The sequence below is a fragment of the Schistocerca piceifrons genome, chromosome 7 (assembly GCF_021461385.2).
Source record: "Schistocerca piceifrons isolate TAMUIC-IGC-003096 chromosome 7, iqSchPice1.1, whole genome shotgun sequence".
NCBI lineage: Eukaryota > Metazoa > Arthropoda > Insecta > Orthoptera > Acrididae > Schistocerca > Schistocerca piceifrons.
In genome coordinates, this window is record NC_060144.1 from 10,049,666 (window position 1) to 10,188,713 (window position 139,048).

Here is a 139,048-nt window from a genome sequence, read left to right on the forward strand (position 1 = left end):
GCGCTCAACGCTGAGTGCAACGCGAGCACCACTGAACCCGATTTCCTGGCGCTGCTAGGGCGACATACTGTAACTAGGCGCAGAACTGACTTTCTCTGATAAATTGGCCCTTTAATGCACATCAGGGCGAACACGAAATTTCTAATATGAAGTACTCACTGACGATCCAAAGACGTTTCAGTATGTATGCGTCGGTACCACCGGGGCAGTGCCGAAGTATTGGAAAGTGAAGGCCGACAGTTAGAGCCTCACAAGAAATATTTCATTGGCTTCCCACGAGTGCGTAATGCACAGCGTGGCTGTTGCTAGGAAACGGTCTCATTCGCCGTTCGTTAATATCTAGTTTTCTTTGCATCAATGTGAAAATGTTCCTATTACTAAATACAGTTTTGCTAGTCACAGTTCAAACTGGAAGCGACGGAAGAAAGCGGTCCAACGCGCCACATTGTTTCCCGAAAGCGAGGGTGCGTTTAGTACGCCACATCTGACATTGCGTCTCACATATTCTGAAACTGACATAATTCCATCCTACCGAAAAAAGAAACAGATTTCGGAGTGAGGTTCCTGAGGTCTTGCTAGAGATGGAAGTCACTGGAGCGCTTGTCTTGCGCGTCAGATTGGCCGAGCGGTCTAAGGCGCCAGATTTAAGCTATGGTTCCTGTAAGGGAGCGTTGGTTCGAACCCCACATCTGACAATGCTTTTTAAACATTCTGAAACTAACGTACTCCCTTGATCTTATAGAACAAGCAAATTACGCATAAACACGCCGTGGAGATTTTACTAGACGACAGTGACAGCAGTGCAGTCGTCCCACGTCCGATAGCCCGAGCGGCCGAAAACAAATAGCGGAACATAGTTTCCTCGTGCCGAGTTTTAGCTCTTCTCACGGACGTTTCCGTGGTCGTTGTGTTGTGGCTCAGGGCTATTCCATTTTCCTTCCCTAAAAGGCAACGCGAGAGACTGTCAGGCAAATCCCAAGTGATCTGTACACGGACTAAGACGTCCGCACGTCTGCCAACATTCTCGCCAACTTGTATGCCGTGCCAACGACACGGGTTCATGTCCGATTACCGAAATTAGGCAGCGTTGGCCGTGGTTAGTGCTCGGCTGGGTGACGAACTAGGAAGTCCGCGTGTCTTGGTTTCTTCAGTTTTGCCTTTTTCCTTAGTTTTTGGTGCTGCTGTGCGGTAATGGTACGGTCCAGCTCGCTGACCCCCCTCTTGCTCTCGGTACGCAAAGGCGCGAACGTGCGGCCACAGTCAAATGAAAGGGTCCGTTGTGTGTTTGTCGATGTGGCCTCTCCCAGTCGTTTCTAGCGCCTGTCCTCTACATATACGCCCATTTGCAAGCGTCAGCTTTCGCGTCAGCCGAGCAAAGTCGAGACAAGTCGACACATGGGGACACACGATGCTGTGAATCGTAATCCCCACTAGCCTACGAAGGGAGAAGGGAAACCATTCGTAGCGTTGAAAACACTCTCCTGAGTAAAGGAGACAACTTCCGTGCGATGTCCGGCCTTCGAACCCGGAGCAGCTACTTGGGAAGCAACCATGCTGACCGACACACCACCACCGCCTTCTGCTACGCGCCGCTTGCGCCGTCATGTGTCGCCTTCCCTCCTGGCGCCAGAGGCCGAAGGCAATAGCGCTGCAGGCGCTCAACGCCGAGTGCAACGCGAGCACCACTGAACCCGATTTCCTGGCGCTGCTAGGGCGACATACTGTAACTAGGCGCAGAACTGACTTTCTCTGATAAATTGGCCCTTTAATGCACATCAGGGCGAACACGAAATTTCTAATATGAAGTACTCACTGACGATCCAAAGACGTTTCAGTATGTATGCGTCGGTACCACCGGGGCAGTGCCTAAGTATTGGAAAGTGAAGGCCGACAGTTAGAGCCTCACAAGAAATATTTCATTGGCTTCCCACGAGTGCGTAATGCACAGCGTGGCTGTTGCTAGGAAACGGTCTCATTCGCCGTTCGTTAATATCTAGTTTTCTTTGCATCAATGTGAAAATGTTCCTATTACTAAATACAGTTTTGCTAGTCACAGTTCAAACTGGAAGCGACGGAAGAAAGCGGTCCAACGCGCCACATTGTTTCCCGAAAGCGAGGGTGCGTTTAGTACGCCACATCTGACATTGCGTCTCACATATTCTGAAACTGACATAATTCCATCCTACCGAAAAAAGAAACAGATTTCGGAGTGAGGTTCCTGAGGTCTTGCTAGAGATGGAAGTCACTGGAGCGCTTGTCTTGCGCGTCAGATTGGCCGAGCGGTCTAAGGCGCCAGATTTAAGCTATGGTTCCTGTAAGGGAGCGTTGGTTCGAACCCCACATCTGACAATGCTTTTTAAACATTCTGAAACTAACGTACTCCCTTGATCTTATAGAACAAGCAAATTACGCATAAACACGCCGTGGAGATTTTACTAGACGACAGTGACAGCAGTGCAGTCGTCCCACGTCCGATAGCCCGAGCGGCCGAAAACAAATAGCGGAACATAGTTTCCTCGTGCCGAGTTTTAGCTCTTCTCACGGACGTTTCCGTGGTCGTTGTGTTGTGGCTCAGGGCTATTCCATTTTCCTTCCCTAAAAGGCAACGCGAGAGACTGTCAGGCAAATCCCAAGTGATCTGTACACGGACTAAGACGTCCGCACGTCTGCCAACATTCTCGCCAACTTGTATGCCGTGCCAACGACACGGGTTCATGTCCGATTACCGAAATTAGGCAGCGTTGGCCGTGGTTAGTGCTCGGCTGGGTGACGAACTAGGAAGTCCGCGTGTCTTGGTTTCTTCAGTTTTGCCTTTTTCCTTAGTTTTTGGTGCTGCTGTGCGGTAATGGTACGGTCCAGCTCGCTGACCCCCCTCTTGCTCTCGGTACGCAAAGGCGCGAACGTGCGGCCACAGTCAAATGAAAGGGTCCGTTGTGTGTTTGTCGATGTGGCCTCTCCCAGTCGTTTCTAGCGCCTGTCCTCTACATATACGCCCATTTGCAAGCGTCAGCTTTCGCGTCAGCCGAGCAAAGTCGAGACAAGTCGACACATGGGGACACACGATGCTGTGAATCGTAATCCCCACTAGCCTACGAAGGGAGAAGGGAAACCATTCGTAGCGTTGAAAACACTCTCCTGAGTAAAGGAGACAACTTCCGTGCGATGTCCGGCCTTCGAACCCGGAGCAGCTACTTGGGAAGCAACCATGCTGACCGACACACCACCACCGCCTTCTGCTACGCGCCGCTTGCGCCGTCATGTGTCGCCTTCCCTCCTGGCGCCAGAGGCCGAAGGCGATAGCGCTGCAGGCGCTCAACGCCGAGTGCAACGCGAGCACCACTGAACCCGATTTCCTGGCGCTGCTAGGGCGACATACTGTAACTAGGCGCAGAACTGACTTTCTCTGATAAATTGGCCCTTTAATGCACATCAGGGCGAACACGAAATTTCTAATATGAAGTACTCACTGACGATCCAAAGACGTTTCAGTATGTATGCGTCGGTACCACCGGGGCAGTGCCTAAGTATTGGAAAGTGAAGGCCGACAGTTAGAGCCTCACAAGAAATATTTCATTGGCTTCCCACGAGTGCGTAATGCACAGCGTGGCTGTTGCTAGGAAACGGTCTCATTCGCCGTTCGTTAATATCTAGTTTTCTTTGCATCAATGTGAAAATGTTCCTATTACTAAATACAGTTTTGCTAGTCACAGTTCAAACTGGAAGCGACGGAAGAAAGCGGTCCAACGCGCCACATTGTTTCCCGAAAGCGAGGGTGCGTTTAGTACGCCACATCTGACATTGCGTCTCACATATTCTGAAACTGACATAATTCCATCCTACCGAAAAAAGAAACAGATTTCGGAGTGAGGTTCCTGAGGTCTTGCTAGAGATGGAAGTCACTGGAGCGCTTGTCTTGCGCGTCAGATTGGCCGAGCGGTCTAAGGCGCCAGATTTAAGCTCTGCTTCCCGTAAGGGAGCGTGGGTTCGAACCCCACATCTGACAATGCTTTTTAAACATTCTGAAACTAACGTACTCCCTTGATCTTATAGAACAAGTAAATTACGCAGAAACACGCCGTGGAGATTTTACTAGAGACGACAGTGACAGCAGTGCAGGCGTCGCACGTCCTATAGCCCGAGCGGCCGAAAACAAATAGCGGAACATAGTTTCCTCGTGCCGGGTTTTAGCTCTTCTCACGGACGTTTCCGTGGTCGTTGTGTTGTGGCTCAGGGCTATTCCATTTTCCTTCCCTAAAAGGCAACGCGAGAGACTGTCAGGCAAATCCCAAGTGATCTGTACACGGACTAAGACGTCCGCACGTCTGCCAACATTCTCGCCAACTTGTATGCCGTGCCAACGACACGGGTTCATGTCCGATTACCGAAATTAGGCAGCGTTGGCCGTGGTTAGTGCTGGGCTGGGTGACGAACTAGGAAGTCCGCGTGTGTTGGTTTCTTCAGTTTTGCCTTTTTCCTTAGTTTTTGGTGCTGCTGTGCGGTAATGGTACGGTCCAGCTCGCTGACCCCCCTCTTGCTCTCGGTACGCAAAGGCGCGAACGTGCGGCCACAGTCAAATGAAAGGGTCCGTTGTGTGTTTGTCGATGTGGCCTCTCCCAGTCGTTTCTAGCGCCTGTCCTCTACATATACGCCCATTTGCAAGCGTCAGCTTTCGCGTCAGCCGAGCAAAGTCGAGACAAGTCGACACATGGAGACACACGATGCTGTGAATCGTAATCCGCACTAGCCTACGAAGGGAGAAGGGAAACCATTTGTACCGTTAAAAACACTCTCCTGCGTAAAGGAGACAACTTCCGTGCGATGTCCGGCCTTCGAACGCGGAGCAGCTACTTGGGAAGCAACCATGCTGACCGACACACCACCACCGCCTTCTGGTACGCGCTGCTTGCGCCGTCATGTGTCGCCTTCCCTCCTGGCGCCAGAGGCCGAAATCGATAGCGCTGCAGGCGCTCAACGCTGAGTGCAACGCGAGCACCACTGAACCCGATTTCCTGGCGCTGCTAGGGCGACATACTGTAACTAGGCGCAGAACTGACTTTCTCTGATAAATTGGCCCTTTAATGCACATCAGGGCGAACACGAAATTTCTAATATGAAGTACTCACTGACGATCCAAAGACGTTTCAGTATGTATGCGTCGGTACCACCGGGGCAGTGCCGAAGTATTGGAAAGTGAAGGCCGACAGTTAGAGCCTCACAAGAAATATTTCATTGGCTTCCCACGAGTGCGTAATGCACAGCGTGGCTGTTGCTAGGAAACGGTCTCATTCGCCGTTCGTTAATATCTAGTTTTCTTTGCATCAATGTGAAAATGTTCCTATTACTAAATACAGTTTTGCTAGTCACAGTTCAAACTGGAAGCGACGGAAGAAAGCGGTCCAACGCGCCACATTGTTTCCCGAAAGCGAGGGTGCGTTTAGTACGCCACATCTGACATTGCGTCTCACATATTCTGAAACTGACATAATTCCATCCTACCGAAAAAAGAAACAGATTTCGGAGTGAGGTTCCTGAGGTCTTGCTAGAGATGGAAGTCACTGGAGCGCTTGTCTTGCGCGTCAGATTGGCCGAGCGGTCTAAGGCGCCAGATTTAAGCTCTGCTTCCCGTAAGGGAGCGTGGGTTCGAACCCCACATCTGACAATGCTTTTTAAACATTCTGAAACTAACGTACTCCCTTGATCTTATAGAACAAGTAAATTACGCAGAAACACGCCGTGGAGATTTTACTAGAGACGACAGTGACAGCAGTGCAGGCGTCGCACGTCCTATAGCCCGAGCGGCCGAAAACAAATAGCGGAACATAGTTTCCTCGTGCCGGGTTTTAGCTCTTCTCACGGACGTTTCCGTGGTCGTTGTGTTGTGGCTCAGGGCTATTCCATTTTCCTTCCCTAAAAGGCAACGCGAGAGACTGTCAGGCAAATCCCAAGTGATCTGTACACGGACTAAGACGTCCGCACGTCTGCCAACATTCTCGCCAACTTGTATGCCGTGCCAACGACACGGGTTCATGTCCGATTACCGAAATTAGGCAGCGTTGGCCGTGGTTAGTGCTCGGCTGGGTGACGAACTAGGAAGTCCGCGTGTGTTGGTTTCTTCAGTTTTGCCTTTTTCCTTAGTTTTTGGTGCTGCTGTGCGGTAATGGTACGGTCCAGCTCGCTGACCCCCCTCTTGCTCTCGGTACGCAAAGGCGCGAACGTGCGGCCACAGTCAAATGAAAGGGTCCGTTGTGTGTTTGTCGATGTGGCCTCTCCCAGTCGTTTCTAGCGCCTGTCCTCTACATATACGCCCATTTGCAAGCGTCAGCTTTCGCGTCAGCCGAGCAAAGTCGAGACAAGTCGACACATGGAGACACACGATGCTGTGAATCGTAATCCGCACTAGCCTACGAAGGGAGAAGGGAAACCATTTGTACCGTTAAAAACACTCTCCTGCGTAAAGGAGACAACTTCCGTGCGATGTCCGGCCTTCGAACGCGGAGCAGCTACTTGGGAAGCAACCATGCTGACCGACACACCACCACCGCCTTCTGGTACGCGCTGCTTGCGCCGTCATGTGTCGCCTTCCCTCCTGGCGCCAGAGGCCGAAATCGATAGCGCTGCAGGCGCTCAACGCTGAGTGCAACGCGAGCACCACTGAACCCGATTTCCTGGCGCTGCTAGGGCGACATACTGTAACTAGGCGCAGAACTGACTTTCTCTGATAAATTGGCCCTTTAATGCACATCAGGGCGAACACGAAATTTCTAATATGAAGTACTCACTGACGATCCAAAGACGTTTCAGTATGTATGCGTCGGTACCACCGGGGCAGTGCCGAAGTATTGGAAAGTGAAGGCCGACAGTTAGAGCCTCACAAGAAATATTTCATTGGCTTCCCACGAGTGCGTAATGCACAGCGTGGCTGTTGCTAGGAAACGGTCTCATTCGCCGTTCGTTAATATCTAGTTTTCTTTGCATCAATGTGAAAATGTTCCTATTACTAAATACAGTTTTGCTAGTCACAGTTCAAACTGGAAGCGACGGAAGAAAGCGGTCCAACGCGCCACATTGTTTCCCGAAAGCGAGGGTGCGTTTAGTACGCCACATCTGACATTGCGTCTCACATATTCTGAAACTGACATAATTCCATCCTACCGAAAAAAGAAACAGATTTCGGAGTGAGGTTCCTGAGGTCTTGCTAGAGATGGAAGTCACTGGAGCGCTTGTCTTGCGCGTCAGATTGGCCGAGCGGTCTAAGGCGCCAGATTTAAGCTCTGCTTCCCGTAAGGGAGCGTGGGTTCGAACCCCACATCTGACAATGCTTTTTAAACATTCTGAAACTAACGTACTCCCTTGATCTTATAGAACAAGTAAATTACGCAGAAACACGCCGTGGAGATTTTACTAGAGACGACAGTGACAGCAGTGCAGGCGTCGCACGTCCTATAGCCCGAGCGGCCGAAAACAAATAGCGGAACATAGTTTCCTCGTGCCGGGTTTTAGCTCTTCTCACGGACGTTTCCGTGGTCGTTGTGTTGTGGCTCAGGGCTATTCCATTTTCCTTCCCTAAAAGGCAACGCGAGAGACTGTCAGGCAAATCCCAAGTGATCTGTACACGGACTAAGACGTCCGCACGTCTGCCAACATTCTCGCCAACTTGTATGCCGTGCCAACGACACGGGTTCATGTCCGATTACCGAAATTAGGCAGCGTTGGCCGTGGTTAGTGCTCGGCTGGGTGACGAACTAGGAAGTCCGCGTGTGTTGGTTTCTTCAGTTTTGCCTTTTTCCTTAGTTTTTGGTGCTGCTGTGCGGTAATGGTACGGTCCAGCTCGCTGACCCCCCTCTTGCTCTCGGTACGCAAAGGCGCGAACGTGCGGCCACAGTCAAATGAAAGGGTCCGTTGTGTGTTTGTCGATGTGGCCTCTCCCAGTCGTTTCTAGCGCCTGTCCTCTACATATACGCCCATTTGCAAGCGTCAGCTTTCGCGTCAGCCGAGCAAAGTCGAGACAAGTCGACACATGGAGACACACGATGCTGTGAATCGTAATCCGCACTAGCCTACGAAGGGAGAAGGGAAACCATTTGTACCGTTAAAAACACTCTCCTGCGTAAAGGAGACAACTTCCGTGCGATGTCCGGCCTTCGAACGCGGAGCAGCTACTTGGGAAGCAACCATGCTGACCGACACACCACCACCGCCTTCTGGTACGCGCTGCTTGCGCCGTCATGTGTCGCCTTCCCTCCTGGCGCCAGAGGCCGAAATCGATAGCGCTGCAGGCGCTCAACGCTGAGTGCAACGCGAGCACCACTGAACCCGATTTCCTGGCGCTGCTAGGGCGACATACTGTAACTAGGCGCAGAACTGACTTTCTCTGATAAATTGGCCCTTTAATGCACATCAGGGCGAACACGAAATTTCTAATATGAAGTACTCACTGACGATCCAAAGACGTTTCAGTATGTATGCGTCGGTACCACCGGGGCAGTGCCGAAGTATTGGAAAGTGAAGGCCGACAGTTAGAGCCTCACAAGAAATATTTCATTGGCTTCCCACGAGTGCGTAATGCACAGCGTGGCTGTTGCTAGGAAACGGTCTCATTCGCCGTTCGTTAATATCTAGTTTTCTTTGCATCAATGTGAAAATGTTCCTATTACTAAATACAGTTTTGCTAGTCACAGTTCAAACTGGAAGCGACGGAAGAAAGCGGTCCAACGCGCCACATTGTTTCCCGAAAGCGAGGGTGCGTTTAGTACGCCACATCTGACATTGCGTCTCACATATTCTGAAACTGACATAATTCCATCCTACCGAAAAAAGAAACAGATTTCGGAGTGAGGTTCCTGAGGTCTTGCTAGAGATGGAAGTCACTGGAGCGCTTGTCTTGCGCGTCAGATTGGCCGAGCGGTCTAAGGCGCCAGATTTAAGCTCTGCTTCCCGTAAGGGAGCGTGGGTTCGAACCCCACATCTGACAATGCTTTTTAAACATTCTGAAACTAACGTACTCCCTTGATCTTATAGAACAAGTAAATTACGCAGAAACACGCCGTGGAGATTTTACTAGAGACGACAGTGACAGCAGTGCAGGCGTCGCACGTCCTATAGCCCGAGCGGCCGAAAACAAATAGCGGAACATAGTTTCCTCGTGCCGGGTTTTAGCTCTTCTCACGGACGTTTCCGTGGTCGTTGTGTTGTGGCTCAGGGCTATTCCATTTTCCTTCCCTAAAAGGCAACGCGAGAGACTGTCAGGCAAATCCCAAGTGATCTGTACACGGACTAAGACGTCCGCACGTCTGCCAACATTCTCGCCAACTTGTATGCCGTGCCAACGACACGGGTTCATGTCCGATTACCGAAATTAGGCAGCGTTGGCCGTGGTTAGTGCTCGGCTGGGTGACGAACTAGGAAGTCCGCGTGTGTTGGTTTCTTCAGTTTTGCCTTTTTCCTTAGTTTTTGGTGCTGCTGTGCGGTAATGGTACGGTCCAGCTCGCTGACCCCCCTCTTGCTCTCGGTACGCAAAGGCGCGAACGTGCGGCCACAGTCAAATGAAAGGGTCCGTTGTGTGTTTGTCGATGTGGCCTCTCCCAGTCGTTTCTAGCGCCTGTCCTCTACATATACGCCCATTTGCAAGCGTCAGCTTTCGCGTCAGCCGAGCAAAGTCGAGACAAGTCGACACATGGAGACACACGATGCTGTGAATCGTAATCCGCACTAGCCTACGAAGGGAGAAGGGAAACCATTTGTACCGTTAAAAACACTCTCCTGCGTAAAGGAGACAACTTCCGTGCGATGTCCGGCCTTCGAACGCGGAGCAGCTACTTGGGAAGCAACCATGCTGACCGACACACCACCACCGCCTTCTGCTACGCGCTGCTTGCGCCGTCATGTGTCGCCTTCCCTCCTGGCGCCAGAGGCCGAAGGCGATAGCGCTGCAGGCGCTCAACGCCGAGTGCAACGCGAGCACCACTGAACCCGATTTCCTGGCGCTGCTAGGGCGACATACTGTAACTAGGCGCAGAACTGACTTTCTCTGATAAATTGGCCCTTTAATGCACATCAGGGCGAACACGAAATTTCTAATATGAAGTACTCACTGACGATCCAAAGACGTTTCAGTATGTATGCGTCGGTACCACCGGGGCAGTGCCTAAGTATTGGAAAGTGAAGGCCGACAGTTAGAGCCTCACAAGAAATATTTCATTGGCTTCCCACGAGTGCGTAATGCACAGCGTGGCTGTTGCTAGGAAACGGTCTCATTCGCCGTTCGTTAATATCTAGTTTTCTTTGCATCAATGTGAAAATGTTCCTATTACTAAATACAGTTTTGCTAGTCACAGTTCAAACTGGAAGCGACGGAAGAAAGCGGTCCAACGCGCCACATTGTTTCCCGAAAGCGAGGGTGCGTTTAGTACGCCACATCTGACATTGCGTCTCACATATTCTGAAACTGACATAATTCCATCCTACCGAAAAAAGAAACAGATTTCGGAGTGAGGTTCCTGAGGTCTTGCTAGAGATGGAAGTCACTGGAGCGCTTGTCTTGCGCGTCAGATTGGCCGAGCGGTCTAAGGCGCCAGATTTAAGCTCTGCTTCCCGTAAGGGAGCGTGGGTTCGAACCCCACATCTGACAATGCTTTTTAAACATTCTGAAACTAACGTACTCCCTTGATCTTATAGAACAAGTAAATTACGCAGAAACACGCCGTGGAGATTTTACTAGAGACGACAGTGACAGCAGTGCAGGCGTCGCACGTCCTATAGCCCGAGCGGCCGAAAACAAATAGCGGAACATAGTTTCCTCGTGCCGGGTTTTAGCTCTTCTCACGGACGTTTCCGTGGTCGTTGTGTTGTGGCTCAGGGCTATTCCATTTTCCTTCCCTAAAAGGCAACGCGAGAGACTGTCAGGCAAATCCCAAGTGATCTGTACACGGACTAAGACGTCCGCACGTCTGCCAACATTCTCGCCAACTTGTATGCCGTGCCAACGACACGGGTTCATGTCCGATTACCGAAATTAGGCAGCGTTGGCCGTGGTTAGTGCTCGGCTGGGTGACGAACTAGGAAGTCCGCGTGTGTTGGTTTCTTCAGTTTTGCCTTTTTCCTTAGTTTTTGGTGCTGCTGTGCGGTAATGGTACGGTCCAGCTCGCTGACCCCCCTCTTGCTCTCGGTACGCAAAGGCGCGAACGTGCGGCCACAGTCAAATGAAAGGGTCCGTTGTGTGTTTGTCGATGTGGCCTCTCCCAGTCGTTTCTAGCGCCTGTCCTCTACATATACGCCCATTTGCAAGCGTCAGCTTTCGCGTCATCCGAGCAAAGTCGAGACAAGTCGACACATGGGGACACACGATGCTGTGAATCGTAATCCCCACTAGCCTACGAGGGGAGAAGGGAAACCATTCGTAGCGTTGAAAACACTCTCCTGAGTAAAGGAGACAACTTCCGTGCGATGTCCGGCCTTCGAACCCGGAGCAGCTACTTGGGAAGCAACCATGCTGACCGACACACCACCACCGCCTTCTGGTACGCGCTGCTTGCGCCGTCATGTGTCGCCTTCCCTCCTGGCGCCAGAGGCCGAAGGCGATAGCGCTGCAGGCGCTCAACGCCGAGTGCAACGCGAGCACCACTGAACCCGATTTCCTGGCGCTGCTAGGGCGACATACTGTAACTAGGCGCAGAACTGACTTTCTCTGATAAATTGGCCCTTTAATGCACATCAGGGCGAACACGAAATTTCTAATATGAAGTACTCACTGACGATCCAAAGACGTTTCAGTATGTATGCGTCGGTACCACCGGGGCAGTGCCTAAGTATTGGAAAGTGAAGGCCGACAGTTAGAGCCTCACAAGAAATATTTCATTGGCTTCCCACGAGTGCGTAATGCACAGCGTGGCTGTTGCTAGGAAACGGTCTCATTCGCCGTTCGTTAATATCTAGCTTTCTTCGCATCAATGTGAAAATGTTCCTATTACTAAATACAGTTTTGCTAGTCACAGTTCAAACTGGAAGCGACGGAAGAAAGCGGTCCAACGCGCCACATTGTTTCCCGAAAGCGAGGGTGCGTTTAGTACGCCACATCTGACATTGCGTCTCACATATTCTGAAACTGACATAATTCCATCCTACCGAAAAAAGAAACAGATTTCGGAGTGAGGTTCCTGAGGTCTTGCTAGAGATGGAAGTCACTGGAGCGCTTGTCTTGCGCGTCAGATTGGCCGAGCGGTCTAAGGCGCCAGATTTAAGCTATGGTTCCCGTAAGGGAGCGTGGGTTCGAACCCCTCATCTGACAATGCTTTTTAAACATTCTGAAACTAACGTACTCCCTTGATCTTATAGAACAAGTAAATTACGCAGAAACACGCCGTGGAGATTTTACTAGACGACAGTGACAGCAGTGCAGTCGTCCCACGTCCGATAGCCCGAGCGGCCGAAAACAAATAGCGGAACATAGTTTCCTCGTGCCGAGTTTTAGCTCTTCTCACGGACGTTTCCGTGGTCGTTGTGTTGTGGCTCAGGGCTATTCCATTTTCCTTCCCTAAAAGGCAACGCGAGAGACTGTCAGGCAAATCCCAAGTGATCTGTACACGGACTAAGACGTCCGCACGTCTGCCAACATTCTCGCCAACTTGTATGCCGTGCCAACGACACGGGTTCATGTCCGATTACCGAAATTAGGCAGCGTTGGCCGTGGTTAGTGCTCGGCTGGGTGACGAACTAGGAAGTCCGCGTGTGTTGGTTTCTTCAGTTTTGCCTTTTTCCTTAGTTTTTGGTGCTGCTGTGCGGTAATGGTACGGTCCAGCTCGCTGACCCCCCTCTTGCTCTCGGTACGCAAAGGCGCGAACGTGCGGCCACAGTCAAATGAAAGGGTCCGTTGTGTGTTTGTCGATGTGGCCTCTCCCAGTCGTTTCTAGCGCCTGTCCTCTACATATACGCCCATTTGCAAGCGTCAGCTTTCGCGTCATCCGAGCAAAGTCGAGACAAGTCGACACATGGGGACACACGATGCTGTGAATCGTAATCCCCACTAGCCTACGAGGGGAGAAGGGAAACCATTCGTAGCGTTGAAAACACTCTCCTGAGTAAAGGAGACAACTTCCGTGCGATGTCCGGCCTTCGAACCCGGAGCAGCTACTTGGGAAGCAACCATGCTGACCGACACACCACCACCGCCTTCTGCTACGCGCCGCTTGCGCCGTCATGTGTCGCCTTCCCTCCTGGCGCCAGAGGCCGAAGGCGATAGCGCTGCAGGCGCTCAACGCCGAGTGCAACGCGAGCACCACTGAACCCGATTTCCTGGCGCTGCTAGGGCGACATACTGTAACTAGGCGCAGAACTGACTTTCTCTGATAAATTGGCCCTTTAATGCACATCAGGGCGAACACGAAATTTCTAATATGAAGTACTCACTGACGATCCAAAGACGTTTCAGTATGTATGCGTCGGTACCACCGGGGCAGTGCCTAAGTATTGGAAAGTGAAGGCCGACAGTTAGAGCCTCACAAGAAATATTTCATTGGCTTCCCACGAGTGCGTAATGCACAGCGTGGCTGTTGCTAGGAAACGGTCTCATTCGCCGTTCGTTAATATCTAGTTTTCTTTGCATCAATGTGAAAATGTTCCTATTACTAAATACAGTTTTGCTAGTCACAGTTCAAACTGGAAGCGACGGAAGAAAGCGGTCCAACGCGCCACATTGTTTCCCGAAAGCGAGGGTGCGTTTAGTACGCCACATCTGACATTGCGTCTCACATATTCTGAAACTGACATAATTCCATCCTACCGAAAAAAGAAACAGATTTCGGAGTGAGGTTCCTGAGGTCTTGCTAGAGATGGAAGTCACTGGAGCGCTTGTCTTGCGCGTCAGATTGGCCGAGCGGTCTAAGGCGCCAGATTTAAGCTCTGCTTCCCGTAAGGGAGCGTGGGTTCGAACCCCACATCTGACAATGCTTTTTAAACATTCTGAAACTAACGTACTCCCTTGATCTTATAGAACAAGTAAATTACGCAGAAACACGCCGTGGAGATTTTACTAGAGACGACAGTGACAGCAGTGCAGGCGTCGCACGTCCTATAGCCCGAGCGGCCGAAAACAAATAGCGGAACATAGTTTCCTCGTGCCGGGTTTTAGCTCTTCTCACGGACGTTTCCGTGGTCGTTGTGTTGTGGCTCAGGGCTATTCCATTTTCCTTCCCTAAAAGGCAACGCGAGAGACTGTCAGGCAAATCCCAAGTGATCTGTACACGGACTAAGACGTCCGCACGTCTGCCAACATTCTCGCCAACTTGTATGCCGTGCCAACGACACGGGTTCATGTCCGATTACCGAAATTAGGCAGCGTTGGCCGTGGTTAGTGCTCGGCTGGGTGACGAACTAGGAAGTCCGCGTGTGTTGGTTTCTTCAGTTTTGCCTTTTTCCTTAGTTTTTGGTGCTGCTGTGCGGTAATGGTACGGTCCAGCTCGCTGACCCCCCTCTTGCTCTCGGTACGCAAAGGCGCGAACGTGCGGCCACAGTCAAATGAAAGGGTCCGTTGTGTGTTTGTCGATGTGGCCTCTCCCAGTCGTTTCTAGCGCCTGTCCTCTACATATACGCCCATTTGCAAGCGTCAGCTTTCGCGTCATCCGAGCAAAGTCGAGACAAGTCGACACATGGGGACACACGATGCTGTGAATCGTAATCCCCACTAGCCTACGAGGGGAGAAGGGAAACCATTCGTAGCGTTGAAAACACTCTCCTGAGTAAAGGAGACAACTTCCGTGCGATGTCCGGCCTTCGAACCCGGAGCAGCTACTTGGGAAGCAACCATGCTGACCGACACACCACCACCGCCTTCTGGTACGCGCTGCTTGCGCCGTCATGTGTCGCCTTCCCTCCTGGCGCCAGAGGCCGAAGGCGATAGCGCTGCAGGCGCTCAACGCCGAGTGCAACGCGAGCACCACTGAACCCGATTTCCTGGCGCTGCTAGGGCGACATACTGTAACTAGGCGCAGAACTGACTTTCTCTGATAAATTGGCCCTTTAATGCACATCAGGGCGAACACGAAATTTCTAATATGAAGTACTCACTGACGATCCAAAGACGTTTCAGTATGTATGCGTCGGTACCACCGGGGCAGTGCCTAAGTATTGGAAAGTGAAGGCCGACAGTTAGAGCCTCACAAGAAATATTTCATTGGCTTCCCACGAGTGCGTAATGCACAGCGTGGCTGTTGCTAGGAAACGGTCTCATTCGCCGTTCGTTAATATCTAGCTTTCTTCGCATCAATGTGAAAATGTTCCTATTACTAAATACAGTTTTGCTAGTCACAGTTCAAACTGGAAGCGACGGAAGAAAGCGGTCCAACGCGCCACATTGTTTCCCGAAAGCGAGGGTGCGTTTAGTACGCCACATCTGACATTGCGTCTCACATATTCTGAAACTGACATAATTCCATCCTACCGAAAAAAGAAACAGATTTCGGAGTGAGGTTCCTGAGGTCTTGCTAGAGATGGAAGTCACTGGAGCGCTTGTCTTGCGCGTCAGATTGGCCGAGCGGTCTAAGGCGCCAGATTTAAGCTATGGTTCCCGTAAGGGAGCGTGGGTTCGAACCCCTCATCTGACAATGCTTTTTAAACATTCTGAAACTAACGTACTCCCTTGATCTTATAGAACAAGTAAATTACGCAGAAACACGCCGTGGAGATTTTACTAGACGACAGTGACAGCAGTGCAGTCGTCCCACGTCCGATAGCCCGAGCGGCCGAAAACAAATAGCGGAACATAGTTTCCTCGTGCCGAGTTTTAGCTCTTCTCACGGACGTTTCCGTGGTCGTTGTGTTGTGGCTCAGGGCTATTCCATTTTCCTTCCCTAAAAGGCAACGCGAGAGACTGTCAGGCAAATCCCAAGTGATCTGTACACGGACTAAGACGTCCGCACGTCTGCCAACATTCTCGCCAACTTGTATGCCGTGCCAACGACACGGGTTCATGTCCGATTACCGAAATTAGGCAGCGTTGGCCGTGGTTAGTGCTCGGCTGGGTGACGAACTAGGAAGTCCGCGTGTGTTGGTTTCTTCAGTTTTGCCTTTTTCCTTAGTTTTTGGTGCTGCTGTGCGGTAATGGTACGGTCCAGCTCGCTGACCCCCCTCTTGCTCTCGGTACGCAAAGGCGCGAACGTGCGGCCACAGTCAAATGAAAGGGTCCGTTGTGTGTTTGTCGATGTGGCCTCTCCCAGTCGTTTCTAGCGCCTGTCCTCTACATATACGCCCATTTGCAAGCGTCAGCTTTCGCGTCATCCGAGCAAAGTCGAGACAAGTCGACACATGGGGACACACGATGCTGTGAATCGTAATCCCCACTAGCCTACGAGGGGAGAAGGGAAACCATTCGTAGCGTTGAAAACACTCTCCTGAGTAAAGGAGACAACTTCCGTGCGATGTCCGGCCTTCGAACCCGGAGCAGCTACTTGGGAAGCAACCATGCTGACCGACACACCACCACCGCCTTCTGCTACGCGCCGCTTGCGCCGTCATGTGTCGCCTTCCCTCCTGGCGCCAGAGGCCGAAGGCGATAGCGCTGCAGGCGCTCAACGCCGAGTGCAACGCGAGCACCACTGAACCCGATTTCCTGGCGCTGCTAGGGCGACATACTGTAACTAGGCGCAGAACTGACTTTCTCTGATAAATTGGCCCTTTAATGCACATCAGGGCGAACACGAAATTTCTAATATGAAGTACTCACTGACGATCCAAAGACGTTTCAGTATGTATGCGTCGGTACCACCGGGGCAGTGCCTAAGTATTGGAAAGTGAAGGCCGACAGTTAGAGCCTCACAAGAAATATTTCATTGGCTTCCCACGAGTGCGTAATGCACAGCGTGGCTGTTGCTAGGAAACGGTCTCATTCGCCGTTCGTTAATATCTAGTTTTCTTTGCATCAATGTGAAAATGTTCCTATTACTAAATACAGTTTTGCTAGTCACAGTTCAAACTGGAAGCGACGGAAGAAAGCGGTCCAACGCGCCACATTGTTTCCCGAAAGCGAGGGTGCGTTTAGTACGCCACATCTGACATTGCGTCTCACATATTCTGAAACTGACATAATTCCATCCTACCGAAAAAAGAAACAGATTTCGGAGTGAGGTTCCTGAGGTCTTGCTAGAGATGGAAGTCACTGGAGCGCTTGTCTTGCGCGTCAGATTGGCCGAGCGGTCTAAGGCGCCAGATTTAAGCTCTGCTTCCCGTAAGGGAGCGTGGGTTCGAACCCCACATCTGACAATGCTTTTTAAACATTCTGAAACTAACGTACTCCCTTGATCTTATAGAACAAGTAAATTACGCAGAAACACGCCGTGGAGATTTTACTAGAGACGACAGTGACAGCAGTGCAGGCGTCGCACGTCCTATAGCCCGAGCGGCCGAAAACAAATAGCGGAACATAGTTTCCTCGTGCCGGGTTTTAGCTCTTCTCACGGACGTTTCCGTGGTCGTTGTGTTGTGGCTCAGGGCTATTCCATTTTCCTTCCCTAAAAGGCAACGCGAGAGACTGTCAGGCAAATCCCAAGTGATCTGTACACGGACTAAGACGTCCGCACGTCTGCCAACATTCTCGCCAACTTGTATGCCGTGCCAACGACACGGGTTCATGTCCGATTACCGAAATTAGGCAGCGTTGGCCGTGGTTAGTGCTCGGCTGGGTGACGAACTAGGAAGTCCGCGTGTGTTGGTTTCTTCAGTTTTGCCTTTTTCCTTAGTTTTTGGTGCTGCTGTGCGGTAATGGTACGGTCCAGCTCGCTGACCCCCCTCTTGCTCTCGGTACGCAAAGGCGCGAACGTGCGGCCACAGTCAAATGAAAGGGTCCGTTGTGTGTTTGTCGATGTGGCCTCTCCCAGTCGTTTCTAGCGCCTGTCCTCTACATATACGCCCATTTGCAAGCGTCAGCTTTCGCGTCATCCGAGCAAAGTCGAGACAAGTCGACACATGGAGACACACGATGCTGTGAATCGTAATCCGCACTAGCCTACGAAGGGAGAAGGGAAACCATTTGTACCGTTAAAAACACTCTCCTGCGTAAAGGAGACAACTTCCGTGCGATGTCCGGCCTTCGAACGCGGAGCAGCTACTTGGGAAGCAACCATGCTGACCGACACACCACCACCGCCTTCTGCTACGCGCTGCTTGCGCCGTCATGTGTCGCCTTCCCTCCTGGCGCCAGAGGCCGAAGGCGATAGCGCTGCAGGCGCTCAACGCCGAGTGCAACGCGAGCACCACTGAACCCGATTTCCTGGCGCTGCTAGGGCGACATACTGTAACTAGGCGCAGAACTGACTTTCTCTGATAAATTGGCCCTTTAATGCACATCAGGGCGAACACGAAATTTCTAATATGAAGTACTCACTGACGATCCAAAGACGTTTCAGTATGTATGCGTCGGTACCACCGGGGCAGTGCCTAAGTATTGGAAAGTGAAGGCCGACAGTTAGAGCCTCACAAGAAATATTTCATTGGCTTCCCACGAGTGCGTAATGCACAGCGTGGCTGTTGCTAGGAAACGGTCTCATTCGCCGTTCGTTAATATCTAGTTTTCTTTGCATCAATGTGAAAATGTTCCTATTACTAAATACAGTTTTGCTAGTCACAGTTCAAACTGGAAGCGACGGAAGAAAGCGGTCCAACGCGCCACATTGTTTCCCGAAAGCGAGGGTGCGTTTAGTACGCCACATCTGACATTGCGTCTCACATATTCTGAAACTGACATAATTCCATCCTACCGAAAAAAGAAACAGATTTCGGAGTGAGGTTCCTGAGGTCTTGCTAGAGATGGAAGTCACTGGAGCGCTTGTCTTGCGCGTCAGATTGGCCGAGCGGTCTAAGGCGCCAGATTTAAGCTCTGCTTCCCGTAAGGGAGCGTGGGTTCGAACCCCACATCTGACAATGCTTTTTAAACATTCTGAAACTAACGTACTCCCTTGATCTTATAGAACAAGTAAATTACGCAGAAACACGCCGTGGAGATTTTACTAGAGACGACAGTGACAGCAGTGCAGGCGTCGCACGTCCTATAGCCCGAGCGGCCGAAAACAAATAGCGGAACATAGTTTCCTCGTGCCGGGTTTTAGCTCTTCTCACGGACGTTTCCGTGGTCGTTGTGTTGTGGCTCAGGGCTATTCCATTTTCCTTCCCTAAAAGGCAACGCGAGAGACTGTCAGGCAAATCCCAAGTGATCTGTACACGGACTAAGACGTCCGCACGTCTGCCAACATTCTCGCCAACTTGTATGCCGTGCCAACGACACGGGTTCATGTCCGATTACCGAAATTAGGCAGCGTTGGCCGTGGTTAGTGCTCGGCTGGGTGACGAACTAGGAAGTCCGCGTGTGTTGGTTTCTTCAGTTTTGCCTTTTTCCTTAGTTTTTGGTGCTGCTGTGCGGTAATGGTACGGTCCAGCTCGCTGACCCCCCTCTTGCTCTCGGTACGCAAAGGCGCGAACGTGCGGCCACAGTCAAATGAAAGGGTCCGTTGTGTGTTTGTCGATGTGGCCTCTCCCAGTCGTTTCTAGCGCCTGTCCTCTACATATACGCCCATTTGCAAGCGTCAGCTTTCGCGTCATCCGAGCAAAGTCGAGACAAGTCGACACATGGAGACACACGATGCTGTGAATCGTAATCCGCACTAGCCTACGAAGGGAGAAGGGAAACCATTTGTACCGTTAAAAACACTCTCCTGCGTAAAGGAGACAACTTCCGTGCGATGTCCGGCCTTCGAACGCGGAGCAGCTACTTGGGAAGCAACCATGCTGACCGACACACCACCACCGCCTTCTGCTACGCGCTGCTTGCGCCGTCATGTGTCGCCTTCCCTCCTGGCGCCAGAGTCCGAAGGCGATAGCGCTGCAGGCGCTCAACGCCGAGTGCAACGCGAGCACCACTGAACCCGATTTCCTGGCGCTGCTAGGGCGACATACTGTAACTAGGCGCAGAACTGACTTTCTCTGATAAATTGGCCCTTTAATGCACATCAGGGCGAACACGAAATTTCTAATATGAAGTACTCACTGACGATCCAAAGACGTTTCAGTATGTATGCGTCGGTACCACCGGGGCAGTGCCTAAGTATTGGAAAGTGAAGGCCGACAGTTAGAGCCTCACAAGAAATATTTCATTGGCTTCCCACGAGTGCGTAATGCACAGCGTGGCTGTTGCTAGGAAACGGTCTCATTCGCCGTTCGTTAATATCTAGTTTTCTTTGCATCAATGTGAAAATGTTCCTATTACTAAATACAGTTTTGCTAGTCACAGTTCAAACTGGAAGCGACGGAAGAAAGCGGTCCAACGCGCCACATTGTTTCCCGAAAGCGAGGGTGCGTTTAGTACGCCACATCTGACATTGCGTCTCACATATTCTGAAACTGACATAATTCCATCCTACCGAAAAAAGAAACAGATTTCGGAGTGAGGTTCCTGAGGTCTTGCTAGAGATGGAAGTCACTGGAGCGCTTGTCTTGCGCGTCAGATTGGCCGAGCGGTCTAAGGCGCCAGATTTAAGCTCTGCTTCCCGTAAGGGAGCGTGGGTTCGAACCCCACATCTGACAATGCTTTTTAAACATTCTGAAACTAACGTACTCCCTTGATCTTATAGAACAAGTAAATTACGCAGAAACACGCCGTGGAGATTTTACTAGAGACGACAGTGACAGCAGTGCAGGCGTCGCACGTCCTATAGCCCGAGCGGCCGAAAACAAATAGCGGAACATAGTTTCCTCGTGCCGGGTTTTAGCTCTTCTCACGGACGTTTCCGTGGTCGTTGTGTTGTGGCTCAGGGCTATTCCATTTTCCTTCCCTAAAAGGCAACGCGAGAGACTGTCAGGCAAATCCCAAGTGATCTGTACACGGACTAAGACGTCCGCACGTCTGCCAACATTCTCGCCAACTTGTATGCCGTGCCAACGACACGGGTTCATGTCCGATTACCGAAATTAGGCAGCGTTGGCCGTGGTTAGTGCTCGGCTGGGTGACGAACTAGGAAGTCCGCGTGTGTTGGTTTCTTCAGTTTTGCCTTTTTCCTTAGTTTTTGGTGCTGCTGTGCGGTAATGGTACGGTCCAGCTCGCTGACCCCCCTCTTGCTCTCGGTACGCAAAGGCGCGAACGTGCGGCCACAGTCAAATGAAAGGGTCCGTTGTGTGTTTGTCGATGTGGCCTCTCCCAGTCGTTTCTAGCGCCTGTCCTCTACATATACGCCCATTTGCAAGCGTCAGCTTTCGCGTCAGCCGAGCAAAGTCGAGACAAGTCGACACATGGAGACACACGATGCTGTGAATCGTAATCCGCACTAGCCTACGAAGGGAGAAGGGAAACCATTTGTACCGTTAAAAACACTCTCCTGCGTAAAGGAGACAACTTCCGTGCGATGTCCGGCCTTCGAACGCGGAGCAGCTACTTGGGAAGCAACCATGCTGACCGACACACCACCACCGCCTTCTGCTACGCGCTGCTTGCGCCGTCATGTGTCGCCTTCCCTCCTGGCGCCAGAGGCCGAAGGCGATAGCGCTGCAGGCGCTCAACGCCGAGTGCAACGCGAGCACCACTGAACCCGATTTCCTGGCGCTGCTAGGGCGACATACTGTAACTAGGCGCAGAACTGACTTTCTCTGATAAATTGGCCCTTTAATGCACATCAGGGCGAACACGAAATTTCTAATATGAAGTACTCACTGACGATCCAAAGACGTTTCAGTATGTATGCGTCGGTACCACCGGGGCAGTGCCTAAGTATTGGAAAGTGAAGGCCGACAGTTAGAGCCTCACAAGAAATATTTCATTGGCTTCCCACGAGTGCGTAATGCACAGCGTGGCTGTTGCTAGGAAACGGTCTCATTCGCCGTTCGTTAATATCTAGTTTTCTTTGCATCAATGTGAAAATGTTCCTATTACTAAATACAGTTTTGCTAGTCACAGTTCAAACTGGAAGCGACGGAAGAAAGCGGTCCAACGCGCCACATTGTTTCCCGAAAGCGAGGGTGCGTTTAGTACGCCACATCTGACATTGCGTCTCACATATTCTGAAACTGACATAATTCCATCCTACCGAAAAAAGAAACAGATTTCGGAGTGAGGTTCCTGAGGTCTTGCTAGAGATGGAAGTCACTGGAGCGCTTGTCTTGCGCGTCAGATTGGCCGAGCGGTCTAAGGCGCCAGATTTAAGCTCTGCTTCCCGTAAGGAAGCGTGGGTTCGAACCCCACATCTGACAATGCTTTTTAAACATTCTGAAACTAACGTACTCCCTTGATCTTATAGAACAAGTAAATTACGCAGAAACACGCCGTGGAGATTTTACTAGAGACGACAGTGACAGCAGTGCAGGCGTCGCACGTCCTATAGCCCGAGCGGCCGAAAACAAATAGCGGAACATAGTTTCCTCGTGCCGGGTTTTAGCTCTTCTCACGGACGTTTCCGTGGTCGTTGTGTTGTGGCTCAGGGCTATTCCATTTTCCTTCCCTAAAAGGCAACGCGAGAGACTGTCAGGCAAATCCCAAGTGATCTGTACACGGACTAAGACGTCCGCACGTCTGCCAACATTCTCGCCAACTTGTATGCCGTGCCAACGACACGGGTTCATGTCCGATTACCGAAATTAGGCAGCGTTGGCCGTGGTTAGTGCTCGGCTGGGTGACGAACTAGGAAGTCCGCGTGTGTTGGTTTCTTCAGTTTTGCCTTTTTCCTTAGTTTTTGGTGCTGCTGTGCGGTAATGGTACGGTCCAGCTCGCTGACCCCCCTCTTGCTCTCGGTACGCAAAGGCGCGAACGTGCGGCCACAGTCAAATGAAAGGGTCCGTTGTGTGTTTGTCGATGTGGCCTCTCCCAGTCGTTTCTAGCGCCTGTCCTCTACATATACGCCCATTTGCAAGCGTCAGCTTTCGCGTCATCCGAGCAAATTCGAGACAAGTCGACACATGGGGACACACGATGCTGTGAATCGTAATCCCCACTAGCCTACGAGGGGAGAAGGGAAACCATTCGTAGCGTTGAAAACACTCTCCTGAGTAAAGGAGACAACTTCCGTGCGATGTCCGGCCTTCGAACCCGGAGCAGCTACTTGGGAAGCAACCATGCTGACCGACACACCACCACCGCCTTCTGGTACGCGCTGCTTGCGCCGTCATGTGTCGCCTTCCCTCCTGGCGCCAGAGGCCGAAGGCGATAGCGCTGCAGGCGCTCAACGCCGAGTGCAACGCGAGCACCACTGAACCCGATTTCCTGGCGCTGCTAGGGCGACATACTGTAACTAGGCGCAGAACTGACTTTCTCTGATAAATTGGCCCTTTAATGCACATCAGGGCGAACACGAAATTTCTAATATGAAGTACTCACTGACGATCCAAAGACGTTTCAGTATGTATGCGTCGGTACCACCGGGGCAGTGCCGAAGTATTGGAAAGTGAAGGCCGACAGTTAGAGCCTCACAAGAAATATTTCATTGGCTTCCCACGAGTGCGTAATGCACAGCGTGGCTGTTGCTAGGAAACGGTCTCATTCGCCGTTCGTTAATATCTAGTTTTCTTTGCATCAATGTGAAAATGTTCCTATTACTAAATACAGTTTTGCTAGTCACAGTTCAAACTGGAAGCGACGGAAGAAAGCGGTCCAACGCGCCACATTGTTTCCCGAAAGCGAGGGTGCGTTTAGTACGCCACATCTGACATTGCGTCTCACATATTCTGAAACTGACATAATTCCATCCTACCGAAAAAAGAAACAGATTTCGGAGTGAGGTTCCTGAGGTCTTGCTAGAGATGGAAGTCACTGGAGCGCTTGTCTTGCGCGTCAGATTGGCCGAGCGGTCTAAGGCGCCAGATTTAAGCTCTGCTTCCCGTAAGGGAGCGTGGGTTCGAACCCCACATCTGACAATGCTTTTTAAACATTCTGAAACTAACGTACTCCCTTGATCTTATAGAACAAGTAAATTACGCAGAAACACGCCGTGGAGATTTTACTAGAGACGACAGTGACAGCAGTGCAGGCGTCGCACGTCCTATAGCCCGAGCGGCCGAAAACAAATAGCGGAACATAGTTTCCTCGTGCCGGGTTTTAGCTCTTCTCACGGACGTTTCCGTGGTCGTTGTGTTGTGGCTCAGGGCTATTCCATTTTCCTTCCCTAAAAGGCAACGCGAGAGACTGTCAGGCAAATCCCAAGTGATCTGTACACGGACTAAGACGTCCGCACGTCTGCCAACATTCTCGCCAACTTGTATGCCGTGCCAACGACACGGGTTCATGTCCGATTACCGAAATTAGGCAGCGTTGGCCGTGGTTAGTGCTCGGCTGGGTGACGAACTAGGAAGTCCGCGTGTGTTGGTTTCTTCAGTTTTGCCTTTTTCCTTAGTTTTTGGTGCTGCTGTGCGGTAATGGTACGGTCCAGCTCGCTGACCCCCCTCTTGCTCTCGGTACGCAAAGGCGCGAACGTGCGGCCACAGTCAAATGAAAGGGTCCGTTGTGTGTTTGTCGATGTGGCCTCTCCCAGTCGTTTCTAGCGCCTGTCCTCTACATATACGCCCATTTGCAAGCGTCAGCTTTCGCGTCATCCGAGCAAAGTCGAGACAAGTCGACACATGGGGACACACGATGCTGTGAATCGTAATCCCCACTAGCCTACGAGGGGAGAAGGGAAACCATTCGTAGCGTTGAAAACACTCTCCTGAGTAAAGGAGACAACTTCCGTGCGATGTCCGGCCTTCGAACCCGGAGCAGCTACTTGGGAAGCAACCATGCTGACCGACACACCACCACCGCCTTCTGCTACGCGCCGCTTGCGCCGTCATGTGTCGCCTTCCCTCCTGGCGCCAGAGGCCGAAGGCGATAGCGCTGCAGGCGCTCAACGCCGAGTGCAACGCGAGCACCACTGAACCCGATTTCCTGGCGCTGCTAGGGCGACATACTGTAACTAGGCGCAGAACTGACTTTCTCTGATAAATTGGCCCTTTAATGCACATCAGGGCGAACACGAAATTTCTAATATGAAGTACTCACTGACGATCCAAAGACGTTTCAGTATGTATGCGTCGGTACCACCGGGGCAGTGCCTAAGTATTGGAAAGTGAAGGCCGACAGTTAGAGCCTCACAAGAAATATTTCATTGGCTTCCCACGAGTGCGTAATGCACAGCGTGGCTGTTGCTAGGAAACGGTCTCATTCGCCGTTCGTTAATATCTAGTTTTCTTTGCATCAATGTGAAAATGTTCCTATTACTAAATACAGTTTTGCTAGTCACAGTTCAAACTGGAAGCGACGGAAGAAAGCGGTCCAACGCGCCACATTGTTTCCCGAAAGCGAGGGTGCGTTTAGTACGCCACATCTGACATTGCGTCTCACATATTCTGAAACTGACATAATTCCATCCTACCGAAAAAAGAAACAGATTTCGGAGTGAGGTTCCTGAGGTCTTGCTAGAGATGGAAGTCACTGGAGCGCTTGTCTTGCGCGTCAGATTGGCCGAGCGGTCTAAGGCGCCAGATTTAAGCTCTGCTTCCCGTAAGGGAGCGTGGGTTCGAACCCCACATCTGACAATGCTTTTTAAACATTCTGAAACTAACGTACTCCCTTGATCTTATAGAACAAGTAAATTACGCAGAAACACGCCGTGGAGATTTTACTAGAGACGACAGTGACAGCAGTGCAGGCGTCGCACGTCCTATAGCCCGAGCGGCCGAAAACAAATAGCGGAACATAGTTTCCTCGTGCCGGGTTTTAGCTCTTCTCACGGACGTTTCCGTGGTCGTTGTGTTGTGGCTCAGGGCTATTCCATTTTCCTTCCCTAAAAGGCAACGCGAGAGACTGTCAGGCAAATCCCAAGTGATCTGTACACGGACTAAGACGTCCGCACGTCTGCCAACATTCTCGCCAACTTGTATGCCGTGCCAACGACACGGGTTCATGTCCGATTACCGAAATTAGGCAGCGTTGGCCGTGGTTAGTGCTGGGCTGGGTGACGAACTAGGAAGTCCGCGTGTGTTGGTTTCTTCAGTTTTGCCTTTTTCCTTAGTTTTTGGTGCTGCTGTGCGGTAATGGTACGGTCCAGCTCGCTGACCCCCCTCTTGCTCTCGGTACGCAAAGGCGCGAACGTGCGGCCACAGTCAAATGAAAGGGTCCGTTGTGTGTTTGTCGATGTGGCCTCTCCCAGTCGTTTCTAGCGCCTGTCCTCTACATATACGCCCATTTGCAAGCGTCAGCTTTCGCGTCAGCCGAGCAAAGTCGAGACAAGTCGACACATGGAGACACACGATGCTGTGAATCGTAATCCGCACTAGCCTACGAAGGGAGAAGGGAAACCATTTGTACCGTTAAAAACACTCTCCTGCGTAAAGGAGACAACTTCCGTGCGATGTCCGGCCTTCGAACGCGGAGCAGCTACTTGGGAAGCAACCATGCTGACCGACACACCACCACCGCCTTCTGGTACGCGCTGCTTGCGCCGTCATGTGTCGCCTTCCCTCCTGGCGCCAGAGGCCGAAATCGATAGCGCTGCAGGCGCTCAACGCTGAGTGCAACGCGAGCACCACTGAACCCGATTTCCTGGCGCTGCTAGGGCGACATACTGTAACTAGGCGCAGAACTGACTTTCTCTGATAAATTGGCCCTTTAATGCACATCAGGGCGAACACGAAATTTCTAATATGAAGTACTCACTGACGATCCAAAGACGTTTCAGTATGTATGCGTCGGTACCACCGGGGCAGTGCCGAAGTATTGGAAAGTGAAGGCCGACAGTTAGAGCCTCACAAGAAATATTTCATTGGCTTCCCACGAGTGCGTAATGCACAGCGTGGCTGTTGCTAGGAAACGGTCTCATTCGCCGTTCGTTAATATCTAGTTTTCTTTGCATCAATGTGAAAATGTTCCTATTACTAAATACAGTTTTGCTAGTCACAGTTCAAACTGGAAGCGACGGAAGAAAGCGGTCCAACGCGCCACATTGTTTCCCGAAAGCGAGGGTGCGTTTAGTACGCCACATCTGACATTGCGTCTCACATATTCTGAAACTGACATAATTCCATCCTACCGAAAAAAGAAACAGATTTCGGAGTGAGGTTCCTGAGGTCTTGCTAGAGATGGAAGTCACTGGAGCGCTTGTCTTGCGCGTCAGATTGGCCGAGCGGTCTAAGGCGCCAGATTTAAGCTCTGCTTCCCGTAAGGGAGCGTGGGTTCGAACCCCACATCTGACAATGCTTTTTAAACATTCTGAAACTAACGTACTCCCTTGATCTTATAGAACAAGTAAATTACGCAGAAACACGCCGTGGAGATTTTACTAGAGACGACAGTGACAGCAGTGCAGGCGTCGCACGTCCTATAGCCCGAGCGGCCGAAAACAAATAGCGGAACATAGTTTCCTCGTGCCGGGTTTTAGCTCTTCTCACGGACGTTTCCGTGGTCGTTGTGTTGTGGCTCAGGGCTATTCCATTTTCCTTCCCTAAAAGGCAACGCGAGAGACTGTCAGGCAAATCCCAAGTGATCTGTACACGGACTAAGACGTCCGCACGTCTGCCAACATTCTCGCCAACTTGTATGCCGTGCCAACGACACGGGTTCATGTCCGATTACCGAAATTAGGCAGCGTTGGCCGTGGTTAGTGCTCGGCTGGGTGACGAACTAGGAAGTCCGCGTGTGTTGGTTTCTTCAGTTTTGCCTTTTTCCTTAGTTTTTGGTGCTGCTGTGCGGTAATGGTACGGTCCAGCTCGCTGACCCCCCTCTTGCTCTCGGTACGCAAAGGCGCGAACGTGCGGCCACAGTCAAATGAAAGGGTCCGTTGTGTGTTTGTCGATGTGGCCTCTCCCAGTCGTTTCTAGCGCCTGTCCTCTACATATACGCCCATTTGCAAGCGTCAGCTTTCGCGTCAGCCGAGCAAAGTCGAGACAAGTCGACACATGGAGACACACGATGCTGTGAATCGTAATCCGCACTAGCCTACGAAGGGAGAAGGGAAACCATTTGTACCGTTAAAAACACTCTCCTGCGTAAAGGAGACAACTTCCGTGCGATGTCCGGCCTTCGAACGCGGAGCAGCTACTTGGGAAGCAACCATGCTGACCGACACACCACCACCGCCTTCTGCTACGCGCTGCTTGCGCCGTCATGTGTCGCCTTCCCTCCTGGCGCCAGAGGCCGAAGGCGATAGCGCTGCAGGCGCTCAACGCCGAGTGCAACGCGAGCACCACTGAACCCGATTTCCTGGCGCTGCTAGGGCGACATACTGTAACTAGGCGCAGAACTGACTTTCTCTGATAAATTGGCCCTTTAATGCACATCAGGGCGAACACGAAATTTCTAATATGAAGTACTCACTGACGATCCAAAGACGTTTCAGTATGTATGCGTCGGTACCACCGGGGCAGTGCCTAAGTATTGGAAAGTGAAGGCCGACAGTTAGAGCCTCACAAGAAATATTTCATTGGCTTCCCACGAGTGCGTAATGCACAGCGTGGCTGTTGCTAGGAAACGGTCTCATTCGCCGTTCGTTAATATCTAGTTTTCTTTGCATCAATGTGAAAATGTTCCTATTACTAAATACAGTTTTGCTAGTCACAGTTCAAACTGGAAGCGACGGAAGAAAGCGGTCCAACGCGCCACATTGTTTCCCGAAAGCGAGGGTGCGTTTAGTACGCCACATCTGACATTGCGTCTCACATATTCTGAAACTGACATAATTCCATCCTACCGAAAAAAGAAACAGATTTCGGAGTGAGGTTCCTGAGGTCTTGCTAGAGATGGAAGTCACTGGAGCGCTTGTCTTGCGCGTCAGATTGGCCGAGCGGTCTAAGGCGCCAGATTTAAGCTCTGCTTCCCGTAAGGGAGCGTGGGTTCGAACCCCACATCTGACAATGCTTTTTAAACATTCTGAAACTAACGTACTCCCTTGATCTTATAGAACAAGTAAATTACGCAGAAACACGCCGTGGAGATTTTACTAGAGACGACAGTGACAGCAGTGCAGGCGTCGCACGTCCTATAGCCCGAGCGGCCGAAAACAAATAGCGGAACATAGTTTCCTCGTGCCGGGTTTTAGCTCTTCTCACGGACGTTTCCGTGGTCGTTGTGTTGTGGCTCAGGGCTATTCCATTTTCCTTCCCTAAAAGGCAACGCGAGAGACTGTCAGGCAAATCCCAAGTGATCTGTACACGGACTAAGACGTCCGCACGTCTGCCAACATTCTCGCCAACTTGTATGCCGTGCCAACGACACGGGTTCATGTCCGATTACCGAAATTAGGCAGCGTTGGCCGTGGTTAGTGCTCGGCTGGGTGACGAACTAGGAAGTCCGCGTGTGTTGGTTTCTTCAGTTTTGCCTTTTTCCTTAGTTTTTGGTGCTGCTGTGCGGTAATGGTACCGTCCAGCTCGCTGACCCCCCTCTTGCTCTCGGTACGCAAAGGCGCGAACGTGCGGCCACAGTCAAATGAAAGGGTCCGTTGTGTGTTTGTCGATGTGGCCTCTCCCAGTCGTTTCTAGCGCCTGTCCTCTACATATACGCCCATTTGCAAGCGTCAGCTTTCGCGTCATCCGAGCAAAGTCGAGACAAGTCGACACATGGAGACACACGATGCTGTGAATCGTAATCCGCACTAGCCTACGAAGGGAGAAGGGAAACCATTTGTACCGTTAAAAACACTCTCCTGCGTAAAGGAGACAACTTCCGTGCGATGTCCGGCCTTCGAACGCGGAGCAGCTACTTGGGAAGCAACCATGCTGACCGACACACCACCACCGCCTTCTGGTACGCGCTGCTTGCGCCGTCATGTGTCGCCTTCCCTCCTGGCGCCAGAGGCCGAAATCGATAGCGCTGCAGGCGCTCAACGCTGAGTGCAACGCGAGCACCACTGAACCCGATTTCCTGGCGCTGCTAGGGCGACATACTGTAACTAGGCGCAGAACTGACTTTCTCTGATAAATTGGCCCTTTAATGCACATCAGGGCGAACACGAAATTTCTAATATGAAGTACTCACTGACGATCCAAAGACGTTTCAGTATGTATGCGTCGGTACCACCGGGGCAGTGCCGAAGTATTGGAAAGTGAAGGCCGACAGTTAGAGCCTCACAAGAAATATTTCATTGGCTTCCCACGAGTGCGTAATGCACAGCGTGGCTGTTGCTAGGAAACGGTCTCATTCGCCGTTCGTTAATATCTAGTTTTCTTTGCATCAATGTGAAAATGTTCCTATTACTAAATACAGTTTTGCTAGTCACAGTTCAAACTGGAAGCGACGGAAGAAAGCGGTCCAACGCGCCACATTGTTTCCCGAAAGCGAGGGTGCGTTTAGTACGCCACATCTGACATTGCGTCTCACATATTCTGAAACTGACATAATTCCATCCTACCGAAAAAAGAAACAGATTTCGGAGTGAGGTTCCTGAGGTCTTGCTAGAGATGGAAGTCACTGGAGCGCTTGTCTTGCGCGTCAGATTGGCCGAGCGGTCTAAGGCGCCAGATTTAAGCTCTGCTTCCCGTAAGGGAGCGTGGGTTCGAACCCCACATCTGACAATGCTTTTTAAACATTATGAAACTAACGTACTCCCTTCATCTTATAGAACAAGTAAATTACGCAGAAACACGCCGTGGAGATTTTACTAGAGACGACAGTGACAGCAGTGCAGGCGTCGCACGTCCTATAGCCCGAGCGGCCGAAAACAAATAGCGGAACATAGTTTCCTCGTGCCGGGTTTTAGCTCTTCTCACGGACGTTTCCGTGGTCGTTGTGTTGTGGCTCAGGGCTATTCCATTTTCCTTCCCTAAAAGGCAACGCGAGAGACTGTCAGGCAAATCCCAAGTGATCTGTACACGGACTAAGACGTCCGCACGTCTGCCAACATTCTCGCCAACTTGTATGCCGTGCCAACGACACGGGTTCATGTCCGATTACCGAAATTAGGCAGCGTTGGCCGTGGTTAGTGCTGGGCTGGGTGACGAACTAGGAAGTCCGCGTGTGTTGGTTTCTTCAGTTTTGCCTTTTTCCTTAGTTTTTGGTGCTGCTGTGCGGTAATGGTACGGTCCAGCTCGCTGACCCCCCTCTTGCTCTCGGTACGCAAAGGCGCGAACGTGCGGCCACAGTCAAATGAAAGGGTCCGTTGTGTGTTTGTCGATGTGGCCTCTCCCAGTCGTTTCTAGCGCCTGTCCTCTACATATACGCCCATTTGCAAGCGTCAGCTTTCGCGTCAGCCGAGCAAAGTCGAGACAAGTCGACACATGGAGACACACGATGCTGTGAATCGTAATCCGCACTAGCCTACGAAGGGAGAAGGGAAACCATTTGTACCGTTAAAAACACTCTCCTGCGTAAAGGAGACAACTTCCGTGCGATGTCCGGCCTTCGAACGCGGAGCAGCTACTTGGGAAGCAACCATGCTGACCGACACACCACCACCGCCTTCTGGTACGCGCTGCTTGCGCCGTCATGTGTCGCCTTCCCTCCTGGCGCCAGAGGCCGAAATCGATAGCGCTGCAGGCGCTCAACGCTGAGTGCAACGCGAGCACCACTGAACCCGATTTCCTGGCGCTGCTAGGGCGACATACTGTAACTAGGCGCAGAACTGACTTTCTCTGATAAATTGGCCCTTTAATGCACATCAGGGCGAACACGAAATTTCTAATATGAAGTACTCACTGACGATCCAAAGACGTTTCAGTATGTATGCGTCGGTACCACCGGGGCAGTGCCGAAGTATTGGAAAGTGAAGGCCGACAGTTAGAGCCTCACAAGAAATATTTCATTGGCTTCCCACGAGTGCGTAATGCACAGCGTGGCTGTTGCTAGGAAACGGTCTCATTCGCCGTTCGTTAATATCTAGTTTTCTTTGCATCAATGTGAAAATGTTCCTATTACTAAATACAGTTTTGCTAGTCACAGTTCAAACTGGAAGCGACGGAAGAAAGCGGTCCAACGCGCCACATTGTTTCCCGAAAGCGAGGGTGCGTTTAGTACGCCACATCTGACATTGCGTCTCACATATTCTGAAACTGACATAATTCCATCCTACCGAAAAAAGAAACAGATTTCGGAGTGAGGTTCCTGAGGTCTTGCTAGAGATGGAAGTCACTGGAGCGCTTGTCTTGCGCGTCAGATTGGCCGAGCGGTCTAAGGCGCCAGATTTAAGCTCTGCTTCCCGTAAGGGAGCGTGGGTTCGAACCCCACATCTGACAATGCTTTTTAAACATTCTGAAACTAACGTACTCCCTTGATCTTATAGAACAAGTAAATTACGCAGAAACACGCCGTGGAGATTTTACTAGAGACGACAGTGACAGCAGTGCAGGCGTCGCACGTCCTATAGCCCGAGCGGCCGAAAACAAATAGCGGAACATAGTTTCCTCGTGCCGGGTTTTAGCTCTTCTCACGGACGTTTCCGTGGTCGTTGTGTTGTGGCTCAGGGCTATTCCATTTTCCTTCCCTAAAAGGCAACGCGAGAGACTGTCAGGCAAATCCCAAGTGATCTGTACACGGACTAAGACGTCCGCACGTCTGCCAACATTCTCGCCAACTTGTATGCCGTGCCAACGACACGGGTTCATGTCCGATTACCGAAATTAGGCAGCGTTGGCCGTGGTTAGTGCTCGGCTGGGTGACGAACTAGGAAGTCCGCGTGTGTTGGTTTCTTCAGTTTTGCCTTTTTCCTTAGTTTTTGGTGCTGCTGTGCGGTAATGGTACGGTCCAGCTCGCTGACCCCCCTCTTGCTCTCGGTACGCAAAGGCGCGAACGTGCGGCCACAGTCAAATGAAAGGGTCCGTTGTGTGTTTGTCGATGTGGCCTCTCCCAGTCGTTTCTAGCGCCTGTCCTCTACATATACGCCCATTTGCAAGCGTCAGCTTTCGCGTCAGCCGAGCAAAGTCGAGACAAGTCGACACATGGAGACACACGATGCTGTGAATCGTAATCCGCACTAGCCTACGAAGGGAGAAGGGAAACCATTTGTACCGTTAAAAACACTCTCCTGCGTAAAGGAGACAACTTCCGTGCGATGTCCGGCCTTCGAACGCGGAGCAGCTACTTGGGAAGCAACCATGCTGACCGACACACCACCACCGCCTTCTGCTACGCGCTGCTTGCGCCGTCATGTGTCGCCTTCCCTCCTGGCGCCAGAGGCCGAAGGCGATAGCGCTGCAGGCGCTCAACGCCGAGTGCAACGCGAGCACCACTGAACCCGATTTCCTGGCGCTGCTAGGGCGACATACTGTAACTAGGCGCAGAACTGACTTTCTCTGATAAATTGGCCCTTTAATGCACATCAGGGCGAACACGAAATTTCTAATATGAAGTACTCACTGACGATCCAAAGACGTTTCAGTATGTATGCGTCGGTACCACCGGGGCAGTGCCGAAGTATTGGAAAGTGAAGGCCGACAGTTAGAGCCTCACAAGAAATATTTCATTGGCTTCCCACGAGTGCGTAATGCACAGCGTGGCTGTTGCTAGGAAACGGTCTCATTCGCCGTTCGTTAATATCTAGTTTTCTTTGCATCAATGTGAAAATGTTCCTATTACTAAATACAGTTTTGCTAGTCACAGTTCAAACTGGAAGCGACGGAAGAAAGCGGTCCAACGCGCCACATTGTTTCCCGAAAGCGAGGGTGCGTTTAGTACGCCACATCTGACATTGCGTCTCACATATTCTGAAACTGACATAATTCCATCCTACCGAAAAAAGAAACAGATTTCGGAGTGAGGTTCCTGAGGTCTTGCTAGAGATGGAAGTCACTGGAGCGCTTGTCTTGCGCGTCAGATTGGCCGAGCGGTCTAAGGCGCCAGATTTAAGCTCTGCTTCCCGTAAGGGAGCGTGGGTTCGAACCCCACATCTGACAATGCTTTTTAAACATTCTGAAACTAACGTACTCCCTTGATCTTATAGAACAAGTAAATTACGCAGAAACACGCCGTGGAGATTTTACTAGAGACGACAGTGACAGCAGTGCAGGCGTCGCACGTCCTATAGCCCGAGCGGCCGAAAACAAATAGCGGAACATAGTTTCCTCGTGCCGGGTTTTAGCTCTTCTCACGGACGTTTCCGTGGTCGTTGTGTTGTGGCTCAGGGCTATTCCATTTTCCTTCCCTAAAAGGCAACGCGAGAGACTGTCAGGCAAATCCCAAGTGATCTGTACACGGACTAAGACGTCCGCACGTCTGCCAACATTCTCGCCAACTTGTATGCCGTGCCAACGACACGGGTTCATGTCCGATTACCGAAATTAGGCAGCGTTGGCCGTGGTTAGTGCTCGGCTGGGTGACGAACTAGGAAGTCCGCGTGTGTTGGTTTCTTCAGTTTTGCCTTTTTCCTTAGTTTTTGGTGCTGCTGTGCGGTAATGGTACGGTCCAGCTCGCTGACCCCCCTCTTGCTCTCGGTACGCAAAGGCGCGAACGTGCGGCCACAGTCAAATGAAAGGGTCCGTTGTGTGTTTGTCGATGTGGCCTCTCCCAGTCGTTTCTAGCGCCTGTCCTCTACATATACGCCCATTTGCAAGCGTCAGCTTTCGCGTCAGCCGAGCAAAGTCGAGACAAGTCGACACATGGAGACACACGATGCTGTGAATCGTAATCCGCACTAGCCTACGAAGGGAGAAGGGAAACCATTTGTACCGTTAAAAACACTCTCCTGCGTAAAGGAGACAACTTCCGTGCGATGTCCGGCCTTCGAACGCGGAGCAGCTACTTGGGAAGCAACCATGCTGACCGACACACCACCACCGCCTTCTGCTACGCGCTGCTTGCGCCGTCATGTGTCGCCTTCCCTCCTGGCGCCAGAGGCCGAAGGCGATAGCGCTGCAGGCGCTCAACGCCGAGTGCAACGCGAGCACCACTGAACCCGATTTCCTGGCGCTGCTAGGGCGACATACTGTAACTAGGCGCAGAACTGACTTTCTCTGATAAATTGGCCCTTTAATGCACATCAGGGCGAACACGAAATTTCTAATATGAAGTACTCACTGACGATCCAAAGACGTTTCAGTATGTATGCGTCGGTACCACCGGGGCAGTGCCTAAGTATTGGAAAGTGAAGGCCGACAGTTAGAGCCTCACAAGAAATATTTCATTGGCTTCCCACGAGTGCGTAATGCACAGCGTGGCTGTTGCTAGGAAACGGTCTCATTCGCCGTTCGTTAATATCTAGTTTTCTTTGCATCAATGTGAAAATGTTCCTATTACTAAATACAGTTTTGCTAGTCACAGTTCAAACTGGAAGCGACGGAAGAAAGCGGTCCAACGCGCCACATTGTTTCCCGAAAGCGAGGGTGCGTTTAGTACGCCACATCTGACATTGCGTCTCACATATTCTGAAACTGACATAATTCCATCCTACCGAAAAAAGAAACAGATTTCGGAGTGAGGTTCCTGAGGTCTTGCTAGAGATGGAAGTCACTGGAGCGCTTGTCTTGCGCGTCAGATTGGCCGAGCGGTCTAAGGCGCCAGATTTAAGCTCTGCTTCCCGTAAGGGAGCGTGGGTTCGAACCCCACATCTGACAATGCTTTTTAAACATTCTGAAACTAACGTACTCCCTTGATCTTATAGAACAAGTAAATTACGCAGAAACACGCCGTGGAGATTTTACTAGAGACGACAGTGACAGCAGTGCAGGCGTCGCACGTCCTATAGCCCGAGCGGCCGAAAACAAATAGCGGAACATAGTTTCCTCGTGCCGGGTTTTAGCTCTTCTCACGGACGTTTCCGTGGTCGTTGTGTTGTGGCTCAGGGCTATTCCATTTTCCTTCCCTAAAAGGCAACGCGAGAGACTGTCAGGCAAATCCCAAGTGATCTGTACACGGACTAAGACGTCCGCACGTCTGCCAACATTCTCGCCAACTTGTATGCCGTGCCAACGACACGGGTTCATGTCCGATTACCGAAATTAGGCAGCGTTGGCCGTGGTTAGTGCTCGGCTGGGTGACGAACTAGGAAGTCCGCGTGTGTTGGTTTCTTCAGTTTTGCCTTTTTCCTTAGTTTTTGGTGCTGCTGTGCGGTAATGGTACGGTCCAGCTCGCTGACCCCCCTCTTGCTCTCGGTACGCAAAGGCGCGAACGTGCGGCCACAGTCAAATGAAAGGGTCCGTTGTGTGTTTGTCGATGTGGCCTCTCCCAGTCGTTTCTAGCGCCTGTCCTCTACATATACGCCCATTTGCAAGCGTCAGCTTTCGCGTCAGCCGAGCAAAGTCGAGACAAGTCGACACATGGAGACACACGATGCTGTGAATCGTAATCCGCACTAGCCTACGAAGGGAGAAGGGAAACCATTTGTACCGTTAAAAACACTCTCCTGCGTAAAGGAGACAACTTCCGTGCGATGTCCGGCCTTCGAACGCGGAGCAGCTACTTGGGAAGCAACCATGCTGACCGACACACCACCACCGCCTTCTGCTACGCGCTGCTTGCGCCGTCATGTGTCGCCTTCCCTCCTGGCGCCAGAGGCCGAAGGCGATAGCGCTGCAGGCGCTCAACGCCGAGTGCAACGCGAGCACCACTGAACCCGATTTCCTGGCGCTGCTAGGGCGACATACTGTAACTAGGCGCAGAACTGACTTTCTCTGATAAATTGGCCCTTTAATGCACATCAGGGCGAACACGAAATTTCTAATATGAAGTACTCACTGACGATCCAAAGACGTTTCAGTATGTATGCGTCGGTACCACCGGGGCAGTGCCTAAGTATTGGAAAGTGAAGGCCGACAGTTAGAGCCTCACAAGAAATATTTCATTGGCTTCCCACGAGTGCGTAATGCACAGCGTGGCTGTTGCTAGGAAACGGTCTCATTCGCCGTTCGTTAATATCTAGCTTTCTTCGCATCAATGTGAAAATGTTCCTATTACTAAATACAGTTTTGCTAGTCACAGTTCAAACTGGAAGCGACGGAAGAAAGCGGTCCAACGCGCCACATTGTTTCCCGAAAGCGAGGGTGCGTTTAGTACGCCACATCTGACATTGCGTCTCACATATTCTGAAACTGACATAATTCCATCCTACCGAAAAAAGAAACAGATTTCGGAGTGAGGTTCCTGAGGTCTTGCTAGAGATGGAAGTCACTGGAGCGCTTGTCTTGCGCGTCAGATTGGCCGAGCGGTCTAAGGCGCCAGATTTAAGCTATGGTTCCCGTAAGGGAGCGTGGGTTCGAACCCCTCATCTGACAATGCTTTTTAAACATTCTGAAACTAACGTACTCCCTTGATCTTATAGAACAAGTAAATTACGCAGAAACACGCCGTGGAGATTTTACTAGACGACAGTGACAGCAGTGCAGTCGTCCCACGTCCGATAGCCCGAGCGGCCGAAAACAAATAGCGGAACATAGTTTCCTCGTGCCGAGTTTTAGCTCTTCTCACGGACGTTTCCGTGGTCGTTGTGTTGTGGCTCAGGGCTATTCCATTTTCCTTCCCTAAAAGGCAACGCGAGAGACTGTCAGGCAAATCCCAAGTGATCTGTACACGGACTAAGACGTCCGCACGTCTGCCAACATTCTCGCCAACTTGTATGCCGTGCCAACGACACGGGTTCATGTCCGATTACCGAAATTAGGCAGCGTTGGCCGTGGTTAGTGCTCGGCTGGGTGACGAACTAGGAAGTCCGCGTGTGTTGGTTTCTTCAGTTTTGCCTTTTTCCTTAGTTTTTGGTGCTGCTGTGCGGTAATGGTACGGTCCAGCTCGCTGACCCCCCTCTTGCTCTCGGTACGCAAAGGCGCGAACGTGCGGCCACAGTCAAATGAAAGGGTCCGTTGTGTGTTTGTCGATGTGGCCTCTCCCAGTCGTTTCTAGCGCCTGTCCTCTACATATACGCCCATTTGCAAGCGTCAGCTTTCGCGTCATCCGAGCAAAGTCGAGACAAGTCGACACATGGGGACACACGATGCTGTGAATCGTAATCCCCACTAGCCTACGAGGGGAGAAGGGAAACCATTCGTAGCGTTGAAAACACTCTCCTGAGTAAAGGAGACAACTTCCGTGCGATGTCCGGCCTTCGAACCCGGAGCAGCTACTTGGGAAGCAACCATGCTGACCGACACACCACCACCGCCTTCTGGTACGCGCTGCTTGCGCCGTCATGTGTCGCCTTCCCTCCTGGCGCCAGAGGCCGAAGGCGATAGCGCTGCAGGCGCTCAACGCCGAGTGCAACGCGAGCACCACTGAACCCGATTTCCTGGCGCTGCTAGGGCGACATACTGTAACTAGGCGCAGAACTGACTTTCTCTGATAAATTGGCCCTTTAATGCACATCAGGGCGAACACGAAATTTCTAATATGAAGTACTCACTGACGATCCAAAGACGTTTCAGTATGTATGCGTCGGTACCACCGGGGCAGTGCCTAAGTATTGGAAAGTGAAGGCCGACAGTTAGAGCCTCACAAGAAATATTTCATTGGCTTCCCACGAGTGCGTAATGCACAGCGTGGCTGTTGCTAGGAAACGGTCTCATTCGCCGTTCGTTAATATCTAGCTTTCTTCGCATCAATGTGAAAATGTTCCTATTACTAAATACAGTTTTGCTAGTCACAGTTCAAACTGGAAGCGACGGAAGAAAGCGGTCCAACGCGCCACATTGTTTCCCGAAAGCGAGGGTGCGTTTAGTACGCCACATCTGACATTGCGTCTCACATATTCTGAAACTGACATAATTCCATCCTACCGAAAAAAGAAACAGATTTCGGAGTGAGGTTCCTGAGGTCTTGCTAGAGATGGAAGTCACTGGAGCGCTTGTCTTGCGCGTCAGATTGGCCGAGCGGTCTAAGGCGCCAGATTTAAGCTATGGTTCCCGTAAGGGAGCGTGGGTTCGAACCCCTCATCTGACAATGCTTTTTAAACATTCTGAAACTAACGTACTCCCTTGATCTTATAGAACAAGTAAATTACGCAGAAACACGCCGTGGAGATTTTACTAGACGACAGTGACAGCAGTGCAGTCGTCCCACGTCCGATAGCCCGAGCGGCCGAAAACAAATAGCGGAACATAGTTTCCTCGTGCCGAGTTTTAGCTCTTCTCACGGACGTTTCCGTGGTCGTTGTGTTGTGGCTCAGGGCTATTCCATTTTCCTTCCCTAAAAGGCAACGCGAGAGACTGTCAGGCAAATCCCAAGTGATCTGTACACGGACTAAGACGTCCGCACGTCTGCCAACATTCTCGCCAACTTGTATGCCGTGCCAACGACACGGGTTCATGTCCGATTACCGAAATTAGGCAGCGTTGGCCGTGGTTAGTGCTCGGCTGGGTGACGAACTAGGAAGTCCGCGTGTGTTGGTTTCTTCAGTTTTGCCTTTTTCCTTAGTTTTTGGTGCTGCTGTGCGGTAATGGTACGGTCCAGCTCGCTGACCCCCCTCTTGCTCTCGGTACGCAAAGGCGCGAACGTGCGGCCACAGTCAAATGAAAGGGTCCGTTGTGTGTTTGTCGATGTGGCCTCTCCCAGTCGTTTCTAGCGCCTGTCCTCTACATATACGCCCATTTGCAAGCGTCAGCTTTCGCGTCAGCCGAGCAAAGTCGAGACAAGTCGACACATGGGGACACACGATGCTGTGAATCGTAATCCCCACTAGCCTACGAGGGGAGAAGGGAAACCATTCGTAGCGTTGAAAACACTCTCCTGAGTAAAGGAGACAACTTCCGTGCGATGTCCGGCCTTCGAACCCGGAGCAGCTACTTGGGAAGCAACCATGCTGACCGACACACCACCACCGCCTTCTGGTACGCGCTGCTTGCGCCGTCATGTGTCGCCTTCCCTCCTGGCGCCAGAGGCCGAAGGCGATAGCGCTGCAGGCGCTCAACGCCGAGTGCAACGCGAGCACCACTGAACCCGATTTCCTGGCGCTGCTAGGGCGACATACTGTAACTAGGCGCAGAACTGACTTTCTCTGATAAATTGGCCCTTTAATGCACATCAGGGCGAACACGAAATTTCTAATATGAAGTACTCACTGACGATCCAAAGACGTTTCAGTATGTATGCGTCGGTACCACCGGGGCAGTGCCTAAGTATTGGAAAGTGAAGGCCGACAGTTAGAGCCTCACAAGAAATATTTCATTGGCTTCCCACGAGTGCGTAATGCACAGCGTGGCTGTTGCTAGGAAACGGTCTCATTCGCCGTTCGTTAATATCTAGCTTTCTTCGCATCAATGTGAAAATGTTCCTATTACTAAATACAGTTTTGCTAGTCACAGTTCAAACTGGAAGCGACGGAAGAAAGCGGTCCAACGCGCCACATTGTTTCCCGAAAGCGAGGGTGCGTTTAGTACGCCACATCTGACATTGCGTCTCACATATTCTGAAACTGACATAATTCCATCCTACCGAAAAAAGAAACAGATTTCGGAGTGAGGTTCCTGAGGTCTTGCTAGAGATGGAAGTCACTGGAGCGCTTGTCTTGCGCGTCAGATTGGCCGAGCGGTCTAAGGCGCCAGATTTAAGCTATGGTTCCCGTAAGGGAGCGTGGGTTCGAACCCCTCATCTGACAATGCTTTTTAAACATTCTGAAACTAACGTACTCCCTTGATCTTATAGAACAAGTAAATTACGCAGAAACACGCCGTGGAGATTTTACTAGACGACAGTGACAGCAGTGCAGTCGTCCCACGTCCGATAGCCCGAGCGGCCGAAAACAAATAGCGGAACATAGTTTCCTCGTGCCGAGTTTTAGCTCTTCTCACGGACGTTTCCGTGGTCGTTGTGTTGTGGCTCAGGGCTATTCCATTTTCCTTCCCTAAAAGGCAACGCGAGAGACTGTCAGGCAAATCCCAAGTGATCTGTACACGGACTAAGACGTCCGCACGTCTGCCAACATTCTCGCCAACTTGTATGCCGTGCCAACGACACGGGTTCATGTCCGATTACCGAAATTAGGCAGCGTTGGCCGTGGTTAGTGCTCGGCTGGGTGACGAACTAGGAAGTCCGCGTGTGTTGGTTTCTTCAGTTTTGCCTTTTTCCTTAGTTTTTGGTGCTGCTGTGCGGTAATGGTACGGTCCAGCTCGCTGACCCCCCTCTTGCTCTCGGTACGCAAAGGCGCCAACATGCGGCCACAGTCAAATGAAAGGGTCCGTTGTGTGTTTGTCGATGTGGCCTCTCCCAGTCGTTTCTAGCGCCTGTCCTCTACATATACGCCCATTTGCAAGCGTCAGCTTTCGCGTCATCCGAGCAAAGTCGAGACAAGTCGACACATGGGGACACACGATGCTGTGAATCGTAATCCCCACTAGCCTACGAGGGGAGAAGGGAAACCATTCGTAGCGTTGAAAACACTCTCCTGAGTAAAGGAGACAACTTCCGTGCGATGTCCGGCCTTCGAACCCGGAGCAGCTACTTGGGAAGCAACCATGCTGACCGACACACCACCACCGCCTTCTGCTACGCGCTGCTTGCGCCATCATGTGTCGCCTTCCCTCCTGGCGCCAGAGGCCGAAGGCGATAGCGCTGCAGGCGCTCAACGCCGAGTGCAACGCGAGCACCACTGAACCCGATTTCCTGGCGCTGCTAGGGCGACATACTGTAACTAGGCGCAGAACTGACTTTCTCTGATAAATTGGCCCTTTAATGCACATCAGGGCGAACACGAAATTTCTAATATGAAGTACTCACTGACGATCCAAAGACGTTTCAGTATGTATGCGTCGGTACCACCGGGGCAGTGCCTAAGTATTGGAAAGTGAAGGCCGACAGTTAGAGCCTCACAAGAAATATTTCATTGGCTTCCCACGAGTGCGTAATGCACAGCGTGGCTGTTGCTAGGAAACGGTCTCATTCGCCGTTCGTTAATATCTAGCTTTCTTCGCATCAATGTGAAAATGTTCCTATTACTAAATACAGTTTTGCTAGTCACAGTTCAAACTGGAAGCGACGGAAGAAAGCGGTCCAACGCGCCACATTGTTTCCCGAAAGCGAGGGTGCGTTTAGTACGCCACATCTGACATTGCGTCTCACATATTCTGAAACTGACATAATTCCATCCTACCGAAAAAAGAAACAGATTTCGGAGTGAGGTTCCTGAGGTCTTGCTAGAGATGGAAGTCACTGGAGCGCGTGTCTTGCGCGTCAGATTGGCCGAGCGGTCTAAGGCGCCAGATTTAAGCTATGGTTCCCGTAAGGGAGCGTGGGTTCGAACCCCTCATCTGACAATGCTTTTTAAACATTCTGAAACTAACGTACTCCCTTGATCTTATAGAACAAGTAAATTACGCAGAAACACGCCGTGGAGATTTTACTAGACGACAGTGACAGCAGTGCAGTCGTCCCACGTCCGATAGCCCGAGCGGCCGAAAACAAATAGCGGAACATAGTTTCCTCGTGCCGAGTTTTAGCTCTTCTCACGGACGTTTCCGTGGTCGTTGTGTTGTGGCTCAGGGCTATTCCATTTTCCTTCCCTAAAAGGCAACGCGAGAGACTGTCAGGCAAATCCCAAGTGATCTGTACACGGACTAAGACGTCCGCACGTCTGCCAACATTCTCGCCAACTTGTATGCCGTGCCAACGACACGGGTTCATGTCCGATTACCGAAATTAGGCAGCGTTGGCCGTGGTTAGTGCTCGGCTGGGTGACGAACTAGGAAGTCCGCGTGTGTTGGTTTCTTCAGTTTTGCCTTTTTCCTTAGTTTTTGGTGCTGCTGTGCGGTAATGGTACGGTCCAGCTCGCTGACCCCCCTCTTGCTCTCGGTACGCAAAGGCGCGAACGTGCGGCCACAGTCAAATGAAAGGGTCCGTTGTGTGTTTGTCGATGTGGCCTCTCCCAGTCGTTTCTAGCGCCTGTCCTCTACATATACGCCCATTTGCAAGCGTCAGCTTTCGCGTCATCCGAGCAAAGTCGAGACAAGTCGACACATGGGGACACACGATGCTGTGAATCGTAATCCCCACTAGCCTACGAGGGGAGAAGGGAAACCATTCGTAGCGTTGAAAACACTCTCCTGAGTAAAGGAGACAACTTCCGTGCGATGTCCGGCCTTCGAACCCGGAGCAGCTACTTGGGAAGCAACCATGCTGACCGACACACCACCACCGCCTTCTGCTACGCGCTGCTTGCGCCGTCATGTGTCGCCTTCCCTCCTGGCGCCAGAGGCCGAAGGCGATAGCGCTGCAGGCGCTCAACGCCGAGTGCAACGCGAGCACCACTGAACCCGATTTCCTGGCGCTGCTAGGGCGACATACTGTAACTAGGCGCAGAACTGACTTTCTCTGATAAATTGGCCCTTTAATGCACATCAGGGCGAACACGAAATTTCTAATATGAAGTACTCACTGACGATCCAAAGACGTTTCAGTATGTATGCGTCGGTACCACCGGGGCAGTGCCTAAGTATTGGAAAGTGAAGGCCGACAGTTAGAGCCTCACAAGAAATATTTCATTGGCTTCCCACGAGTGCGTAATGCACAGCGTGGCTGTTGCTAGGAAACGGTCTCATTCGCCGTTCGTTAATATCTAGCTTTCTTCGCATCAATGTGAAAATGTTCCTATTACTAAATACAGTTTTGCTAGTCACAGTTCAAACTGGAAGCGACGGAAGAAAGCGGTCCAACGCGCCACATTGTTTCCCGAAAGCGAGGGTGCGTTTAGTACGCCACATCTGACATTGCGTCTCACATATTCTGAAACTGACATAATTCCATCCTACCGAAAAAAGAAACAGATTTCGGAGTGAGGTTCCTGAGGTCTTGCTAGAGATGGAAGTCACTGGAGCGCTTGTCTTGCGCGTCAGATTGGCCGAGCGGTCTAAGGCGCGAGATTTAAGCTATGGTTCCCGTAAGGGAGCGTGGGTTCGAACCCCACATCTGACAATGCTTTTCAAACATTCTGAAACTAACGTACTCCCTTGATCTTATAGAACAAGTAAATTACGCAGAAACACGCCGTGGAGATTTTACTAGAGACGACAGTGACAGCAGTGCAGGCGTCGCACGTCCGATAGCCCGAGCGGCCGAAAACAAATAGCGGAACATAGTTTCCTCGTGCCAGGTTTTAGCTCTTCTCACGGACGTTTCCGTGGTCGTTGTGTTGTGGCTCAGGGCTATTCCATTTTCCTTCCCTAAAAGGCAACGCGAGAGACTGTCAGGCAAATCCCAAGTGATCTGTACACGGACTAAGACGTCCGCACGTCTGCCAACATTCTCGCCAACTTGTATGCCGTGCCAACGACACGGGTTCATGTCCGATTACCGAAATTAGGCAGCGTTGGCCGTGGTTAGTGCTCGGCTGGGTGACGAACTAGGAAGTCCGCGTGTGTTGGTTTCTTCAGTTTTGCCTTTTTCCTTAGTTTTTGGTGCTGCTGTGCGGTAATGGTACGGTCCAGCTCGCTGACCCCCCTCTTGCTCTCGGTACGCAAAGGCGCGAACGTGCGGCCACAGTCAAATGAAAGGGTCCGTTGTGTGTTTGTCGATGTGGCCTCTCCCAGTCGTTTCTAGCGCCTGTCCTCTACATATACGCCCATTTGCAAGCGTCAGCTTTCGCGTCATCCGAGCAAAGTCGAGACAAGTCGACACATGGGGACACACGATGCTGTGAATCGTAATCCCCACTAGCCTACGAGGGGAGAAGGGAAACCATTCGTAGCGTTGAAAACACTCTCCTGAGTAAAGGAGACAACTTCCGTGCGATGTCCGGCCTTCGAACCCGGAGCAGCTACTTGGGAAGCAACCATGCTGACCGACACACCACCACCGCCTTCTGGTACGCGCTGCTTGCGCCGTCATGTGTCGCCTTCCCTCCTGGCGCCAGAGGCCGAAGGCGATAGCGCTGCAGGCGCTCAACGCCGAGTGCAACGCGAGCACCACTGAACCCGATTTCCTGGCGCTGCTAGGGCGACATACTGTAACTAGGCGCAGAACTGACTTTCTCTGATAAATTGGCCCTTTAATGCACATCAGGGCGAACACGAAATTTCTAATATGAAGTACTCACTGACGATCCAAAGACGTTTCAGTATGTATGCGTCGGTACCACCGGGGCAGTGCCTAAGTATTGGAAAGTGAAGGCCGACAGTTAGAGCCTCACAAGAAATATTTCATTGGCTTCCCACGAGTGCGTAATGCACAGCGTGGCTGTTGCTAGGAAACGGTCTCATTCGCCGTTCGTTAATATCTAGCTTTCTTCGCATCAATGTGAAAATGTTCCTATTACTAAATACAGTTTTGCTAGTCACAGTTCAAACTGGAAGCGACGGAAGAAAGCGGTCCAACGCGCCACATTGTTTCCCGAAAGCGAGGGTGCGTTTAGTACGCCACATCTGACATTGCGTCTCACATATTCTGAAACTGACATAATTCCATCCTACCGAAAAAAGAAACAGATTTCGGAGTGAGGTTCCTGAGGTCTTGCTAGAGATGGAAGTCACTGGAGCGCTTGTCTTGCGCGTCAGATTGGCCGAGCGGTCTAAGGCGCCAGATTTAAGCTATGGTTCCCGTAAGGGAGCGTGGGTTCGAACCCCTCATCTGACAATGCTTTTCAAACATTCTGAAACTAACGTACTCCCTTGATCTTATAGAACAAGTAAATTACGCAGAAACACGCCGTGGAGATTTTACTAGACGACAGTGACAGCAGTGCAGTCGTCCCACGTCCGATAGCCCGAGCGGCCGAAAACAAATAGCGGAACATAGTTTCCTCGTGCCGAGTTTTAGCTCTTCTCACGGACGTTTCCGTGGTCGTTGTGTTGTGGCTCAGGGCTATTCCATTTTCCTTCCCTAAAAGGCAACGCGAGAGACTGTCAGGCAAATCCCAAGTGATCTGTACACGGACTAAGACGTCCGCACGTCTGCCAACATTCTCGCCAACTTGTATGCCGTGCCAACGACACGGGTTCATGTCCGATTACCGAAATTAGGCAGCGTTGGCCGTGGTTAGTGCTCGGCTGGGTGACGAACTAGGAAGTCCGCGTGTGTTGGTTTCTTCAGTTTTGCCTTTTTCCTTAGTTTTTGGTGCTGCTGTGCGGTAATGGTACGGTCCAGCTCGCTGACCCCCCTCTTGCTCTCGGTACGCAAAGGCGCGAACGTGCGGCCACAGTCAAATGAAAGGGTCCGTTGTGTGTTTGTCGATGTGGCCTCTCCCAGTCGTTTCTAGCGCCTGTCCTCTACATATACGCCCATTTGCAAGCGTCAGCTTTCGCGTCATCCGAGCAAAGTCGAGACAAGTCGACACATGGGGACACACGATGCTGTGAATCGTAATCCCCACTAGCCTACGAGGGGAGAAGGGAAACCATTCGTAGCGTTGAAAACACTCTCCTGAGTAAAGGAGACAACTTCCGTGCGATGTCCGGCCTTCGAACCCGGAGCAGCTACTTGGGAAGCAACCATGCTGACCGACACACCACCACCGCCTTCTGGTACGCGCTGCTTGCGCCGTCATGTGTCGCCTTCCCTCCTGGCGCCAGAGGCCGAAGGCGATAGCGCTGCAGGCGCTCAACGCCGAGTGCAACGCGAGCACCACTGAACCCGATTTCCTGGCGCTGCTAGGGCGACATACTGTAACTAGGCGCAGAACTGACTTTCTCTGATAAATTGGCCCTTTAATGCACATCAGGGCGAACACGAAATTTCTAATATGAAGTACTCACTGACGATCCAAAGACGTTTCAGTATGTATGCGTCGGTACCACCGGGGCAGTGCCTAAGTATTGGAAAGTGAAGGCCGACAGTTAGAGCCTCACAAGAAATATTTCATTGGCTTCCCACGAGTGCGTAATGCACAGCGTGGCTGTTGCTAGGAAACGGTCTCATTCGCCGTTCGTTAATATCTAGCTTTCTTCGCATCAATGTGAAAATGTTCCTATTACTAAATACAGTTTTGCTAGTCACAGTTCAAACTGGAAGCGACGGAAGAAAGCGGTCCAACGCGCCACATTGTTTCCCGAAAGCGAGGGTGCGTTTAGTACGCCACATCTGACATTGCGTCTCACATATTCTGAAACTGACATAATTCCATCCTACCGAAAAAAGAAACAGATTTCGGAGTGAGGTTCCTGAGGTCTTGCTAGAGATGGAAGTCACTGGAGCGCTTGTCTTGCGCGTCAGATTGGCCGAGCGGTCTAAGGCGCCAGATTTAAGCTATGGTTCCCGTAAGGGAGCGTGGGTTCGAACCCCTCATCTGACAATGCTTTTTAAACATTCTGAAACTAACGTACTCCCTTGATCTTATAGAACAAGTAAATTACGCAGAAACACGCCGTGGAGATTTTACTAGACGACAGTGACAGCAGTGCAGTCGTCCCACGTCCGATAGCCCGAGCGGCCGAAAACAAATAGCGGAACATAGTTTCCTCGTGCCGAGTTTTAGCTCTTCTCACGGACGTTTCCGTGGTCGTTGTGTTGTGGCTCAGGGCTATTCCATTTTCCTTCCCTAAAAGGCAACGCGAGAGACTGTCAGGCAAATCCCAAGTGATCTGTACACGGACTAAGACGTCCGCACGTCTGCCAACATTCTCGCCAACTTGTATGCCGTGCCAACGACACGGGTTCATGTCCGATTACCGAAATTAGGCAGCGTTGGCCGTGGTTAGTGCTCGGCTGGGTGACGAACTAGGAAGTCCGCGTGTGTTGGTTTCTTCAGTTTTGCCTTTTTCCTTAGTTTTTGGTGCTGCTGTGCGGTAATGGTACGGTCCAGCTCGCTGACCCCCCTCTTGCTCTCGGTACGCAAAGGCGCCAACATGCGGCCACAGTCAAATGAAAGGGTCCGTTGTGTGTTTGTCGATGTGGCCTCTCCCAGTCGTTTCTAGCGCCTGTCCTCTACATATACGCCCATTTGCAAGCGTCAGCTTTCGCGTCATCCGAGCAAAGTCGAGACAAGTCGACACATGGGGACACACGATGCTGTGAATCGTAATCCCCACTAGCCTACGAGGGGAGAAGGGAAACCATTCGTAGCGTTGAAAACACTCTCCTGAGTAAAGGAGACAACTTCCGTGCGATGTCCGGCCTTCGAACCCGGAGCAGCTACTTGGGAAGCAACCATGCTGACCGACACACCACCACCGCCTTCTGCTACGCGCTGCTTGCGCCGTCATGTGTCGCCTTCCCTCCTGGCGCCAGAGGCCGAAGGCGATAGCGCTGCAGGCGCTCAACGCCGAGTGCAACGCGAGCACCACTGAACCCGATTTCCTGGCGCTGCTAGGGCGACATACTGTAACTAGGCGCAGAACTGACTTTCTCTGATAAATTGGCCCTTTAATGCACATCAGGGCGAACACGAAATTTCTAATATGAAGTACTCACTGACGATCCAAAGACGTTTCAGTATGTATGCGTCGGTACCACCGGGGCAGTGCCTAAGTATTGGAAAGTGAAGGCCGACAGTTAGAGCCTCACAAGAAATATTTCATTGGCTTCCCACGAGTGCGTAATGCACAGCGTGGCTGTTGCTAGGAAACGGTCTCATTCGCCGTTCGTTAATATCTAGCTTTCTTCGCATCAATGTGAAAATGTTCCTATTACTAAATACAGTTTTGCTAGTCACAGTTCAAACTGGAAGCGACGGAAGAAAGCGGTCCAACGCGCCACATTGTTTCCCGAAAGCGAGGGTGCGTTTAGTACGCCACATCTGACATTGCGTCTCACATATTCTGAAACTGACATAATTCCATCCTACCGAAAAAAGAAACAGATTTCGGAGTGAGGTTCCTGAGGTCTTGCTAGAGATGGAAGTCACTGGAGCGCTTGTCTTGCGCGTCAGATTGGCCGAGCGGTCTAAGGCGCGAGATTTAAGCTATGGTTCCCGTAAGGGAGCGTGGGTTCGAACCCCACATCTGACAATGCTTTTCAAACATTCTGAAACTAACGTACTCCCTTGATCTTATAGAACAAGTAAATTACGCAGAAACACGCCGTGGAGATTTTACTAGAGACGACAGTGACAGCAGTGCAGGCGTCGCACGTCCGATAGCCCGAGCGGCCGAAAACAAATAGCGGAACATAGTTTCCTCGTGCCGGGTTTTAGCTCTTCTCACGGACGTTTCCGTGGTCGTTGTGTTGTGGCTCAGGGCTATTCCATTTTCCTTCCCTAAAAGGCAACGCGAGAGACTGTCAGGCAAATCCCAAGTGATCTGTACACGGACTAAGACGTCCGCACGTCTGCCAACATTCTCGCCAACTTGTATGCCGTGCCAACGACACGGGTTCATGTCCGATTACCGAAATTAGGCAGCGTTGGCCGTGGTTAGTGCTCGGCTGGGTGACGAACTAGGAAGTCCGCGTGTGTTGGTTTCTTCAGTTTTGCCTTTTTCCTTAGTTTTTGGTGCTGCTGTGCGGTAATGGTACGGTCCAGCTCGCTGACCCCCCTCTTGCTCTCGGTACGCAAAGGCGCCAACATGCGGCCACAGTCAAATGAAAGGGTCCGTTGTGTGTTTGTCGATGTGGCCTCTCCCAGTCGTTTCTAGCGCCTGTCCTCTACATATACGCCCATTTGCAAGCGTCAGCTTTCGCGTCATCCGAGCAAAGTCGAGACAAGTCGACACATGGGGACACACGATGCTGTGAATCGTAATCCCCACTAGCCTACGAGGGGAGAAGGGAAACCATTCGTAGCGTTGAAAACACTCTCCTGAGTAAAGGAGACAACTTCCGTGCGATGTCCGGCCTTCGAACCCGGAGCAGCTACTTGGGAAGCAACCATGCTGACCGACACACCACCACCGCCTTCTGCTACGCGCTGCTTGCGCCGTCATGTGTCGCCTTCCCTCCTGGCGCCAGAGGCCGAAGGCGATAGCGCTGCAGGCGCTCAACGCCGAGTGCAACGCGAGCACCACTGAACCCGATTTCCTGGCGCTGCTAGGGCGACATACTGTAACTAGGCGCAGAACTGACTTTCTCTGATAAATTGGCCCTTTAATGCACATCAGGGCGAACACGAAATTTCTAATATGAAGTACTCACTGACGATCCAAAGACGTTTCAGTATGTATGCGTCGGTACCACCGGGGCAGTGCCTAAGTATTGGAAAGTGAAGGCCGACAGTTAGAGCCTCACAAGAAATATTTCATTGGCTTCCCACGAGTGCGTAATGCACAGCGTGGCTGTTGCTAGGAAACGGTCTCATTCGCCGTTCGTTAATATCTAGCTTTCTTCGCATCAATGTGAAAATGTTCCTATTACTAAATACAGTTTTGCTAGTCACAGTTCAAACTGGAAGCGACGGAAGAAAGCGGTCCAACGCGCCACATTGTTTCCCGAAAGCGAGGGTGCGTTTAGTACGCCACATCTGACATTGCGTCTCACATATTCTGAAACTGACATAATTCCATCCTACCGAAAAAAGAAACAGATTTCGGAGTGAGGTTCCTGAGGTCTTGCTAGAGATGGAAGTCACTGGAGCGCTTGTCTTGCGCGTCAGATTGGCCGAGCGGTCTAAGGCGCCAGATTTAAGCTATGGTTCCCGTAAGGGAGCGTGGGTTCGAACCCCTCATCTGACAATGCTTTTTAAACATTCTGAAACTAACGTACTCCCTTGATCTTATAGAACAAGTAAATTACGCAGAAACACGCCGTGGAGATTTTACTAGACGACAGTGACAGCAGTGCAGTCGTCCCACGTCCGATAGCCCGAGCGGCCGAAAACAAATAGCGGAACATAGTTTCCTCGTGCCGAGTTTTAGCTCTTCTCACGGACGTTTCCGTGGTCGTTGTGTTGTGGCTCAGGGCTATTCCATTTTCCTTCCCTAAAAGGCAACGCGAGAGACTGTCAGGCAAATCCCAAGTGATCTGTACACGGACTAAGACGTCCGCACGTCTGCCAACATTCTCGCCAACTTGTATGCCGTGCCAACGACACGGGTTCATGTCCGATTACCGAAATTAGGCAGCGTTGGCCGTGGTTAGTGCTCGGCTGGGTGACGAACTAGGAAGTCCGCGTGTGTTGGTTTCTTCAGTTTTGCCTTTTTCCTTAGTTTTTGGTGCTGCTGTGCGGTAATGGTACGGTCCAGCTCGCTGACCCCCCTCTTGCTCTCGGTACGCAAAGGCGCCAACATGCGGCCACAGTCAAATGAAAGGGTCCGTTGTGTGTTTGTCGATGTGGCCTCTCCCAGTCGTTTCTAGCGCCTGTCCTCTACATATACGCCCATTTGCAAGCGTCAGCTTTCGCGTCATCCGAGCAAAGTCGAGACAAGTCGACACATGGGGACACACGATGCTGTGAATCGTAATCCCCACTAGCCTACGAGGGGAGAAGGGAAACCATTCGTAGCGTTGAAAACACTCTCCTGAGTAAAGGAGACAACTTCCGTGCGATGTCCGGCCTTCGAACCCGGAGCAGCTACTTGGGAAGCAACCATGCTGACCGACACACCACCACCGCCTTCTGGTACGCGCTGCTTGCGCCGTCATGTGTCGCCTTCCCTCCTGGCGCCAGAGGCCGAAGGCGATAGCGCTGCAGGCGCTCAACGCCGAGTGCAACGCGAGCACCACTGAACCCGATTTCCTGGCGCTGCTAGGGCGACATACTGTAACTAGGCGCAGAACTGACTTTCTCTGATAAATTGGCCCTTTAATGCACATCAGGGCGAACACGAAATTTCTAATATGAAGTACTCACTGACGATCCAAAGACGTTTCAGTATGTATGCGTCGGTACCACCGGGGCAGTGCCTAAGTATTGGAAAGTGAAGGCCGACAGTTAGAGCCTCACAAGAAATATTTCATTGGCTTCCCACGAGTGCGTAATGCACAGCGTGGCTGTTGCTAGGAAACGGTCTCATTCGCCGTTCGTTAATATCTAGCTTTCTTCGCATCAATGTGAAAATGTTCCTATTACTAAATACAGTTTTGCTAGTCACAGTTCAAACTGGAAGCGACGGAAGAAAGCGGTCCAACGCGCCACATTGTTTCCCGAAAGCGAGGGTGCGTTTAGTACGCCACATCTGACATTGCGTCTCACATATTCTGAAACTGACATAATTCCATTCTACCGAAAAAAGAAACAGATTTCGGAGTGAGGTTCCTGAGGTCTTGCTAGAGATGGAAGTCACTGGAGCGCTCGTCTTGCGCGTCAGATTGGCCGAGCGGTCTAAGGCGCCAGATTTAAGCTCTGCTTCCCGTAAGGGAGCGTGGGTTCGAACCCCACATCTGACAATGCTTTTTAAACATTATGAAACTAACGTACTCCCTTCATCTTATAGAACAAGTAAATTACGCAGAAACACGCCGTGGAGATTTTACTAGACGACAGTGACAGCAGTGCAGTCGTCCCACGTCCGATAGCCCGAGCGGCCGAAAACAAATAGCGGAACATAGTTTCCTCGTGCCGAGTTTTAGCTCTTCTCACGGACGTTTCCGTGGTCGTTGTGTTGTGGCTCAGGGCTATTCCATTTTCCTTCCCTAAAAGGCAACGCGAGAGACTGTCAGGCAAATCCCAAGTGATCTGTACACGGACTAAGACGTCCGCACGTCTGCCAACATTCTCGCCAACTTGTATGCCGTGCCAACGACACGGGTTCATGTCCGATTACCGAAATTAGGCAGCGTTGGCCGTGGTTAGTGCTCGGCTGGGTGACGAACTAGGAAGTCCGCGTGTGTTGGTTTCTTCAGTTTTGCCTTTTTCCTTAGTTTTTGGTGCTGCTGTGCGGTAATGGTACGGTCCAGCTCGCTGACCCCCCTCTTGCTCTCGGTACGCAAAGGCGCGAACGTGCGGCCACAGTCAAATGAAAGGGTCCGTTGTGTGTTTGTCGATGTGGCCTCTCCCAGTCGTTTCTAGCGCCTGTCCTCTACATATACGCCCATTTGCAAGCGTCAGCTTTCGCGTCAGCCGAGCAAAGTCGAGACAAGTCGACACATGGGGACACACGATGCTGTGAATCGTAATCCCCACTAGCCTACGAAGGGAGAAGGGAAACCATTCGTAGCGTTGAAAACACTCTCCTGAGTAAAGGAGACAACGTCCGTGCGATGTCCGGCCTTCGAACCCGGAGCAGCTACTTGGGAAGCAACCATGCTGACCGACACACCACCACCGCCTTCTGCTACGCGCCGCTTGCGCCGTCATGTGTCGCCTTCCCTCCTGGCGCCAGAGGCCGAAGGCGATAGCGCTGCAGGCGCTCAACGCCGAGTGCAACGCGAGCACCACTGAACCCGATTTCCTGGCGCTGCTAGGGCGACATACTGTAACTAGGCGCAGAACTGACTTTCTCTGATAAATTGGCCCTTTAATGCACATCAGGGCGAACACGAAATTTCTAATATGAAGTACTCACTGACGATCCAAAGACGTTTCAGTATGTATGCGTCGGTACCACCGGGGCAGTGCCTAAGTATTGGAAAGTGAAGGCCGACAGTTAGAGGCTCACATGAAATATTTCATTGGCTTCCCACGATTGCGTAATGCACAGCGTGGCTGTTGCTAGGAAACGGTCTCATTCGCCGTTCGTTAATATCTAGTTTTCTTTGCATCAATGTGAAAATGTTCCTATTGCTAAATACAGTTTTGCTAGTCACAGTTCAAACTGGAAGCGACGGAAGAAAGCGGTCCAACGCGCCACATTGTTTCCCGTAAGCGAGGGTGCGTTTAGTACGCCACATCTGACATTGCGTCTCACATATTCTGAAACTGACATAATTCCATTCTACCGAAAAAAGAAACAGATTTCGGAGTGAGGTTCCTGAGGTCTTGCTAGAGATGGAAGTCACTGGAGCGCTCGTCTTGCGCGTCAGATTGGCCGAGCGGTCTAAGGCGCCAGATTTAAGCTCTGCTTCCCGTAAGGGAGCGTGGGTTCGAACCCCACATCTGACAATGCTTTTTAAACATTATGAAACTAACGTACTCCCTTCATCTTATAGAACAAGTAAATTACGCAGAAACACGCCGTGGAGATTTTACTAGACGACAGTGACAGCAGTGCAGTCGTCCCACGTCCGATAGCCCGAGCGGCCGAAAACAAATAGCGGAACATAGTTTCCTCGTGCCGAGTTTTAGCTCTTCTCACGGACGTTTCCGTGGTCGTTGTGTTGTGGCTCAGGGCTATTCCATTTTCCTTCCCTAAAAGGCAACGCGAGAGACTGTCAGGCAAATCCCAAGTGATCTGTACACGGACTAAGACGTCCGCACGTCTGCCAACATTCTCGCCAACTTGTATGCCGTGCCAACGACACGGGTTCATGTCCGATTACCGAAATTAGGCAGCGTTGGCCGTGGTTAGTGCTGGGCTGGGTGACGAACTAGGAAGTCCGCGTGTGTTGGTTTCTTCAGTTTTGCCTTTTTCCTTAGTTTTTGGTGCTGCTGTGCGGTAATGGTACGGTCCAGCTCGCTGACCCCCCTCTTGCTCTCGGTACGCAAAGGCGCGAACGTGCGGCCACAGTCAAATGAAAGGGTCCGTTGTGTGTTTGTCGATGTGGCCTCTCCCAGTCGTTTCTTGCGCCTGTCCTCTACATATACGCCCATTTGCAAGCGTCAGCTTTCGCGTCAGCCGAGCAAAGTCGAGACAAGTCGACACATGGGGACACACGATGCTGTGAATCGTAATCCCCACTAGCCTACGAAGGGAGAAGGGAAACCATTCGTAGCGTTGAAAACACTCTCCTGAGTAAAGGAGACAACGTCCGTGCGATGTCCGGCCTTCGAACCCGGAGCAGCTACTTGGGAAGCAACCATGCTGACCGACACACCACCACCGCCTTCTGCTACGCGCCGCTTGCGCCGTCATGTGTCGCCTTCCCTCCTGGCGCCAGAGGCCGAAGGCGATAGCGCTGCAGGCGCTCAACGCCGAGTGCAACGCGAGCACCACTGAACCCGATTTCCTGGCGCTGCTAGGGCGACATACTGTAACTAGGCGCAGAACTGACTTTCTCTGATAAATTGGCCCTTTAATGCACATCAGGGCGAACACGAAATTTCTAATATGAAGTACTCACTGACGATCCAAAGACGTTTCAGTATGTATGCGTCGGTACCACCGGGGCAGTGCCTAAGTATTGGAAAGTGAAGGCCGACAGTTAGAGGCTCACATGAAATATTTCATTGGCTTCCCACGATTGCGTAATGCACAGCGTGGCTGTTGCTAGGAAACGGTCTCATTCGCCGTTCGTTAATATCTAGCTTTCTTCGCATCAATGTGAAAATGTTCCTATTACTAAATACAGTTTTGCTAGTCACAGTTCAAACTGGAAGCGACGGAAGAAAGCGGTCCAACGCGCCACATTGTTTCCCGAAAGCGAGGGTGCGTTTAGTACGCCACATCTGACATTGCGTCTCACATATTCTGAAACTGACATAATTCCATTCTACCGAAAAAAGAAACAGATTTCGGAGTGAGGTTCCTGAGGTCTTGCTAGAGATGGAAGTCACTGGAGCGCTCGTCTTGCGCGTCAGATTGGCCGAGCGGTCTAAGGCGCCAGATTTAAGCTCTGCTTCCCGTAAGGGAGCGTGGGTTCGAACCCCACATCTGACAATGCTTTTTAAACATTATGAAACTAACGTACTCCCTTCATCTTATAGAACAAGTAAATTACGCAGAAACACGCCGTGGAGATTTTACTAGACGACAGTGACAGCAGTGCAGTCGTCCCACGTCCGATAGCCCGAGCGGCCGAAAACAAATAGCGGAACATAGTTTCCTCGTGCCGAGTTTTAGCTCTTCTCACGGACGTTTCCGTGGTCGTTGTGTTGTGGCTCAGGGCTATTCCATTTTCCTTCCCTAAAAGGCAACGCGAGAGACTGTCAGGCAAATCCCAAGTGATCTGTACACGGACTAAGACGTCCGCACGTCTGCCAACATTCTCGCCAACTTGTATGCCGTGCCAACGACACGGGTTCATGTCCGATTACCGAAATTAGGCAGCGTTGGCCGTGGTTAGTGCTGGGCTGGGTGACGAACTAGGAAGTCCGCGTGTGTTGGTTTCTTCAGTTTTGCCTTTTTCCTTAGTTTTTGGTGCTGCTGTGCGGTAATGGTACGGTCCAGCTCGCTGACCCCCCTCTTGCTCTCGGTACGCAAAGGCGCGAACGTGCGGCCACAGTCAAATGAAAGGGTCCGTTGTGTGTTTGTCGATGTGGCCTCTCCCAGTCGTTTCTAGCGCCTGTCCTCTACATATACGCCCATTTGCAAGCGTCAGCTTTCGCGTCAGCCGAGCAAAGTCGAGACAAGTCGACACATGGGGACACACGATGCTGTGAATCGTAATCCCCACTAGCCTACGAAGGGAGAAGGGAAACCATTCGTAGCGTTGAAAACACTCTCCTGAGTAAAGGAGACAACGTCCGTGCGATGTCCGGCCTTCGAACCCGGAGCAGCTACTTGGGAAGCAACCATGCTGACCGACACACCACCACCGCCTTCTGCTACGCGCCGCTTGCGCCGTCATGTGTCGCCTTCCCTCCTGGCGCCAGAGGCCGAAGGCGATAGCGCTGCAGGCGCTCAACGCCGAGTGCAACGCGAGCACCACTGAACCCGATTTCCTGGCGCTGCTAGGGCGACATACTGTAACTAGGCGCAGAACTGACTTTCTCTGATAAATTGGCCCTTTAATGCACATCAGGGCGAACACGAAATTTCTAATATGAAGTACTCACTGACGATCCAAAGACGTTTCAGTATGTATGCGTCGGTACCACCGGGGCAGTGCCTAAGTATTGGAAAGTGAAGGCCGACAGTTAGAGGCTCACATGAAATATTTCATTGGCTTCCCACGATTGCGTAATGCACAGCGTGGCTGTTGCTAGGAAACGGTCTCATTCGCCGTTCGTTAATATCTAGTTTTCTTTGCATCAATGTGAAAATGTTCCTATTGCTAAATACAGTTTTGCTAGTCACAGTTCAAACTGGAAGCGACGGAAGAAAGCGGTCCAACGCGCCACATTGTTTCCCGTAAGCGAGGGTGCGTTTAGTACGCCACATCTGACATTGCGTCTCACATATTCTGAAACTGACATAATTCCATTCTACCGAAAAAAGAAACAGATTTCGGAGTGAGGTTCCTGAGGTCTTGCTAGAGATGGAAGTCACTGGAGCGCTCGTCTTGCGCGTCAGATTGGCCGAGCGGTCTAAGGCGCCAGATTTAAGCTCTGCTTCCCGTAAGGGAGCGTGGGTTCGAACCCCACATCTGACAATGCTTTTTAAACATTATGAAACTAACGTACTCCCTTCATCTTATAGAACAAGTAAATTACGCAGATACTCGGCAGGCAGATTTTACTAGAGGCGACAGTGACAGCAGTGCAGCCGTCGCACTTACCATAGCCCGAGCGGTCGAAAGGAAAATAGCGGAACATACTTTTCCTGTGTCGAGGTTTAGCTCTTCTCACGGAAGTTTCCGTTGTCGTTGTGTTGTGGCTCTATGTTCCAAGCGACAGCGAGGAAATCTCAACAGCAACATGTACGTGTTTAAATGAATGGTAGGGCCTTAATAAAGACAGCTGAAACGGTGGCTCGGGTACTGGAGTTGTGAAGTGGCCGTATTGCGTGGGCAGTAAGCTCACTAAGTTTGTGTGGCAGGCTAATAACGGGAAGGCTGTGGGTTCGATCGCACCGAGACCTATCCATATTCCTTCCCTAAACATTGTAAATTCAGTCCCTTCCTTCCCTAAAAGGCATCATGAGAGGTTGTTAGGCAATACCTATGTGATCTGTAGAAGGACTAAGACTTCCGCACGTCTGGCAATATCCGATGTATCTCCGGCTGTTACTACGAACTGTGACTTCTCTGACCCAAAGTCACGTGTAAGTAAAGAGATTGTTGTGTTTCACAAGTACGGTGTTTTCTAAATCCGTGTTTACTACGTGTCAATAGATATTCTCGTCGAGGTAATTCTAAATCCTCATTTCCTTGGACTCATCAGGATTTATCCCAGTTATACCCGAGTCCCCCATTGTCTTAGCCATTGATCTTATGCATATACCACTACTCGCATTAGTGCAGTATCTCTCATCAAATTGGATTATCAAGGACACGTCTTATCCTGCATAAGAACGCCTGAAATCACAAAACTAGGTATGGGATGGTTTCAGGGTGTTTTAGAGTCAATCACTGTGTTGTCTGCCAAAGAGCTGCATATTATGCCCAAACTGAACTTGGATACTAGTGACTACCATGCATGGCTCCTAGGCGAAGATGACTTCCCCCAGGTTCCCCTTCCAAGAAAGTTCTCATATCTATAAGATATCTCTCAACAACACAATAACAGACTGCCCCTGTCCACAACATACACCAAACAGACCTCCGAAGAGAGTGGCTGAGGCAGCGACAGGGGAAGATGGCAGCCAGGTTGCGAAGGAAACCAAGGCCGCCTGCTCCCCTCCCTCTACGCTGCCCTTAGCTTCTGCCTTGGCTTCTTCACGTTACTCTCGTTTGCTTCTCCCTCTAGGTAGGTCGCGTTCTCCTCCTCAAGATTTCTCTGCGGCTAAAGTTCGCTTAGTTCTATGTCTATAATTCAGGAAGTCAGAAACGTAGATTGTGAGAATTTATTTGAGAATATGAAGGTAGGTAGCTCGTTTGGCAACGTCGAGTGAAATACATATTTTGAAACACACTCTTTGAAATTTTGAAGGCAGCAAGGATAAAGTATAGGGTACGAACGATTATCTACAGTTTGTTCAGAAATCAGACTGTAGTTACAAGGTTACAAGCATGGAATAGAAACAATAGCTGACACAGTAGCTCAACATGCAATTTACAGGTTGTAAAGGAAATTTCCACCATAAACTATGGACCTTTCCTCAGTGTGTCGTTTCTGTATCCAACAACACAGATAGCCGTAACTCAGATTTAATCACATCAGCGGAGTATCTGTTGAACAGGCCAGACTTGCACACTGTTTCCAAAAATGTTTAGCTTTTTCAGTAATTGAATGGGAAAGTCTAGATGTTTGATTGATTTCACCTTCTAACGTTAATCAATATGCTGGTACTGCGAACGGCTGAAAGCAAAGGGAAACTACAGAAATAATATTTCAAGAAGACCTGTAGGTCTACTGTTGTTTAATGACGATGGCATTCTGGAGTGTAAAATATTCCGGACGTAAAGTAGTCCCTCATTCGGATCTAAGGGCAGGGGCTACTCAAGATCATGATATCGGCAAAATAAATCTGGCGTTCTATCGTCCGGAGTATGGAATAATATATTTTTTAATTAGGCGGGTAGGTTAGAGGATTCAAAAGGGGGAAATGATAGGTTTAAGTTAGATACGGTGGGCATTAGTAAAGCGTGGTGGCAGGACAAACAGGACTTCTAGTCAGACGAGTATGTGGTTATCAACTCAGCATTAGTTAGGGGTAATGCATATACAAAGCCAGGACCCACCACAGTACTATAGGTATATTTACCTACTAACTCCGCAGATGAAGAGATTACAAACTTATTTATGATGAGATGGAAGAAATTATTCAGACAATTTACAAGAATGGGAGACTAAAATTCGACAAAACGGAAAGTAATAGAAAGAAAAGCAGTAGAATAACATGGACTGGCGAAAGCAATGCAAGGGGAAGCCACCTCGTACAATTTTGCTCACTGCACAACTTACTATTTGCTAATAGTTTGTTTAACAATCATGCAAGAAGGTTGTAGTGTGTAAAAAAACCTGTGGACAACGAAAGATTTCATAACGATTATCTAACGCTAAGACAGAGATTTAAGACACTAGCTATTAAACTGCATAATAATATTTTCATGAGTGGATGTGGTTTCAGACAGTAACATATTAGTTATGAAATGCAGATTGAAGCTGAGGAATTTGTAGAAATGTTGAAGATTAAGTAGGTGGAATCTGGATAAGTTGAAACAATCAAAGGGAGCATTAGGCTACGATTGACTGAAATACTCGATATGAATGCAACAGAAAACGAATAGGTAGCTTTCAGAGATGAAGCGTGAAGACAGTAAATGAACAACTAAGAAAATACCGTGGAAAAAGTACACTGCCTGATAAAATGCAACATTTCAATGACCAGAGTATAGTATGTGTATACCGAGGGGTTTTAGTGTTAATGATTCATTTGCTACGGTCGTCAGCGATTAGGAGGACTGTCTGTGCATCCTCTGTTTTGACTGCAGCTAGTAACTGTTGGGTTTAGAGACGAACAGTGTTTGCAACATTCATTGCAGGATAAAACCGTGCCTCACCGATGGGTGTGTACACTTCTTGAGCAGCTTCAGATATTTGAAGGGGATCACACTGTATATCTGCAGGAAGCTGGGTCGACGAATCGACGGATTGCTGCACATCTTGGGCGCAAAGTATTGGTGATGTTTCGCTGCTCTCAGCAGTGGTCTGTGGAACATTCCCACACCTGTAGACTTCGTTTTGTACGTCGCAGTAGTGCAGACGCACGTCTAGACCAACGCTTTGTGGGAGCAGCTGTGACCGAGCGAAAACAATCCAGGGACGAAACCTCGGTACGTGTTGTGTTCAGGGAGGATTGGGAACTGTCTGTCTGCAGCAAGATCAAGTTCACTTGTGCCTCTGTCCATGCTGACACCACACCCCAGCAAGCATGTCTATTCTAGTATCGTGAAAGAGTTGACTGGAAAGTGGACTGTTGTCTTCAGTGATAAAAGTAGGTTCTATCAATATACTAGTGGTAGACGTGTATGTATATGGCGTAAACTTGGTGAGCTACCTATTCCAGAGTACATTCGCCTACGACACACAGGTACCAACCGACGATTCAGGTTGTTTGATTGGCTGATTTGGACGAGGGCACGAAATAGTGAGGTCATCGGTCCCATCAGAGTAAGGAAGGATGGGGGACGAAATCGGCCGTGCCCTTTCAGAGGTACGATCATGGCATTTGCCTGAAGCGATTTAAGGAAATCAAGATGGCCGGACGCGGGTTTGAACCGCTGTCCTCCACAATATGAGTCTAGTGTACTAACCACTGCGCCACCTCACTCGGTCAGGATTCAGGGTGTGGGAAGTCATCACTTACAACTCATGGTAAGGTAACGGGTAAAGCCCATGTAGGGTAAAGTCCCTACGGAAACACCAGACGTCATCGCGAGTTGTAACTAATGACCAGTGCCCGCTATATTGCTTCCATGCTACTGCCATTTCTTCAAGAGGAAAGTGATGTGCCTATTCAGCAGGACAATTCATGGCCGCATACTGCAGCTGAGAGGCAACGTGATCTTCGTAGTGCGCCACAACTGCCCTGGGTAGAAGTTCGCCAGATCACTCACCAACTGAACGCGTATATGATGAAGCGCTAACTTAGTCGTTGTCCAGGGCTTACAAGAATCATTTATTTATTGAATCGTATGGCTAGGGCCCCCGTCGGGCAGACCGGTCGCCGGGTGCCGGTCTTTCACTTTGACGCCACTTCGGCGACCTGCAGTCGATGAGGGTGATGATGAGGACAACACAACACGCAGTCCCTGGGCGGAGAAAATTCCCAGACCCACCAGGGAATCCGTCACGCTGACCATTCAGCTACCGGGGTCGGACACAAGAATCATTGCCGATTTGTGACAAAAGATGCTTGGTACACTCTATCGCACGATGACATTCGGTACCCTTATGATCGTTCGCATGCAAGATTACACGCCTGTGACTGCGAGAGGGAGGTACATTGTGTATAGATGCGACTGTTTAGCTGCATTTTACTGTGACACACGTGTTTCATTTGGTCTGAATTAGTTATCATATGGCCGGCCGGAGTGGCCGTGCGGTTCTAGGCGCTTCAGTCTGGTCGCAGGTTCGAATCCTGCCTCGGGCATGGATGTGTGTGATGTCCTTAGGTTAGTTAGGTTTAATTAGTTCTAAATTTTAGGCGACTGATGACCTCAGAAGTTAAGTCGCATAGTGCTCAGAGCCATTTTGTTATCATATACTCGTACAAAGCTGAACTACCTGAACCTCACGTGTCAATAAAATGATCTTATCCTTGAGGGTGCTGCATTTTTTTCTAGTAGCGTATAACAATGCGGAGAATGAAGCAGGTAAAAGAAAATATAGACGTCTAAAAAAATAGAACGACAGAATTTGTAAAACGGTAAAGCAGGAATGACAAGAGAAGAAATGAAAATCAGTAGAAACAGGTATGAGAGCGGGTAAGATAGACGCCACTTACAGGAAAACTAAAGAAACCACTGGAGAAACTGGAAGCGGCGGCATAAAGTCGAAAGCTAAGATGGCAAAAGCCAGAACCGAACAAAAAAGAAATGGCCGAAAGATGGAACGAATACATAGATGGAAAGAAATTTGAAAACAATATTATGAAAAAGAATGAAGTGCGACGCTGCAATAGGACAGAACCGAAGGATCTGAAAGATATGGCGGCATTTTGTCATTCTTCACTCTCTCCATAGTCGTTTCTAAGGGGCTGAAATTTTATGACATTTGATACAATGCTAATAACTCTCTGTCACGCGCTACACAGTTGTTTGCAGTATATGTGTGTCTCAGTAGGTTACGCAAGAAGAGACAGGAAGAGAAGGCAGAAACGAGAGCGAGTCTGCAGATACAAAATATAAGCGAATATGGTTCAAATGGCTCTGAGCACTATGGGACTTAACTTCTGAGGTCATCAGTCCCCTAGAACTTAGAACTACTTAAACCTAACTAACCTAAGGACATCACACACATCCATGCCCGAGGCAGGATTCGAACCTGCGGCCGTAGCGGTCGCGCGGTTCCAGACTGTAGCGCCTAGAACCGCTCGGCCGTCCTGGCCGGCCTATAAGCGAATACGTTAAGCAATATACAGTACAGTGACGAGCTAAATATTGTGACCACTACCCACCGTGAGATTGCTGACTGTGGCGCAGCAACACAGTAAGAAAAGTACATACGTAGAGCGGAAACGAATCATTCTACTGACAACACAGGTTGCAAAGCTCACCTTGTTGAACTAGGAGCTTTGTGTGTTCTCAAGTTGACCCAAAGGCTTTGCGGAGCGATAAACTGAAAGGTGGCTGTATAAAACATTGTACCTGTCGTCTGCATTATATCGTTGTTAGGACCAGCTGAGGTCACTCAAATTTCGCTCATGCGCGTCATATTCACAACTCTGCATGCCCATTCGGTAAGTTACGATCAAATAACGGGACCGATCCAACAAGTAAGATGGATATTACTGTATTTACGCTCAACGAATAGCTTATCTAGGACGAGCACCTCCTAATCAAGCAATAGACATGTGGGAGAGACGGAAGCTGACGTCACGAGCAGCGAGGTATTTCCTAATTCTTTATCAAAATTTCTTACGCAAATTCACCCTCTCCTTAACTCAAGACACACCTAAAACCAAACTTCATACTTGTATTAGGTTGGTGCATAAGTTCGTAGCGCTTTTGTTTTGCATGTTGATACTCCGGTTGCTACGGAGTTATTTCTCAATTGTGTTATTTTCCATTTGCAGTTCACTGTTGCTATTCCAGTTAACGTTTTCCACTTTTTCATGTGGAGATAGTGAGTGGAACTGTGGTAGGGTTGCCATAATCTCGGAATCCAAAACCAGGACAAAACTTACGGTCGCCGTAGCCGATCGAAGGAAATAAGAGGAATAAGGAGTCCTCATGCCCATAAGCTAAGGGAAATGTGCATTTAATTAATGATCCAGAGTTTAGGAAGGACTGCTTCATTAAGAAAGCATTTATTACAAAAAATAAGAATATGCATTACATTATTCAGTACACGAAGTTCTATTGTCATCATTTGAGCTTTTTTTATACCAATCGTATTTCTCAGAACCTTGAATAGATGAAACGAACTTAATCTGGTTCTCAATCAGTTTATGAAATTCACTGCAACTTACATTTTTCATATTGTACTGTATTTGCATCATTGCATTAACTGATTTTACTGTTAACCTATTCCTTTCTTCTGTCCACTGAGAACCAGAAACATCTGCGCCGTTCATGGGGTAATATCATTGGACAGAGCAATGCAAGAGAATGGTTTTCTCGTTTTAAATAGGATCATTTTGACAATAGTGACTCTCCACGTTCAGAGAGACATTCGGGGTTTGATGACGATCGTTTAAGCGCATTAATCCACAATTATCCACGTCAGTGTACTCGAGAACTGGCAAATGTGATGAACTGTGATCTTCCGACCATCGTGTGACATTTGCATGCATTGGGGAAGTTCAAAAATCGGATGTATATGTATCGCATGCTCTAAGCCAAAAACACAAAAAAAAAAAAAAAAATCAGCGGCTCGTCCGTTGTGGCTCGTGAACTAGACCGACCATTCTTACCCTCTACCGTTTCTGGTGACGACAAATGGTATCTTTATGATAACATAACGAAAAGAAAGGAATGGTTGATCCCAAACAAAGCAGCAGTTCCCAGCACAGAGACCTCTGTGCATCTACAGAAGATAATGTTATGCATCTGGTGGAACACCGACCGTGTGATGTACTACAAATTGCTACCCCTGAGGTGTAGCCATCACTGATACATTTATTAGCAACAAATGAAACGTCTTGAAGAGGCAGTTTATCATATTTGGTAGTTCTCGAGTACAGTGACGTAGATCATTGTGGATTAACACGTTTAAATGATCTTTATCAAACACCGAAGATCTTCCTTAACGTGGAGAGTCAAAAGGATCTTGCTTAAACTGAGAAAAACATTATCTTTCCGAGCTTTGTCCAATGGCATTCTTCCCATACAGGCAAAAATGTTTGTGGATGTTTCCGCTGCTGTCAACCCTCTATTGAAGTCAGAGGAATACGTCGGAAGCGTTCCGATTTCTTCACTTGGCACTCCATTTTATAGCGTCCACAGTTCCGCTCACTATCTCCACACGAAAAAGTGAAAAACGTAAACTCAAATAGCAACAGTGAACTACAAATACAAAATGACGATTGATAAATAGATTTTTGCAACCGGAATAACAACATGCAAAAGGAAAACGCTACGAACTATGCACTAAACTAATAGTATGACCACTTCGGAGCAGGCAATGGTACTGTTATCGACAAAAAAAAATACTCAATTCTTGAAGTTTATTGAGTAGCAGTGCTCCACTTGACAGTTAAATTTTGTCAGATTTGCACTGTTTTGCAATTTTTCTAACGATGTATCGGTCGTGACTTACGTAACAAAGCCATTAGCATAATACATTACTGACCAATAAAATTGCTACACCAAGAACAAATGCAAATGATAAACGGGTATTCATTGGACAGATATATTATGCTGGAACTGACATAGGATTATATTTTCACGCAATTTGGGTGCATAGACCCTGAGAAATCAGTACCCAGAACCACCTCTGGCCATAATAAGGGTTTTATACGCCTGGACATTGAGTCAAACAGAGCTTGGATGGCAGTTCATCAAGTGTAGTGAGTGGCGTATTGTGACGAGTCAGTTGCTCGGCCACCATTGACCAGACGTTTTCAATTGGTGAGAGATCTGCAGATGGTTGTTGTCTTACAAACGTCCCCATCTGTTGACTCAGGGATCGACACGTGGCTGCACGATCCGTTACACCCATGCGGATAAGATGCCTGTCATCTCGACTGCTAGTGATACGAGGCCGATGGGATCCAGCACGGGGTTCCGTATTACCCTCCTGAACCCACCGATTCCATATTCTGCTAACAGTCATTGGATCTCGACAACGCGAGCAGCAATGTCGCGATACGATAAACCGCAATCGCGATAGGCTACAATCCGACCTTTATCAAAGTCGGAAACCTGATGGTACGCATTTCTCCTCCTTACAAGAGGCATCACAACAACGTTTCACCAGGCATCACCGGTCAACTGCTGTTTGTGTATAAGAAATCGGTTGGAAACTTTCCTCATGTCAGCACGTTGTAGGTGTCACCACCGGCGCCAGCCTTGTGTGAATGCTCCGAAAAGCTAATCATTTGCATATCCACAGCCTCTTGTTCCTGCCAGTTAAATTTCGCGTCTGTAGCGTGGTGTAGCAATTTTAATGGCCAGTAGTGTAAAACGATTTAATTGGTAGACTCAGGGAAACGCTGAAAGTGGTGGAGAGACACATAATGCAGTTTAAATAAGTTTACTGGCCGCCTCGCGGGGTAGCCGCGTCGTCTAGGGAGCCTTGCCACAGTTCGCCAGTTCGCCAGTTCGCGCGGCTGCCCCCGTCGGAGACTCGAGACCTCCCTCGGGCATGGGTGTATGTGTGTGTTGTTCTTAGTGCAAGTTAGTTTAAGTTAGATTAAGTAATGTGTAAGCCTGTGGAACGATGACGTCAGCAGTTTGGTCCCATAGGAACTTACCACAAATTTAAAAACAAAGAAAAAGAATTCACCGGACTAAATATTTGCCACATGAGTACACTGGTCACTTTGTAGCTGGTGTAGAACTCATGACACATCGTCACTGACGAAATCCAGAGCAGTTAAGTTGTGTGTATATGCCAGTCGATTGTGTGGAATGAGTACTATAAGATGTATGATAAGATGTATGGTAAGATAAGACGTAATAGAATGCCACGAAGGAGCTTTCGTCTTTTGACAGGACTCTGACACCAGCGTGAATGAAGTTGCCAGATTTGTTGGTTTGTCAACCCGGGCCGTTCAACGTTTCCATAAGGAATGCTGTACCTCTGGTAGCCATGTAATACTGCGTAAGAACAGAGTTCAAGAGAAACTACGCACCGACAGGAACTGGAGACGTGTGTCACTCGGTATTAATGGCGATCGGTTTCACACCCGACAGGAATTCTTGCTGTAATTGAATCCAGGTCCACAGGTTCCCTGCGAACGTTGTGAAGGAAATTGCGTGCTGTGTACATGGAGGTTACAATTAAACTTTCGCTACTTAAGCCACTGTAGACGAAAAATTATTTACCGTATGGGTAGGAGTGTAGGAAAAGAGAGAGAAGGAAACATAGTAGGTGAATATTGATTGGGGCTAAGAAATGAAAGAGGAAGCCGTCTGGTAGAATTTTGCACAGAGCACAACATAATCATAGCTAACACTTGGTTTAAGAATCATGAAAGAAGGTTGTATACATGGAAGAACCCTGGAGATACTAAAAGGTATCAGATAGATTACTTAATGGTAAGACAGAGGTTTAGGAACCAGGTTTTAAATTGTAGGACATTTCCAGGGCCAGATGTGGACTCTGACCACAATCTATTGGTTATGACCTGTAGATTAAAACTGAAGAAACTGCAAAAAGGTGGGAATTTAAGGAGATGGGACCTGGAAAAACTGAAAGAACCAGAGGTTGTACAGAGTTTCAGGGAGAGCATAAGGGAACACCTGACAGGAATGGGGGAAAGAAATACAGTAGAAGAAGAATGGGTAGCTTTGAGGGATGAAGTAGCGAAGGCAGCAGAGGATCAAGTAGGTCAAAAGACGAGGGCTAGTAGAAATCCTTGGGTAACAGAAGAAATATTGAATTTAATTGATGAAAGGAGAAAATATAAAAATGCAGTAAATGAAGCAGCCAGGAATTCAAACGTCTCAAAAATGAGATCGACAGGAAGTGTAAAATGGCTAAGCAGGGATGGCTAAAGGACAAATGTAAGGATGCAGAGGCCTATCTCACTAGGGGTAAGATAGATACTGCCTACAGGAAAATTAGAGAGACCTTTGGAGATAAGAGAACGACTTGTATGAATATCAAGAGCTCAGATGGAAACCCAGTTCTAACCAAAGAAGGGAAAGCAGAAAGGTGGAAGGAGTATATAGAGGGTCTATACAAGGGCGATGTACTTGCGGACAATATTATGGAAATGGAAGAGGATGTAGATGAAGATGAAATGGGAGATATGATACTGTGTGACGAGTTTGACAGAGCACTGAAAGACCTGAGTCGAAACAAGGCCCCAGGAGTAGACAACATTCCATTGGAACTACTGACGGTCTTGGGACAGCCAGTCCTGACAGAACTCTACCATCTGGTGAGCAAGATGTATGTAACAGGCGAAATACCCTCAGACTTCAAGAAGAATACAATAATTCCAATCCCAAAGAAAGCAGGTGTTGACAGATGTGAAAATTACCGAACTATCAGTTTAATAAGTCACAGCTGCAAAATACTAACACGAATTCTTTACAGACGACTGGAAAAACTAGTAGAAGCCGACCTCGGGGAAGATCAGTTTGGATTCCGTAGAAACACTGGAACACGTGAGGCAATACTCACCTTACGACTAATCTTAGAAGAAAGATTAAGGAAAGGCAAACCTACGTTTCTAGCATTTGTAGACTTAGAGAAAGCTTTTGACAATGTTGACTGGAATACTCCCTTTCAAATTCTAAAGGTGGCAGGGGTAAAATACAGGGAGCGAAAGGCTATTTACAATTTGTACAGAAACCAGATGGCAGTTATAAGAGTCGAGGGACGTGGAAGGGAAGCAGTGGTTGGGAAGGGAGTAAGACAGGGTTGTAGCCTCTCCCCGATGTTATTCAATCTGTATATTGAGCAAGCAGTAAAGGAGACAAAAGAAAAATTCGGAGTAGGTATTAAAATCCATGGAGAAGAAATAAAAACCTTAAGGTTCGCCGATGACATTGTAATTCTGTGAGAGACAGCAAAGGACTTGGAAGAGCAGTTGAATGGAATGGACAGTGTCTTGAAAGGAGGATATAAGATGAACATCAACAAAAGCAAAACGAGGATATTGGAATATAGTCGAATTAAATCGGGTGATGCTGAGGGAATTAGATTAGGAAATGAGACACTTAAAGCAGTAAAGGAGTTTTGCTATTTGGGGAGCAAAATAACTGACGATGGTCGAAGTAGAGAGGATATAAAATGTAGACTGGCAATGGCAAGGAAAGCGTTTCTGAAGAAGAGAAATTTGTTAACATCGAGTATAGATTTAAGTGTCAGGAAGTCATTTCTGAAAGTATTTGTATGGAGTGTAGCCATGTATGGAAGTGAAACATGGACGATAAATAGTTTGGACAAGAAGAGAATAGAAGCTTTCGAAATGTGGTGCTACAGAAGAATGCTGAAGATTAGATGGGTAGATCACATAACTAATGAGGAAGTATTGAATAGGATTGGGGAGAAGAGAAGTTTGTGGCACAACTTGATCAGAAGAAGGGATCGGTTGGTAGGACGTGTTCTGAGGCATCAAGGGATCACCAATTTAGTATTGGAGGGCAGCGTGGAGGGTAAAAATCGTAGAGGGAGACCAAGAGATGAATACACTAAGCAGATTCAGAAGGATGTAGGTTGCAGTAGGTACTGGGAGATGAAAAAGCTTGCACAGGATAGAGTAGCATGGAGAGCTGCATCAAACCAGTCTCAGGACTGAAGACCACAACAACAACAACATGGGTACCCAACTTTACAGGAATGAGGTTCAAACTCGGCGCAACCGAATTTGCGCTGTTTGCAGTAGTGTAAGCGTCATGTCTTGCCGTTAAGTGCCGGCGCTGGTACGGCGACGTAGGATTGCAACATAAGCATCAGTGCGCATTGCAGTTGCAGACAGCCAACGAAGGTCTGGATAAGGTAAGCAGGGCTTCGCTCGTAAATCTGTTTTATCAAAACAACACCAATAGCGCTGCCGCTCTTCGACAGTATCAACGCATTGAACGAATACAGAGTCCCCTTTCCATACCGGGTCTGAAGAACTAGATTCGGAAGTTCGATTTGTGTGAAGATTTGAGAATTGCTGATGGGAGACTCATGCGGCGAATTGCACCAAAAATTGTTGAAGAAGTTACTGTTACCAAGGCTGACAATACTGGCAGCAGACGACTGATGCGAGTGCCTGTACTAACAGCACGCCATCGCCTGCAGCGCCTCTCCTGGCTCGTGACCATGTCGGTCGGACACTAGACGACTGGAAAGCCGTGAGCCCCGGCCAAATGATTCCCTGTTTCACTCGCCAAGAGCTGATGGCAGCGTTCGAGTGTGTCGCAGACCCCACGAAGCCATGGACCAAAGTCGTCAACAAGTCACTGTGCAACCTGGTGGTGGTTGTATAATGGTGTGGGCTGTGTTTGCATGGACTGGAGTGGGTCCTCTGGTACCACTGAAATGATCATTGACTGGAAATGGTTAACTTCTGCTACTTCGAGACTATTTGCAGCCATTCACGTTCCGAAAAAAAATCCAGCACCGGCTACACTTTCGCTATTATGGACGCCTACGCAGGCAGCATGGTTCAATATTTCTGCAGGGGACTTCCAACGACTCCATGCTGCGTCGAGTTTTAGCACTACGCCAGACAAGAGGAGGTCCGACACGATATTATGAGGTATCACATGATATTTGTCCTTCAGTGTAGGCCTATGACAATGTTTCGACTGCTGCCGCGCGGGATTAGCCGAGCGGTCAGCCCGCACGGTCACTCAGCGTGTTCGGTCAGAGGGCGTAGCTACCCTCTGTAATAAAAAAAAAAACTGAGTGAACGAATCAACGAACAACCTGAACGGCTGTCATCGGACGTCCACGACGAACAAATTCAACGAACAATATAGAACAAGACGAGATAAAAAAAAAGCAGCCTAAGGCGCTGCAGTCATGGACTGTGGGGCTGGTCCCGGCGGAGGTTCGGGTCCTCCCTCGGGCATGGCGGTGTGTGTGTGTTTGTCCTTAGGATAATTTAGGTTAAGTAGTGTGTAAGCTTAGGGACTGATGACCTTAGCAGTTAAGTCCCATAAAATTTCACACACATTTTTTTTGTTTCGACTGCAGTCAACAAATTCTCCGTCAAGGAATTAGTTTTTGGAGAACGTTCTTCTAATGAATTTTGACATACACCGCAAGAAACTTGTTCTCCGTGGACAGTTCTTTCACAACATATCATTAAAATCTTTCACAGATTCCACCCGTCTGCTTTGCTCATGATGTCATATTTGGAATAAACAGCATAGTTTACCCCCAGAAAACATTTAGTAACTGGCAGCTTTCATGCTTCAGGAAGGTGGCCACAACATAGATCGTTACGGCCGCGAACGAACATAAGAAACACGCGAAATATTCCAGCCACCAAACGAAATGAAATTAACGGAACAACCGCGGGAATTAGGTGGTTTGGGGCTGGGACAAGCTAAAAATACTATAATGAGACTAACATCATTCTAAGACAGGCACATAATCGGAAAATAACGAACACGAATTCCTCCATAGTAAACCTAACCAAAAACTACTAAAAAACACACAACTGGGCTCGAACATTTTCCTTGACCTGTGTAGTTCAAATGAAGGCTTCGATCCCAGACCCGCTCCCATAAAAGCATAGTAATATTAGCATCGAAAATTTCACCTTATCTACATTGCTCAGATGAAGACAAAGATACCCTCCCCACACACAAACACAATTAAAAAAATTGGTGTAGCAAATTTCACTTAACCTCTAACGAAGGCAAAAAAAACCAAGGGCAGCGTACGTAACCATAAAAATCAGTCTCGCATTTTTGTCTACACATACATAGCTCGAACGTGGATATATTAAAAACTTAGTATGCAGTTCAGACACCAAGCTCTTTCCCTTACATGTTAAAAATCTTTATACCAATGTCCCGGTACATGAGACGCTCATCATCGTGGAAGAAAGTTTACGCCAATTTAAAAAAGATCTATCAGATGAACAAATTACCGATTTTATGAATCTCATTAATGTCGTTGTCAAATACAACTACTTTGAATTCAACGGACAAATGTACCAGCAGTCTAATTGGCTCGCTATGAGCAACCCTTTAACCGGCATCCTTGCCGACATCTTTATCACTTCCTTGGAAAAAAAGCTGTTTAACCGTGTCTCAGCCGCTTCACTAGGTATCCTTTCTTACACGAGATACGTTGATGATATTCTATCGGACCCGCCGATAGTATTGATCATATATTTACACTTTTTAACGACCTCCATGAAAAAATTTCTTTCACTATTGAACTCGAAAACGAAAACCGCCAATTACATTATTTAGACTTGACGCTTACAATAAGAAGACCATAACATCACTTTCAGTATTTTTCGAAAAGAAACGTATACTGACCAAATCGCGCCTGCTTCCTCTTTTCATCCACAGTCTCAAAAACTGGCCCTTTTTTCACTCTGCCGTCCACCGAGCCACCTCTATACCACTTTCAACAGAAAAGTTTAATGGGGAGATTAATTTACTTAAAACCATAGCAGTCAATAATGAATATACGCCAAACATAGTGGACGATATCCTAAAAAGAAAACTGCAAGAACTACCACGCTCAACACCGCATGCACTGAAATTAACCCCAAAAAAACGTTTTTCCATTCTTTTCATAGGACCCATTTCCTATCAGATTCAGCGCATGCTTCGCAACAAATACAACTGCAATGTTGCCTTCTCTACTAATAATAATCTAAAGAGAAACTTCATTCATAATTTGAAATCCATTCGCTCCCCTACAGAAAGTTCTGGCGTTTATAAGATTATCTGCGATACCTGCTCCTATTATATAGGGCAAACTGGACGTGCTTTCACCATCAGATATAAAGAACATCTTTTGAGAAAGAACGGCACCAGTCCCCTAATTCATCCTTTGCCGATCATCTCTTAATTACTGGACACGTGCCTAAAGCCATAGGCGATAACAATATTCTGCATACCGAAAAGATGTTAGAAGAAGGTTAGATGTTTTAGAGGAATTGGAGATCTTCAAACATCTCTCTCGTCATGATGGCCTCATTCTCAACGAACAGCTGCAGCTGCGAAATAAAAACTTTTTCGACTGTATAAAGTCATTGCTTGATCTTTGATTCAGATTTCCTCATTCAATTTACCGAAATGTTGTTTTCCTGTTACATCTTTGCTGTTTTCTTGTATGTCATAATTAAGGTTTTTTGTACGTTACAAAATGTATCTCTTTTTAAAGCAGATAAATATGTAACTTAATATTATTATTATTAGTGCTTACGTTATGCCTGAATCTGCTGCATCACAATTTCATGTGTCTAATTTTGAATGTGCAGTAGCCTAGTTGTTTCTGCGGCTACTAGATGACGCTCGTAGCAACACCATGTTTACTTGCCCACACTTTCTAACGTGGGCACCTCAGTCTTGTTGCAATAATTGTTCACTAAAGTACGAGCAGCCCTTAGCGGCTCGCCATCTTACTTACAACTATTCATGACGTCGCCTTTTCGGCTTAGATATTTTTTAATATGTGACTTGTAAGTACTGCATCTTTTTTCCAGTCATTACAAACTTTAATTTTTTTAATGTATTATATACTTAATATGTTTTAGAACAGTTAGTCTAATTCTCCAGACGACGCTCATAGTAGCGTCGAAACCTGGTCAATTTTGTCTTAATATTTGTGACCGAGGGCTTATTTGTTCTAATATAAAAATCTTAACCGTTTCATTGACAATTTGGATAGTGCAGAGCGTGTTGCTGCCAATGAGGACAGGCATGTAATAATAGAAATAGTAATAGCACTAATAGTAATTTTAAGAATGAGCAGAATGGCAATGTAAACATCCGAACAGTAGGTGTTCGTCATCCTAAGAAAGGTAGGAAATGTAGGAATAATAAACATAACCAACAATGGCAACCTGAAGGTAGTAATTTTGTTCTTAACGAAAAAAATGGTTCAAATGGCTCTGAGCACTATGGGACTTAACATCCGAGGTCATCAGTCCCCTAGAACGTAGAACTACTTAAACCTAACCAACCTAAGGACATCACACACATCCATGCCCGAGGCAGGATTCGAACCTGCGACCGTAGGGGTCGCGTGGTTCCAGACTGTAGCGCCTAGAACCGCTCGGCCACCCCGGCCAGCTGGGTCGATAAACCCAGTGGCTGTGACCAGTTGTCACTTGAGAAGGAACCCGACGATAATAATGAAAGTGGTTTGACTCTGTTATGCCCGGTCTGGAGGCGCAGAGTTGCCCCGACCACAATAATTTGGGTCACGTTCAGCAAACTAAATGCAATGAAGTCGTGCAGTGTTTTGATTTGAACTTAGTAGACTAACTGCAAAAGGCAGCTGAAAATGTGGATCAGGAAACCCCTACATACCTTGACCTAAATTTAATGAAGACAGATGTCGATCACTTTAGCTGGAGACAAATCCAAAAGGAACTGTTGGATGAATTTGAGGAACCGCCTGTACAACCTAGAATAAGCCACCCTATAATACTAGTAAATATATTAGGTATCAATGTAGGTTGTCTCTTAGGCAGTGGCAGTGAGGTGAGTGCGTTGTCTCAGTCCTTCTTTGATGCATTACCTAGTACAGATAAACTTACAGTAATGAGGGTATCAGGACTGAGAATAATTGGTGCTACTGGCAAGGTATCAAAAACGGTAAAGCAAGAAGCTTTGCTGCCCTTTAATATTAATGGTAATGTAATTGATCATCCATGCTTAATAGTAAACAATCTCAGTATCGAGGTTCTAATTGGCATAGATTTCTTGTCAAAGTATCAGGGTGTTGTTGACTTTGAAAGAAGACAGTTAAAAATGGTCTTGCCAATAACCGGAGTAATTACAGTAGCATTTATTGACAAACACATAGTAACTAATGATGAGACTTGGGAGCTCCCTATACGAGTTCTGAAAAATAGAAGGTTTCGGGACGAAGATGTTGATCTTAGTAAAGGTAGGTTGAACACAGCAGAAGCAGAAACAACGAAATTCATGTTCGTATACCAAGGGCCTTTCAGGATTATGGGAAAACTGCATGCAAATGCGTACAGGCTGGAGTAACTGAAGAGTAAAAAAGTATTAGGTCTCAAAAACGTGATCGACCTAAAGAAATTCATAAGCCAATGAATTCTGTAGGGAAGAGGTTGTTCTGTAGCCTCTACGCAGTGTGGCAGCTGTGCTGTCCCAGCTGTGTGAGATCATCTTTCCCCATTTCAGGTCTCACTTATTCTTCACCTTTCCTATCCACCAAAGTTTCGACCCCTTCTTTCCAGTACTAAAATTTTGCGATATGGCTATCAAGCCAATAATAATCCAATGAATTCTGTAGAGAGGAGGTTGTTTTGTAATCTCTACGCACTATGGCAGCTGTGCAGTCCCAGCTGAGAGATGTTCTTTCCCCATTTCAGGTCTCACTCATTCTTTATCTTTCCTATCCACCAAAGTTTCGATTTCTTCTTATCCGCCGATTAGTGAAGAAACTACTGGATGTGACAAACATAATAGTTACAAGTAAACAATAGAGAGGTATGAAGTAATGAAGACGTAAATGTATCTGAGTAACAAGTATGTATATACAGGGTGAGTCTCCTAACATTACCGCTGGATATATTTCGTAAACCACATCAAATACTGGCGAATCGATTCCACAGACCGAACGTGAGGAGAGGGGCTAGTGTAATTGGTTAATACAAACCATAAAAAATGCACGGAAGTATGTTTTTTAATACAAACCTACGTTTTTTTAAATGGAACCCCGTTAGTTTTGTTAGCACATCTGAACATATAAATAAATACGTAATCAGTGCCGTTTGTTGCATTGTAAAATGTTAATTACATCCGGAGATATTGTAACCTAAAGTTGACGCTTGAGTACCACTCCTCCGCTGTTCGATCGTGTGTATCGGAGAGCACCGAATTACGTAGGGATCCAAAGGGAACGGTGTTGGACCTTAGGTACAGAAGAGACTGGAACAGCACATTACGTCCACATGCTAACACCTTTTTATTGGTCTTTTGCACTGACGCACATGTACATTAACATTAGGGGTGAGGTAAACGTACACACGTGGTTTCCGTTTTCAATTACGGAGTGGAATAGTGTGTGTCCTGACATGTCAGGCCAATAGATGTTCAATGTGGTGGCCGTCATTTGCTGCACACAATTGCAATCTCTGGCGTAATGAATGTCGTACACGCCGCAGTACATCCGGTGTAATGTCGCCGCAGGCTGCCACAATACGTTGTTTCATATCCTCTGGGGTTGTAGGCACATCACGGTACACATTCTCCTTTAATGTACCCCACCGAAAGAAGTCCAGAGGTGTAAGATCAGGAGAACGGGCTGGCCAATTTATGTGTCCTCCACGGCCCGTCGAACATCCTGTCAGGGGTCAGCCTAGTGTTAATTGCGGAATGTGCAGGTGCACCATCATGCTGATACCACATACGTCGACGCGTTTCCAGTGGGACACACTCTATTCCACTCCGCAACTGAAAACGGAAACCACGTGTGTACGTTTACCTCACCCCTCATGGTAATGTACATGTGCGTCAATGAAAAAGACCAATAAAAAGGTGTTAGCATGTGGACGTAATGTGCTGTTCCAGTCTCTTCTGTACCTAAGGTCCATCACCGTTCCCTTTGGATCCCTACGTAATTCGGTGTTCTCCGATACACACGATCGAACAGCGGAGGAGTGGTACTCAAGCGTCAAATTTAGGTTACAATATCTCCGGATGTAATTAACATTTTACAATGCAACAAACGGCACTGATTACGTATTTGTTTATATGTTCAGATGTGCTAACAAAACTAAGCGGGTTCCATCTAAAAAAATGTAGGTTTGTGTTAAAAAAACATACTTCCGTACATTTTTTTATGGTTTGTATTAACCAATTACACTAGCCTCTCTCCTCGCGTTCGGTCTGTGGAATCGATTCGTCAGTATTTGATGTGGTTTACGAAATATATCCAGCGGTAACGTTAGGTGACTCACCCTGTATACAGTACATTTTAGGAAGAACCTTGGTAATGTTTTCTTCTTCTTCTTCTTCTTCTTGCGTTACGGTCTCTGTAGGACCAGGTGTAGCGCCCTCGTGGACTGCATTTCCCTCTTCTTCTCCAGAACCTCTTCATTCTTTCTCTTCTTCTCTCCCGCTCTTCTTCCGGGATCTTCAGTTTCCGTTTCTCCTGGCGGATCCACTGGTGACATTCTAATCTTTTCCTGTATTCTTCTCTGTCAGTGATCTCGGGCATATTTGTCGGTGTATATTTGTTCCTCCATTTTTCCCTTCCTCCGAACTTGATCCCCAATTCCAACCAGTCCTTCCGATGTTCAACAACCCACTTAGTTCCTGTCTTTCCCCTTGTCCTCCCTGTTGTTTCCCACACTCTCTTCGTCATTCTGTCCACACTCATCCTAACTACATGCCCAGCAAAACTTGCCCTTTTGAGTCTGATTACCCGGATATTGTTCTCATGTTCCGGTACAATTCTTCCGTAGGTCTTCGCATCCACCTCTCTCCACCTCTTTTGGGACCTAGTATATCTCTCTCGTCATGCAGAAGGCTGACCTCATCTTCTTTATCCTCTCTGTTATTCCCTCCTTGCTCCTGTTCCTTCCTGTTATAAATTCTCCCAGGTATTTAAATTTCTCCACCATTTGCACAGTCCCTTACGGTGTTTCCCAGTCTGCAGTGGTGTTTAATGTCTTTGTCTTGTTATACGCGATCCTCAGTACCACCTTTCTGGCTACCTTACTTAAGTTGTCGAGTTGTGTCTTTGCGTCTTCTTCCGTCTCACTTACTATTGCTATGTCATCTGCAAAGGCTAGAGAGTCCACTTGAGCCCTGTTGTCCTTTTTGTCCCCAACATGGGTTTTTGGTATTCCCATTTCCTCGTTTATTGCTCTGCACTGCCTGATCACTTCGTCCAGTGCTATATTGAACAACAATGGTGACAATCCATCTCTGTTTAACACATGCCTTGATCACAAATTCTTCTGACAGTGCTCCTCTGCATCTCACCCTTGCTTTTGTGTCTGTCAGAATTTCTTTTATGAGTTCTTGTGTAGTTCCATCAAGTCCTCTGTTCTTCAGGGTCCTACCAAGAGTCTGTCTGTCGATAGAGTCATATGCCTTTGTGAAGTTCACGAAGGTTATTACTGTCTTTTTGTTTTTTAAGGCCCTGGAGAGTTTGACAGAGCACTGAAAGACCTGAGTCGAAACGAGCTCCTGGGAGTAGACAACATTCCATTAGAACTACTAACGGCCTTGGGAGAGTCAGTCCTCACAAAACTCTACCATCTGGTAAGCAATATGTATGAGACAGGCGACATACCCTCAGACTTCAAGAAGAATATAATAATTCCAATCCCAAAGAAAGCAGGTGTTGACAGATGTGAAAATTACCGAACTATCAGTTTAATAAGTCACGGCTGCAAAATACTAACGAGAATTCTTTGCAGACGAATGGAAAAACTAGTAGAAGCCGACCTCGGGGAAGATCAGTTTGGATTCCGTAGAAATATTGGAACACGTGAGGCAATACTGACCCTAAGACTTATCTTACAAGCTAGATTAAGGAAAGACAAACCTACGTTTCTAGCATTTGTAGACTTAGAGAAAGCGTTTGACAATGTTGACTGGAATACTGTCTTTCAAATTCTGAAGGTGGCAGGGGTAAAATATAGGGAGCGAAAGGCTATTTACTATTTGTATAGAAACCAAATGGCAGTTATAAGAGTTGAGGGGCATGAAAGGGAAGCAGTGGTTGGGAAGGGAGTAAGACAGGGTTGTAGCCTCTCCCCGATGTTATTCAATCTGTATATTGAGCAAGCAGTGAAGGAAACAAAAGAAAAATTCGGAGTAGGCATTAAAATTCATGGAGAAGAAATAAAAACTTTGAGGTACGCCGATGACATTGTAATTCTGTCAGAGACAGCAAAAGACTTGGATGAGCAGTTGAACGGAATGGATAGTGTCTTGAAAGGAGGATATAAGATGAACATCAACAAAAGCAAAACGAGGATAATGGAATGTAGTCGAATTAAGTCGGATGATGCTGAGGGTATTAGATTAGGAAATGAGACACTTAAAGTAGTAAAGGAGTTTTTGCTATTTGGGGAACAAATTAACTGATGATGGTCGAAGTAGAGAGGATATAAAATGTATACTGGCAATGGGAAGGAAAGCGTTTCTGAAGAAGAGAAATTTGTTAACATCGAGTATAGATTTAAGTGTCAGGAAGTCGTTTCTGAAAGTATTTGTATGGAGTGTAGCCACGTATGGAAGTGAAACATGGACGATAAATAGTTTAGACAAGAAGAGAATAGAAGCTTTCGAAATGTGGTGCTACAGAAGACTGCTGAAGATTAGATGGGTAGATCACATAACTAATGAGGAGGTATTGAATAGAACTGGAGAGAAGTTTGTGGCACAACTTGACTAGAAGAAGGGATCGGTTGGTAAGACATGTTCTGAGGCATCATGGGATCACCAATTTAGTATTGGAGGGCAGTGTGGAGGGTAAAAATCGTAGAGGAAGACCAAGAGATGAATACACTAAGCAGATTCAGAAGGATGTAGGTTGCAGTAGGTACTGGGAGATGAAGAAGTTTGCACAGGACAGAGTAGCATGGAGAGCTGCATCAAACCAGTCTTAGGACTGAAGACCACAACAACAACAACATATTCTATCAGTTGCTTCAGGATAAATATCTGTTCTACACAACCTCTTCCCTTCCTGAATCCCGCTTGGTAGTCGCCAACTGTACTTTCTACCTGTTCTTTTACTCTCTTGATCAATAGTTTTGACAGCACCTTGTATCCGACCTCTAGTAGCGATATTCCTCTGTAGTTGTTTGCATCTCTCTTGTCCCCCTTCTTGTGTATTGGTACTACAATTGCATTTTTCCATCCTCCTGGCAACTTCTTTGTTCTACAGATCTGGTGAATTATGTTGGGCGTGTTGTCTATGGCTTTGTTGCCTCCCCACATTATCATCTCGGCTGCTATACCATCTTCTCCTGTTGCCTTATTATTTTTCAGATCGCTTATGGCATGAGCGACTTCATCCGTGGTTGGAGGGCGTGGCTCTCTCTCTTCTTTGTCAGTCCGCAGTTCCAGCTCTTCTTCAGCTGGTTCACAGTTCAGCAGGTCGTGAAAGTGCTCTGCAAAAATCCGACAGTTCTCCTTCGCACTGACAGCCAGCTCCCCTTTCTTATCTCTTATAAACAGTTCTCTACCCTTGTATCCAATTAGACTCTCTTTGAATTTCCCAAAAAAGTGTCTGCTGTTGTTTTTTCCGAAGTTGGGCTCAATCTTGTCCAGTTCCTGCTTCATCTTCTGTCTTCTGGTCCGTCTTATCGTTCGGGCCGCTTCCTTTCTTGCTCCTAAGAAAACTTCCCGTTTTTCCGGATCCTTCTTGCTGCTCCAGTCTCTCCAGGCTTTCCTGCGTCTCTACCGCTTCTTGTTCCACCACCAGTGCTCCCGTTTCTTTTCAGCCTGTTTCGCCATATTTCGCTTCATGTTGTCCCATTCATTGAATGATTCAATTCCTTCTTCATATCTGGATCGATTGTGTCTTAATTTGTCTTTGTCTACCTTTATGTTTTCTGTTCTTCTATTCGTCTGTGGCAGTCTGTCCCTATTTGGAATCCAAAGGCACTTAACTTCTGTAAGATAGTGATCCGATTCTATTCTTGTATGCTTCCCGACCTTTCTGTTCATGAACTCTTTAGCATTTGTCCAGCTGATTGCTATGTGGTCAATTTGGAATTCCCCAAGGTGGGTGCATGGGTTTGCCCAAGTCTTTTTCTCTCACGGTTTGGCCCTGAACTGTGTTGTCATCAATCTCATTTTGTGTTCTCGACACAGTTCAATTAGTCTTTCTCCATTTTTGTTTGTCCGCTGGTGTGCAGGGTACTCGCTCACTACTCCTTTATGTTGCTTCTCTCTTCCTATCTGTGCATTATAATCTCCTGCGAGTATCTTTACATGTCTATATGGTATGTTTTTCAGTGCATCATCTAGCTCTTCCCAGAAACTATCTGCAACTTTCTTGTCTTTCCTGTTCTTGTCATTTGTAGGTGCATGTCCATTTATTATTGTATACTTTTTGTTTCCTGCTTGAAAAGTCAGTGTTGATATCCTTTCTGACCTGTTCTTCATTTCAGTTATGGCATCCTCGTATCTCTTGTCTACTATGAACCCTGTACCAAAGCATCTACGTGCATGTCTTTCCTTTCCCACTTTAACTCCTGGTTTCCCCTTCAGTATTATGAAGCCTTCTGACTCAACTGTGTCTTCGTCAGTGTATCTTGTTTCTTGCATCGCTAGTATTCCATTGCTTCTCTCTTTCATCTCATCTATTACCTGTTTAAGTTTGCCAGTCTTAATCACTGCCTGTACATTTATGGTTCCAACTCTGAAAGTCTTTTTAGTTTTAAAAATGGTTCAAATGGCTCTGAGCACTATAGGACTTAACATCTTAGGTCATCAGTCCCCTAGAACTTAGAACTACTTAAACCTAAGGACTTCACACACATCCATGCCCGAGGCAGGATTCGAACCTGCGACCGTAGCAGCCCCGCGGTTCCGGACTTTAGCGCCTAGAACTGCACGGCCACCGCGGCTGGCACTTTTTAGTTTTAATCTTCTTTGAGGTTCTTGGGAGCTCCGACTCTTCCCTTATGCACTTTTTGGCAGGTCCCCCAAAATCCGAATGCCTGCTTGCGTCGACCTTGGTCAACGCGGGATTGTCCCGCTGGGGTAATCTCGATTCCGTAGTGCGATCCATTCCATGAGCTAAAAAAAAAAATTTTGATGGGACGGCGTATGTCCGTCCAGTTATACGACTGAAATTGTTAGCCCCAGAAGATGTGTTTAGACCGTCCCTGACATGGGGACACAGACGCCTTTGTTAGCCGCCCCTAACATGGAGTACCGCCGCTACCTGATATATTTCAGTGGCTCTTCAGCTCTCTCTGCCGTTGGGAAGCGACGTTCCTCTTATGCCTTCGAGACCGTTGGCCGGGCTTCGCCTGTAACCCTAGGTAGGGGCTCTAACTGGGTGCTACCATCCGGAGCCAGATGGACCCAGGTTTTTTTACGAGGTTGTTACTCCTCCCCCTCCTCCTTCCCCATGACTTGCAAGATGGGGCCCCGGGTTTGGGACCGGCAATGGCTATAGAACTATAGCTGTAGCGTCTCTCCTAAGGGCAACTTCAGAGCTCATCTATTGCGTGCAGTACAACTAAAATAATTCTGTCGCCAAAAGTATTTAACCTAGCCACTTTAGAATTTTATTATCGGCCTACATACTAACCTGTGTGCTGATTGCACAATTAATTCGAGAGCTTCATTGGCCTTCAGCGAATGAAGCAATTAATTATTGAATAAATTGAAGTGGTGTTTTGCTAGCCCTGCGGCTAGTCAGTAAGGCAAATGTTGTCGGCTGCGCCTTCGGCGGTCCACACCGCGGCTATATAAATAAGGGCATGCGAGCTAGAGTAAGGCCCCAGTTCTCTCCTAGATTCGTATCAGCGCGCACTCCCTGTCGGAAGCCGCGTCGCGTTTGTGCAGTTGCCGGGAACAGCCTTGGATGATATGCACTTAACAATCAGTTCGCATTCGGGTAAAGAGTTGATAGCGAAACGACTCAGTGATTTAGTATCAGTTTCCGTATGTCTTATTTTCACGTGTCGCCGCAGGACAGACCTTCTATCATTACTAGCATTCACTTTGAACATTTACATCGATAACGATTATTGAACGGTCTCGTTATCTAGGGATAATAGGATCTCCACAGTAGACTCTGAACAGCTCTGATAGTACAATAGCTGATATGGGTAACCATTTGTCTGGAATTTGACATTTTATCGTTTTCAGAATATAGTGAAAATTGTTATAGTAAACTGCATTTTCTATGAATCCCAGACATCGTCCTAAATCCTCAGAGTAATGAACTTCAATAATCAATAACTTTATTCTCCATCAGAGTGGGCACAGTGAACTCTAATTACAGGCAGCACGTTTTTGCTAATCACTTTCTGGTTGAAATATAAAATAACTTCTTTTTCTGCCAGAGAGGGGAAAAAATGGAAACGAAATCCCGCGAGCAGGTCATGAAGACCACGCGATAATCGACGGAGAGCCGTATCATCCTCAGTCATTCATCATCGGATGGAGTTTGGATGACACAGGTCAGCACGCCACATTCCCCGCCGTTGTCGACGTTCGACATCGGAGGCGTCACTTCTCGGTCAGGTAGCTCCTCAATTGGCATCATGAGGCTAAGTACATCCCGTTAGAGACCTCTCACCAAGGAAAAATCCCTGACAGTACCAGGAATCGAACTCGGGTCCCCCGCATGAGGGTCTGTCGCGCTGGCCACGTTTTCTTTTTCAAAAAAAGAAAAACCATTCAGCTACGGAAGCAGACTCGGCTGTGCCGACTAAAGTATAAAGTATATGTTATTCATCATTGGACAACTTTATGTGCTCTGGAGAGATCTGTATTTATTCAAAAGGCGAGGATTTCACAATGAAAATTCTTATTTTATTCTCGATGGAGCTCACAAAATACGTATGTATTCTCGTTCCTGATAGAGATCAGATTATTATCTACGACGGTGACTGTGCTAAAAGAGGACAACCGAGTTCTGTTTACTTTCAGCGGCGATATCTGCCGCGCCTGCACGTCTGCAGCACGCATGCCGTGACCTTCACAGCGCAGTTATCGCACGCAGTAGTGCTCCGTCATCAGCTAGGCTGGCGCGCCTCCAAGCCACGGACGCCGTGTACAAGAAGCGTGACGACTGCAAAACTCACTTTTGCATGACGCAAGAGCATGTAACATATTTTGCAAAGAAACTAATGTCGCAGTTCGACGTATTGTAGATCTGCGGAGAAATGTTAACTCCCGGGAAAGAAAAATCGCGTGTACTGAGTTCATTGATAATTTTACTTGTTTCTAAAATAACGACATACTATTTATTTCCCACTTGCAGTGTAAAGAGTTCTGATCCACCACCACGCCTGTAATGGTTGTAGTATTGGGCTGATGCCCCGTAGTGTCCGCTTGATCTCCCTAAATCGGTTAAGGCTAGTGCCGGGATGAGTCCTTTGTAAAAGGCCGACTTCCCTTATCATCCTTCACCCATCTGCGTTTATGCCTCCTCTGTCTAACTACCGAGACTCGAACTCGCGGACTGGCGGAATTTAAGCTGTGAGGACGGTTCGTGAGTCGTGCTTGGGTAGCTCAGTCGGTAGAGCACTTGCCCGCGAAAGGCAAAGGTCCCGAATTCGAGTCTCGGTCCGGCACACAGTTTTAATCTGCCAGGAAGTTTCATATCAGCGTACACTCCGCTGTAGAGTGAAAATTTCATTCTACCCCGTCGTTAATATCTAGTTTTCCTTCCTTGCCTAAGTCATCTCCAACTCGCAAATGTCCATCGTGGAATGAAGTCAGTCCTCCTGACAATAGCCAGCGGCATGTTACCTGTATCTACCATTGTTGCACATTGTGTCAGTACCGTAAACAGAATTCTGTCGCCTCATAACCACAACACAGCAAGAGAAGCCACACTAACGTAGGGAGTTTGACCTTAAAGTGAATTGTTACAGGATTATTACTTACAATCATTTGGTTACCACCACGAAAGCGGCAGATAAATTCGCAACTAGAGAGGACGTTGACGGGGTTGCATTAACATATGACGCAGTTTTATTTTTTATATCTGGTCTCCCGACATGATCCAGACAGTCGCCGTCAGGTACATGGGTATTAAGTAAACTACATTCAGATATAGGACTTGACAGACACACACTCTAACAAATACATACGTATATTATCATGTTTATCTGATCTCCAGTCCGCAGACTCATTTGCTGCAGACCGAACCAGTCTATCCTGTTCAAGTCTCTTCATCTCCGCATAATTACTGTAACCTACATCGATTTGAAACTGCTTATCCACTGAGCCAAGGTCTACCATTACAATTTCAATCTTCCCCTCCATCCTCACGACTCACACACACACACACACACACACACACACACACACACACACACACACCAAAATGACGAATCCGTTGATGGCTCATTGCCAACAATCGACCTCTTCTTTTAGTCAAGCCATGCCATAAATTTCTTCTTTTGACAGTTAGTTTCTGTACCTCTACATCAGTTACTCGGTCCCCTCTCGAATGTTCAGCTTTCTCCTGTAGCAACACATATCAATTTTAGTCTTGTTTGAACTGTTTATTGTCCATTTTTCACTTCTGTAGAAGGCTGTCTTCCAGAAAAATACCCTGTCAAACGATTTCCTAACACTTAGCTTTGTTTCTGATGGTTAACAGTTTTCTCCTTAAGAAACGCTTTTCTTGCTGTTTTATAAATCAAACCTTAGCTACTGCAGAAACAGTTATTTATTTGCCGGCCGCGGTGGTCTCGTGGTTCTAGGCGCGCAGTCCGGAAACGTGCAACTGCTACGGTCGCAGGTTCGAATCCTGCCTCGGGCATGGATGTGTGTGATGTCCTTAGGTTAGTTAGGTTTAAGTAGTTCTAAGTTCTAGGGGACTGATGACCACAGCAGTTGAGTCCCATAGTGCTCAGAGCCATTTGAACCATTTGAATTAGTTATTTATTTGAATTTTTGCCATTGTCAAGTGTAATAACTGCGCAGTCAAAGGCGACGATGTCATTTACAAAATTTTCATGACTTTGAACTTAATTTCTAATTTCCTTTTGTCTGTTTCTCCTTGGTTTCCTTCACAGCTTGCTCAATGTAGAGATTGAATAACAACTCACTCTTTTGTCACCTGTTGTTCCCTTTCATGTTCTTCGACTCTATAACTGGTTTATGTACGAGTGCAGGTAGTCAATAACATTTCGCTGTCTGTACTTTATCCCTGGAATCTACAGAATTTCAGAGAGTGTATTCCAGTCACCATTGTCAAATGCAGTTTACAGATTGATCGAGGATTGTAGATGAGTGGCCACAATCTGCTCAACGCAAGATCCTGCTGATGGTTTCCACTGTCTTGTTCAAAGCAGAGTGAATGGTGTGCAGTGTTCATAGAAATACATTGACCGATGGCTGTTGCAATGTATGCTTGGGCAAGTAGTTTTGAGTCAGTATTGTTAACTGTGAAGCAGTAGATAAATAAGAGCAGAGCGATGTGCATATCAGGAGACAGGATATTCAAGCTGATATGTTCGTATGCATGCAATCCGGATGGAATCCCATTTCGATTTTTCTCACATGATATACTGAGAGCTATGGATGCAGTGTAACAGGCAAATTCCATATTTCTAGATTTTTTTTAAAGTATATAACACGGTGCCCCATTGCAGGCTGTTAACGAAGGTACGAGCTTTTGGAGTAAGTTCACAGATATGTGAACGGCTCGAAGACTTCTTAAATAATAGAACCCAGTATATCGTTCTCGACGGCGACTGTTGACAAGAGTATCGTCAGATGTGCTCCAGGAAGTGTGATAGAACCGCCGTTTTTCGCTATGTACATAAGCGACTTGGCTGACAGGGTAGGCAGCAATCTGCGATTGTTTGCTGATGATGCTGTGCATATACATTTCTCTTCTTCTAAACTTTCTGGAGAATGTCTTGAACGCTTGATTTGGAAATGTTGTTCCATAGCCATTTGTGACGCAATAACGTTGCCCCACTACAGACACACGCTCGGAACTCACAACTGCCTGTCCACAACTGTCTGGTCGAATACACATCTGTCGTTTACAGTTCTTAGTTGAAGTTGCCACTGCAGTTACTGCACTGACATCAGCTGTACCCTAGCAATAATATCACTCTCAATACTTTTTGGACGGACAGTGTATGTCATACTTCATAGCCTCCTAATACACACACATCAAAAAAAGCTGTGCGTCTCATCGGTTCCCAGAGTACCGGAACCTGTACAGAAAATTGAAATAGAGATCAACATAAACATCATTTCCGCCCTTTTTATTGCTCATGGGAACCATACATTTATGTTGTACCACCAAACAGAGAGACCTTCAGAGGTGGTGGTCCAGATTTATGGACACATCGGTACCTCTAATACCCAGTAGCACGTCGTCTTGCATTGATGCATGCCTATATTCGTCGTGGCTTACTGCCCACACGTTCATCAAGGCGCTGTCGGTCCAGATTGTCCCACTCCTCGACGGCGATTCGGCGTAAATCTCTTAGAGTGGTTGGTGAGTCATGTAGTCCGTAAACAGCCCTTTTCAATGTATCCCAGGCATGTTCGACGAGGTGTCAAAGCTGAGAGACTACTGGAAGATAAAAGACGGCTTAGACAAAATTTCCAGTTGGTGTGATGAATGGCAGCTAGCCCTAACTGTGGAAAAATGTCAGTTAATGCGGATGAGTAGGAATACGAAACCCGTAATGTTCGGATACAGTACGACTAGTGTCCTGCTTGACACAGTAAAGTAGTTTAAATATCTGGGCGTGACGTTGCCAAGCGACATGAGGTGGAACGATCAAGTGAGAACTGTGGTAGGGACACCAAATAGTCGACTTCGGTTTACTAGGAGACGTTTTCGAAAGAGTGATTCACTTGTCAAGGAGATCGCATATAGGACGTTGATGCGACCTATTCTTGAGTGCTGCTCGAGTGTTTGGGATCCATAACGGGTCGGACTGAAGGAAGACATCGAAGCAATTCAGAGATGGGCTGATAGATTTGTTACCGGCAGATTCGAAGAACACGTAAGTGTTATGGAGATACTTCAGGAAGTAAAATGAGAATCCCGGGAGGGAAGGCGACGTTCTTTTCGAGAAACACTAGTGAGAAAGTTTAGAGAACCAGCATTTGAAGCTGACTGCCGAACGATTCTGCTTCCGCCAACGTACATTCCGCATAAGGATCACGAAGATAAGGTACGAGAAATTAGGGCTCATACGGAGGCATACAGACAGTCGATTCTTCCTCGCTCTATTTGCGAGTGGAGCACGAAAGGAAGCGACAAGTAGTGGTACATGGTACCCTCCGCAACGCACCGAAATGTGGCTGGCTGTATATCTATGTAGATACAGATGTAGATGTAATGACGAACAGTACTCTGCATCATCACACCACACTTTACTTACGAACGACATTGTCCAATTAAGAGTATCGGACTATTATCTGCTGGCTACCTGGCTAGAAACATCACGGCACGCAATACACTCTCCTTGTCACTTTAATTTTGGAGTTCATCATCGGCATTCTAAGCAGCTACAGCTCACAGGCTGCTTCACGAACGATAATTGTTCGAATCAATTCAGATACACCACACCGAGTGGGTACTTAAAAAGTATACATAGATCAAAAAAGGTTCTGCATCACCCCAGTTTCCAGAACTGCTGAAGATAGGCGTTGACTGTGCGTATTGTATCACAGACACAGTCCCTTTGAGTGTTCAGAGATGTCACTAAACCCACCGAAATATGTAAACAACCATGCATGAGCAGCGCCTATTACACGGAGGAAGTCTGACAGCCGATTAGTTCCAGCCATTCCGCCACGAAGGAGGTACACGGCTAGTGTTGTCTGTAGTTCAACCATGCCTAGACGGTCGATACCACAGTTTCATCGCGTCCGCATTGTTATTTTGTTTCAGGAAGGGCTCTCAACAAGGGAAGTGTCCAGGTGTCTCGGAGTAAACCAAAGCGATGTTGTTCAGACATGGAGGAGATGCAGAGAGACAGGAACTGTCGATGACATGCCTCGCTCAGGCGGCCCAAGGGCTGCTACTGAAATGAATGAGCGCTACCTACGGATTATGGCTCACAAGGGGAAGGCCTCAGACACGGCCAACCGATTGGGCTCAAATTTGGCAGGTCGCTTGGGTACAACCTAAAACGTAGGACTCCAGGATATTTTGGGTCAACACCCACGCAATTTTGAGAAAATCACCCCTAAATGTTATGACGAGCAATCGACTCAAAATTGGAGGGATCCATAGATAATTGTAAATACAGCATTTTTCATCATCAGGTATGGGGTCCGCAAACGCAAACTTTTCCAGAAATCGAGGAAAGAAACTTTTAAAATTGTCGCTTCTGTACCCACATGGTAAACGCTTTTTGGCAACAGCGCCGATAGCGCAACGGCTAAGGTAACTCGCTGGGAATCGGTAAACCCGGGTTCGAATTTCCTAGAAACCTTCATGGTATAGTACTTCAGTAAGAACAAAAGTCATTTCGTTCGTCAGATCCAAAAATCGCTCGCCGACTAACGCTCATATCAATCTGGAACGCCGAGAAACAGAACTGCCTGATTCCAGTAGTGCATTGATAATGCATCTGTCTTGCAACACTTTTACAAATGAAAACACAGCGTCGGTAATATTGTGACAGGCTCCCAAATATATATTACAGCGCTAGTCGAAGGGTGTACATCCTCCGTTATTCAGATTATGCACCTGAAAGATATGACACAACAAACAATAACTAGTTCAAAAAATGGTTCAAATGGCTCTGAGCACTATGGGACTTAGCAGCTGTGGTCATCAGTCCCCTAGAACTTAGAACTACATAAACCTAACTAACCTAAGAACATCACACACATCCATGCCCGAGGCAGGATTCGAACCTGCGACCGTAGTAGTCGCACGGTTCCGGACTGCGCGCCTAGAACCGCGAGACCACCGCGGCCGGCAATAACTAGTTAATACGGCGTAAACACACGAGCTAATTACTACAAACTACATACCGTGCTCGTCATATGTTACTTGGGCGCATTAAGGATGAAAAAAATCACTATATTAATCCGCGAGGTTCGCGGCAGCCTGATGACGGAAAACAACTCTTTCCGATTGACTTCTATAGTGCTCGTGCTCGTCACTTTCACTCTTCCAGGTTCACAACCATGATATGATGGGGAGGCAACCGGGACAACATAACTCTCCCCACGTGCATTCTGTCCCGTGCCTCGCTGTAAACAAGTGTCGCGCGGTTGGCTATCTGTGATCCCTCGTGAGGAATTCGCAGCACTCTTACTCGGAGTTGTTTTCATGTGACAAGGCTTAAAAGTTTAATACTTTAGTAACTCACGGCGTTTGTGAAATTAGATTGCCTACCTTATTATTATCATTCCTTATTGATTTACTTACCTTTTTAACCTTCCTATCCCTATCAATTGAGATATGGAAAAATACAAACGAAAAGAAGAATATCCGCTAAGTTTCTTCGAGATTCGAACCCGGGTTCTCCGATTCCCAGCCGTTGCGCTATCTTTTTTTTACGTATATCTCATTTTTTTCGCTTTTGTTCGTTGCATCTGCTCGGGGCGGACGTCGTGAGACATCCGTTTATGTTCGTTGTTGATCGATTAACTCAGTTTTTTGTTACAGAGAGCACGTAACCCTCTGAAACAGGCTGAGCTACCGTGCCGGCTACCATCGGTACTGTCGGCGAGAAGCGTTTACCATGTGGGTACAGAAGCGGCAGTTGTAAAAGTTTCTTACCTCGATTTCTGGAAAAGTATGCGTTTTCGGACCCCATACCTGATGATGAAAAATGCTCTGTTTACAATTATCTATCGATCCCCCCAATTTTGAGTCGATCGCTCATCATAACCTTTAGGGGTGATTTTCTCAAAATTGCGGGGGTGTTGACCCAAAATATCTTGGGAGTCCTTCGTTTTAGGTTGTACACAAGCGACCTGCCAAATCTTAGCCGAATCGGTTGGCCGTGTCTGAGGCCCTACCCTTGTCAGAGGAAACCTGACAGCAACGCCACCATGTTGGATAATGCTTTTTGTGCAGCCAAAGACGTCGTGTTAGGACTCAAACTGTGCACAACAGTCTGCATGATGCGCAACTTCACTTCCGATGCCCCTGGCGAGGTCCACCTTTGTAACCACGACGCCATGCAGCACGGTACAGATGGACCCAACAACATTCCGAATGGACCGCTCAGGATTCTCATCATCTTCTCTTCGCCGATGAGTGTCGCATATGCTTTCAACCATACAATCATTGGAGACGTGCTTGGAGGCAACCCGGTCAGGATGAACGCGTTAAACACACTGTCCAACGAGTGCAGCAAGGTGGAGGTTCCCTGCTGTTTTGGGGTGACATATGTGAGGCCGACTTACGTCGCGGTGGTCATGGAAGGCGCCATAACGGCTGTACGATACGTGAATGCCATACTCCAACCGATAGTGCAACCATATCCGCAGCATATTGGCGAGGCATTCGTCTTGGACGACAATTCGCTCCCCTACCGTGCACATCTTGCGAATGACTTCCTTCAGGATAACGACATCACCCCACTAATGTGGTCAGCATGTTCTCCAGGCATGAACCCTGTCGAACATGCCTGCGATAGACTGAAAGGGGCTATTTATGTACGACATGATCCACCAACCACTCTGAGGGATCTACGCCAAATCGCCATTGAGGTGAGGGGCAATATGGACCAACAGTGCCTTGATGAACCTGTGGATAGTATGCCACGACGAATACAGGCATGCATCGATGGAAGACGACGTGCTACTGGTTATTAGAGGTACCAGTGTGTACAGCAATCTGGACCACCACCTTTGAAGGTCTCGCTGTATGGTGGCACAGCATGCAATGTGTGGTTTTGGTTGGCTCTGGGCACTATGGGACTTAACATCTGAGGTCATCTGTCCCCTAGAACAGAAATACTTAAACCTAACTAACCTAAGGACATCACATACATCCATTCCCGTGGCAGGATTCGAACCTGCGACCATAGCGGTCGCGTGGTTCCAGACTGAAGCGCCTAGAATCACTCGGCCACTGAAACCGGTTTGTGTGATTTTCATGAGCAATAAAAAGGGTGGAAATGATGTTTATGTTGATCTCTATTCCAATTTTCTGTACTGGTTCCGAAACTCTCGGAACCGAGGTAATACAAAACTTTTTTTTGGTGCGTTTATAATGGGAGACTATGAAGTATGATATATATTGTCCGTCCAAAAGTACTGGAAGTGATATTATTGCTGTGGTACAGGCGATGTCAGAACAGTAACTACAGTGGCAGCTTCAACTAACAACTGTCGTGCGTTCGACCAGACACTTGTGGACACGCACTTGTAAGTTGTGAGCGTGGCGACATGAAGGGCATCCGGCCATCCCTGCAATTAACCTTGCCAAATCTGACGATAACCATGTCGACCCTATGGAGTGCGGGACACAGGAAGAAGGAAAGAGAGTTGTAAGTTGTGAGCGTGTGTCCGTAGTGCGGTAACGTTGTTGCGTCACAAATCGTAAGCGTTCTATACATTCTCCAGAATGTTTCGAAGAAGAGAAAGGTGTATGCAAAGTTTGTCCCGCACACCTCCACAAATCATCAAGTATAACGACGATTTGTGTTATCAGTGCGAACCCATCACAAAACAATAGAAGTGCAGAAAGCCACGTGAAGCGTTAATGTTTTGACTACATAACTGACAATCAAGCTAATGTGACACGAAAGCTGAACAACATCCCAGAGAACGACTTTGCTGATAGTTTAAAATGGTTGTATGAACGTTCTGTGCGTTGTACCCAAGTGTTTGTGTGTGTGTGTGGGGGGGGGGGGGGGAGGAGGGATGAGGAGGAAACGGGTGAGGGTGGGAAAATAGGATGTAGAATATGTCGAACACCTGAAGGATCTAAACCACCACGTTAAGCTTTTCAGTTTTCTATTAATCCAGTATCGAAACTTTGTGGACTAATGGTATATAAGATATCTTGGCACTTATTTGTTGCACAGAATGTTATAAATAATTAGACTTGTGACTTTATTTCTGTGGATTTTTTATTTTTTTATGTTTGTATGTTGAGAGCTTTTGAAATTAGGAAACGATGTTCGTACATTAGTTTACTGGGAACCCTTTCATTGTTTCTTAGTGACTGCATTCTCCGATCGTTCATTCGGATATTGAGTTCGTGACGACGTTTCCTGTCGGATCACCGTCTATTGTTATGTCTCGTACATGTGAATCACTTTCCACTTAATATATTGCAACGAATATCTTTGAAATGTCATAGTGTGCCCGTAAATTCTAAATATTTTGAATATTTCTTTTTATGTGTGGTGTTGACTATGCTACTAACAAATTTTCGCGATGTGTTGTCTACATGTAGGCCTGATAAGGAAAGAGTGTCACATCTTTTGCATTTTGTTGGAGATCCTTGTAAAAAAGCATCGGAGATACCAATTCATGTATTTTGATTTACGATGTAAATTCTTGTCTGAGTACTGTTTCAGGGAGCCATAGGAAACTATACTCAGCCACTAAACCTCCAGAGTCTCTGTACGTTTTTTTAATTTATTCATTTTCGCCATCTAATTCTCTACCTAGTGAAAAATACTATCAGTGAGAAAAATACTATCTGTAGTGGCACCACAGTTTAAGATAGGGAACTTAGATTTGGTGCAATATTTCGGAGCACACAAATTACAGCCAGTTGCGGGCTGGATTGAAGTAAGTTATGCTGACCAGCGAAGTGGAATGGAGGCCACAGGGGCCACCGAACCCCTGGAAAGAGTAAACACAGCAGTTCGCATGTCACAAGCTATAGGCAGAAGGGGCCCACTGGCGCAACCGGGGTGAGGGGCCTACGTGACTCGGGGCGATGCGTTAGCGAAACAGAAGTGCGCAGCCTAGTATAAGTAGATGTTGTTTGCTAACGAGATTCATTCAAATGTGGCAGCTCTCCTGGATGGCGGGGCGTATCACTCCGCCAGGCTACACGCAGCAATAGATGGGGTAACAGCGTCCCAGTCCACAGCGGGTCGTTGTTTCGACGCTCTGAGGCCGACGTGGGGTCCGCAGCCAGCCAGGGCGGGCCACTCTTTGGCTCGCTACCGTGAACAGTCGTCTCAGCTCCCGACACACGCCACAGTCTTTCATGGCGAGGGGCCGCAGATTCCGACGCTGGTTCGCGGGCGGTCGTTGCCGCCGCGTTCCCAGCTACGCCAATCTAGGAAGAAGCAGCACTGGGGCCAGCCTACGGCTCCCGGCAGAGCAGCCTGGAGTCAACGGGGACGGTGGCTGCTGAATCGGTTGCTGGCGCATCCATCCTGACGTAAACGGAACTCAACAGCTGGCGCACAAGGCCGGCACGACACAGCATTGCGTTGCACAGGTCGCTGGGGCAGTGGCCTCTGCATTGCGGGGCCTGTGACGTGGACCGAGGTCAACGAAGCACTGTAGTGGAAACGAATAAACCATTTGAAAAGCTCGGCCGAGTTTTAATACGGCACCTCCTGGCACCCATCCACTACATTTGGTGTCAATACGCCGCATTTGGCGTCTGATACCACAACATTTGGTGTCAGAAAAGCGGACGTCGTCTGTCCAGTACGACGACCGAGCCCACCGCTTATAGTACAGTCACAAGATGTGGTGAGTGCTGTCAAAATTGTTCTTTTTAGTGTTCGACGTTTTCTTTCTTGTTGGTGTTTTCAGTATGGCTTACCAGAAGCCATATTTTAGATGTTTTGCGTATGCATATTATTTATTTTGTCAGAATAAGTGTTAGTGTATTTGGGACAGTAAGATGTTGTTTATCATGGCATTTGATTACTTTATATTGGTTTATGATGTTACTGAGTTTGATGATATGAAGTTGTAGGAAGTCAGATTATTCTAGTACTTAGTCCCGAAACAAAACGACCAACTGAGAACGAAAGCAACACAATGGCATAGTCAAGGACGCAAGGTGTGTCGGAACCAGAAGCGGAACGGATTTTAATGGAAAAGACAGCACAATTGACAGTGGACAATACACAGTTGAGAAATGAATTAACACCTAGAAGTGAGCGGGAAACCGCATCTGATCAGTCGTTGTTGCCTAGGGAGCAGGAGATTGATCCAGCCGCCGTGAGTTTGATTATTCCGTTTTCTGGCAAGGCATCTGAGGATGTGCGTTCGTTTGTGGAGGACTTGGAAATTTTAGCTGCGATGAATGGTTGGTCTGATCAGCAGTTGTTACATGTAGCCAAGATTAGACTAACGGGTGAAGCAAAAACATATGTAAGGTGTTCTGAGGCCTTAAGGAAGGCGGGACAGATTAAGCAGTTAAAGGAAGGGCTTTTACAAAGATACGAGAAACAGAATAGCGCTCGGTACTTTAGGGAGAGGTTAAGTACAATGACAAAGAGACAGGGGGAGATGGTGGAGAAATTTGCGGACAGGATAAGGGAAATTAATGAGTACACTTACAAGTTGGGTCAGAGCAATGAAGCGAATAGAGTTCTGTTGCAGGAGGCCGAGCAAAGGGCACTTGATGTATTTTTGAGAGGGTTACTGGTGCATACCCCTTTGGGTTCTTGCGTAAGAATAGGCCTGCAGTATTCCTGCCTGTCGTAAGAGGCGACTAAATGGGGTCTCAAACACATTCCAATCTTTCTGTGACTGCCACAGCGTCACTCTTCTGGGCGCCCCTGCAGATGGGCTATGAATAAGGCTGACTGGGACTTGTTCACCTCCATTGCCACTATTGAGCCTCTTTCCAATGATGCCCGGCGGCCCCAGTCAGGGTGTACGATAGCGGTTCGCGTCAGAGCTCTTCTCTCTGGGCTTGAGGTTTTCCATCTTCCACCTCTTTCCTCTGCGTATACCCCTGTGGTGTGTGCCCCGCCCGTGCCTTCGGCTCGATTTGGCACAGGGCCCGAAGGACTCAGTCCTTCCTGAGGCTCTCTACCGCCGATTCCTTTCAATCCTTGCCGCGTTTCACGCTGTGACGTTGTCTATACTGAAGATTCAGTGGTTGCTGGTCGGGTTGGTTATGTTCTTACTCTAGGGGATCGTTATGAACAGCACTATTTGCCAGCTGGTTGCAGTGTTTTCACTGCTGAGCTGGTCATCATCTCTCGCTCTCTATAGTATATCTGCTCCTGCTCAGGGGAGTTCTTCGTTATCTGTAGTGACTGCCTGAGCTATCGACCAGGTTTCCCTCGCTGTCATCTGGTGATGGCTATCCAGGAGTCCGTCCATACTCTTGCCCGTTGCGGCCGCTCTGTGTGTCATGTCTACTTCCCAGGAAATGAACGTGTTGACATGCTGGCCAAGCAAGTTGTCGGTGTACCAGCCTTGGAGATTGGCATTTTGGAGAGTGACCTCTGGTCAGTTTTGTGGCAGGGGGTACTTCGCACCTGGGCTGAAGAATGGCGCACCCTTCCTTCACCCAACAAACTTCTGGCCATCAAGAAGGCTACTGGTGCCTGACGCTCCTCCTTGCGGGTCTCTCACAAGGAGTCCGTTGTTCTGTGCCGGCTGCACAGTGGCCACGCACAGCTACTTACTGCGCCGTGAGGACCCACTTTTATGTCGCTGCGAGTCAGCTTTGACAGTAATCCACATCTTGTTGGACTGTCCCCTTTTAACTGTGCTCAGGCAGACGTTTGCGCTGCCTGATACGCTCCCTGCACTTTTAACAGTTGACGCTGCTATGGCACGCTCAGTTTTGCGTTTTATTCGGGCAGGGGGCTTTTATCACTTGATCTAAGTGTTTGTCTTTTTTTGTGTTGAGTCTGGCCTTTGGCCTACGATTTTAGACTGGGCTTTTTAGTGCATTTCTTGGTGGTTGGTTTTTCCTTTTTTGTCTTAATGGTAGGCCAACCACAATCACACTCTGTGTGATTTTATTTCCTTGTGTCTGGTCTCTGTCTCTTTCTTGTTCTGTGTCGTCTCTTGTGAACTCCATTGTTTGTTTTTATTCTTTGTGGCTGTTTCACGTTCGTGGAAAAAGGGACTGATGGCCCTAGCAGTCTGGTCCCTTCAATCCCACAAACAACCAACCATCCGGCGCTTATGTCACAGAAAGTGCGTGAAGGGACTCCGAAAGATTTGTATTCGGCCATTCAGCTGGCAATTCAGTGTGAGGAAATAGATATGGCAACAGGAGTATGCGAGAGGCAAACAGTATTTGCAGCGGGTATAAAATGTTGTAAGTGTGGTCGTACAGGACATGTGCAGAGCAATGTACCCAGTCACCAAGGGATAGAGGAAGGGGTGGAAATCAGCAGCGTGGAGGATGGAAAAATGGAGATAAGAGAGGTGGACAAGCGTTAAACGACAGAGGGGGCCCAAGACCCACCTAAAGGAGCTTCCGTTTAATTTCAATGCTAGGAATACGTATGCAGTGGTGTAATGTTCAGTGGTATGATCCGTAGGAAATAATAAGCTTCCCTATTCAGTGACCTGAGGTCAGGGATCACCATCACCCTTCCTCCCTCTTCAAAAAGACTCCTGCCCCAAGCGCGCTCACAACACTCGAAGGCACATATAAAATACAATGCCTAATTAATCTACACAAACCCAATGATACATGACACGAAAACAAAAGGAATTGCAAATACTCTACTACTTTCTGGAGCGCAAATCATACGTCACTTAATGCTGTACTCCATCTTCCTGGCTTTCTCTGCTCTTAGCACCTCTTTTCACTCTTTCTTTCTTCCTTTTTCTTTCGTGTGACACGCCTGGAATCACATCCTGGTAATCTTTAAATGGCCGTAATCACCCAATGTGTCTATCGTCGTTCTAGTTGCAGCTAAAGCTTAACATTAACGGGAGATGTAGTTTCAACAACTTAGTATGGCCCTTGATACCTCGTGAGGAATTTCTTCGTTTTCCCTTTTTGCGTATAGGGACTCGACAGCGTTACCCATTGTCCCACCCTATACTGCGGTAAACTTCCTTTCCGCTTTACTGCGTCTTCCTGCCTTTCCAAAGCCTTTGTATTCGCCTTTTGTACTCGTTTCCAAACATGCTGGATTGTCCTTGCGATCTGATGTACAGATTCACCAGTCCATGCTTTCTGTAGCTTTAGCTTCACTAAATCAAACGGTGACGGCATATTTCGCCCGTACAATACCTCATATGGTGACAAGCCAGTATTTGTATGGACTTTTGCATAGTATGCGCATACAATATGCAACTTCTTTACGTTCAACAATTTACATATTTCCTTCATTAAATCCATCATGAAGTTGGTCCCTTCGTCAGTAATTATTGTGTCTGGTACACCAAACTTCAAAATCCAGTTATTTACTAAGGCTTGCGCGACCATTGCTGCCTATTTATTTGGCATAGCCACCATCTCCACATTCCTTGAAAAATGGTCTATTATTGTCAGAACGAATCTGTTCCCAGGTGGTGTTCACCTAAAAGGTCCTAAGACATCAATCCCCAGGAAAGGGAATGGGCATGTTGCTTCCGGGTACATATCTTTTTCCGACTAAGGTCTGCTCTATGCGCACATGGTATGCAATTCTTGGCATACTGATCCACATCTCCTTTCCTACCTCTCCACCAATACCTCTCCGCCACTCTTCTATTCGTCGCTCTACACCCTCCATGACCGGATAACACGTGATCACGTGCTTCCTTTAGAACCTCATCCCTCAACTTCGCTGGCACTACTACCCTTGGCCCCAACTTCGTTTCCCTGCACAGAAGACCGTCGTACATATTAAATTGTGGCTGTGTCCGATACAATTTACAATCGTCGTTCGCGTCCTGTAATTTTTGCCATACTGCTAGGTCACAACCTATGACTTCTACTTTTGCCACCTTCCTACATAGTGCATCCGCATTACCGTGCTTCTTCCCAGGTTTGTGCACCATCTCGTAGTCGAACTCACTACGCCTCACAGTCCATCTAGCGAGTCTAGTGGACGGATCCTTCAACCCCAACAACCACTTCAATGCAGCATGATCCGTCACTACCCGAAATCTTCTCCCATATAAATAACATTTGAAATGAGTGATTCCATAGATTAGGCTAAGCATCTCCCTCTTTGTTGTTGAGTAATTCTTCTCTGCTGTATTCAACTGCCTAGACGCATAGGCTACAGGATGTTCTGTCCCATCAATTTCCTGACTAAGAGCACATCCTAATGCTGGATTCGATGCATCGCATGCTAGTATAAACTCCTTTTAAAAATCTGGAAACACAGGAACCGGACTTGATGTTAACACTTCTTTCAGTTTGTCAAAAGCTTTCTGACGCCCTTCTGTCCACTCAAATTTCACACCCTTCCGTAACAATCGCGTCAACAGTTGTGCTAAATCTGCAAAACCCTTCACGAACTTTAGATGGAAATGGAAAATTCCGATGAATGACTGCACTTCCTTAACTGTTTTCGGTTCCCGGAAATCCCTTACAGCCTGTAAAAACCTCGGATCTGTTCGCACTCCGTCCTTACTGATAATATGACCCAAATATTTTACTTCTTCTAACCCGAAATGACATTTCTCCGTGCTCAAAAACAAACGTGCTGCTCTTAACTTCATAAAGACTTCCCTTAACCGCTGTCTATGTTGCTCCATACTACTTGAAAACACTATAATGTCACCCAAATAGACAAGACACTGCCGTGGTTTCAAACCCCTCAAGACACTGTCTAGCAACCTCTGAAACGTTGCCGGAGCGTTTTTTAAACAGAATGGCATTCTAATGTACTGGCAATGGCCTCCAGTTGTAGAGAAAGCAGTTTTTGGACGATCCTCTGGAGCCACCTCTAACTGATGATAACCACTTGTCAAATCCATCGTAGAAAAGTGATCCAAAGTCTCCGATATGTTTGGAGTGGGGTATGCGTCCGTTACTGCCTTATTATTGAGGTATCGGTAGTCACAACAGAACCTGTATTTCTTAGTTCCATCCGACATTTTAGGCACAATGACAATGCCTGCTCCCCAGCAACTATTACTATGCTCTACAATACCGTCCGCAAGCTGCTGATCAATGAAATCCTTCACAATCGGCTGCAAATACCTCGGTATTCTGTATGGTTTACGGTAAACAGGTGCTTCATTACCTGTTGGTATCCTATGTTGAACTAATGGAGTTGCTGGTAACGGCCCCTGTGAAGAAAACAAATCCTTTAACTCCCACAATAATTCTTCCATCTCCTCCCTTTCTTCTCCTTTCAAATGCTTAATTTTGTCACGCAGTGCAGTTCTGTCGGCAGTTAGTGGTTGATCGCTTTGCCTACCTCTCGGACACCAGTCTTCGTCACCTGGCACATCCAAATTTGCTACTGAAACTCCTTTCCTCAAATTCGCGTCTACAGCGCTAAAATTATCGACGTTCACGGGAACTACTCGACCCTTGTTCCCCTCCTGTACGCGTACAACACTATGTTTCACAAAACAATCCAGTGAACCCAAATCTTCATTATCCTCCAATGGTTCAATAACACATACTGTACGCACAAGTAGATTCGACTCCACACCTACCCAAAGCGACTTCCCAGTGCCACTAGACACACACTCATGCGAATTAAGCCTTAATGCTAGTGTACGCGGTTCAGTTGGTTTGTTCATTACGCTGAACGCCCCTCACAACATCTCTGCATTGACAAACGTTCCACAGTTCGTTGTCCAAGGTCAATTTTGGAATGATGTTGATGCAAGAAATCCACTCCTAGGATCATGTCGTAGCCCTCGCTCACCTATGGTACTACCTCCATGCATACATTAATCGGACTCCCTCTATGCGAAAGTCAACTATCACTGCCTCCAAAGGCGTGACCTCCTTATCCCTCACTCCACGCAACCTATAACGTGGTGGGTCTAACTTCCTTTGACCCATTATATCTTAGTAGCCACTGACACTTGCACCCCTGTGTCTAACAAAATCTTGAGCTTTTTAGTTCCTACGGATCATACCACTGAACATTACACCACTGCATACGTATTCCTAGCATTGAAATTAAACGGAAGCTCCTTTAGGTGGGTCTTGGACCCCCTCTGCCGTTTAGCACTTGTCCACCTCTCTTATCTCCATTTTTCCATCCTCCACGCTGCTGATTTCCACCCCTTCCTCTATCCCTTGGTGACTGGGTACATTGCTCTGCACATGTCCTGTACGACCACACTTACAACGTTTTATACCCGCTACAAATACTGTTTGCCTCTCGCATACTCCTGTTGCCATATCTATTTCCTCACACCGAATTGCCAGCTGAATGGCCGAATACAAATCTTTCGGAGTCCCTTCACGCACTTTCTGTGACATAAGCGCCGGATGGTTGGTTGTTTGTGGGATTGAAGGGACCAGACTGCTAGGACCATCAGTCCCTTTTTCCACGAACGTGAAACAGCCACAAAGAATAAAAACAAACAATGGAGTTCACAAGAGACGACACAGAACAAGAAAGAGACAGAGACCAGACAAAAGGAAATAAAATCACACAGAGTGTGACTGTGGTTGGCCTACCATTAAGACAAAAAAGGAAAAACCAACCACCAAGAAATGCACTAAAAAGCCCAGTCTAAAATCGTAGGCCAAAGGCCAGACTCAACACAAAAAAAGACAAACACTTAGATCAAGTGATAAAAGCCCCCTGCCCGAATAAAACGCAAAACTGAGCGTGCCATAGCAGCGTCAACTGTTAAAAGTGCAGGGAGCGTATCAGGCAGCGCAAACGTCTGCCTGAGCACAGTTAAAAGGGGACAGTCCAACAAGATGTGGATTACTGTCAAAGCTGACTCGCAGCGACATAAAAGTGGGTCCTCACGGCGCAGTAAGTAGCTGTGCGTCATCCGGGTGTGGCCACTGTGCAGCCGGCACAGAACAACGAACTCCTTGTGAGAGACCCGCAAGGAGGAGCGTCAGGCACCAGTAGCCTTCTTGATGGCCAGAAGTTTGTTGGGTGAAGGAAGGGTGCGCCATTCTTCAGCCCAGGTGCGAAGTACCCCCTGCCACAAAACTGACCAGAGGTCACTCTCCAAAATGCCAATCTCCAAGGCTGGTACACCGACAGCCTGCTTGGCCAGCATGTCAACACGTTCATTTCTCGGGATGTAGGCATGACACACAGAGAGGCCAAAATGGGCAAGAGTATGGACGGACTCCTGGATAGCCATCACCAGACGAGAGCGAGGGAAACCTGGTCGATAGCTCAGGCAGTCACAACAGATAACGAAGAACTTCCCTGAGCAGGAGCAGATATATTATAGAGAGCGAGAGATGATGACCAGCTCAGCAGTGAAAACACTGCAACCAGCTGGCAAAGAGTGCTGTTCATAACGATCCCCTAGAGTAAGAACATAACCAACCCGACCAGCAACCACTGAATCTTCAGTATAGACAACGTCACAGCGTGAAACGCGGCAAGGATTGAAAGGAAGCGGTGGTAGAGAGCCTCAGGAGGGACTGAGTCCTTCGGGCCCTGTGCCAAATCGAGCCGAAGGCACGGGCGGGGCACACACCACAGGGGTATACGCAGAGGAAAGAGGTGGAAGATGGAAAACCTCAAGCCCAGAGAGAAGAGCTCTGACGCAAACCGCTATCGTACACACTGACTGGGGCTGCCGGGCATCATTGGAAAGAGGCTCAATAGTGGCAATGGAGGTGAACAAGTCCCAGTCAGCCTTATTCATAGCCCATCTGCAGGGGCGCCCAGAAGAGTGACGCTGTGGCAGTCACAGAAAGATTGGAAAGTGCTCACTACCGCACAAGTCGTTGTGCACACTACAATGGTCAGATGGTAATAGGCTAGGGCTGCAGATCGAAAGGTCGATGGCAGAGTATGTGCCATGGGCCACACTGAAATGTGTGAAGGCACCATTATTCAAAAGAGAAAGGTCGAGCTGCGCCAACACTTGCTCAATGACGGTGCCTCGGCCTGTTGCCATTGATCCACCGCACAGAGGGTTATGGGCGTTTAAGTCGCCCAGTAACAGAAAAGGTGGCGGCAATTGGGCTATCAGCGCAGCCAGGACATGCTGCAGGTCATCACCATCCGGTAGAAGATAGAGGCTGCAGACACTAACAGCCTGAGGCGTCCACACCCAAACAGTGACTGCCTCTAAAGGCGTTTGTAGAGGAACACTCTCGCTGTAATGGGCGTGAAGGACAAAGATGCAGATGCCACCAGGTACCCTCTCATAATCTACCCAGTTCTTACAATCACCCTGATAGCCACGGAGGGTGTGGGTTTGCATCGCTGGAAACCAAGTTTCCTGGAGAGCAATGCACAGGAAAGGGTGAAGGCTGAGAAGTTGTTGGAGGTCAGCAAGATGGTGGAAGAAACCGCTGCACTTCCACTGGAGGATGACATTGTCCATGGCCGAGAAAGGTGTGAAGAGACTGAGGAGGCAGATTACATCGCTGGGTCACCTGTCGCCACCGATTGAGTATCCGTGCGAGTGACATCCATAGCATCCAAGGGTCCGGCAAGATCTAGGTCTCAGCGAATGCCAGAATCTCTACCTCATCCTCAGACACTGAGCTTGTAGGGAATGGTGGGATGGGTGCCACTGCAAGGTCTGGATTCTTGGGTGACTTCTTCTTTTTCTGTTTTTCTCACTGTGCCTTCAGTGGTTCTGACTGAGAGGGCTTCACTGGGTCAGTCTCAGGGATGGTCAAGGACCATGAAGCCCTACAACCAGCAACCTGTGGTTGCTTCAGCCACTGGCGGTTGTCTGCTTTTCCACTGGTCAGAACCTGGGAAGGGAGGGCCTTGAGGGACCCCTACCTGGCGAGAGGAGCCGTATGAGATGCTTCTCTGGCTGGGAAGTGGGAACTGATGGCCTCAATGGTTGGGGAAGGGGTGTTGCTCCTGAGGTAGTTGGATCAGGAGCAACAGGGAGTGAAGTGTCCCCACCATCAGGGGGGCAGGTGGAGTCTGACGGATCAGAGAGCCAACTGTACATGGTGAAACAGGAGACGGTAGAACCGTTGTCGCAGTGGCAGCATAGGTGGATGTCATTGGCACAGGATGGAGTCTCTCATATTTCCGCTTAGCCTCAGTATAGGTCAGGCAGTCCAGGGTCTTATATTCCATTATCTTTCGTTCTTTCTGTAAAATCCCACAGTCCGGAGAGCAACGGGAATGGTGTTCTCCGCAGTTAACAAAGATGGGAGGCAGGGCACATGGAGTATTGGGATGTGAAGGACGTCCACAGTCTCGACACAAGACGCCGGAAGTACATCAGGATGACATATGCCCAAACTTCCAGCATTTAAAACACCGCATCGGGGGAGGGATATATGGCTTCACAGCACAACGGTAAACCATAACCTTGACCTTTTCGGGTAACACGTCATCCTTGAAGGCCAAGATGAAGGCACTGGTGGCTACCTGATTATCCCTCGGACCCCGCAGATGTGCTGGACGAAGTGAATACCTCGTCATTCTAGGTTGGCGCTCAGTTCATCGTCTGACTGCAAAAGAAGATCCCTGTGGAATATAATACCCTGGACCATGTTTAAACTCTTATGGGGCGTGATGGTAACTGAAAGATCCCCCAACTTGTCACAAGCGAATAACCTCTGTGACCGCGCAGAAGATGCTGACCCAGAGCGCATTTTGGACAAGCCCTCCACCTCCCCAAACATTTTCTCTAAGTGCTCCACAAAAAACTGAGGCTCCATCGACATAAATGATTCACCATCAACTCGTGTACAGCCGAGGTACTGGGGTGATTAAACTTTGCTGCCATGTGTTCCTCCCATGGAGTGTCCAGGGAAGTAAATGATCTCAGATCGTATTTCTTGCCATTGAGGTTAGACCTCGATCGCTTAGAGACAGTTCCTAGGAGGAAGTGGCGGTCGGGTGGCTGAGGCTGGTACAAGTGCCCTTTCTGTCCAGCAGTTTTCTTAGGGTGGTAGAGAAAGCGGAAGTGACCTTTCTTTACTGTCAGAATTCAAACTCGGTACTCCTAGGAAGAGGTGGCGGTCTGGTCCTCGAAAAGTTGTTGAAATTAGGTAGTTGAACACCTTTGCATATGTATATGAAATTATAAATTGAATTATTTAATATGATTAAAATTGAAATGGAATTAAGTACTTAGGTAATTGATAGGTTAGATGAGCGATGTGGGAGTAGCATTTTTACAGTAGACTATGTCCGTCGCGTGTATGGAGGGGGCGATTGAGGGAGTGTGATAGAAGTGGTTGGGCATCAGCCTGGTAGCGGCGCGGCGTGTGTTCAGATACAACGCGCACGCGAGAGAGAGAGTCAATTAGTGAGTGTTCTCTTGGCGACCAAATGTGCTGTTATGCTGTCATGGCGGATTCCACTGTCGAGCAAACTTTGGCGCCAAAAGTGTAGCACGGCGTTCTCGGTCGCACAAAGACACGTGGGGGACGGCGAACGGTCGGCATCGACAGGTTTGAACGTGCCCAGGAAAACAACTTTCGCGCCAAAAGTGTGGCAGGGCGTTCTTTGTCGAACAGCTGACCATTGTGTGATTCAGCTCCGAGGCAAACAATTTTGGCGGGAAACGTGCGGAGGTGACGCATACACGTGGTGAACGGAGAAGGGACCGCTGTGACGTCAAACTCGGCAAGTTCCAGAGTATCCAGCGAAAATATGTTTACGATGTGGGAGCGATCGCTGGGCCCCCAGCGCACCGGCCGCTGGAGCGCGCCGCCAGTCCAGCGCGAGCGGCCGCCTCACATGACAGGAGTCGGCAGTGGGTACGTGCGTTCGCCGGCAGGGCCAGGGGGTAGCGACGATTTTAACTAATTCAGTCGGAGTGCAGATGTCGTGGTGACTGCACTGCGATATCAAAGATGTGTGTGCTGACTTAGGTTACTATAGGTGCACTGTATTATTTGACGCGATTTTCATAGGTTACCAGTGAAAAAAAAAGTGACCACGAAAGTTTGTATGGTGTTGGAATTTGAACTTGTGACAAATTTTTTGCTATGGATGCAACGCAAATGGCTTTCTTCTCACCGAAATCAGACATCTTGAATAAATAATAAATGATAATAATAAATAGAAGCACAGTTTTCGAGATATTATGGTGCTGGAATTTGAAATTGGCGCAAATTTCTAGTGGAGGTAGGCCAATAATAATAATAAATAATAATAAATGGTGAATGATAAAGAATAATAATCAATAATAATAAAGACAAGTACGATTTCGCAGCCTTTATCGTGCTATAATTTGAATTTGGTGCGAATTTTCTAGTGGAGGCAGGGCAATAAATAGTAATAATAATAATAATAATAGTAATAATAATAATAAACGATAATAAATGATAATGAATGATAATGAATAATAATGAATAATAATAAAGAAAAGTAAGGTTGTGCGTGCATTATCTTGTTGGAATTTGAATTTGGTGCCAATTTCTTCTGGAGGGTTAGTAACCCAATTGACCTATTTTCCCGCCAAAATTCAAAATTCCCGCCATTTTTTCTGGGGGTTAGGTTAGTGGACATAGCACAATTGGCCTATTTTCCCGCCAAAAGCCGCCATCTTGGATGGCCTCATGCACTGTTGCCAAGTCTACATGTCGCCATCTTGGATGATGTCATCGCCGCCATCTTGAATAAATTTGGCAACAATGCAGCGTGTCGTCGTACGAAGGTTGCCCCACTACTCATGCAGCCTATTTCGCACAGTTTGAGTCATAACACGACGTCTTTGGCTGCACAAAAAGCATTATTCAACATTGTGGCGTTGCTGTCAAGTTTCCTCTGAGCCATAATCCATAGGTAGCGGTCATCCATTTCAGTAGTAGCCCGTGGGCGGCCTGAGCGAGGCATATCATCGACAGTTCCTGTCTCTGTATCTCCTCCATGTCCGAACAACATTGCTTTGGTTTACTACGAGACATCTGGATATTTCCCTTGTTGAGAGCCCTTACTGACACAAAATAACAATGCTTTCGTGGTCGACCCGCGGTATTAACCGTCTAGGCATGGTTGAACTGCAGACAACACGAGCTGTGTACCTCCTTCCTTGTGGAATGACTGGACCTGGTCGGTTGTCGGACCCCATCCGTCTAATAGACACAGCTCATGCATGGCTGTTTACATCTTTGGGTCGGCTTAGTAACATCTTTGAACAAGCAAAGGGACTGTGTCTGTGATACAATACACACAGTCTTCAGGAATTCTGTGAACCAGATTGATGCAAACCTTTTTTTGATGTGCGTATTTCAATATAGTTGTTATGTTGTTGTCGAGGTCTCCAGTCCTGAGACTGGTTTGATGCAGCTCTCCATGCTACTCTACCCTGTACAAGCTTTTTCATCTCCCAGTACCTACTGCAACCTACATCCTTCTGAATCAGCTTAGTGTATTCCTCTCTGGTCTCCCTCTACGATGTTTAACCTCCACACTGCCCTCCAGTGCTAAATTTGTGATCCCTTGATGCCTCAGAACATGTCCTACCAACCGGTCCCTTCTTCTTGTCAAGTTTTGCCACAAACTCCTCTTCTCCCCAATTGTATTCAGTACCTCCTCATTAGTTATGTGATCTACCCATCTAATCTTCAGCATTCTTCTGTAGCACCACATTTCGAAAGCTTCTATTCTCTTCTTATCCAAACTATTTATCGTCCAAGTTTCACTTCCATACATTGCTACACTCCATACAAATACTTTCAGAAACGACTGCCTAACACTTAAATCTATACTCGATGTTAACAAATTTCTCTTCTTCAGAAACGCTTTCCTTGCCATTGCCAGTTTACATTTTATATCCTCTCTACTTCGACCATCATCAGTTATTTTGCTCCCCAAATAGCAAAATTCCTTTACTACTTTAAGTGTCTCATTTCCTAATCTTATTCCCTCAGCATCACCCGACTTAATTCGACTACATTCCATTATCCTCGTTTTGCTTTTGTTGATGTTCATCTTATATCCTCCTTTCAAGACAGTGTCCATTCCGTTCAACTGCTCTTCCAAATCCTTTGCTGTCTCTGACAGAATTACAATGTCATTGGCGAACATCAAAGTTTTTATTTACTCTCCATGGATTTTAATACCTACTCCGAATTTTTCTTTTGTTTCCTTCACTGCTTGCTCAATATATAGATTGAATGACATCAGGGAGAGACTACAACCCTGTCTCACTCCCTTCCCAACCACTGCTTCCCTTTCAAGCCTCTCGACTCTTATACCTGCCATCTGGTTTCTGTACAAATTGTAAATATTTGTATTCCTGTATTTTACCCCTGCCACCATCAGAATTTGAAAGAGAGTATTCCAGTCAACATTGTGAAACGCTTTCTCTAAGTCTACAAATGCTAGAAACGTAGTTTTGCCTTTCCTTAAAGTAGCTTCTAAGATAAGTTGTAGGGTCAGTATTGCCTCGCGTGTTCCAATATTTCAAAGGAATCTAAACTGATCTTCCCCGAGGTCGGCTTCTACTAGTTTTTCCATTCGTCTGTAAAGAATTCGCGTTAGTATTTTGCAGCTGTAGCTTATTAAACTGACTGTTCGGTAATTTTCACATCTGTCAACACCTGCTTTCTTTGGGATTGGAATTATTATATTCTTCTTGAAGTCTGACGGCATTTCGCCTGTCTCATACATCTTGCTCACCAGATGGAAGAGTTTTGTCAGGACTGCCTCTCTCAAGGCCGTCAGTATTTCTAATGGAATGTTGTCTACTCCCTGGGCCTTGTTTCGACTCAGATCTTTCAGTGCTCTGTCAAACTCTTCACGCAGTATTATACCTCCGATTTCATCTTCATCTACATCCTCTTCCATTTCCATAATATTGTCCTCTAGAACATCGCCTTTGTATAGACCCTCTATATACTCCTTCCACCTTTCTGCTTTCCCTTCTTTGCTTAGAACTGGGTTTCCATCTGAGCTCTTGATATTCATACAAGTGGTTCTCTTTTCTCCAAAGGTCTCTTTAATTTTCCTGTAGGCAGTATCTATCTTACCCCTAGTGAGATAAGCCTCTACATCATTACATTTGTTCTCTAGCCATCCCTGCTTAGCCATTTTGCACTTCCTGTCAATCTCCTTTTTTGAGACGCTTGTATTCCTTTTTGCCTGCTTCATTTACTGCATTTTTATATTTTCTCCTTTCATCAATTAAATTCAATATTTCTTCTGTTACCCAAGGATTTCTACTAGCCCTTGTCTTTTTACCTACCTGATCCTCTGCTGCCTTAATTACTTCATCCCTCAAAGCTATCCATTCTTCTTCTACTGTATTTCTTTCCCCCATTCCTGTCAATTGTTCCGTTATGCTCTCCCTGAAACTCTGTATAACTTCTGGTTTAGTCAGTTTATCCAGGTCCCATATCCTTAAATTCCTATCTTTTTGCATTTTCTTCAGTTTTAATCTACAGTTCATAACCAATAGATTATAGTCAGAGTCCACATCTGTCCCTGGAAATGTCTTACAATTTAAAACCTGGTTCCTAAGTCTCTGTCTTACCATTACATAATCTATCGGAAACCTGTCAGTATCTCTAGGCTTCTTCCATGTATACAGTCTTCTTTTATGATTCTTTAACCAAGAGTTAGCTATTATTAAGTTGTGCTCTGTGCACAATTCTACCAAGCGGCTTCCTCTTTCATTTCTTAGCCCCAATCCATATTCACCTACTACGTTTCCTTCTCTCCCTTTTCCTACTACCGAATTCCAGTCACCCATCACTATTAAATTTTCGTCTCTCTTCACTATCTGAATAATTTCTTTGATTTCATCATACATTTCTTCAATTTCTTCGTCATCTGCAGAGCTAGTTGGCATATAAACTTGTACTACTGTAGCAGGCGTGGGCTTCGTGTCTATCTTTGCCACAATAATGCATTCACTATGCTGTTTGTAGTAGCTTACCCGCACTCCTATTTTCCTATTCATTATTAAAGCTACTCCTGCATTACCCCTATTTGATGTTGTATTTATGATCCTGTATTCGCCTGACCAAAAGTCTTGTTCCTCCTGCCACTGAACGTCACTAATTCCCACTATATCTAACTTTAACCTATCCATTTCCCTTTTTAAATTTTCTAATCTACCTGCCCGATTAAGGGATATGACATTCCACGCTCCGATCCGTAGAATGCCAGTTTTCTTTCTCCTGATAACGACGTCCTCTTGAGTAGTCTCCGCCCGGAGATCCGAATGGGGGACTATTTTACCTCCGGAATATTTTACCCAAGAGGACGCCATCATCATTTAACCATACAGTAAAGCTGCATGGTCCCAGGAAAAATTACGGCTGTAGTTTCCCCTTGCTTTCAGCCGTTCGCAGTACCAGCACAGCAAGGCCGTTTTGGTTGGTGTTACAAGGCCAGATCAGTCAATCATTCACACTGATACCCCTGCAACTACTGAAAAGACTGCTGCCCCTCATCAGGAACCACGCTTTTGTCTGGCCTCTCAACAGATACCCCTCCGTTGTGGTTGCACCTACGGTACGGCTATCTGTATCGCTGAGGCACACAAGCCTCCCCACCAACGGTAAGGTCCATGGTTCACAAAACATGCAAAAAATCACACAAACATACAAGCACACAAAACGTACTGCAAACAACGAAATATTTGAATATTCCAAATTCGAGGCGAAACTCCATACGAATAAACAAGAAACCCGCAATACTCAATTTAAAAAATCTATCAAACTTCAAACGAAAACTAGAAGCTGTAAAACGGAAACCAAATGAATCACCAATAACCACCAAAGACACGATCCCATTCTACTGATTCATTACCACAAACCAAATCACAAGCGACCGCCACCGCTATCAACAACACGCCCCTTACAGAAAGAAGCCATTTCAAAAAAAGAAAACAAATAGTACGAAACAAAATTATAAGTGTGATGACTACTCATTTCACTCACAACAAATTGAGCTGAGCCTTTAAGTTCCTGCCTAGCTTCACTCTCGGGAATCTGAACATACAGAGAAAGAAACAACCACAATTGTGAGGACTGAGACATAAATACACTCCTGGAAATTGGAATAAGAACACCGTGAATTCATTGTCCCAGGAAGGGGAAACTTTATTGACACATTCCTGGGGTCAGATACATCACATGATCACACTGACAGAACCACAGGCACATAGACACAGGCAACAGAGCATACACAATGTCGGCACTAGTACAGTGTATATCCACCTTTCGCAGCAATGCAGGCTGCTATTCTCCCATGGAGACGATCGTAGATGCTGGATGTAGTCCTGTGGAACGGCTTGCCATGCCATTTCCACCTGGCGCCTCAGTTGGACCAGCGTTCGTGCTGGACGTGCAGACCGCGTGAGACGACGCTTCATCCAGTCCCAAACATGCTCAATGGGGGACAGATCCGGAGATGTTGCTGGCCAGGGTAGTTGACTTACACTTTCTAGAGCACGTTGGGTGGCACGGGATACATGCGGACGTGCATTGTCCTGTTGGAACAGCAAGTTCCCTTGTCGGTCTAGGAATGGTAGAACGATGGGTTCGATGACGGTTTGGATGTACCGTGCACTATTCAGTGTCCCCTCGACGATCACCAGTGGTGTACGGCCAGTGTAGGAGATCGCTCCCCACACCATGATGCCGGGTGTTGGCCCTGTGTGCCTCAGTCGTATGCAGTCCTGATTGTGGCGCTCACCTGCACGGCGCCAAACACGCATACGACCATCATTGGCACCAAGGCAGAAGCGACTCTCATCGCTGAAGACGACACGTCTCCATTCGTCCCTCCATTCACGCCTGTCGCGACACCACTGGAGGCGGGCTGCACGATGTTGGGGCGTGAGCGGAAGACGGCCTAACGGTGTGCGGGACCGTAGCCCAGCTTCATGGAGACGGTTGCGAATGGTCCTCGCCGATACCCCAGGAGCAACAGTGTCCCTAATTTGCTGGGAAGTGGCGGTGCGGTCCCCTACGGCACTGCGTAGGATCCTACGGTCTTGGCGTGCATCCGTGCGTCGCTGCGGTCCGGTCCCAGGTCGACGGGCACGTGCACCTTCCGCCGACCACTGGCGACAACATCGATGTACTGTGGAGACCTCACGCCCCACGTGTTGAGCAATTCGGCGGTACGTCCACCCGGCCTCCCGCATGCCCACTATACGCCCTCGCTCAAAGTCTGTCAACTGCACATACGGTTCACGTCCACGCTGTCGCGGCATGCTACCAGTGTTAAAGACTGCGATGGAGCTCCGTATGCCACGGCAAACTGGCTGACACTGACGGCGGCGGTGCACAAATGCTGCGCAGCTAGCGCCATTCGACAGCCAACACCGCGGTTCCTGGTGTGTCCGCTGTGCCGTGCGTGTGATCATTGCTTGTACAGCCCTCTCACAGTGTCCGGAGCAAGTATGGTGGGTCTGACACACCGGTGTCAATGTGTTCTTTTTTCCATTTCCAGGAGTGTATGATCTCTACTCGTTTCCCTAGTAACAATTTAAGCTGTGCTCTCAGGTTCCTTCTTAAGCGTAACTTCGTAAATCACGACATACTGTATTTGGAGTAAACAGCGTAGTTACACCATGTAACGAGACAACTATGGATAACATTTAATAACAGACCACTTACGGCCTTCGCATCGTAACTTCATGACGTCATACAGGAAGTCATTGGTCAAAGCCGACGAGTGTAATCGCACCGTACGCTTGACTCTCTTTCACTGACAAATAATACGTCATCGAAGATCTCATTTCTCGGCAACACAGTATTTCATTTGAGATTTGTATTAGCTTTCGAAACGTATTATTTCTGAATGTTTCTTCGGGTTTGCTGCCGGATCCTAAAATCAACTTGACTCGATATTTCGGCGATCCAACTGGTCGCCATCTTCAGGAAAATGCTGCTTCTGCTGATGAGTCCCGCTGAGAGCTGACGCCAGGTTGCAAATCGACGTCCTATATAGGCCACCGTTCAGTACACGGCGCATGCGCCGCCCATCGCGGTTTCTGCCTTCCAAAACAGGGAGGTGGCGCCGCCCGTAGTGAAACACTGCTGGCAACGATATATCGCAATCAAGGCCGCACCGAAGAACGTTCAGTTTTGATGCGAGATAATACAGTATTCCACGTTTTGCTAAGAGGAAACCCATTGTCTCTGTTGATTAAATTATCAGCCAACTCAATTTCAATCGCCTCTTTATAGACACTGTTCCAAAAACCGGAAATGTTGGCAACCACAACAGTTTCCTCAAATTTCATTTTGTGTCCCTCATTTAGGCAGTGTAGCCTCGTATGACGGCGATGTTCCACATGCCTGTCATGCACTGTGCGAATAGAACGGCAAACATAAGCTTTCCCACATTGACACGGAATTTTGTACACCCCGGGTTTCCTAAGCCCCAGAGCCCTAATGTTAGAAGGTGGACGGAGCACACTCTTAATGTTAAAATTCTTTAAAATTCGTCCAGTCTTAAACGATAAGCCTCCAGCATAAGGAAGAAAGGCCACAGATCTATATTCTTCTTCGTACACCTCCGGAGATGGTCCAAACTCCATAGCCCGACGAATCTGCTTCTCGGCGTATCCATTTTCCTTAAAAACAGTCATCAAATGCTCAAATTCTTGGATTAAGCTGTCTGCGTCGGGAATGGCGTATGCTCTCCGTACCAAAGTCCTAAGGACGCCACTACGTTGGTAGGAAGCATCCCATTTTTAGACGTAATGGTTTATAAAAAACCAGATGGAACTTTGGGACACAGTGTTCACCGAAAGCCGACACACACAGATTGGTATCTGCATCCTAAGAGTTGTGATCCACCACACCTAAGGAAGGGCGAAAAAACCCTTATCCCAAGCGGCACTGATTCCGGAAACATCGAACATGTGAAACCTAACCCTCCCTTTTCTCACATGGCATTCTGAAAGCAATAGATCAAGGCAATCAGGTGTAAGCAGTATTTCTTAACTTCCACAAACGTATAAGTAACTTCAAGTTTGCCTCAGGGAAGTGTGTTCGGAACTTGCTATTCATGTTGTATACTGTACTAATGACCATGCAGACAATTTAACAGCATCCTCCACAGATGACACTGTTATCTATAATAAAGTACTGTCTAAAAAATTTGCAGAAATATTCAGTCGGATCTTCATAAGGTTTAAAAGCGATGCAAAGATTGCCAACTTGCTTTAAATATTCGGAAATGTATAACAGTGTACTTCACCAAACTAAAATACATAGTATCCTACGATTACAATATTAATGAGTCAGAACTGAATCGGTCATCTCTACCTATGAAATAGAACGATGTGAAGTACGTAGCAAACTTCGGTTCTCTGGTGGAATGCTAAGGAAATGCAATCAGTTCGCAAAGCAGACTGCTTACAAAACAGTCGTGCGACCTGCTCTTCAAGTGTGTGGGGTCCGTACCAAACAGGACTAACAGCGGCTGCTGAACATTTCAAATAAGGACAACATGAACGATCACATGTTTGTTTGATCCGAGGTAGAACGTCATACACGGGCCCAAAGAACTCAACTGGCAGACGCTAGCGGACAGACGCAAACAATCCTGAAAAATCGTACTTCGTAAATATCTGGAACCAGATTCAAGTAATGAATCTAGAAATATACGTTTCGCTCCTGTAGGAGTTGCGTAGACAATATTGGACTAATGGCATCGCGCAAAGAGGGGTTTCAGCAATCATTCTTCCCGCGCTCCACGCGTGAATGGAACGGAAACAAGCCGTAATATTTGACACAGTGAGAAATATCCTCTGCCATTCATTTCACAGTAGTTTTCCGAGTATTTTTTTTTTTTTTTTTTTGCGTTGGAGTTGTACTTCGCCAGCGTCACAGAAGCCTGTGTGCCTGGGTGGCACAGCGAGTATGTTCCAGATATTTATGGATATGTCAACTACAAGCAAAAGTGAATTAAATATGAGAATATTCTATGATTTTAAAAGTCAGCAAAAATACAAATAGTTAAATATTCACAAATGTGAAGCGAAAACAGTTTCGCAGTGATCTTGGGTGATGGAAGCCTTTCTGGGTGATATGATATGACCAAATGCCTTGATGATTTCTAGGAGGAAATTGCCAACAATCGTCTTACCTTACTATCAGTTCAACTTTGTTTAGTTTGTCCTTCTCCTCCTACGACAGTCCTATTTTTTCATGTACTCTAAAATGTGTATTCAGTGCTGTCCAGATTATTTACAAATTTCTTTATAAATTTCGGGACATCCAGATTTATTTTTATATGTTTCACTCTATTACATTACTCAATATGTTTCTTAGATTCTAGCAGATGTTGCACTCACAGATGATTTAGTTTATCCTATCCAGTAGTATGAGTATCGAAATTTGCATGCATTATCATTTTCTATGTGGACACTCAAGAAATGAATAGACTCTTATTATTGCATTTGTGGCGTAATATTTGAAAACAGGATCCGTATTGTTTCGCTAGCAGAAAATCTCTGAACACTTTGTGAGAATCGACACTTACAAGAAGTACCTGATTATCTAAGATCACACTACGTGAAATGGAAGCAAAACTGTTCTGTCGGCCTATCTACCGAAATTCTTGTGCTGGTGCGAAGAACCGCCCTTGCAGCAATTCACGCTCTGTAAACAGCACCAATGTCATAACTAGGGCACGGCAGCGTTGGCAGCGGTCGAAAAAAAATGAGGGAGCGCAAAAGAAACGGAGAAGAGGTAGGGCGAAGAAGGAATGGAAAGAAGGAGGAGGGGGAGGAGGAGAAGGAGGAAAAGTTCGAGGGAAATGGTTGGAGGAAACTAAAATACGAAGAGGGTGGAGATTCATCAAAGGAAAGCGTGAAAAAATTCAAATTGGACTGTTCAAATGCCTCTGAGCACTATGGGACTTAACATCTGAGGTCATCAGTCCCCTAGAACTTAGAACTACTTAAACCTAACTAACCTAAGGACATCACATCCATGCCCGAGGCAGGATTCGAACCTGCGACCGTAGCAGTCGCGCGGTTCCAGACTGAAGCGCCTAGAACCGCTCGGCCACGCTTGCCGGCCAAATTGGACTGTGATGAGCAGCTGTTCCGTGTAGAGTTTCCAGATAAGTTCACAGAAAGTGGAGTCAGACGGACTGGTAGTGTAAGAAATCTGCTGAAAAAAGGCCCTTCAATGTCGGGGCTCAAAAGAGGGCGTAAATTTTCAATTATTAGATAAGTATTATTTAAAATACGAGTATATGAGGAATACATTTGATACACTTGTAGAACTGTACTCTAGAGTATCGTTCTCCTCATCAAAAATGAGTTTTACCAACTCTGTTGGTGTAATCATTATCTATAGCTGTCATCTTTATTTATTTATATTGCACACACGCTTCACCTTTGTCAATTAAGGAATATTTGGTGGATTCAATCATGAATAATACAGTCCTATTTTCATATGCGACACTTATAGATTAGGAAAACGTTTACATCATAATTTTTGCATTAATAAATCATTCGTTTTTTCCGCTGAAGTTTGCGTTTCCTCTCTTTTGGCCACAGGTCAGAGGTCGCACTTTCACTTCACCTATTTTCACATCACGATCCTTCCGCTTTTCAAATGGCTCTAAGAACTACGGGACTTAAACATCTGAGGTCATCAGCCCTGTAGACTTATAACTACTTAAACCTAACTAACCTAAGGACATCACACATCCATGCCCGAGGAGGGATTGGAACCTGCGACCGTAGCAGCAGCGCGGTTCCGGACTGAAGCGCCTAGAAGCGCTCGGCCACAGCAGCTGGCTTTTCGGTTTTGTGTTTTCGCTTTTCATAGGCTAACTGCCGTGGTAAACCACCACTTGAAAGGTGGCTACACTGTGCCACTGCGCCAGAGATTGCGCCAAAGAGTACTATTAAGCCGCCTCCACAGTGCGTGTTTAGAGTTCGTAGCAGTCAGTGCTAGTAGAGAGCTCGTGGAAGTCAGTGCTAGTGGAGAGCTCGTAGAGGACAGTGCGTATTAAGAGCTCATGGCAGTCAGTGGTTGTTGAGAGTTCGTGAAAGTCAGTGCTAGTAGAGAGCTTGTGGAGGTCAGTCGTACCCAGAGGTGCTAGTGGGCACTGCTTGTCGTGAAGTCGGAGTGAGATGTGGTAGTAAGAGTGTTGTTCCATGTTTTATGCAGTTATTTGATGGGAGAGATAGCAGATGTTATTGTAATGAGTGCATTTCATCAATATATGAAGGTAAAACTTACAATGTTCCTTTATTTTTTGTGTATCTGAAATAATGTGTCACTACAGGTTCAGTCAACAAAGCATCTGGCTTGTGTTCTTGGATTAGAGTGTAATTGTGATTTTCTTGCGTAATTATAGTTTTTCTAAATTTTCTTTTGTCACGTCAGCATAGTTGGTATTTAAAAAAATTCTTGTCTTGTTGGAAAAGAACCGTGCCAGATGCGTACGTTGAGTCACACTCCACATACAGAACAGTTACATTTGTGCTTGGATTTTGTAGGTTTTATAGTTGCTGGGGACTTAATTAATTAACTGTGTTTACGAAAATCTTCTTACATTGTTTGTTGCAGTCAGATAGCGTAATAATACTAGTCAGGGCCAACCGATTACGAGACACTGCGTAATCGGACATACAGCTACTAAAAAAAAATCATTTTCAATCAATTTATTTAATTAAGCCCCCATGCACGTGGCGACCGCTGCTTCGGATCGTCCCTTGGATTCTTCTGATTGTGAAAATTGTAGACTGTAGTATTGTTGTAGTAATTTGTAGTTAGTAATTGTAGTCTATTTTGCATGTGTAGATTTGGTAATTGTCATTCTTCTAATGGTATTTTTCAAAATTTAATTTTTTTATTGCCTTGTATACGCGTTTGACAATTTTGTGCAATTATTTCAATTGTTCGATTGATCGTGTTTGAGGGAGTCATTGCATTTGAATGGTATTGTTGAGATAAAGAGTCACCGTGTGTAATTTTCGTACAGTGACGAATTCTTTGTATGTTTTGCAAATGATTACGCGATCTATGAAAAAGGCAAAAATGATGGATAGTGAGAATGACGAAATTGTTGACATGGCGAACTCGCCAACAGAGGAAAACAGCATGATGGATAATGAAGTGGAAAACAATTTAATAAGTCGGGAAGACAGTCTGGAACCAGTTCAAGGTTTTTCTCAATCAGAAAATTTACAGAATACGAGATTAATGACAGAAGATTCTGGAATAGTATCGAACACAGATAGCCTTATGGCTATGCAGAAGGAAGTTAGTTTTGTGGGAAATGTTAGGGGCGAAAAGAATTCTGAACAATTTAATATGGAGCAGTTGATGAGTGCTATATTAAATTTGGGAGCACGTATGGAAACACGGTTAGACTCACAGGGATCACAAATGGGAACAATGGTAACACGAATGGAAACAATGAAAACACAGATGGGAACAATGGAAACACGGATGGGAACAATGGAAACCCGGTTAGGATCTGAATTAAAAACAGAGATAGGAACAATTAAAACAGAGATGGGAACTTTGGAAACACGGTTAGATTCAAGAATAGGGACATGTTTCAAAAATATGAAAGATGAATTAAAGAAAGAAATCAGGGAAGAAGTACAACCGATTCTGAATTCTCACAATAATAGATTAATTGCAGTAGAAATCAGACAAAGGGAACAGGATAGAGAACAGGAAGAAAGAGATCGCGTGATAGTACAAAAATTTTCAGAGTTAGATTTACAACGTGCAAACGATAAGAAAGAAATATTTGAAAGAATCGAGGAATCCGTACCAAATGACAGATTAAACAACCTAACACAACAATATGAACAGCTAGCTACCAAATGTGTCAATACTGAAACCCGAGTCGCGACACTTACGGAAGACGTAAACAAACAGAAAGAACAAATAGGTGACTTATCGGAAAGAGTTGAGGAGATTTCAGATAAATTGACAAATATTAGTTTACATGGGGACAGAGATTCGGATGATACAGCCCCATTACCATTTGCAGAAACCGAAGAGTATCAGAACATAAATAAGCATGTTGAGAATCAGGGAAAATTTAATGAACGCGTGAAAAAGGAATTTGAGGCTTTAAAAAAGCACGTCAAACAAATAGAAGGCGAAATAGTAGGAAAGGACAGTAGAAGGAACTTAGAATCACAGATAGCAGAGGGGTATGAAGAAAGTAATTTATTTCATTTACGAGAAGCAACAAGAGAGCGCCAGGCGCGCGAACTTTACAATAATCGACATTCGGACTGGGACAGACGCGGTAGGTCTTTGTCGCCACGAGGCGAAAACTTTGACTATAAACACTTTTTGACTGTCCGGAAATTTAAGATCTTCCGCAACTCTAAGAATGACATACATCCATGTGCATGGTTAGCTCAATTTACGTACGCACTTCCGCCAGATGTGCCACAAGGTCACAAACTAGAAATTATGTGCAGCTATTAATGTCCTCAGGGGATTCACTACTCTAAGTGAATATGTGCCGTAGCGAGCATAGGGCCCCGAGCTGTAGTGGTGCTATTTCTCTTTTAGTTTTCTGCACTGCTGCCTACTCTTTTACTATTCTTTGCATCTGTCAAAACAACTCTTCGACTATCAAACTATCTAGACAGTAAATAAACAATAACCGGATTTGACTACTTACCTAAATGAGATTTCGGAAATTACTGTTTGAACTTATTAATGTCCTCAGGGGATTCACTACTCTAAGTGAATATGTGCCGTAGCGAGCATAGGGCCCCGAGCTGTAGTGGTGCTATTTCTCTTTTAGTTTTCTGCACCGCTGCCTACTCTTTTACTATTCTTTGCATCTGTCAAACGAACTCTTCGACTATCAGTCTATCTAGTGAGTAAGTAAATAATAACCTGATATGACTATTTACGTAAATGAGATTTCGAAAATTACTGTTTGGACTTATTAAGGTCCTCAGGGGATTCACTACTCTAAGTGAATATGTGCCGTAGCGAGCATAGGGCCCCGAGCTGTAGTGGTGCTATTTCTCTTTTAGTTTTCTGTACCGCTACCTACTCTTTTACTATTCTTTGCATCTGTCAAACCAACTCTTCGACTATCAAGCTATCTAGTGAGTAAGAACAATAACCGGATATGACTGTTTTACCCAAAAGTGACTTTGGAAATTACCGATTGGACTTACTGTACCTATTGCAGCATTCATTGTAGCTTGAATGAAATTTTACCTGTTTATCTTCGTGACAATATTACTTCTTATGTTGACGAGATTCTTATCGCTAAACGTTCTTGGAGTGGGCACAACAAAATTTTGGATTCATTATTACGTATCTTTGCACGAGTTGGCATGACAGTGAACTTGGAAAAATCTGAATTTGGTCGTTCTCAGGTGAAATTTGTCGGTCACATTATTGCTACAGAAGGTATTCTTCCTGATCCAGAGAAATTAGACGCTATTCGTAATTATGCTGTACCTACCACAAAACGTGATGTTCGTAGTTTTCTTGGTGTCTGTAACTTTCTTAGACGCTTTGTTAGATTGGACGATTTGGCCACACCTCGTTTTTGCGATCTATCTGGAAAGTTCTTTTTAAACGAAAATCGCTCGACAACTGTGTTTGGTTAGTTTGTATTCCTGATGAGTGGGTCAATAAATTGATTTGGTATACGCATTTCAGTTATGCACACTTTGGTCCCAGAAAATGCTTTCATAAATTACGAGAAAATTGTTACTTCAGTAATATGGAAAAACGTATTCGATCTGTTCTTGCCAAATGCAAATTATGTCAAATGGCTAAGCCTCCAACGATTTCTCACAGAGCACCGTTGTTTCCCATCATTCCAGCGAAATTAAAGGAGATGGCTGCAGTCGATTTGTTTGGTCCAGTGGTTCGTTCTATTAATGGTTTTGCGTACATTTTCGTAGCAGTGGAACTGACATCAAAATATGTGTGTTTTACACCTTTACGCAAAGCAACAGCTCGTTCAGTATCTAACGCTTTCATCAAACATTTTCTTAAAGAAGTTGGTCATGTTGATAAGGTTATATCAGATAATGGATCACAGTTTCGTTCTAAAATTTGGCTTCGTACTCTACAGCGTCGTAAAATTAAACCAATTTTCATTTCACTTTTTCACCCTCAATCTAATGCTTCATAGAGATGGATGAAGGAAATCAATAAATTGTGTCATCTTTATTGTCATCAGAATCACAGAACTTGGGATCAGTATCTTCATATATTTCAAAACATTCTGAATGAACTTCCTAATGACTCAACTTCTTTACCGCCTATACTGACATTAAAAAATAAAGTACCGACAAATCGCATATCTGAAATCATTCCTTTTCCGCCTTCACGGAAACTGCGGCATTCTGAAGTTGTCAACCTGGCTCTGCAAAATATTGCATCTGCGGCTGCTAGAAGAGAGAAATCAGCTAGACGTCCTGGTCGTTCAAAAATCTTGTCAGTTGGTCAAAAGGTATTAATTAAGTCTCATCGTTTGTCTCACAAAGGAAAAGGCTTGTGTCGCAAATTTTTTCTGCTTTATAACGGTCCATATAGGGTTCGCAAAATCATTCATGATAACACTGTTGAAGTAGAAACTCTTAAATCTCGACGCTCTAAGGGAATACATCATATATCAAACGTTAAAATTTTTGTGGAATGACATACTTGTGAGAAACTAACAGCTAGATGTAAACATGCGGAGAGTACAAGGATACCGCGCTGTGTTTTGGCGGCGGCACATACTCAAAGCAACAGTGACGTCTGCGCGCCGCACAAGGCAGTCGTTGACCGCAAACAATAGCTTCCTACGTCACGCGTCTACAGCTGATCGAGCGCTCAGTGCGAATGCACTGACAGACATAAACAAATACACAGTCTAATTTCTCCGACTAAATTCTGTATAAAGCTATAAGGACTTGTTGAATTGTGTTATTAACATTCAGTATTTTGCAGGATACGGCGTATAAAGTATTTAAGAACTTCAGGTAAATTCTGTGCGTGTCCGACGTTAAGACGACCTGCTATCGAGAAATTTTCAGGAAGAATGTAATTTCGAAGAAGAAACTAATAAACTAAAAAAGGTAACTGTTAATTGAGTTCATTTTTCAGGTAACATATTTCCACTTAGGTACGTACTTTAGACGTAATTTGCTGCTCGCGATTACGTGATTCATACTTTGTGCTAATTTCATGTTCTATGGATTTACTTGTGAAGCGACGTGCTTGTATACATTTACTGATTTTGACAATTATTGCTTAATGAACTGGGTTGTAACTTGTGTATATTATGCATCGCTTGGCTGCTATGCTTTTTCACTGATGTCATATTTTCTTATTATGTGTCTGCTGTGCTTATTAATTTAAATTATAATTGTAACTTGATTTATTGTGCTGATGTGTTTAGGTATGTAAGTTATACTTTGTGATTTATCTGCTTGCGCCTTCATGTTTATTTATTAGGATGACATATGAACATTTATTTGCTTATGCTGATATGATGCTAATGACATGTTTACTGCTTTGCGTATGGATTGCATATTTACACATTTCTGTTTTGTTGCCATAACTGCTCTTTAATTTGGTGTGTAGAAATGCTGATATACTGTGTACAAACATAGAGTTTAGGTCACACTACTGTATTAATTATAGATTGTTCGCTTGGCAGAGCCTCGTTGTAGGAATTGTGCTGCATCCACTTGTTGACATTCTGTTCTCCACTGGTATATTTACTCGCTATTGCTTGTTTTGCTTACGCTCAGTGCCTTATATTTTTAAGATAAGAAAATGAACTGCTATCATTCGACGAACGACATTAGTACAAGAAAGTCATAGAAGTCACATGAGCTGAGGTTTTATGGAAGCTGTATAAATTTATGCTAATAGGAAGGAAGCTAACGACATGACATACCAATACTAGGTTTAGACCATTGACAGTATCACACTGCATTTTCGTGAGCAATTGAAATAGGAAGTGACACTTGACACAAAAAATACTCCACATGTTTGCTTCTGCTATGATTCTTGAAGTGGTGTACACACTGTGAAATATTATGATCATTCACACTCCGTAATTGTACTTAATTACTGAGAGTTATTCGAACTAAGTCTGTTAGAGGTCAGGTATGCATTTCTTTTATTTAATGATGGACAAGGAACCAAAATGTATCTTATAATTTATAATGAGTAGAAAATTTGGGTCAGATGGATTACACAGAGGTTGTGTGTGGACACTGTGTCTTCGGATTGTATGGGATGCTGAATTGAAGTTGCATTAGGATTTTATCTGCACTTGTTCGAGGAGACTGACTAGAGGAAAGAGTTGTTATGGAAGTGAAATGATATTGGTGCTGAGGTTTATATTTATCGACGTGTTATTGAGGTATAGAGATTATATGAAGATGATGATTATTGGAGTTTTTGTGGACAAGAGGTAAGGTAAATGATATTGATGATAAGACGTATTGAAGAGGTATTATTGAGATTGTGTGAAGCTGATGATTATTGGAGTTTTGGTGTATAAGAGGTAAAGTAAGTGAGGAGCATATTTTTTTTTTTGTTGGTCTTATGGAACAAGGAGGATGAAGATACCAGTCTAGAACACTAAAATAGAAGGAAGATAGTCTATACACACACTTTGTTAAATAACTAAGCAGTATATACTTTTTTTTTTGGAGAGAGGAAGTAATTGCATATCTTGGCTCACTGACAGTTGTTCAACAACAGTACATTTTGATCTGGCTTGGCAAACATTGGTCTTGACATGATGACTATGACGTTGACTAACTATTATTGACTATTATACATTGCTGCCAGTACTACTTGATACACATGATGAACATCAGATTTAGACAGAATTACATTTACACAATTAACACTATTCAGTTACACAGTAGTACTTAATGTGGATGAGAGATGAGTGAGTGTGTTCTGTGTGTTTTCCTTTCCTAATCCTAACCACCTATCTCCTAAATATTATTTTATTTGTTTGTAGTGGCTTGCACTGACACCCATAAATATTATAGGTTTACTGGTATTTGTGTATTGTAATAGTTAATAGGACAATTATCTGACATCATTTGTGTGTTTGTTATGATTTGTATGTTACTGTAAAAGCATTTGTATGTGCATTCAAACTATTGTTCATGCCTGAACTGTCTGATTAGTGAAGATAAATATTCTGAACTGTTACCGGCACTTTTCAACATGATGTGTGACATTTAGTCATGTTTAATTTCTGCTGATGAACAGTGTGATCAGTGCTAGTGAATTTTGTGGAACTGCTTCTGCTGAGAGATGTGACTTTTTGGTGTCTGCACCTACTCAACATTGCTGGGTGCAACTGATGGACTGCTTCTACTGAAATGATGTCACTTGTTGGTGTCTGCACCTGCTCAACATTGCTGGGTGCAACTGATGGACTGCTTCTACTGAAATGGTGTCACTTGTTGGTGTCTGCACCTGCTGTCAATATTGCTGGGTGCCACTGATGGTCTGCTTCTACTGAAATGGTGTCACTTGTTGGTGTCTACACCTGCTCTCAACATTGCTGGGTGCAACTGATGAACTGTTTTTACTGAAATGAAGTCACTGGTTGCTGTCTGCACCAACTCAACATTGCTGGGTGCAACTAATGAACTGTTTCTACTGAAATGAAGTCACTTGTTGCTGTCTGCACCTGCTCTCAACATTGCTGGGTGCAACTGATGGACTGCTTCTACTGAAATGAAGTCACTTGTTGGTGTCTGCACCTGCTCAATATTGCTGGGTGCCACTGTTAGAACTGTTTCTACTGAAATGATGTTACTTCTTGCTGTCTGCACCTACTCAACATTGCTGGGTGCAACTGATGGACTGTTTCTGCTGAAATGATGTTGCTTGCTGGTGTCTGCACCTGCTCAATATTGCTGGGTGCCACTGATGGACTGTTTCTACTGAAATAATGTCACCTGTTGCTGTGTGCACCTGATCAACATTGCTGATGCCACTGATGGACTGTTTCTACTGAAATGTCACCTGTTGCTGTGTGCACCTGATCAACATTGCTGATGCCACTAATGGAACTATTTCTACTGAAATGAAGTCACTTGTTGCTGTCTGCACCTGCTCAACATTGCTGGGTGCAACTGATGAACTGTTTTTACTGAAATGAAGTCACTTGTTGCTGTCTGCACCTACTCAACATTGCTGGGTGCCACTGTTAGAACTGTTTCTACTGAAATGATGTTACTTCTTGCTGTCTGCACCTGCTCTCAACATTGCTGGGTGCAACTGATGAACTGTTTCTACTGAAATGAAGTCACTTGTTGGTGTCTGCACCTGCTCTCAATATTGCTGGGTGCAACTGATGGACTGCTTCTACTGAAATGGTGTCACTTGTTGGTGTCTGCACCTGCTCAACATTGCTGGGTACAACTGATGGACTGTTTCTACTGAAATGATGTCACTTGTTGGTGTCTGCACCTACTCAACATTGCTGGGTGCCTCTGATGGATTGCTTCTACTGAACTAATGTGACTTGTTGCTGGGTGTACCTGCTAAACTTTGCTGGGTGCAACTGATGGACTGCTTCTACTGAAATGATGTCACTTGTTGGTGTCTGCACCTGCTCAACATTGCTGGGTACCTCTGATGGATTGCTTCTACTGAACTAATGTGACTTGTTGCTGGGTGTACCTGCTAAACTTTACTGGGTGCAACTGATGGACTGCTCCTACTGAAAAGATGTCACCTGTTAGTATCTTTTTTCTGTATAAACTAATCATTGAAAACATTTTATGTGAACATTTGTATAAACTGATTTTTTTGTATATTGTGTAAACTATTATGTAAAGCCACATGCATGAAAAGAAGTTGTATTGCTTACTGTATTTCATACATTAGGTTAGTAAAAGGTCAGTGCAAAGCCAAAATTTTAACTAATTATGTGATGTTTAGGTATTAATATTATCTTTGTGTTTGTCTGTATTTTTGTGGACGAATTTGGTGGTATTTTCACCACCAATGCTGGCAAAAATACCATCAAATTCTGGCCTGTGGAGGAGGGGCATATGAAAGGTGGCTACACTGTGCCACTGCGCCAGAGATTGCGCCAAAGAGTACTATTAAGCCGCCTCCACAGTGCGTGTTTAGAGTTCGTAGCAGTCAGTGCTAGTAGAGAGCTCGTGGAAGTCAGTGCTAGTGGAGAGCTCGTAGAGGACAGTGCGTATTAAGAGCTCATGGCAGTCAGTGGTTGTTGAGAGTTCGTGAAAGTCAGTGCTAGTAGTGAGCTTGTGGAGGTCAGTCGTACCCAGAGGTGCTAGTGGGCACTGCTTGTCGTGAAGTCGGAGTGAGATGTGGTAGTAAGAGTGTTGTTCCATGTTTTATGCAGTTATTTGATGGGAGAGATAGCAGATGTTATTGTAATGAGTGCATTTCATCAATATATGAAGGTAAAACTTACAATGTTCCTTTATTTTTTGTGTATCTGAAATAATGTGTCACTACAGGTTCAGTCAACAAAGCATCTGGCTTGTGTTCTTGGATTAGAGTGTAATTGTGATTTTCTTGCGTAATTATAGTTTTTCTAAATTTTCTTTTGTCACGTCAGCATAGTTGGTATTTAAAAAAATTCTTGTCTTGTTGGAAAAGAACCGTGCCAGATGCGTACGTTGAGTCACACTCCACATACAGAACAGTTACATTTGTGCTTGGATTTTGTAGGTTTTATAGTTGCTGGGGACTTAATTAATTAACTGTGTTTACGAAAATCTTCTTACATTGTTTGTTGCAGTCAGATAGCGTAATAATACTAGTCAGGGCCAACCGTTTACGAGACTTACGTAATCGGACATACTAAAATTAAAAGTATTTTCAATCAAAAATATTTAATTAAGCCCCCATGCACACTGCTGTGGCACCGACCGCAAATCTTTCCTGTGAGAACTGTGGCTCAACGAAAAATTTGCTGGCGAACTGTAAGAGAAAGGGTGCTGAGGAGAAACACCTTACCCACAGCCTAGGGGCTGTTTCCGGAATGACATCTTTCACTCTTCAGTGACGTGTGCAAAGTTTTGGAACTCACCCACCCTCTCCTGAAACTGTGTGTTTTTATGTACCTGTCAAAAGCACATGTATTTGTCACAAAAGCAACAATGTTTTTTCAGTGCCTTGCTTTGGCCGTGACAAGAGCGCACATGTTTCCGCAATATCTTCCATCGTACAAAAAGCTTCCTAGATTTGTCGCACGACGCTCGACAGTAATTAAATCCGTGCGCGCAAAAACGTTTCACTAGCCTGAAACTCGACTCAAACAAATATCTTTCTTATTTTATATTGCAGGCCGTCTGTAGCGAAATTACGTCGCACAACGCTCTACGCTGATTAAATCCGCGTGTGCAAAAACATGTCACTATTCTGAAACTGCCGGTCGGTGTGGCCGAGCGGTTCTAGGCGCTTCAGTCTGGAACCGCGCGACTGCTACGGTCGCAGTTTCGAATCCTGCCTCGGGCATGGATGTGTGTGATGTCCTTAGGTTAGTTAGGTTTAAGTAGTTCTAAGTTCTAGGGGATTGATGACCTGAGATGTTAAGTCCCATAGTGCTCAGAGCCATTTGAACCATTTATTCTGAAACTCCATTCAAACAAAGATCTTTACTGCAGATTGCATTTACTAAAATTACGTCATCGCAACTTTTGTCTTCGTTAAAGATTGCCCAGTTGTTTGTTCATTACCACGCGGAAGTAGAATGAAAATAAAATCCTTACCGAAAATGTTTGCATCTGTCTTCGATTGGTGGTTCAATACGCATCCCCTTGTAATTCTTCCGTTTCACCACTGACGAATACTCTCCTAAACGCCACGGCTCTTTGTCAACAGAAAAGTTTTGAGATTCCTGATGAAATTCGTAATTAAAACAAATATTTCAGATAGATTAAGTATTTTCTCTGTTCTTTCTCACTTAAGGTACAACGTGAATTGTAATTTAGTTGCTTCTAACGTCATCAATTTCCAGACCATGAGAATAAGAAACAACCTTCACAATTCGACAGCTGTAAAGTTAAAAAATATAATAATCACAGATATTCACTTGCTGGGACTAAACAATTAATGTGTAGCAGAGATTTCGAATGAATTAGATCAATAAAATTTATTTGATGTAGATTCCAATAAATTGCTGTATTTGTCCTATCCTTAGTAGAATTAAGAAAAAGAGCCTGAAATTTTCTATTTATGATTAATTTTCGTTTTTTCGTACCTTGTGTCATTTGACTGCTTTTCGGGGAGTTCTTCGATCCGCGACTAAGTCATTTCAGAATGATTGACAGTAGTCTGTTATTATATTATGACCGAACGATCTTGCACAGTAGTTTATCAAGATATGTGCGGAGTCAGGCGTGTGTGCGATCCCCTGATTTGAGTCGACAGCGATTGTCCTACGTCTTTCCAGATTAACGACTTTCGTTCCGCCATAGAGGGGAAAAAATGGAAACGAAGCCCCGTGAGCAGGTCATGAAGACCACGCGATAATCGACGGAGAGCCGTATCATCCTCTGTCATTCATCATCGAATTGACTTTGGATGGCACAGGTCAGCACACAACATTCCCCGCCGTTGTCGACGTTCGACGTCGGAGGCGCTACCTCTCACCACTAGAGACCTCTCACCCTGACAGTACCAGGAACCGAACTCGGGTCCCCCGCATAAGGGTCTGTTGCGCTGGCCACATTTTTTTTTTTTTAAGAAAAACCACTCGGCTATAAAGTATATTCGTTCCTCATCATTGGACAACTTTATGTGCTCTGGAGAGATCTGTATTTATTCAAAAGGCGAGGGTTTCACACCGAGAATTCTTATTTTATTCTTGATCGAGCTTACAGAACGTGAATGTATTCTCGTTCCGGATAGTTTCGATTGTTATCTACGACGGTGACTGCGCTAAAAGAGGACAACCAAGTTCTGTTTACTTTCAGTGGCGATATCTGGCATGCACGCACATCTGAAGCACCCATGTCGTAACCTTCGTAGCGCAGTTATCGCACTCAATAATGCTCCGTCATCAGCTACGCTGGCGCGCCTCCAGTGAAAGGACGCCGCTTAGAATAGGCGAGACGACTGCAAAACTCACTTTTGCATGACGCAAGAGCATGTAACATTTGTTGCAAAGAAACTAACGTCTCAGTTTTACATAATGTAGATCTGCAGAGAAATGTTAACACCCGCGAAAGAAAAATCGCGTGTACTGAGTTCATTGTTAATTTTACTTGTTTCTAAAATAACGACATACTATTTATTTCCCACTTGCAGTGTAAAGAGTTCTGATCCACCACCACGCCTGTAATGGTTGTAGTATTGGGCTGATGCCCCGTAGTGTCCGCTTGATCTCCTTAAATCGGTTAAAGCTAGTGTCGGCATGAGTCCTTTGTAAAATGCCGGCTTCCCTTATCATCCTTAACCCATCTGTGTTTATGCTCCCTCTGTCTAACTACGCCGTCGTTAATATCTAGTTTTCCTTCCTTGCCTAAGTCATCTCCGATTCGCAAATGTCCATCGTGGAATGAAGTCGGTTCTCCTGACAATAGTCAGCGACATGTTACGTGTGTCTACAATTGTTGCACATTGTCTCAGTACCGTATTCAAATTCTGTTGCCTAAATAAAATACGACAAGCGGAACCAAACTAACGAAGGGAGTTTTGACCTTAAAGTGAATTGTTACAAGATTATTACCTACAACCATTTGGTCGTTACCACGAAAGCGGCAGATAAAATCGCAACTACAGAAGACGTTGACGGAGCAGCATAAACTTATCGCTCAGTTTTATTTTTTATGTCAGGTCACTCGATATGATCCAGACAGTCGCCGTCAAGTATATGTGTATTATGCAAACTACATGTTTATAGTGCCGGTACGTAGTAGGATGTTTATTGTGCCGATAACATAGATGACACATGCAATGATTTCCTTAACACATTTCTCATACTCTTTGTGAGTTGCTTTACATTAGAACGTTCCAAACGGGGTACTAGCAGTAAAAGGCAGCCTGGGTGGCTGACTAGTGGTATAAGCATATCATGTAAAACAAAGCGGGAATTATATCAAAATGTTAAAAGCACTGACAATCAAGCTATAGTAGCCCATTACAAACAGTATTGTAAGGTGCTTAAAAATGTTATTAGGAACGTAAAGAGTATGTGGTACGCAAATAGAATAGCTAACTCACAGGACAAAATTAAAACCATATGGTGAAGTAAGTGTCTGGTCAGCAGCACAAGGTCGACGATATAAAGTCAGTTCGCAGTAAAAATATTTCTGTTACTGATAAATCAGATATATGTTCAGCATTTAACAATCATTTTCTGACCATTGCTGGTGAATTAAAAGTTTCTACAGGGAATCATATAACTCTCTTTGCAAAAAACTTTTCGAGACTGAGACTGAGTCAATAATTAAATTACTTAAGACGAAGGACTCTCTTGGATATGATGGAGTGCCTAGCAGAATATTAAAGTACTGTGCCGCATATGTTAGCCCTGTACTTAGCCATATCTATAATTTTTCCTTTAGGAATGGTCAGTTTCTTGAACCATTGAAGTACTCAGTAGTAAAGTCGCTTTATAAAAAGGGAGAAAGGCCTATTTCTATGTCATCAGTGGATGCTAAAGTTATTGAAAGGGCTGTGTGTGTAAGGATAATTGATCATTTTATACCACGTTATTTTCTATCAAATGTACAGTTCGGCTTTAGAAGAAGTTTAACAGCTGGAAAGGGTATATTCTCTTTTCTCTGTGAGGTACTGGATGGGTTAAACAAAGGGTTTCGTACGGTAGGCATATTTTTCGATTTAACTAAGGCGTTTGATTGTGTTGGCCACAAAATATTGCTCCAAAAGTTGGACCATTACGGAACAAGGGCATAGCTATAATTTTGCTTCACCTCTTACTCTAACACACAGACAGCACATGTCATCATTCACAGAGTTGACAATGGCTGTGATATGGGATCTGAGTGGGGTACGTTCCAATGGAGGAGGAGGGGGGGGGGGGGGGAGGGTGCCCGAGGGATCAGTGTTGGGGCCACTCCTGTTCCTTATTTATATAAATGATATGCCCTCTAGTGTTACGGATAACTCTAAAATATTTCTGTTTGCTGATGACACTAGCTTGATAGTAAAGGATGTTGCGTGTAACATTGGCTCGGTTTCAAATAGTGCAGTTCATGACCTAAGTTCATGGCTTGTAGAAAATAAACTAACGCTAAATCTCAGTAAGACTCAGTTTTTACAGTTTCTTGCAATTCAACAAAACCCAATGTTTTAATCTCACAGAATGGGCATATGATTGGTGAAACTGAACAGTTCAAATTTCTAGGTGTTCAGATAAATAGTAAAGTGTCGCGGAAAGCCCACGATCAGGATCTTGTTCAAAGACTTAATGCTGCCATTTTTGCTATTCGAATGGTATCTGAAGTAAGTGAGTGTTCGACACGAAAATTAATCTCTTTTGCTTATTTTCATTCTTTTATGTCGTATGGAATTATATTTTGGGGTAACGCTTCCCATTCTAAAAGGACTTTTGACTCAGAAACGGGCAGTTCGAGCAATAAGTGGTGTAAGTTTGCGAACCTCTTGTCGACCCCTGTTCATTAGACTGGGTATTTTGACACTGTATTTGTTACTGACAGTTTATTCCCAAGAATAAGCAGCTTTCACTCAGTTAATACTCGGCAGAAATGAAACCTGCACTTGGATCGCACTTCCTTAACTCTTGTGCAGAAAGGTGTGCAGTATACAGCTGCATCCCGACTTGAAACCGCTTATCTACTGAGCCATGGTCTACCATTACAGTTTCAATCTCCTCCTCGGTCCTCACGACACACACACACACACACACACACACACACACACACACACTCACACACACCAAAATGACGAATCCGTTATTGCCTCGTTGCCAAGAACCGATCTCTTATTTTAATCATTCTATGCAATATTTTTTTTCTTTCGCCATTTCGATTCTGTACCTCTACATTAGTTATTCGATCCCCCTCTCGAATCTTCAGCATTCTCTTGTAGCACCACATATCAAAAGCTTCAATTTCCTTCCTGTTTGAACTGCTTATCGTCCGTCTTTCACTTCTGTACAAGACTACCGTACAGAGAAATACCCTGACAAAAGACTTCCTAAGATTTAAGTTTGCATTCGATGGTTAACAGTTTTCTTCTTCAGAAATACTTTTCGTGCTCTTTTGTAAATGACTCCTTAGCCTCTGCAGAAAAGATTATTTATCTGCAGTATTGCCATTAACAAGTGGTAACTGTGCAGTCATAGGAGATGATGACATTTACAAAATTTTCGTGACTCTGAACCCCAACTACCATAAGTTAATCAGTTTTTACCTGTTGCTAGTTTGCATTTTACATCCTCTCTACTTCGGTCATCAATTGGTATTTTGGTGCCCAAATAGCAAAACTCATCTATATTTTGTCTCATTTCCTAATTTAATTCCCTCAGTACAGGCTCATTTAATGCGACTACATTATATTACCTTTGTTTTACTTTTACTGACGTTCACCCCATAATCACTTTACATGGCACTATCCGTTCTGTTTAACTGCTCTTCAATCCCTTTGCCGTGCCTCACTGAATTATAATGTCATCGGCAATTCTCGAAGTTTTTGTTTGTTCTCCGTGAATTTAATTTCCTATTGTCAGTTTCTCCTTGGTTTCCTTCACAGCTTCCTCAATGTACAGATTGAATAGCAACTCACTCTTTTGTCACCTTTCGACTGTTACAACTGCAGTCTGGTTTCTGTTCGAGTACAGGTAGTGAATAACATTTCCCTATGTATATTTTATCCCTCCTATCTTGAGAATCTCAAACAGCGTATTCCAGTCACCACTGTCAAATGTAGTTTACACATTGCTCTAGTGTGGTAGACGAATGGCCACAGTGAGCTCAAGGCACGATCCTGCTGATGGTTTCCACTGTCTTGCTCAAAGCAGAGTGAAAGGTGTGAAGTGTGCACAGAAATTCATTGACCGATAACTGTTGCAGCGTACGCTTGGGCAAGTAGTTTTGAATCAGTATTGTTAACTGTGAAACAGTAGATGAAAATAAGGGTAGACTGAAACTCAGTGAGCATGGAAGGAGGCAGGGTATTCAAGCTGATAGCTTAACACCTATTCTATCCGGATGGAATCCCATTTCGATTTTACAAAGAGTACTCTACGGCATTGGACTCTTACCTAGCACAAAGTTCCAAGCGACTGGAAAAAAACGCAGAGTGACTCCAGTATGTAAGAAAGGTAAAAGAACGGATCCGCAAAATTACAAACCAATATCCCTAACTTCTTTTGTTGCGGAATCCTTTAACATATTCTCAATTCGAATGTACGAGTAATAACATTTCTTAGGACTGACAAGCTTATGTGCAACAGTGACCATAGTTTCAGAAAGCATCGCTCGTGCCAAACTCAGCTTGGTCTTTTCTCACATGACATACTGAGAGCTACGTATGAAAGGGAACAGGCAGGTTCCACATCTCTAAATTTCCGGAAGGCATTCGACACGGTGCCCCATTGCAGGCTGTTAACGAAGGTACGAGCATATGCAGTAAGTTGACAGATATGTGAGTCGTTCGATGACTTCTTAAATAATAGAGCCCAGTATGTGGTCCTCGACGGCGAATGTTCATCGGTGACGAGAGTATCGTCAGGTGTGCTCCGGGAAGTGTGATAGAACCGCTGTTGTTCTCTACATACAATCTGCGGTTGTTTGCTGATGATGCTGTGGTGTCAGTAAGGTGGCGAAGTTGGGAGACTGTAGGAAGATACAAGGCGTCTTAGACAAAATTTCCAGTCGGTGTGATGAGTGGCAGCTAGCCCTAAATGAGGAAAAATGTAAGTTAATGCGGATGAGTAGGAACACCAAACCTGTAATGTTCGGATACAATATTAGTAGTGTGCTGCTCGACACAATCAAGTCGTTTAAATATCTGGGCATAATGTTGCAAAGCAGTATGAGGTGGACCGAGCATGTGACAACTGTGGAAGAGAAGCTGAATAGTCCACTTCGGTTTACTGCGAGAATTTTATGATAGAGTGTTTCAGCTGTAAAAGAGATGCCATATAGGACGCTTGTGCCACCTATTCTTGAGTGCTGCTTGAGTATTTGGGATCCGTACCAGGTCGGATTGAAATAAGACATCAAAGCAATTCAGGGGCGGGCTGCTAGATTTGCCACCGGTAGGTTGGAAGAACACCAAAGTGTTACAGAGATGCTTTGGGAACTCAAATGTGAATCCTCGGTAGGAAGGCGACGTTCTTTTCGAGAAACACTGTTGAGAAAATTTAGAGAACCTACATTTGAAGCTGAGTGCCGAACGATTCTACTTCTGCCAGCGTACACTGCGCGTAAGGACCACGAAGATAAGATACGAGAAATTAGGTCTCATATGGAGACATACAGACGGTCGTTTTTCCCTCGCCCTATTTGCTAGTGGAACAGGGATGGAAACGATAAGCAGTGGTACAGGGTACCCTCCGCCACGCACCGAACGGTGGCTTGTGGATTATCTACGTAGATATAGATGCAGATGTAATGACGAACAGTATTCTGCATCTTCACATCATAGTGTACTTACGAACGATAATCCGTCGAATTCAGAGTATCAGACTATTATATCCTGGTTGCCTGACTAGAAACACCGCACTACACAATATTCTTTCCTTGCCACTTAAATTTTGGGGTTCGTCATCAGCATTCTAAGCAGCTACAGCTCACAGGCTGCTTCATGAACGATACTGTTCGAATAAATTCAGTTATATCGCACTGAATAGGTACTGAAAAAATATATAATGGCTTCAAAATGGTTCATATGGTTCTGAGCACTATGGGACTTAACATCTGAGGTCATCAGTCCCCTAGAACTTAGAATTACTTAAACCTAACTAACCTAAGGACATCACACACATCCATGCCCTAGGCGGGATTCGAACCTGCGACCGTAACGGCCGAGCGATTCCAGACTAAAGCGCCTAGAACCACTCGGCCACACTGGCCGGCATATAGTGGGAGGCTATGAAGTATGATATACGCTGTCCGTCCAAAAAGTTCTGTGAGTGATATTATTCCTGGGGTACAGGCGATGTCAGCGCAGTAACTACAGTGGCAGCTTCAGCTGACATCTGTAGCCGACAGATGTGCATTCGACCAGACAGTTGTGGACAGGCAGTTGTAAGTAGTGGGCGTGCTGCTGTAGTGTGGCAACGTTTTTGCATCACAAATTGCAATGGAGCAACGTCTCTAACTCAAATCAGTGATGGCGACGCTTCATGTTATCAGTATGAACCTATCACAAAATAACAAAAGTGCAGAAAGTCACGTGAAGCGTAAATGCTTTGACTACATAAGATTCAAGCTAACGTGACACGCAAGCTGAACAACATTCTAAAGAAGCACTTTTCTGATAGATAGTTACATGGTTGTATGAACGTTCTGTGCGTAGTACTGATGTGTGTGTGTGTGTGTGTGTGTGTAGTGTGGTGGGAACGGTTGGGGAGGGGAGGGGGGGGGGGGACGAAAGCGCGGTGTAGAATATGTCGAATACCCGAAGCATTAAAACTTCCACGTTAACTTTTCCCTGTTTTTTATTAATCCAGTCTCGAAACATTTTGGACTGTTGGGCTATAACAAATCTTGGCACTTATTTATTGCACAGAATATTATAAATAATTAGACTTTTGAATTTATTTATGTAGACTTCTGGCTTTATTTATGTGTACGTTGAGGGCTTTTGAAATTACGAGCCGGCCGTGGTGGCCGAGCGGTTCTAGGCGCTTCAGTCCGGAACGGCGCGACTGCTACGGTCGCAGGTTCGAATCCTGCCTCGGGCATGGATGTGTGTGATGTCCTTAGGTTAGTTAGGTTTACGTAGTTCTAAGTACTAGGGGACTGATGACCTCAGATGTTGAGTCCCATAGTGCTCAGAGCCATTTGAACCATTTGAAATTACGATACGATGTTCGTATACTAGTTTACTGGGAACGCTTTCATTGTTTCGTAGTGACTGTGTTCTCAGATCGTTCATTCGGATATTGAGTTGGTGATGCTGTTTTCTGTTGGATCACCGCCTATGATTATGTCTCCTAAATGTGAATTACCTACCATTTAACATATAGCAACAAACATCCCTTAAATGTCATAGCGTGCCTGTAAATTCTAAATAGTTTGAATATTTCTTCCTATGAGTGGTGTTCACCACGTTGACTATGCTACTGACAATTTTTCGCAGTGTATTGTCTACATGTCGGCCTGGTAAGGAAAGAGCGTCACATCTTGTGCGTTTTGTTGGGGACCCTTGTAAGCAAACATCGGAGATGTCAGTTCATGTCTGTCGATTTAAAATGTAAATTCTTGTCTGAATACTGTTTCAGGGAGCCATAGCAAACTATATGCATCCTCCACAGCCTCTGTAAATTTTTTGAATTTAGCCATTTTCTCCATCTAATTGTCTCTCTAGTGAAATACACTGTCGGTGAATATAGACGCTTATTTCATTCTGTCATGCAACCAACGTATACTAATGGAGGATATACGTGTCTATAATAAGTAATAGTTATAACAGCCTCTTTCTCCCTTTCAGTCCCTGCAAGAGTGATCGCGGAATAGAAGTTCACCTAAAATCGCTCAACTGGAACGGTAAGTGGGGCTGATGAGATACTTGTACGTTTCTATGTAGATTATGCGAAAGGAATTATTTCCCATTTAATAGCATTTTATAGTAGGTAGCAGGAGTTTTGAGGAGTCCCAAAAAGTCACCGACCTGCTCCCTTTCCACGAAGGGTCTACCGTTAGATGCTCAGTACTACTCGTGTGTAATGTCACTAACCTCGATCTATCGTAGAATTATGGATAACGTTTTATTGTCACCTATAATGATCATACTGGACATCAAAAATTTTCTCATCTCGAATTGACACACATAACAAAAACAGCGATCTTTCCAAACTGAGATTGTTAGTCCTGGCATTTAAAAACCGTAAATAGAGGCTTCCAAGCTCTAGGCGAGTTCTTTGGTGTCAGGAAGGTGTCCGATTTAGTTCCGGACTGCCATCTAGTGAAAACAAAAAGCAAGAGATGCTAGCAGATCGAACCAAAGTGACATCTCCCTCACAAGAATGACGTATTTTCCCTACTTTATTACCTTCAGTATATTTAATCAGATACTATAATAGAGAACTTTAAGGGTGTTGTATACAGTGTCAATAAAGGACGTGAATAGGATGGATTGTTGACAAAAAGTCTTCATTTGTTCACATGCAGGTTCACATGCAAGAGTCGCATAGCTGAAGGCGTGAGAAGCAGCTTGATTAGACAACTGTGGGACAAGGCTAATGTTGCAGGTGCCAAAACGCCGACACTGATGGTTTATTATTAACAAAGGCCAGTAACTGTTAGATATACGTACTTCATGGACCCTCTGTTTATTTGCCGTGCCATAATAACATGCAAACATTAGTATATCATTGGTAATGAAAACGACAGACATCAGTAACTGTAATCGAGTATCCCCGAACTTTAATGAAGCTGTTTTCAGTGTTACTCAAAAGTACGAGTACGTAAAAGATTTGGACAACTCGCCCGTGACGGATCTAGATACGTAAAGTGGTGTTATTCATTGTGAAGCTATCGCTAAGAGTACAGATCAGCGACAAGTTATACGTCAGGGTAAGGTCTCATTTTACTTTTAATTATTATTTAGAGAATTACATGTTGTAGGCGAAATGCTGAAACCTTGTTTGAACATCTCAGAACACTTGCACAGGATGCTGTACAGAAGGAATATAAGTTTCATTAACACCGGCGAACAGTTTTGTAACACATTTTCTATTGAGTTTATTTTTGGGCTGTTTTAGAGTTAAAAAGGCACGCTTATTTCAAAACTGCAGTTAAATTTTCTCTTAGCACGTTAAATGTTGACTGTACACTTAATGTGAATGTGACCAGTCTCTGCAGGATCGAGTAGGGAACACAGCGAGCACTATTGCTTTCCTTGGCTGGCAAAGATCTTCTCCGGCGACGAAAGCCGTGATTGACACTGTAGCAGACCAGCGACAGGTTCATATTCTCTAGAGCAGTTCAGTTATGCTTGACATACTATAGGGAGACGTGGTGTCTCGCTCTGATATAGTGAAGCGCATTCCAATGGAGTCTGAGTTATTGTTTGTACACAAGGTTGGCTGTGTTTAGTTTTTATTTATACACTCCTGGAAATTGAAATAAGAACACCGTGAATTCATTGTCCCAGGAAGGGGAAACTTTATTGACACATTCCTGGGGTCAGATACATCACATGATCACACTGACAGAACCACAGGCACATAGACACAGGCAACAGAGCATGCACAATGTCGGCACTAGTACAGTGTATATCCACCTTTCGCAGCAATGCAGGCTGCTATTCTCCCATGGAGACGATCGTAGAGATGCTGGATGTAGTCCTGTGGAACGGCTTGCCATGCCATTTCCACCTGGCGCCTCAGTTGGACCAGCGTTCGTGCTGGACGTGCAGACCGCGTGAGACGACGCTTCATCCAGTCCCAAACATGCTCAATGGGGGACAGATCCGGAGATCTTGCTGGCCAGGGTAGTTGACTTACACCTTCTAGAGCACGTTGGGTGGCACGGGATACATGCGGACGTGCATTGTCCTGTTGGAACAGCAAGTTCCCTTGCCGGTCTAGGAATGGTAGAACGATGGGTTCGATGACGGTTTGGATGTACCGTGCACTATTCAGTGTCCCCTCGACGATCACCAGTGGTGTACGGCCAGTGTAGGAGATCGCTCCCCACACCATGATGCCGGGTGTTGGCCCTGTGTGCCTCGGTCGTATGCAGTCCTGATTGTGGCGCTCACCTGCACGGCGCCAAACACGCATACGACCATCATTGGCACCAAGGCAGAAGCGACTCTCATCGCTGAAGACGACACGTCTCCATTCGTCCCTCCATTCACGCCTGTCGCGACGCCACTGGAGGCGGGCTGCACGATGTTGGGGCGTGAGCGGAAGACGGCCTAACGGTGTGCGGGACCGTAGCCCAGCTTCATGGAGACGGTTGCGAATGGTCCTCGCCGATACCCCAGGAGCAACAGTGTCCCTAATTTGCTGGGAAGTGGCGGTGCGGTCCCATACGGCACTGCGTAGGATCCTACGGTCTTGGCGTGCATCCGTGCGTCGCTGCGGTCCGGTCCCAGGTCGACGGGCACGTGCACCTTCCGCCGACCACTGGCGACAACATCGATGTACTGTGGAGACCTCACGCCCCACGTGTTGAGCAATTCGGCGGTACGTCCACCCGGCCTCCCGCATGCCCACTATACGCCCTCGCTCAAAGTCCGTCAACTGCACATACGGTTCACCTCCACGCTGTCGCGGCATGCTACCAGTGTTAAAGACTGCGATGGAGATCCGTATGCCACGGCAAACTGGCTGACACTGACGGCGGCGGTGCACAAATGCTGCGCAGCTAGCGCCATTCGACGGCCAACACCGTGGTTCCTGGTGTGTCCGCTGTGCCGTGCGTGTGATCATTGCTTGTACAGCCCTCTCGCAGTGTCCGGAGCAAGTATGGTGGGTCTGACACACTGGTGTCAATGTGTTCTTTTTTCCATTTCCAGGAGTGTATTTTCCTCATCGTGTTGTCACTGTCCAGCGCGGTGTGTAGTTTGACAGCTCAATGTATAATTGGTTGTGGGTGCCAATACCTTCTACATTGTTCAATTGAGCTCCCTGACGTGTGCTGGTCGGGTGAAGCGGAGGTTATTTTTCGTGGGTCCGTTGATTGTCTGTTGGTTTGGTTGTCGTTAGATCAACAATGGTTGGGCGGACTGCCTGTCTCACCTAGGCGGGCGTTAGTGTTTGAATTCCAGGCCGACCCTCGGAACTTCTGAGTGCCCTTGGTTGTACTGCCTTTTCTTGTTTGTTCTTGTTGTTGGAACTTGTATGGCTTCTAGCTGATTTTTAGATTAAGGTCGTTTTGCTCTTGAGCTGTTAGTTAGTTTGGGCCGTCAGCCTAATTTAAGAACTGTTTTACGTA

The 139,048-nt window shown here is 46.8% G+C and overlaps 33 non-coding genes across 33 annotated transcripts; all 33 read left to right on the top strand.

Annotated features, from left to right (window-relative positions):
* The first annotated feature begins 3,919 nt into the window (after positions 1–3,919).
* Positions 3,920–4,003, top strand: Trnal-uaa. The gene has a single exon. It is a non-coding gene; the product is annotated as a tRNA-Leu (tRNA).
* Positions 4,004–5,575: 1,572 nt separating this feature from the next.
* Trnal-uaa lies at positions 5,576–5,659 on the top strand. Its single transcript has one exon. It is a non-coding gene; the product is annotated as a tRNA-Leu (tRNA).
* A 1,572-nt stretch (positions 5,660–7,231) lies between these two features.
* On the top strand, positions 7,232–7,315 carry Trnal-uaa. The gene has a single exon. It is a non-coding gene; the product is annotated as a tRNA-Leu (tRNA).
* A 1,572-nt stretch (positions 7,316–8,887) lies between these two features.
* On the top strand, positions 8,888–8,971 carry Trnal-uaa. Its single transcript has one exon. It is a non-coding gene; the product is annotated as a tRNA-Leu (tRNA).
* A 1,572-nt stretch (positions 8,972–10,543) lies between these two features.
* Positions 10,544–10,627, top strand: Trnal-uaa. Its single transcript has one exon. It is a non-coding gene; the product is annotated as a tRNA-Leu (tRNA).
* Positions 10,628–12,199: 1,572 nt separating this feature from the next.
* Trnal-uaa lies at positions 12,200–12,283 on the top strand. The gene has a single exon. It is a non-coding gene; the product is annotated as a tRNA-Leu (tRNA).
* Positions 12,284–13,853: 1,570 nt separating this feature from the next.
* Positions 13,854–13,937, top strand: Trnal-uaa. Its single transcript has one exon. It is a non-coding gene; the product is annotated as a tRNA-Leu (tRNA).
* A 1,572-nt stretch (positions 13,938–15,509) lies between these two features.
* Trnal-uaa lies at positions 15,510–15,593 on the top strand. The gene has a single exon. It is a non-coding gene; the product is annotated as a tRNA-Leu (tRNA).
* A 1,570-nt stretch (positions 15,594–17,163) lies between these two features.
* Trnal-uaa lies at positions 17,164–17,247 on the top strand. The gene has a single exon. It is a non-coding gene; the product is annotated as a tRNA-Leu (tRNA).
* Positions 17,248–18,819: 1,572 nt separating this feature from the next.
* On the top strand, positions 18,820–18,903 carry Trnal-uaa. Its single transcript has one exon. It is a non-coding gene; the product is annotated as a tRNA-Leu (tRNA).
* A 1,572-nt stretch (positions 18,904–20,475) lies between these two features.
* Positions 20,476–20,559, top strand: Trnal-uaa. Its single transcript has one exon. It is a non-coding gene; the product is annotated as a tRNA-Leu (tRNA).
* Positions 20,560–22,131: 1,572 nt separating this feature from the next.
* On the top strand, positions 22,132–22,215 carry Trnal-uaa. The gene has a single exon. It is a non-coding gene; the product is annotated as a tRNA-Leu (tRNA).
* A 1,572-nt stretch (positions 22,216–23,787) lies between these two features.
* On the top strand, positions 23,788–23,871 carry Trnal-uaa. Its single transcript has one exon. It is a non-coding gene; the product is annotated as a tRNA-Leu (tRNA).
* A 1,572-nt stretch (positions 23,872–25,443) lies between these two features.
* Trnal-uaa lies at positions 25,444–25,527 on the top strand. Its single transcript has one exon. It is a non-coding gene; the product is annotated as a tRNA-Leu (tRNA).
* Positions 25,528–27,099: 1,572 nt separating this feature from the next.
* On the top strand, positions 27,100–27,183 carry Trnal-uaa. Its single transcript has one exon. It is a non-coding gene; the product is annotated as a tRNA-Leu (tRNA).
* Positions 27,184–28,755: 1,572 nt separating this feature from the next.
* Positions 28,756–28,839, top strand: Trnal-uaa. Its single transcript has one exon. It is a non-coding gene; the product is annotated as a tRNA-Leu (tRNA).
* Positions 28,840–30,411: 1,572 nt separating this feature from the next.
* On the top strand, positions 30,412–30,495 carry Trnal-uaa. Its single transcript has one exon. It is a non-coding gene; the product is annotated as a tRNA-Leu (tRNA).
* A 1,572-nt stretch (positions 30,496–32,067) lies between these two features.
* On the top strand, positions 32,068–32,151 carry Trnal-uaa. Its single transcript has one exon. It is a non-coding gene; the product is annotated as a tRNA-Leu (tRNA).
* Positions 32,152–33,723: 1,572 nt separating this feature from the next.
* Positions 33,724–33,807, top strand: Trnal-uaa. The gene has a single exon. It is a non-coding gene; the product is annotated as a tRNA-Leu (tRNA).
* Positions 33,808–35,379: 1,572 nt separating this feature from the next.
* Trnal-uaa lies at positions 35,380–35,463 on the top strand. The gene has a single exon. It is a non-coding gene; the product is annotated as a tRNA-Leu (tRNA).
* Positions 35,464–37,035: 1,572 nt separating this feature from the next.
* On the top strand, positions 37,036–37,119 carry Trnal-uaa. Its single transcript has one exon. It is a non-coding gene; the product is annotated as a tRNA-Leu (tRNA).
* A 1,570-nt stretch (positions 37,120–38,689) lies between these two features.
* Positions 38,690–38,773, top strand: Trnal-uaa. The gene has a single exon. It is a non-coding gene; the product is annotated as a tRNA-Leu (tRNA).
* Positions 38,774–40,343: 1,570 nt separating this feature from the next.
* On the top strand, positions 40,344–40,427 carry Trnal-uaa. Its single transcript has one exon. It is a non-coding gene; the product is annotated as a tRNA-Leu (tRNA).
* A 1,570-nt stretch (positions 40,428–41,997) lies between these two features.
* On the top strand, positions 41,998–42,081 carry Trnal-uaa. The gene has a single exon. It is a non-coding gene; the product is annotated as a tRNA-Leu (tRNA).
* A 1,570-nt stretch (positions 42,082–43,651) lies between these two features.
* Positions 43,652–43,735, top strand: Trnal-uaa. The gene has a single exon. It is a non-coding gene; the product is annotated as a tRNA-Leu (tRNA).
* Positions 43,736–45,307: 1,572 nt separating this feature from the next.
* On the top strand, positions 45,308–45,391 carry Trnal-uaa. Its single transcript has one exon. It is a non-coding gene; the product is annotated as a tRNA-Leu (tRNA).
* A 1,570-nt stretch (positions 45,392–46,961) lies between these two features.
* Trnal-uaa lies at positions 46,962–47,045 on the top strand. Its single transcript has one exon. It is a non-coding gene; the product is annotated as a tRNA-Leu (tRNA).
* Positions 47,046–48,615: 1,570 nt separating this feature from the next.
* Positions 48,616–48,699, top strand: Trnal-uaa. The gene has a single exon. It is a non-coding gene; the product is annotated as a tRNA-Leu (tRNA).
* A 1,572-nt stretch (positions 48,700–50,271) lies between these two features.
* Positions 50,272–50,355, top strand: Trnal-uaa. The gene has a single exon. It is a non-coding gene; the product is annotated as a tRNA-Leu (tRNA).
* A 1,570-nt stretch (positions 50,356–51,925) lies between these two features.
* Positions 51,926–52,009, top strand: Trnal-uaa. The gene has a single exon. It is a non-coding gene; the product is annotated as a tRNA-Leu (tRNA).
* Positions 52,010–53,579: 1,570 nt separating this feature from the next.
* On the top strand, positions 53,580–53,663 carry Trnal-uaa. Its single transcript has one exon. It is a non-coding gene; the product is annotated as a tRNA-Leu (tRNA).
* Positions 53,664–55,233: 1,570 nt separating this feature from the next.
* On the top strand, positions 55,234–55,317 carry Trnal-uaa. The gene has a single exon. It is a non-coding gene; the product is annotated as a tRNA-Leu (tRNA).
* A 1,570-nt stretch (positions 55,318–56,887) lies between these two features.
* Trnal-uaa lies at positions 56,888–56,971 on the top strand. Its single transcript has one exon. It is a non-coding gene; the product is annotated as a tRNA-Leu (tRNA).
* The last annotated feature ends 82,077 nt before the right edge of the window (positions 56,972–139,048 follow it).